General features: G+C 41.1%; 2 protein-coding genes across 2 annotated transcripts; one reads left to right on the forward strand and one right to left on the reverse strand.

The window, feature by feature from the left end:
• Positions 1-9,148: 9,148 nt before the first annotated feature.
• On the forward strand, positions 9,149-25,098 carry UPRT (uracil phosphoribosyltransferase homolog; the record flags this gene model as incomplete). Its single annotated transcript, XM_082488159.1, has 7 exons — positions 9,149-9,456; positions 14,743-14,785; positions 20,882-20,951; positions 22,014-22,076; positions 22,841-23,002; positions 23,757-23,855; positions 24,727-25,098. 7 exons carry the CDS (start codon positions 9,149-9,151, stop codon positions 24,831-24,833), a joined length of 852 nt encoding a protein of 283 aa, XP_082344285.1. The 3' UTR covers positions 24,834-25,098.
• Positions 25,099-34,125: 9,027 nt separating this feature from the next.
• ZDHHC15 (zDHHC palmitoyltransferase 15) lies at positions 34,126-56,347 on the reverse strand. The gene is made up of 12 exons (XM_082488014.1): positions 56,197-56,347; positions 53,023-53,049; positions 50,486-50,580; positions 48,819-48,939; positions 47,902-47,971; positions 47,257-47,289; positions 46,052-46,172; positions 44,633-44,765; positions 43,338-43,464; positions 41,780-41,889; positions 35,563-35,645; positions 34,126-34,319 (listed from the first exon to the last, which is right to left on the reverse strand). Exons 1-11 carry the CDS (start codon positions 56,312-56,314, stop codon positions 35,602-35,604), a joined length of 999 nt encoding a protein of 332 aa, XP_082344140.1. The 5' UTR covers positions 56,315-56,347; the 3' UTR covers positions 34,126-34,319; positions 35,563-35,601.
• Positions 56,348-144,179: the final 87,832 nt, after the last annotated feature.

The raw sequence follows: 144,179 nt of genomic DNA on the forward strand, positions 1-144,179 counted from the left end.
GGGTTAAGCGCTGAGCTGCCTGCCAGAAATCCTTCGGCTGGCGCGGCTCAGCCACAGTTCCTTTGAGCCCAGGATAACGCAGCAATAGCACGGGTCCTAATTAAACACCAATTTAGGAAGATAGCTATATGCCACGGATTACGTTTACAGTGGCCTACATACTCTCATCTGATTGGCATGCAGAGCCGTGAGGAAGCTGTAACCCTGTGTGGCACTTTTAATCACATAAAGATTTCTTCAAAGCTACCAGAGCTTGAGTGCTGATGCTCCTGCCTCGAGGGAGGGTTGTAAAGCTCATTTGCGGGGGAGAAAGACAGACAGGCAGACAGAAGGGAAGAGGACGGTTGGCGTACCGCTGATTTTTAATGAGGCAGGCTTTCTCCAGCCTGCGCTTTGATACGCAACTTTGCTTCTGACCAGGATTCGCTTTAAACGACAGCGGAGACATTTCTCTGTCACTAGCCTTAATTCGTCTTCATTATAATTGCATTTGGCAGCGTTTGGTCTGAATAGTGCCGCCCCGTGGCATCATTCCGAAAGAGACACAGAAATTCCAGGCTTATGGCTTCCATACGTGCGCCTCCTTCGGCATCTCCTTTTCGACATGGAAGTCTGACCAGGCAAAATGGGACAACTGTGACTCTCTGCCTAGGATAGCCTGGGCAGCCAGGCTGGCCAAAACTGCAGCATCTTTCGAGTGATTTAAAATGTTTCTGCAATGTTTCCGCGTGGATTGCCGAGATAGCCTGCATGCATGCAGCGTGTGTGTGCAGATACAGTGCGTTCTGGATCGATGCAACCTGCAGCACAGGCTCTCGGCTGCAGGACACATGTCCAGTGTTTCCACCATATCCAGCTCTTTGGACATGCACTACACGGAAGATCCTGTGTCTGGATAGAAGAGCCCTGAATTGTGGTACCGCACGATTTGACACAGCTGTAATGCCTCTCTAATGGAGATCTACAAAATCACTCGACAAACATGTACTGTTAAACCTCACAATACTATTCCAAGACAATGGTATTATTACAGTCTTGTCTTTGTTAAATAGGGAGAGAAGAGCAGGTTCCATATGCCTGTACCCTGCGTCACTGATAGAAGCTGTGACATACTTCCACAAAGACCTTAACATTGAACATAGAAAATGTGCGTTTGATGATTCAGTTCATACTCTCTTCAGTACAGACTGATTCAGACTGAATCAGCACTAATTTTTTGTTTAATATAGTTCTAAAGTTCTGAAGCAAGCACCAACTGCACAAGAAATAAATATATTCCTCTCATGAAATGCCAAAAGGAACGATCAGTGTTCTGATGGAATATTGAAAATGACGTTCTGTCATTCATCTAACACCAAAAAAACCCACACCAGCAGACTGGTAGAGAGGAGGCGATTAATTTTGAAAAAGGGATTAAAGGTGCTAAATGCTAGCAGCTTCCTTTACAGATAACTAAGGGGTGACTATACCCCATGCTGTAAACAGAAGGACGTGAAGTTATTAATGATGACAGAAAGAAGGAGTACTGGAAGTACTGGGATCAAATTAAATACAGGAAAGCTAAAGATAAATAACTGGCAAAAAAGTGTCATAATGGAAATGTGAGAGGATAGGTGGTATCCCCTCACTTAGGATATTTAGACTTAAATGGCTAAGACAACAGAGAATTACCTGCACTGAAAAATCTGGCATTACAGATTTATGTATCTACTGACAATATCAAATGGCTATGGTGGTATTCTATAGAAAACTTTATAATTTTAATATTCCATTATCGTGAACTGAGAAAAAAATCAGCTTTAGAATTTCCATTTTCTGTTCCAATGCCTATCATTTTATATTTTCTACCCTTTTAAGACTAATAAGGTACTTAATATATTTGATATTAATATTTTCCCTGCACATTTTGCCTTTACCTGCTGTTCCTTCTTTAATAACTCTCCAATGCTGCTGGTTTTATTTCCTCCCCCTACTACTTCAGTCTTTTTTCTGCTTCTGATCTTCTCTTTCTCCTTTTGATACCAGTTTATTTACATGATACCAGATTATTTATACCTGTACAAGGCACTGCACAAACCCTGAGTGACACAAAAAGTAGGCCATGTACCCCTAGTGGTCAGAAACATAACCACCCCTTCGCTCAGAGTGACCTAACCAGGAGAACAAAGCTCATGCTATAGACACAGAAAGCTAACAGACGACTTTTATAAACTTACACTGTTTAAAGTAGCTTGTTTAAAGTAGCTTGCCACCAAAAAAAAATTTAAAAATCTGTTCCTCTACAGATTTAGTGTAGAAGCAGAGGATCTCCTTGGAGACAGACAGAAATCAATGTGTGCTCCAGAGCTGTCAGCAAGAAAAGTTTACGGAAGCAGCTCAGCAAAAGAAGTATAAGCCCTCGCACATGGAGGCAAAATAATACCTTATTTAGAGTTTATTAAAGGTTTTAAGTTCTTTCTCATTAAAAGTGTTTAATATGATTATAACATTGTAATGAACTTCACTTAAAGTGACAAGTGCTTATTTCTTCCAGCTGTAAAAAGGTGGAGTACAATTTCATAAAGACTATTTATAGAACTAAGATATATAATTATTAAACATTCCTATAAAATGGCAAGAATCAACACTGAATGCCAGATAATCAGTATGCCAAGGGGAGACTGAAACTTATATTTCATATAGTAACGTTGACAATTCCAGTTCCGGCAGGCATCAGAATAAATGAAAGTGCACCCAGAGCTGTGGAAATCAAAATGAATTCAGGAGTCAGGCTAGAGAATAAAGAAAAGTGACAATACTCAATCATCATTTAGAATCGACAGCACTGCAAGGGTATGAACACAAGGAGGGGAATACTTCACCAAAGTATAAGAAGAAAGAGGGAAAATTAATGGGAATAAATTAATGTAAAGAAATTAAAAATGTGAAACCAGGACAAGGCTGGGGGGAGAATAGAACCTGTCACTCAGAGATATAAAATTAGGTTTGGCAAATAGAATATATGCCAAGAGGCACAGTACTGATTTTGAGGTAGGGACTGTTGTACTTATTTCTAGAAAAATATGAACTATTAATCCTCGGACCTTAAGAACAGGGCAGCTACATATACATTTGAAGTGCAGTGTGAATTATACTTTGTAGTCAAATAACTAGCATAAATAAGTTGCATTTTAAAATGCTTGCTTATGTTTCAAAAATGGCATTTTGATTTTCTTCTTAAAAAAAACATATTTTTATCCACCTTAACACTAAGCAAGATTTATCCTGTATGCAAACAGCTTACATGTCGGATGAATAACTGTTAGCTGTTTTACAAATTACTTAAAATGTACGTCAGTTAGTTCTATTAGGGATAACACACGGCTACAAAACTATCTAAAATCCTAACTAGAATGCCTCTAAAATCCTAATCAGAATGCAAGCCACCAAAAAAGGCTGTTTAACCTCTCACATTATAGCCACAAGCCACCCTAATTACCAGTGACTAATGTGCTGGAGTGTTTCCATTTTTATTGCTTCAGACACTTTAAAAGAGCTGATTTTTCACACTATGCCAAGCATCCATCTTTTCTAAAATTACACCTCTTACAAGGTCTAAAGACCACCAAGGACAAAGTCCCCTGTGTCCAAGCAAAGTCACCTGTTTTCCCACTGACCTTTGTTAGGCAGGGCTGGCACAGCATGGCCACCCAGGAGATGCTTCCTCAGATGGCAGTGGCAGAGACATATGGCATCAAAAGCTCAGATGAGAGTAGCCTTCATACTTCATGTTTGCGTGTTTTCCCCGGAGAACCATGAGCACCCTGTCAACTGCCAGACCCGTGCCACGAAAGTTCTACTTCAGGTGGGTTTTGTTTTTGTTTTTGTTTTGTTTTGTTTTGTTTTGTTTTAATTTGGGTTTGGTTTTCTTCCCCCATTTTTTTTTAAAGGGATTTTGGTGGTCTTTTCTGTTCTTTTTCCTTAAATGATCTGTCATGTATTTTGGTTATTTCATCTCGGTCCATTCTGGCATTTTGCATTTTTGTCCAGTGCTGTATTGGTTGTAGAATACATGCTGTTACATTTGCATTGAGTCTCTCTTAAGTTTGGCCTTGCATTATTTTTATTCTGAACATTAGCCATCTGGCACAGTGTGCTGCAGTATTCAGTGCCACAAATAATAATGAAAAATATGGTAATATCTCATGATACTTTAACGTAAAAATATAAGACAGGGGGTATAAAGCTTTGGGCGTATAATCTTAGAGCTGCCAAAGCATGTTGTTCCCTCTGCCCTTGCTTTCCATATGTGATTCTTTGATTGGAGACGGTAGTGGCAATAGGAAAGTCATTGGTTAATGCACATTAATGAAACTGCATTTCTTGTGGTTAATGAACTGGAGTCCTGAAGAACAATGGGTTGGAAAAACTCCAAGATTTACGCCTTTCTGTTCAGGTAGATGTGGGCACGTCCAAGACAGACGAGAAACATAGCAGAGAGGGCTCTGTCTTTCCCACATCAGTCAAGCCGCGTAGAAATGCTGGAACTTTAAACAAAATAGCCTTTTCCTTCTGCCTCCCCACATCAGAACAGGATGAGGAGGCTGTCGCCTATTCAGCAAAACTGTTGTTCTCACTGTAGTTAAGTTGCCTAATTAGGTGGGGCTTAAATGAGGTGAGAGCTAAACCGTAGTGATTCTGTAGGCTGATGCAGAGGTGAATCGCAAGCTAACGCGCAGAACTTCCCAAGCTTTCAGTGCTGCAGGAAAATAGTTTCAGGATGGTTTGGTTCAAAGGAAGCGAGCGTTGTCATGAACATTCATTTTAGAGAGCACTCTTGCCAGGAAGATGAATTTACCTTTCCATATTTCTCTAAGGTTGGATTCTTGAAGATTGGCCAAGCAGCAATTAGGATGGCGAGACCCATGTGGCCACGTTACGTTGCTGCCCTGTCTGCATGAAAAATGACCGTTTTCATCAGCTCTGTTCTCTGTAACCTCTGTTCACTCCTGGAGTATCCTCTAGACTTGAAGCAAGAGCGTAAAGCGTAAGGTGCCTCCAGGCACATGGAGCGTAGTGTTTCCTAAAGAAATGAAATAGTTTATGAGGACGCTACAAGTAACAGCTCCATCTGCAATGAACAGGACTACGCTTTCTTCTGGTTTCGTGCAGCCCGTCCCAAACAGAGACAGCAGCATAACATGAAAGATGGCAACGCTAAACAAAACGTTAACTCTGTTAACAAAGAGTCCTCGCCAGCTCTTTTGACTGTGCCGTCTTCACCCAGGAGTTTCAGCTGGCAGCCAGCTTGGCCAAAGCAGCAATGAGGTTTGGACTGTGGGATATCCAGAAACATCTACTGCATCTCTGCTGTTCATTAGCCTGGTGCACAGAGCAGAGGCGTCCAACCTCATCTGGGTGAGGAGATGTACTGCCCGTGAGTAGATCAAATCTATAATGAATCCAGAGCGGGTCTGACTTTTCCGGTCCTGTGCTGGACCAAGGACCAGTGCCTGAGCAGCGGCTGGGGGTGCACGGGCTGCGTGGGACTCACTGCACGCGTGCCAAAATTCTGTGCAGAAACGCAGGAGCCTTCAACCAAGGGTGTCACCACCATCTGTGGAACACCATCCATTCTATTTCATATTCGCTGTCCGACTGTGTCCCCTCAGTGGGCTAAAGGCGGTGGGAGTGCAGAAGGAGCTCTGGGACCCTGACGGTGACACGGCATTGGGAGTTTCAGACGGGGGACTGTCAAGAGCCAAACGGCTCAGCAGCTCTGCTGCTGCAGTTGGTTGCACTGTCTCAGAAGCTGTTCAGCATATTGGTCCCTCTTCCCTTCATGTCAGCTTTCTACTGGGACATATCCTGATCCTTTTGCCTTCTCCAGGTTTTGTTCTAACCTGTGCTCTGCCTCGCTGCAAATGCACCAGACCATTCTTGAGCATTCTTGAGCCTTTTCCGTTGTTGCTCATCGTTTTTCTTTTTTTTTTTTTTCCTTTTTTTCCCCCTCCCCCTGCTAATCCAGTAGCCTCCCCTGAAGTGGCCAAGGTTGTTAGTCTTGCCAAGGAAATGAGAGAACACAGAGCCTTCTGTCCGCAGAGCATTCGCCTTGGCCAAGGCACAAGTGTAAGCTTTTATTTCCTCCTGTTCAGAAGCCACCAATAATGAGGTGTTTGGCCGTGGAAACATGGTAAGACAAATGCACAATTTAAACAAGAATTTACAATCTGAAGTTGAAATGTTGGGAGGAAGGTGGGGGGAAATGGAGAAATAGATACGGACTGATGGGGGGGGGGGGTCAGAGCCCATTAGCAGCACAGTTTTACTGTTGTATTGGGCCATGGGAGCGTCAGAGGCTATTAACCTGCTGGAACTTTGACTTGAATGAGGAGGTTTTTTAGCCTTGTGCAGGAGTTGCAAGGGAGGGTTGTTTTTTTCTTTCTGGTAGTTGGAGGAAGTAGCATCTCAAGGAATGGAGAAGCCTGGAAAACTTATTTGGGACCCTCCTCACCTTCCTTCCTTCAGTACCTCTGTCCGGCACATGGGATGTTTGTCATGCCCGGGGCACTGACCAACAACCTACTATTTCTTCTCCATTCCCATGTTCCTTTTTAGAGTTGTTCTGTGCATGGAGAATCATAATCAAATTTGGGTGTATTGGTTTTGTATGTAACCAAACAAGCAGCGGTGAATCTGGCTCCTGAGTTTTGCAGATGAGTAAAGTGACACAGAAATCCCAGATCTGATTCCCTTTGCAGACGAGAAACAGGCAGGAGTAATTAGAGCCTGCCTCTGTGACGAACTTACCAGTGGTACCAACTTTAAAACAGATTCCAAAAATGTGAACTGACCTTTCACTTGGTGTAGCACAAAGTCGTCAAGCAAAAAGCAAAAAGACTTTAGTTATATTTCATCTTGACCACTAAGGGGAGCCATCTATTGATGCAATTGTGTTGTCTAATCAAGAGGCTTAATAAAACAAAAAAACTAGTAGTACTCATTGTGTTACCACTGTGTGCTGTACATATCCTGATTTCAACTTTGCTTTTGTTCTCTAGGGTGAATAACTGCATTGGATTTTCTAACTACAAATTCTTTCTACTGTTCTTAGCCTATTCTTTGTTGTATTGCTTGTATATTGCTGCAACAGTCTTCAAGTATTTCATTAAGTATTGGACAGTAAGTTGTGAAATCGGGTTACTTTTTCATATCCTGTGAGTCTGGTGGGGTTTAGTCACTCTTGTTACTTTTTTGCTTTCAGTCATCAGAGGGTCTGCATTTCTTCCCTAAGGTATTTTCCTGAACCCTTTTTTGAGTAGAACTCCCATTCTCTGTCTGAAATACACAAAGCGAGTGGCAAATACAGTTCAGGAATTTCAAACTGCAGAGTTAGCTTCTGGCAAAGAAGGTATATCCTTTTCCTGTTCTTGTGTTTGCGTGTAGGTGTCTCAGAATCTTTGGTATCAAAGTGCAACATCCTGCACTGATCTGAACATATTTACTGAACAAGATCAAAAAACCTTGTTCGTTTTCTAATCCCCGTATGACTCCACGCTCAATTTAAAAGTTGATTGAAATAAAGTATGCTGCTTCTTCAGTTATCAATTATCGTTCATATGCAAGCAATGCCAACTGACCGTTCCAGTAAGAGACTGGCCTTTTGTCTCTAGTTTTTTATGTCCCCTCTGCTGCTAACACTGTGTGACTGTGTTTAAGTAACTTAACTTTGCTGTGCCTTCATTTAATAAATTTCTGTTGTTTTAATGGCTAACCACTTACATAAAATGCCTCCCGAGAGGCTCACGGGACACTGGCAGGAATTGTTTCTCGTGCTAAGGAAGGCCCGGAGGGTTGAGCTCTGTGGCTGCGTATATGGGATGCGCAAAGGCTGAGAAGGAATTTGGTCACGTGGAGGTCCCACAGCCTGGCTGTAGCTCTGTGCCTATGAGGAGCTCTGGCAGTTGACTGTAGAAGGAAAGAAGTGTTTCTTGTGCTTGTAAGATCCCGCTTGGCTTTGAAACTCTTCCAAACCGTCTCTGCTCAGGTCTAACGCTTCCTGATGGCTGTAGCCGCGGAGGCCAGGTTTTCTTGGCATGCCTTACATTGCAGGAGGTGCAGAATTTTAATAGGTGCGCAGGAAACTCAGCAGAACGCAAACGGGGCTTTGAGAGCTTGTGCCTGCTTGTTTCCCTGTGGGCATGGGGCGTTTCTCGTGCCCAGGTGGGAAGCGGTCATTGTACTGGCTCTCTGACATAGGGAAAGGTGGTAGCAAAGCCCCCCTCCTTCTGCTGTGCTTACAGGAGGGGCAATGAACCAGACCATTCCTGTGTCTTCTTGCTTTTTATAGTAAGGTGTGAGAAGTCCACATAGGAGATTTAGAGGGTATCTTTCTTCTCTCTAGGAACAAAGAACTTCCAGCTGTTATTTGCATTTCTGCTGTTTGTGGCCCTGAAGTGCTTGCAGTTCCCACACCTAGACGCGTGTCAGCATTAAGTTGCCAGAAAGCATGTCAGTGAATAATTAACTGGTAAATGTGCAGAGAAAATATTAATATCATATATATTAAGTACCTTAAGACTTAAAAAGGGTAGAAAATGTAAAATGATAGGCATTAGCACAGAGAATTGAAATTCTAAAGCTGATTTTTTGCTCAGTTCATTATAATGGAATATTAAAATTATTACTTATAAAGTTTTCCATCAAATATCACCATAGCCATTTGATATTGTCAGTAGATACATAAATCTGTAATGCCAGATTTTTCAGTGCAGGTAATTCTCTGCTGTCTTAGCCATTGAAGTCTAAATATCTTAAGTGAGGGGATACCACCTATCCTCTCACATTTCCATTATGACATTTATTTGCCAGTTATTTACCTTTAGCTTTCCTGTATTTAATTTATTTTATTTTATATCGGATCCTGTGAGGCCATTGCCGCCCGCCGGCTCTGAGGCGCGAAGAGCGGGAAAGCGCCGCCGGGGAGACGTCACCGCGCCGGCAGCAACGCCCCGCCCCGCCCCGCCCGCCTCCCGTGCCTGCGCTCCCGCCGCGGCATTGAGTGGCGGCGCCGGCAGCCAATAGGAGGAGACCGGGCCGGCGCGCTCCCGCCGCTCCCCCCCCCAGGGTGGCAGAGCCGGTGCAGAGGAACGGGGCCGCGCCCCGGCGTATGGAGGCGATGCCCTGCCAGAACCAGCGGCTCGGCCCTCGGCCGCAGGACGAACAACCGGCGACGACGACGACAGCGACAGCGACAGCGACAGCGGGCGGCGGCTCCCGCCTGATCCGTTTCGCGGAGCCCGGCGAGGACAGCGGTTGCCCCAGCCCGGATAGCAGCAGCAGTAGCAGCAGCAACGGGGTCGTGGCGGCGGCAGCGGCGGCACCGGCACCGCCGATCCCGCCAGGGATCGGGCCTCAGCTAAAGCTGCTGCCCATGAACGACCAGCTCCGGGAGCTCCAGACGATCATCAGGGACAAGTGAGCGCGGGGAGCGGGGGGGGAGGCCGCGCGGCGGCGGGAAGCGTGGCCTGAGGAGGAGGCGGGGCGGGGCGGGAGGCTGAGGGGAGATCGCCGCCTCACGCCCCCCCCCTTCCCTCAGGGAGCCGCGATTCCCCCGAGCACCCGTTCTGGCTCGGCCTCCAGCGCCGAGCACGGGAGCCGGCGCTGGAGGCCGGGGATGCGACCGAGGACGCTGCCCTCTGGGTGCAGCCATGTCTGTGACGCCAGGCCGGCGGGAAGGGGAGGGGAGGGGAAGGTGGCCGCCGCCGCCGCTTCGCCTCAGCGACGGGGAGCGAGGAGAGGGCTTCGATATCCAGCTCCTCCTCAGGGGCCGTTTTTCAAACCCTTCGGAGGTTTGTGGAGGTGTTTCTTGCTTACCTCCACGGCGTGGATGGTTCAGCTTGATTGCCACATCATCACAGAGTCAGGGAATCGTCTAGGTTGGAAGGGACCTTTAAGATCATTGAGTCCAACCATTAACCCAACAGTGCCAAACCACCACTAAACCATGTCCCTCAGCATCACGTCTACCCTCCATCTTTTAAACACCTCCAGGGATGGCGACTCCACCACTTCCCTGGGCAGCCTGTTCCAATGCTTGACAGCCCTTTCTGTGAAGAAATTATTCCTAATGTAGAATCATAGAATGCTTTAGGTTGGAAGAGACCTTAAAGATCGTCGAGTTCCAACCCCCCTGCCCTGGGCAGGGACACCTCCCCCCAGCCCAGGTCGCTCCCAGCCCCGTCCAACCTGGCCTTGACCACCTCCAGGGATGGGGCAGCCGCAGCTTCTCTGGGCACCCTGCACCAGGGGCTCACCACCCTCAGAGTGAAAAATTTCCTAATATCTAATCTAAACCTACCCTCTTCCAGTTTGAAGCCATTCCCCTTCGTCCTATCACTATATGCCCTTGTGAAAAGTCCTTCCCCAGCTCTACTGTAGGCCCATTTAGGTACTGGAAGGCTGCAATAAGGGAGGAATGGGAGAGAGACAGTATTGAGGAGGGAGGCAGACAAGGAGAGAAGAGTTTATTTAGGGCACAGAACCTGAAAGGAGACTGCCTTTTTTGGAGGCATTATTTTCCATTGTTGTTACTTCATGTCACCAGAAGTCCTTGCTGCCACCATACTTTGTGAGACATGAAGGTGTCATTCCAGTTTTACAGATCTTAAGCTGAAGTGCAGAAATCCATGCAAAACTGTGCCCTACTGCTGCACATCCAGTGTGAGATACTTAAAACTGAATGAGGTGAGAATGAATGTGTGCCTGGCAGCTTCCCTGCAGAGCAGAAAGGGAAGTTGTAAGTGGGCTAAGCAGAGAGAGAGAGAGAGAAAATCCAAACTAGGCTTACTGATGGCCTATAAAAGGTTTTGAGGTTAGTGAAAAGGAAATAGCATATAGTTTTGATATCTAGGCAAATACAAGCAATGTGGTTACTGTACCCAGCTAGGTTTAATTATGATTACTTGAAAGTAGGTTTTGAACTCTTGCAAATACGTTTGATAAGTTTCTGGTTAGTGAGCTTATACAGAAACCAGCAGCTAATATTTTATTTTTGAAGAGATTTTTTTAGAGTTCAGATTCATTGCACGAGACTTTGGTAAGGGGAAGTATAGAATAAGACTTGTAAATAATGAATTACTCAGAACAGCTGCAGTGATAGCAAACTGTGCTTTACTCTGAGTGTGACACCGCTCTGGCAGTGGAGGTGTAACACCAAACTCCCTTCCCAACCAGTGAGGAAGGCTGGACAACAGCCTGCTCAGAAAGGCAGCTGTAGACTTTGTACATAAGGACAGTAGGGAAACATTTTTAGGTTCTGTCCCAGGAAGTCTGTAGCATTCAAACCAAATGCTAAAAGAAACTCCTTAGAAGAAGTACCATATTTGTGAATGAGGAGCTATACGGCTAAGAGGAGCTACTGGTCACAGATGCTGATATAAACTGACAAAAGGGTATGTTCACATACACTGCTTAGGGAAGAGGGAAAAGCTGTGTCATCTACAGGGCAATTAGATACCTATCACTTAATCTTTCTTTCTGGATTAAAAAAAACAAGAACAGGTAGCACCAGAGCTGCTTTAACTCAAGGAGGATATTTGGATTACTTAATGCTGCAGAAGATGGGTGTTCCAGGTACAGCAATCACTTGAAGAGGTCGTGAAAAGGGCAGAAATTAAAAGGCAAGCTACTGGGGGGAGAGAAACAGAACAAAAGTAGGGGAAACCCAGTCAATTTAGGACTATTACTGTGAAGTAAGGAAGGGATGGATACGCCCAGTGCAATGCAAGTTAGAATCAGGCATGCTCACCTGGAGCTAAGGATGATCAGACCAGATGCAGAAGACCTCAGGGACTCTATTTTGTCCATAGTGTGAGCTGCTCAGAAAAGTGGAAAGCTCTTTCCTTGTTCCTGAGAGGATTTAGAGAAAGAAATCATGGCCTTTCAATTGGAGTAACTGTCCAGTTTATAAAAGAAAAACCCACCTTCATGTCGCTGGTCATCGTGTCCGGTGATGGGTTCAGAGACAGCTGACTGAATCAGTAATGGCCATCTAATAGACCGAGACGAGCAGGTATTTCTTTTCCTTCATTAAAGTTAACAAGAGCTAGGTTTGTGTGGCAGAACAGGGGAGATGAATAGATCGCCTCAACTTGAGTGTGTGTGTGTTTGCTTGTTTTTCCTCAGGCTTGTTCACTTTTCCGTCTAGCGAATGCTTAATGGATGGGCCTTTTACACTGTGTTGGATATGCATTTTGAGTCCTCTAATGGGATGTGAACTCACACATTTTAAGTATTGAACGTTTGGGAACAGTTACAGCCTCCTTCTAAGGAGGGTCTGATCTCAAAGTAATTTCTGGCCTGCACAGATTAGAACCAGGGATCTGGAAGCTGAAATGAGTAGTGCCGCAATTTGTAACGTAGAGCTCTGGTTTCTGTAGAAGCAAATTCATTAGCTTGGATTCGTAGTGTCATTTTAACTCCTGATATAACAATAGACATGATTTAAATGTAGGTATTTAAAGGTTATTGTGCCTGCTACATGAGATCATTCTGTTGTGTTTGGCTACGGCCTCTTATTCCCTAGGGAACTGGGTGAACGATATAGACATGAAGACAGTAAAGCGGTCGGACATGCAGTCCTGACTGCTGTACAGAGTAGGATGATTCAGAGTGTGTAACTCGCCTGTGATGAGTAAAAGATGACTGCTGCAGGCGAAAGGGTGGGATCCCTTTCACATACCACCCCCCAGCCCAGGCACTGAAAAAAATTAAGTACTGGAGTGCTGCAGGTAGAACATGGTCATTTCCCAGCTACATCATCTCCCATGAATGGCAGCAGCTCGTCCAGTGCCTTAAATTTTCTTACAAAGGCCTTTTAGAAATTCTTTTTAGGGAAGTGGCCTTTTTTCAGTCTTGCCTTCACAGTACCCAGGCTGTCTCTCAAGAAGTTATTCTGTAAGGTAACTAGAGAAACAGGAATTACTAAAGGGTGTCAGACCATGATCCGCATAGCCTACAGCCGTATCGGTGGTTGTAACTAGTACTGAGTGCTAAAGCAGGAAGAAAACGTGCAGTTAGCTTGTATTACAGTAATCCCAAAAAACATTTATTCTCACCTCTTAAGACATGCACATGACTTTAATTGTACATCAGCCATGCTTCCATACCTTCAGAAACAAAATGAAACTGATTTATATTGTTTAACACAATGTTTGTGTTGTTAGTGGTGTGCTACAAGTCAGGTTGTAATGCCTCACTTTTTTAGACGTCTTGTAACTTGATTAAGAAGGTGAAAAACTTTCTAGTTTGTCATTGATCATTACTTTCTATACTTCTGTCTGGTATTTAAGGTGAACAGTTACAGTGTTTTCACAAAAGCCTTTTTTTCTGGCCCCTAGCAATTCTCATATGATGTGGGGCTTGAAATCTGGTCACAGCTTTCCAGCTGAGGGTGTGCAAGAGGTCTGTCATTTTCAGTAGTATTATTATTTGTCTCTCATTTTCATGCACCATTGTTTTCTGTTGTCCTCCCTCCCTCAAAAAACCAGACATAACTAAGGGTGCTCAGTGAACTGTGCATAAAAACATCTGTGTCTCTCTGCAAGGACAGAGTAGTTAATTTAAAGCCTAATAATCTGTATTCATAACTCGTAGTATTCACTCTAAGCATGTATCGCTTTGCAGTCAAAGCTACAGTCTTGACATTGTTGGGTTTGTCTTGCCACCCGTTCATGAAATACGGCTAAATTTTCTGAAATGCCAGTCTGGTGTGGAAGAATGTAGATGTGCCACTTATACACTTTTCTACTTCCCTTTTTAAAAAAAAAAATTATACACACCACAGATGGAAATATGAATTCCTTCAAAAAAAAAAAAAATCAGTTTGTATGATTGTAGGGGTTTGGGGGTTGGTTTTTGGGATTTTTTTTTTTTGAGCATTGCCTTTCTGGTTAATGTCAAACTAGCAGAAAGGTATGAATATCCTGTCATTACCAGAAAGCAGGAAAAAAACCCCAAAGAGTGTTTTTATTAATGTGTTATTAGCATAAGGAGAGAAATTAGGTTAGGCTGACACTCTTTTGAAATTCACTCTTTTAACATGGCATACTTATGAAGTATGTAGCAGGAGGAAGTGAGTTTGTTTTGCCTTCGGAATGGGCCAAAAGCCATGCAGTCACATGAGCAAAAAGTTGCACCCAAGCAGAGAGGTGTTTTCATGGGAGTAGTCGTTAATCCCTGCTCATTTCAGTTTCAAATTCACTAATCTATTCGCAGTATAAATGCATTCCAGATAAGATACACTATATATCCTGCTTATCGGGTCTGTTAACACTGGTCTTGGGATCTGTATTATCATGGTTTCTGATTGACTTAAGAATGGGCGGAGCAAAGCTCTCTTGCGTGGAGCTGTAGGGAATGTACCAGGTTGGTGCACATCTGAGCTTGTGAGGTGTTTTCGGAGCTGAGCCGGAACGGTAGTACAATGGAAAACCTACAGAATATCGTCCTTCTGTTTTCATGCTTTAATTGCTACTGGTACAGTGCAGCAACGTTGCCAACAGTGAGAGGCAAACCCCTGCGTTAGCTCACTGCATCTCAGTCTTTATGCCAAACAGGAAACCCATGAAGCAGAATCTCTGTGGGATAAATTTTGTATATGATAGGAGACTTTTCTCTGATTGTCCTTGAATTAATATTATATTTAAGCAATGTTCTTAAAATTATTCCCCAGTTTAAAATATAAATTATTACCTTTTTCAGGAAATCCAGTAGAGGAGACTTCGTATTTTCTGCTGATCGTCTGGTAGGTGAAGAATTTCTTCTTGGTATTGTACTTTGCAACTCTTCCATAAAATGGGTATTTCAGGCTAGAGTAATGGTGGCGAGAGCAACTTTTCTACACAAAAGAAATTGCCGTTTGACAGCAACTTTCTGTATAGGGACATCTGTGCTCTGCTTTCATCTCAGAGGGTTCCAGAAACCGTGTTATTATCAAACACAACTACTTCAGGACAGAAAGCAGTAGTAATAAGAGAATACTGTTCAAAACCAGATGCACAGAGGCTAGAGATAATTCAGTTTTACTTTGAAACAGTACTTTTGATCTTGTGAACAGAGCTGTACAATTTCTTACAGTCTAGATGTTAACAATTGCTTGCATGCAGAAGTGCCTCCTGGCACTTGTTGTGTATTAGATTAGTAGCTCTGGGTGCATCCACACTGGGAATTTGGTTTTAGCCATACCATAGTTACTAGCAGGGACAAAGCAATTTGAAGTTTTCACACATTTTACTAAGTCAGAACAAAGATTGTTTGGAACGCAACACTTGTCTCATTTAAATTACATGCTTAAAGGAAACCACAGCACTCACACCTACACATATACTTCCTTGTGTTCATGAGGGTGTTTGCTGTTTGCAAATCCACATTCATTAACAAGGAAAGTCTGTCTTTCCTCCGCTAGCAAAGATGAGTCCAGAGGCCATTCAATTACCAGCGTTTGCTACAGCAGGCGGGTTTCCTGTGATAAACCCAATCTTAATCCCTGCCTGGTCCAGGCTTGCTCAGGGCTTAGATATGACCACAGCCTAAGATTGTGACTGCAGTGCTTTTTATCTTTGCAGCTTTTTCACTTTCCCCTCTGCTTTTCCCTTCTTGAGGATGTTTCTTGCATTCCCATTCACCAAGAACTGTCAAGGTCCAAACCAAGAAATCCCATCGCTCATAACTCGTAGATCAATTGACTGACTGGAGTGCCCTCTTTGCCAACAGTACTTCATAATGGACAGACAGAAAGTTGCAGCCCCAACTTCGTTCTGTGCCAGCAGTTCTCAGCAGATACCATTTAAATAAACACATGTCCTTTACAGTTCATTGGACAAGTAGGCACAGCCCAGGAGACATCCACCACCTGTGAAAGGCTAGCTCAACTATATGTCGTTCTTCCTGGGTTTTGTGGTTTTACGTTCTTCACATGCTTAAATGTACAAATAAGATTCAGGAAGCCAACAAAGGTCAACACCAGCAATCCCACACGTTTACGGGGTATAGGTCTGCAGTCCAGGTGTCACGCCCCTTCCCACCAGTACTCCTTTCACAGGAGGGGTTTCTGGTTAACATTCTCATTTTACCTTGTATTAGGTTCCCATCATGATGTGCCCTTTAAGGAGCCTTCATTCCTGCCAACTTCTTTCAATTAAAGAGAAACACTATATTATTCCTAATTTGTATTTTTAAAAAGAGATAGGCAATGGCTATTCTGACAGGAAGCCCCTTAACAGTCTTGACTCTACCTTATTGTCATCAATTAGTGCGAAGGACATCTCCCACATACCTTCTCACTTTAGTTGGAGGTCCTGCACCATTCTGAGGGAAGCACTGTTTTTTTTCCCCCCTTCATTGCTCAAAACTGCAGCTTCCAGGCAGAGAGTTAAGCCCAGGCCCTTGTACCAGCATCGTCTATGGGCTGGCCAGCACTTGTACTTGTGCTCTTCACAGAAACCTCTGTTTGCTGGTCATGCAGATATTTGCTTCAGAACCTGCTAGTCTGTTTTCTGTTTTGGAGGAGGAATTGTATGCAAAACAATATGCAGGACTGTCTCATTTTCTATATGTTATTCCTGGGTGTGGTGAAGAACAGTTACAATTTGACATGGGACGTGGCCTCTACTAAACTTGGTGGAGGGCAAACATGGTTAAGACTTGCTATGTTTTCCCCACCCAGTTAGCAAACAGAGTTTAATGGCAAGATGCAATATATGATGAGAAGAAACATATGCATGGGATTGTAGGGTAACAAAATGGGTCTTGTTGCAGAGAGAAAATGAGAATGAAGTCAAGCTTGTTACTAGCTTGGCAGTTGTTAGTGGCAGTATCTCATAAGGTCACCATAGGAAGATGTCTTAAGGAGAGACTCTATAAAGTTGATGAATTTCTAGTGGTATAGTTTTTTCTTCTGGCAATTTGTTTCACGCATAAGAGGCTGACACAAAATAAATGTTCAAAAATACGTGTGAGAGAAAGGAGTTAACAGGCAGTAAAGGTTAGCAGGGAGTTTCTGAAAGCCAGTGCCAGTGCTGTGATCCTGAAGCTGAAAGATGTGGGGTTAAAGTCATGAGGCTGAAGACAGCCCATCTTGTGTTTGTGAAGGAGGAGAGGCAGCTGTGGGAGTAAGCCTCTAACACAGGAGACGATCAGTCATTATGACTTTTGCTAGTTGATACCTGGACAGGTGGGCCTCAAAGCAGTAGTGAGACCACTTTGAGAAACATCAGCAGACAACTCCCCGCGGTGCAAGAAGCGTGCACATTAAACCCTTGTATGTGTGCTGTCCAGCACCCACGCACTGAGGAGGCATTTAATTGGTGTCACTGCACGATTGCTGTAGAACTAGTGAGATGCTCACAAAGACCACAGCATTTTTACTGAGACCACCTAAAAACTCTCTTCCCAGGCCTGCTCCATAGGAGGTACACAATAAGGTGGGCCCAGTAAGGTGGGCCCAGCCCTGTGAAGTTAAGCTGGTGCCGCACACCAGCTGAGCAGTCTGTTGTGGGAAGAGAGACCGGGCGAGTAACAGGAAGAGGAGCCATCTCCCAGGGGCTTAAAGGACATTGCATGTCTAGTTTTGGCAAGGATGAAGCAAAATTGACTCGCAGCCTGGATTCGGGCAGGTGTTTGTCATTTACACAGCACTGACCTACAGCCTCAGTTCACAAGTACGGTGGTGCTTTTCAGCAGAAGGAAGATTTTGTGGTTTGACTGGAGGTCTGAGGTTGAGGAATTAGTTTCTCAGCCTTACCAGCAGCTACTCCCTGCGTAACACTTCACATTTCTGCCCACTTACCTCTCTTTCAGGGGGGTGATGATGCATACGTTAAAACTGGTTTGAAATCCTGAAGTGCAAAGAGCTGTACAGATACAAAGTACAGCTGACACCCCCACTCTTCTGCTTTCCGCTCAGCTTCCGAGAAAAGCTACAACATAATGGGTTAGAGGATCTCCCTAGGAATTACTGTGATCTTGGAAATGAGGTGATGCATGGCTATCACATAAAATACAGTTACCCTACTGTCGTCCCACAAATAGGGGAAGATAGTAATGGTCAATCCAGAATTTATTTAAATTCGTGTTTCTTGGCATTTAAATGCTTCACCTCTTTCCAAATTGCAGGCAAGCAGAAGAGTTGTAACATGCAACTGCTGAGGATCACAGATGCCTTTTGGGGTGGCTCTAGAAGAGCTCCCATTTTTCCAGTTTTGTCTGGTCAGAGCAACACCACCTCTGACTGCACCCTGGCCTGGTTCCTTATTTAGCGATCACACCTCTTCTAAACAAGAGTACTGTCAGCCTGCTTTCTGTAGTTGCCTATATCCAAATTTCGCTGTTCACCGATGCTGAGGAACTGGTCAAACTTGATTTCTTCAGTGGTATTTGAGCGTGGTAAGGAGACTATTCATGTGCTTAATTGGCTGAGGAAAAGGTAGATTTCACTAACATTTTCATATCCTTGAAATGTTTTTGTGGTAGTTAACTATAAAATACCTTGGACCTCTATTAACTGCTGTTTTTTGCTAACTTCTAACAGATCTTGTACTAATGAAGGTTTGAGGCAAACAGCATTTCCCTTTGCTTACAGCAAATCTTAAATGTAGCATAAATCTTAAATGTAGAACTGTATTAAATGAACATGTTAAAATATAATTTTGTATATCAGCATTAAATGCTTAATCTGTATCTGTAAGCCTTGACAGTTTAACTAGGCCTGCTAGAATTTAAAATCCATTTTAGCATTTTTTTTCCCCAATTAAAAATAGACTTTATTTTTGTTATTGATAGCTTTAATTCATGGTTTTAATTTCTGTTCAAACTCTTTTACCTTGGGACCAAAGCTTTACTTACCTGCTTCATGTGGGGCCATAATACCTCTTTTAGCTCCCAAGCAACGGCAACCACCTCTCTGGGAGAGGAGCAAGGCTGCTGGTTCTCAGGGACAGAGAGAAAAGAGGTGGAAATTATAATCCCCGAGTGTGAGGGTGGCAGAAAGCATAGTGCGAAAATAAATGTTTTATCAACACTGACAAGTTTACAAAAGAATCCTTCCCAGCCTCCGTATAAAACATTGATATGTGTAGTAAAACCAAGGAGATTATTTGACTACAGACCTTCACTGGTTTACTCTAAACTTTTGGCAGATAATATGGAGCGATACTAACCCTGTCAATGTGACAGCGGTATGAAATAAAGCCTTTCTTCCAAACCTGACTCATAGATTGGCGAGGTTTTTTTTGTGAAATAACTTAAAAACAATAAAACAAAATTGTGTACAAAAGTCCCAGAAACCTAAAATTAAATCAAGGCTTCTTGGCTTGTTTATGTGAGAAGATGCGTTTTTCAGAACACTGGTGCTTTCAGTCTCAGGATTAAAGTGACTGAGTCAAAAGACTGAGTCAAAAACCCAACTTGCAGAGAGACAGGAGGAAGAAGAAGAGGAGGAGGAGGAAGGTAGTAGAGTTGGCTTCTCTACGTGGGCTTCCTGGAGCCACCAAACATGCGACGAGTCAAGCATGAAGGGGACTGACAATTCAGAAGGACCCATACGCGTATGTTTCCCATACGCAGTTTTGCCACAGTGGAAATATTACCCCGTGAACTGCTTTTTCAGTCTTTTGCTCCCTTTTTATGTGGATTGCACCCTTTGACCCCTTCACTGATTTAGTCTGACTGCCACCTCTGAATATGGCTGCCACAAACCCAACTCTAGCAAAAAACTGTTGTACTAAAAGGACTAAAAATATCTTCAAAGAGGGACTGTAAATTTAAGGGACTGTTTCTAATTCCTAGCAGAGGCTGCCCGTGTGCTAGGAACTAGGGCAGAATGGAAAAACAGAAACAACCTTCCAGTCTGCTCTGCCCTGTTTCTGGAATAAAAAGTGTCTGAAGCGAGCACTATACTTGCTCAGTCCCAGGAGCAGTCACCTCATTTCTGCCATTGTACGGTGACTTTTGCTTAACAGGTTTCATCTTTGGTTTGGCAATAGCTTTCCTGGAGCAGTTCTGGCCTGTGAATCTTTGGCTCACTAGCAGAGAGAATTTTTACATCTTTAATACCCAGAGCATCTTTCATGGGCAATCATTCTGGGTTCATACGAATACATTTCAGTAACTTCACCCAGGGCACAGCTGCAGGGCCAGCACCGGGGCAGAGCTGGAAGGTTTCTGGCCACTGGAGGCTGGAAGGGTGTGTGGCTTGTAGCTGTACCTCCAGTAGTGATGTCCCTGCTGAACTGGGCCATCTGTACCGTGTGAAAGCGCAGGTGGTTTGGCAGAGCATCCTGTCGTCACCACAGCTGGCAGGTGCCAGAAGAAGAAGGTGATAAAAAGATTTCTAGGTCTGCTGACTTGTCTTTGGGCACTTGCTGGTGCATTTCCGTTGCTGCAGCTCCTGTGGCTCTTCTGGCAGCCCCACTGCAGTTTAGCCATAGAAATATGGATGTGAAAATAGACCTCAGAGCCCAGCTGATGGGGAACTGAGAGGGGGTGAATTTTTCCTTTTTCTCACTAGTATTTTCTGACAGCAAAATGAAGCTGCATTGGTGCTTCCCTCATTTGTTAAGAAAAATTTGTCTGTGACATCTATGCCTGCCAGGTATAAATAAAATCAGTCTTATGATTGCTGATGAACCCCTCTCCCTCTCCTAATTTTTTTTGGTAACGCCTTCATCTGATTTGTGGACAAAACGTAGGCATCATCCCCAAAAGGTCTCTAAAGTCAGTCCCTAAAGAGACCCTTTTAGACCTGTCAGGCTGTTAGGTGTTCGCCTAATACTACTAACATTTAGTGCCTTATCTCCATTGATAACAAATCCTGTTAAGCTGACTGATCTCTTTCGTTCTACAGATTAGACTCGTGGTTGAAGAGGGACTGAATCAACTGCCATACACAGAATGTACCGTGACCACTCCGACAGGTATGTGGGAAATCACTCCTCCCCTAGGTAGGACAGGAAGTGAAACTTAACTCATATAAAAAAAATATGGAACTGTTACAAGAATCATAGAATCCCTCAAGCTGGAAGAGACCCATAGGGATCATCGGGTCCAACTCCCTGCTCCTTGCAGGACTGCCTAAAATTGAACCACGTGACTAAGAGCAGCCTCCAGACGCTCCTTGAACTCTGACAGGCGTGGGGTCCTGACCGCTGCCCCGGGGAGCCTGAGGCTGAAACAGTTTAACATTCAGGGTAGTGTTCAGCATTAAGGGCCCTTCCGGTATTTAAAAACCTAGAGGGTGCGTAACAACACAACTGAGCAAAACACAGTCATACAGTTGTCATTTTACTAAGGTTTTAAATCGGTCTTGCAAAATTTACCAGTGTATGTTCTTCCCAGCAGCAGTGCAGGGCAAGCTGGTTACCAGCTTCTGGGGTTAGATCTGAAGAACCATGACTGGGACAATATTGCTTTGCTGTCTTTATCTTTGAATTAACAAGAGACCTGATCTCACAGTACTGATGATCATATCTCTCTCACACACATACCAGTGCCCACATTTTACTTTCAGTGACCAAGAACACAGTGACAGCAGCATTGTAGCATCGTATTTCTGTTCGAGCTCTTCCACTTGCAGCACTGGCCTGCATTTACCTGGCTCCTTCGGGCACATACAGTTTACCTTCATTTTGCATAGTGTCCTTCATTTAAAATAATCATAGTTATAAAACACATACTTGGAAAGGATCACTTCTGTGCCACATTTCTGACACGACTTGTAAAAAAAGCCCAAGTTCTTTACCAGTTACGGTTTTGGCCTTGTTCCCGTTGCTTGTTTGAGGGCTGCAGGATGTGGTGTGCAGATTAGTTCATGCCACCTGTTGAAAGACCTGGAGCTTGCTGGTGTCCCCTGGGTATTCGGGGGATCTCGGTTCCATTCACACCAAGGTCGCTTAAAACTGCGTCCCCCAAAGGGACCTGAAGATGGGGCAGAAGGGAGCAGTCACTGCCACTGACATCTGGTTTCTTTCCTCCCACAGGACACAAGTATGAAGGAGTCAGATTTGAAAAGGGAAACTGCGGAGTCAGCATAATGAGAAGTGGTAGGCAGCTTCTGGTTGTCGAATGAAAACTAATTAAATGGTTTGGAAACCCGTCACCAACTTCCTCTCAAAAATGTGCAACCACACCTTTCTACAGCAAAGTTCTACCCAAACCTGCCAGTTGTTGTTCTTTCTGAGGTAGCCTTCATCCCAGAATGTCAAGTTATTGGTTTCATTAACTTTTTTAGGAGACAAATAGCCGCAGCAGATTCCGCCTGGCCTCTTCTCTAGCGACGGTTACCTGTGTGTGGCCAGGCCAAACGGCACTGTTTGCCGCTGGGGACTTCTGCTCAGAGACGGGTCTCCAAACCAACCACACTCGGTGGTGGAAGAGGCTCCGTTATTTTCCCTGATGCTGCGGAAACCTTTGCAGCTGTGATGTAAAATCAGCGGCTCCACAGCCTCCTGCACCACATTCTGCACCGTGGAGTCTCTGGGCAGAGCTCAGAGATGGTCTCCAAACCCCACACGTTTGTTTTGACGTTTCCAGCTCTCGCCCTCGAGAGCTTCACACTGCTGTGTGGGAACGCTCATACCCGGGAGCTAAGTAACACCGAGCAGACTCGTTTTTCTGTCTAAACAGAGAAAAAAGGAAAATAGCTTCAAGTGTTTTTAACACTTAGAACTGAGAAACAAAACCTCCTTCTTAGAACTCTTCACCAATACGGGATTGGGACTGTCGATTTAATTGTAGCATCTTGCAATTGTGCTGTTTCTTAGCATGTAACCATTTGTTGTTGGTGTTTTTTGCTGTTCATTTTGAGGCGAGGCAATGGAACAAGGTTTACGGGACTGCTGTAGATCAATCCGCATAGGAAAAATCCTGATCCAGAGCGATGAGGAGACTCAAAGAGCAAAAGTGTACTATGCGAAGTTCCCACCAGACATTTACAGGAGAAAAGTTCTTCTTATGTACCCCATACTAAGTAAGTGTCTTTCACCACTATGTGCAGTTAGACTCATCTGAACTCATCTGAGTGTGGCATTTAAAGGAGAATTTCCAAATTTCAGGGGGTTGATGAGGTTTTTTGCTTGGTTTAGGTGACGCAGTAGGGAATTTATCGGGCTGTGCCAGAGTATGCGTTAGTCAGCCTGCACCAGCATGAACGCAGAGCACATCATTTGGGCATGCCTGCGTTCGTGAGAAAGGCTAAATAGAAATATAATTTTTTTTATTTTGCCATGAGAAAAGCCTCAAACAGTATTTTTCTCATGCTATTGAAAGTCATTTTTGGATTAATATAATAATCCTAGAAGTAAATGATTTTAAAATTAAATACAGTTACATACTACCAAAAGAAAATAACTTGGTAAGCATGGTAAGGGGTTTGTCAGGATGAAGTAACTTTTCCAGTCTAAGATTTAATTCTGGTTCTAAACATGGAGCTCTTAATTGCCATTTTATGATTTTCGATGAGCTGTTTTGCCTCAAGGCTTTAATAAAATCCACCGACTTCAGTGCTTAAAACCTGGCAGGTTGGCTGTTTCAGAGCAGAGAGGAGGTTCCTTCATCAGGAGACCAAAGTTTTCTACAATTAATTCGTACAGAAGTGAGAGTTTTCCAGGGGGAAAGGACAGTCTCAGCATTCAGTCCCACACCAACATCAACATGGATATTCCGGCATGGTCTAGGACAAGTTCTTCTACCGGGGAAAAAAAATAATCTTTCTTCCCTTTTAGGTACTGGTAACACTGTCATTGAGGCTGTGAAAGTTCTCGTGGAACACGGTGTACAGCCGAGCGTCATTATCCTGCTAAGCCTCTTCTCCACACCTCATGGTAAGTTGAGGGGGTGCGAGGGGGACAGAAAAGTGACCCCAGGTACGTTCAGGGGGGCAGTTACATTAGTCACACGCTTTGGACAGCAAATAACAGCAGCAGCAGCAGCATTGCTTTGCTCACAAGAGAGGATTTTTCTTTTTTTTTTTTTTTTTCTGAATTGTAGAAGTGAGAGTGAGCAGCAATATGGTTGGTGTGGGCAGTGGAGTGGGCTAGCAGAAGGGACAAGGCCTGTTACACCTAATGGCAAAATTGCGAATGGTTAAGTGTTCCTAAAAGCAGGATTTGCAGCGCTGGCAGGTACGCGGCATGCTCCGGTGGCTGACAAGGCAGGGCCAGTCAGCTGCTGCTGTGGATGGCAGGGGATGGTGTTGAGTTGGTCCACCACCAAAAGAATGCCAGTTCTGTGCGGAGCATGAGGTAATTGAAGCTACAGCACTGTCCTGTCTGCGTGTTAAAGATCTTGATTTGTAAAAGGGGAGCCAGAAAAGGACCAGCTCTTTGTGCGAAGTAGAAAAATGGATCTTGTGCATTGTTTGAAAAATTGGCCGTGGCAGAAATCACTGTCAAAAAAGACAGCTGGACTGCAGAGACTCAGTCCTGGCTGTCTGTAACCACTTGCTGATTGGAGTGGGGGTATACATGTATGGTACAAGAAAGGAAAAATCCAAATAAGAAAACCCAAAAAAGCAATCCACTAGGTTCAGGAAGTTTTTCCTCGTAAATAGTCAGCTAAGCCAGAAACATGAAGCAGAGATAGAAGAACAGAGCCTGAGTTACCTGCAGAGTTCTGCCAATTATGATTTAACATGTGGTGCTGAAATACAGCTGCAGTGCTGTAGTCATGATTGCCTTTGCCCTCTCTCAAAAGGTGCCAAATCCATCATCCAGGAATTCCCAGAGATCACAATTTTAACTACAGAAGTTCATCCTGTTGCACCAACACACTTTGGACAGAAGTATTTTGGAACAGACTGACACACTTGGAACAAACAGAAATGACTATATGATGTTACAAGAGATTTTTTTTCTACGTTTTATTATTGTTGAGTTGATTGAGGGCACGTTTAAAAATCTTTTTGGCCGAAAGGGGAAATACTGGACTGAGGTGAGTTCTGGGCAGTTGCTGCCTGAGCACTGGATCGGGTACAGCAGCAGCACTCTATCACTGCAGAGTCCACCGTCTCCATGTTGGGGTTGTATAGATTGCTGCACTCGCTGCTTTAACTTATTTATTCTTCGATGGGCTGTCTCGTGGCTGCTTGCCAGAGCAAAATAAAACAACTAAGTGACAGAGGTGTGTCCTTCCTTTCTAGCAGTAATGTCCACACCAGCTCAGCTCAGCTGGTACAGCCACTCCCAACACTTCCAAAACGATGGGCACACACGTAACTCGATGTAATTCTTAGCAGCCACACTGAATTTTTGGCAGAATTTTCAGTCTTTGGCTGGTAGCCAAGAACTAAAGACATAACTCTCTGAATTTTGCTCTGTATTGATTATTTGCAAATGGTAAAATGTCCACAGGTGTCCTGCTCAATGGTACAGAGGAAAGAAGCTTCCTATGGCCGTGGCTGTGCCCTGGCAAACAGGATGAGCAGCACAGGCTGCAGGAGTTCTGCACGTCCAGTACTTGTATTTTGTCTCTTAAAACTTTTGTGGTTGAATCGGATGCACTAACCCTTTTAAAGAAAGAAAAGTTCTGGATAAAAGTTGAACTTAGTTTGTATCTCTGTTTGCAGAGCAACAGGGCTTAAAGTCAAAAGACAAATACGGCCCTCAAAGCTCAGCACCCTTTTGGAATGCTCCCGCAGTAATTGTACTGGTCAGATTAAACTTAAATCTGCAGCCAGATTCTTTCTTGGGCTGTAAATCCCCTGGCACCAAGTACACAATATCCAATGCTTAAACTAGCTGCTATCTTACCTTACTGTAACTTTGGGAAAATTTATATATAAAGACAATATAGTCCACTATGGTTTTTTTTACATATATCCATATTGAAAGAAGAGCAGGATTACAGAATGCCATGACAAGCGGAGCACTTTGTACCTCTCCTCGGATGAGCAGGATGCACAGGCCTGGGCTGCCCCACACAATACCGCGTAAAGACATGGAGCAGCATTTCCTGAATCCTTTTTTTGACACAGATAAAGAACCTTCCCCATTCCAAGCAGTAATTTCGATTAAAATTGTGTGAGGCGTCCAAGAGAGAGAATGTTTAGCCTGAGCATAGGCTAAGTCACAGGAAATAACCGTTCACGAGTATAATAAATTAGCCAAACCTGGTTTTAATGGGAACCTCGCCTGCAGTACAGTATAAACCCCACGGGCTCTCTAGTATAAACCAGAATAGAAAATGACAAAGCAGAAGGTACAGGATATTCAGCTGTAGAAACGATACAAACACTTGGGAAATGTTAGTGAAACAAAGCATTCATAATAAAGACAGAACGTTTGTCAAGACAGTAAAAAACGAGTATCCAAAGCTTTTGTAAAAACCCATTTGATATCAAAAGTCTCAGTGCCGGCAGCAGCATTGAACTGAACCAACGTAACACCCCCGATGCCGTCAGCCGACGGTTTGTGACACTCATGGGAAAGCACTCACTTCCTATTCAGTCTGGGGGTAAGAATTCGGTATGAAACAACAGAGCTCTGAGTGGCACATCCTTTGCTGAACAGGACAGTGTTGACTGCACGCAAGTTACTTACAAATACCAATTACCTAAAAAGCAGCTGAATGCAGTAACAAATCACTACAATGAAGTTGATGTCAGTGTTTCAGATGATGGAGCAGTTACCAGCGCAGAGCCCATTGAGCGGCCGTCCTTGAGAGGGAAAGGGTGTTTCACTGCGGGGGTTTGTAGCGCAGGGAGTTCGGACCCAGCAGAAGAGGTAGTGTGTTGGTTCCCAAATGGAGTTGTCCCACCCCAGAACAGCTCTTGCAGTTAGCGTTGTACTCGGAGCGAGTTTTGGTCAAAACACCAGGGAGTAAAACACACCCGCTTTACTTCAAAGCAAGGTAAAAAAACCAACCTTCCAATGCTGAATTCGAACATACAGCTAGGTCTGTGACTATCTGGTCCTGAGATTTAATTACGTTTTGAGGGACCCATTTTCACAACAAACATAAATGGGTCACTTTCAGGTGAAAACTAGCTGGACAGATAGAATAATCTATAAAATAACACAATCTCTTCTATTTGATATGTTAGTAGCAAAAGGGAAGCTGTTAGAAATTCCCTGCTCCACCAGTGCAATTGGGAATTGCTCTGGAATAGCTCAGCCTGCGGTGAGTGCAGCAGGAGGCCACACCTTCACCTCGTTGCTGCAGCAGAGGGACACCCGCGCACACAGCTGATCCGGAACAGCACAAGGGGTTCCACCAACCTCCTCGTGCAGTCACAGAGACCCTGCCTCTGCCACAGGGGAGGCCACCTCTGCACAGCCCTGGCAGCAGGATACCAGGCGCTGATATGAGGGACTCCTCTCTCCTCCACATCCTGGTTCCTCCAGAAAAAGGCAGGGGAAAAAAAAATAATACACCAACACTTTCAAGAATCCACTGGGTTTTTGTTTCTCTTGCAAAGGGAAGCGCTGATGTGCGAGGGTGCAGCACACGCCTTTCCCAGCTCCGCACAGGGACGGGGAGGACAGGTTGGGTGGTTGGTTTTCAGGCTTCCCGTGGGATTTAGCCCAAGGTTCAGTTCAAAAAAAGTTCAAGTCTAGAAAGTACTGAAACAGCAGGAATCCCTTCAGGTAAAGTACCCGTGTGTTGTATGAGCTGTTTGATACCAGCGTTGCAGGCAAGCACATGTTTCTTTTTAAGCACAACTGCAGTAAGAAGCAATGCCCTTTTTGTTGTTTTCCTTCCTCCTCCTTAACACAACTCTTCTACCTTTTTTTTTTTATTTGAACAGTGGCTGTTATCCACTAAAGTTTTACAAATGCTACTGTAAATCTTAAAACCTCATACACAAAAAAATATTTTAAGCAGCAGGAAAGCGTTACCAACTTCCAGGCTCATGTCTGAAATGTGAACTTATGTTTTATTTCACAAGTTCACATTCCAAACTGAAGCCAGAAAATGAAGAAATAAGATTTTTAGGAAAGGGAGAAAAGCACTGCAGGAAGTTGGATCCCACTGCTGTGAGCAAAGCAAGCTGAGCCCCAGCGATGAGAATCACAAACCCACACCTGACAGACACTCAGATTAGTTACAAATGAAACGCGTGGCACAACTGCTTAAAATGACACCCACTCACCTTCAGAGTATCCAGAAAAGGGGCACAAAGAGCTGAAAGCTGGTCATACTTTATATATTCAGGAAGAAGAAGAAAGCCTTTCTCAAAGGGAGACAGGAAAAGGACAAGAATAAAACTGTGTAACAGTGGGTCTGATCTCAATGTTAATTACCAGAATCAGAAATAAAGCCCTAAGCAGGAAGAGCCGGGGCGACGCACAGCCTTGCAGCGCTTGCGGCTGCCGGGCTGGCTGACGGACCAGGGCTGCTGGTGGAAAAGCTCCTCAACCCAGCAAACGCTTCAGCTGATGGTTCCAGAACGAGTTTATTTTTGCAAGTGTTCTGTACAAAACAGAAGCTGGTAGAATTGGAAAAATATCAGTAAAATGAAGGTATTTTCAAGTATTATGGATCAATTTCAAAAATCTGTACCACAGGAGTCACTGAAATGAAAATGTGACCCTCTGAGTTAATTAATTCTGGCTTAATAAACACGGTCAACAGTACCTCCTTAGCCTGCTAATTCAATGCTTCCATGAAGGATCCAGCTATGCAAGCGGCAAATCTGTTCTGTGGGCGTAAGGACTGCGCGGGCGGCAGCCAGTCCCTGAATACCTCTTACCACAGCATTCTTTAGATCTGCCGTTGGGGAAAAAAAAGTAAATTCTCTTTTTTTCCCCCTGACACTTTACATTCATGTTATGTTACAGACTTTATGCATCAGGTTTGGTAACTAAGTTGTGCTTTGAGTCCACACCAGCATACAGAACTAAAAAACTACAGCTAGCATAGACTTCGCTGAGTCACATTTCTGGTTTGTTCCAGGAAGTAAATATTCAGGGCTCCGGTGCTCCCAGGAAGCTTCCTGGTTCCTGTCAGTGACAGTACACCACGTGCACCAGGTACAGCCTACCGAAAACATACACTACTGCTTCCTCTTTAAAGGAATACAATCTTAGTCTACCCCAAAAACATACTGTACTGACTCAGCAAGAGACAACACAAATTGCAGTGCAGTGATGCTTACACAAGTCCTGATTCCTTGGACAGGACTCACTGGCCAAGGAGAGGACTTAGCACAATACTCTCCATAGAAACATCAATATGATGTTTTTTTTTTTTTTTTTTTTTTTTTTTTTTTTTTTTTAAGAGTACAGTGTACCTGAATGTAAATGGGAGAGAAGAGGGAGAAATGTGGAGGTGGTTGTTAGTGGTCAGTTTACTGTGGAGCGTTACCCTGGGAGTACCAGGATGAGACAGAGTGGCGGGTAGCACAGTAAAATCCAGCAAGAGCGTTCCCCTTTCACACGATGACATCCACTTGGAAGAGTTGCTTATAGCAGAGAAAGTCCTCGCTCACATGAAGGACGTGAAACACATTTGTAAAATGCTGAAATACAAACCACAAACGGGCCAAAGGCAAGGTGGAACATGCTGCACCTGGGTGGAACTCTCACACTTCTGTGCCATGATTTAAGCTAACACCACCGCGGTTGTGTTCAACAGAGACACTCCTGGTGAGTCTCCGACACCTACAATGCTGGCTGTCACTTAACCTGCATACATTACTACCTGATGGCCATTGGTAGAATGACAGACAGCATCTGGTGGTCCTACTCCAGCTTCCAGGCTCCCATCGAAATAACCCTGGCAGTAGCTGGCACTATGGCTGGCACCCAGCGGCCGGGTCTCGCCGCAGGGCAGCCTCTGGCCATGTGAGGAGCGCTCTCCCACCGGCAGTCAGATCCACCTCCCTTGGTTACTTCAAGCTAAGCCAACCAAGTCATTCTACTCTAAATACAGGTGCTTCTACACCTCAAACTCTGCTGGCAGTACGAGATCCACTACAGACCAGAGCTGGTTCTGACCCTGAGCTGAAAACCACTTTTCTGCTTTATTCTGTAGCGTAGATCTGATGCTAAGTCAGAGAAAACAGCCCCCTGCACGGGTGGAGTGTCCCCTTGCTGCTTCCACACTGCACCAGGCTGCGGTTCAACAGCACTGCAGTCACACAACTTACATCAGCATCAGAACCGAGATTCAAACCTTAGGAGTTCACCGAATTTGGATTTACAGCACCTAACTAGGTAGAGATGGACAGCAAACGCCATGAGGTGGAAATCCTAGTGGGAACACCAACACTGCTCCCGGGCACACGGAGGGCTCAGCAATGTGTCTGAAACACTTATACACCAACATGGGCAGTATGAGAAACAAATGGGATGAACTGGAAGCACAGGGCAGCTCCCAGAGCTATAATACCACTGGTATTAGTGAGACTTGCTGGAATGAATCCTATGACTGGAGTGCTGGGATGGAGGGCTATGGGCTGCTCTGAGAGATCGGCCGGGCAGGCGAGGAGGTGTCGCACCACACGTAAGGGAGGGGTTTGACTGCACTGCCTTTTAGTTAGTGATGACATGGAGAGCCTCTGGGTGAGGATCAGAGGGATGGAAAACACTGGAGATGTAGTAGGTGCACCCCTTAAAGAGACATTTGCGTGTTAAAAACTCTACCGTGCACTCGGCTGAATACTTTATCTCTTTTGTTACCTGTGGCAGTGACTACAGACAGCCTGAGGAATTTCTGTTTTCCAGTGCATTTGCCTAGCATGTTCGACAGAACTTTACGCATCCTGCATTTATCACATTATTTGCACGCAACTTTCTTTCAGAAGCTAAGGAAAAAATAAAGTCAATTTAAAGAGTAAATAGCAGCCCAGCTTTGAAACCACAGGTAGCAGGGGGTGCACTCAAAATTACTGCTTTGACACTGCCCCGTTCTCTAGTCAACAGCATTTTTAAAGGCCAAAAATACTAACTGGACAAACTGTATTCTCCTGAGTTGGCCACCTGCAATTATGTTTGCAGCATCAGCTGCAATAATGCACCGAGCAAAAAGACCTCGGCATCAGTATTTTGAGAGACACTAAGGTTCCCCACGGGGATCTGACTACACATTTATGTGCTGCCTTGAAAAGCACAGACACACAATGTCACCAGCAAACGCCAGGCTGGCGCTGTACCCCCGACACCCGCCTGTCGGTGCAGCTTCTGCACCCAGCTGGAACCACGGCACGCCGGGGAACCTGCCCAACCGTCCCCTGGCACTGGAATGCAGCACAAACAGAAGCAGCGCCAGGCGCAGCGTGAGGATATCACCTTTGGGTAAGCAGAAGAGAAGAAAATGGAGCTTGTTCGGTCACTCGGGCACGTGGTTCTTCCACATGTTGTTCTGCCTCATTTTTACACAACTTTTCTATTTGTTCCATGTTTCATTCTGAAGCTTTCAAAAATCTGACGCGTCAATATTGATCTGAAGCAGTCCCAAAGCTATCAAATTATGGTTTCTACCTGGACAAGAGCTTGGTATAACCAAGTGAGGCTGAGCTGCTCTGAAGGAACGGGAAAAACTGGCCATAACAAGCTACAACAAAAGTTCCTGAATAAGAGTCAGTTACTTGGAAGCCTTGAAAGCTGATTCTAAATCTGAGCTGGATGGCTGCATTATCATAAGGACATCTGTTTTAATAATAAGTAGAAAATAAAAAATGCTTTTATGTACTACCGAACGCACAGTGCTGCAGCTGGACAGCAGGTAGGGACACAGCCCTCAGATCCTGTCGGTCCCTCGGCTGTGGCTGCGGCTGGGCAGAGAAGTGACACTGAAAGAACGACACGGCTGTCAACAGAACCAGATCCAGAAAGGATATGAAAACCTGCTCTGAAAACTCCTGTAAATCCACCCGGCTTCAGACATAGCTCTGATACTCCCATCTTAAGAATACACTTCAGTTGACAGAATGGAACAGAAAGTCACCAACTCATCTTCCTGCTTGTCTATATAAGGAATTTAGAGTTTTAAAAGGCACAAAGAGCACCTCTGCTGGTGCTAAATTCCCACACTTTTCCTATTGTGTTTAGCTGCCATCTTCCTCTCAAGATCCCCCTCCAGAACGCATTTTGCTAGAAATGAGGTGATTAATTCTACTGCAGTCTTTCACCAAACACAGCTTAAGGTTCACCACGAGACTGACACGAGAAACGCAGGTTTAGATTGACAGGAAAAATAATTTTCAGCACTCAACAGCCGCTGGATGACAGAACCACCCAACAGATGTGGTTAGGGCAGCGGAAGCAGGAACATGCAGAGTGGTCAGTACCGCTGTGAGGAGGAGAGCGGGTGACCCACACTAACCCTGGGAGAGCCCACCCTGACTCCTGACAACCAAACTTCAGCAGTAAGACATTTTCCAGCAGTCACTGCCTGCTCCACAATGAACTACAGAGGCTGATGTATAAAATACCTGCCCGCAGGGCACCATTTATACCAGGTAGTTAAAATATCTACTCTTATGGAGAGAAGACCTCTGCAAGACTCTCTTCTGTCTCATTAACATATTTCTACTGGTCGCAGCGGCAGAGTAAACAGAGGAAAAAAGGATTTAGTAAGTAGGCAAGGCCTTTGCCACCGAACAGGTACCGCCCAGGTGATTTCTCATGACATGCACAACTGCTTGTGTAGTCACTGTCACCACAAACAGGCTGATAAACACAAAACCGGGATAGAAAATGGTAACAAATGACCTTAAAGACAGTATACGAGTGCTTTAAGCGTGCGCCTATTCAAACGGGAGCGATGGAGTTGCTGGATCTGAACCATGCAGATGAAAAAAGACTCAAGTCTAGAAAAATGCATATAATCCTGCCAGCAAATTCCCAGTTCCAAACAGCGATACATTCCTTTGACTGCAAACGGAGCAAAACAAAGAAAAAAAATCTCATCACCTCTTAGTGCTGAAAAACCTTTAAACCACCAGTCAATACATTTACTTAGGAAGAAGTTTGAGAAAATTCAGTACATCAATTGTTTCTTCAGCATTATGGGACTAAAACCACCTTTGTGGAGCGTAAACTCCAGACACTATTGTTGGAGCTAAACTTTCAGTGCACATTTCCAACTCGTGTTTTGAATTTACATCTTCCTTTCTGACTCCATAAACACACAAATTTCCATCAAACACTGATCCAGGAACGAGTTGATATTGTAGCCCCAGGAATTAACGCTGTCTAAAGATCCCTTCTGGATTTTAGGTGCCTGCAAGAAGGACAGGGCCTTAAAGGGCACTACAACTCAAACTCTAAGACAATTACACCCTCCTAAAAAATCTAAAAAAAAAAAATCTGTGGCCACAATATTCTTGAATATTGATATTGGCGATGTGAATTTTTTATTTTCACATACAGCTGTGCATGTATATATGCATGTTCAGCACTTTTTCTTTCAACACACATCCAACTATCAATTTAGTGCCAAATTAAAGAGGGTCTGTCATTGAGTTAAACTGACTCAGACAGAACTTTAAACATGTTAAAAAATGCTACTTATCAAAGAAGGTTGGAGAATCAGTCTCAAAATAAATACCGTTCCCCAAGAATATTATGGCTTGGAAGAATTTCAAGAACTTGAGTCCCTGATATTTGCAAAACGAAAAGGCCTTTGGAAATGCCCTCGTGTGCCGGTTCTGGCGGGGGCAGGGTTCATTTTCACCAGGAGCTGGGACAGGGCACAGCCCAGGGCTGACCCACACCAGTGAAAGGGGCACCGGCTACCCCGTGAGTCAGGCCCAGCACACAGCCGGGCAGCTGGCAGGGGTGGCGGGGCAGGTGGGAATCTGGGCTGGGCTCCTGTTCTGGTGGGTGAGCGGTGCTACACTAACTGCGTTTTGTATATTCCTCTATCGGTATTATTGTTGTTGTTTCCTCTTTCCTTTGCTGTTCTGTTAAACTGCCTTTATCTCAACCCACGAGAGTTTTGCCTTTTTTTTCCGATTCTCCTCCCACCCTGCCATTGCCAGGGGGAGTGAGTGAAAGACCACACGGTTCTTTGTTGCCAGCTGGGGCTAAACCATGACACCGCGCAGCAATACTTTTTACCTATTTTGAATAAAAAATATATATTATTTATAAAATAAACAGAGCGGGCCAAAGAAGATTGGCCAGAATCACTCCATAGAACTGTTCTTTTCATTCCGTAACTTAAACTTAGAAAGCCCTGAAACACCTGGATAGCATGATTTCTGGGGAAGCACTCGAAAATGCAGATTCCAATCGGACGATACTTCATGATGTTTTCTCATTTTGAAGATCCGCTCGTTTTCTGCCCCTCAAAACTGAAGTCCATGCCAAGAGAAGGGATGTTGACTCCTGAGAGGAAAGCTGAAATTTAAATAAAGAAAAATGTGCAGCTATAAACACTGATCTGATGAGCAACAGATGGCTGTCCAAACTTGACTTTGAGCATCGTTTTAAAGCCACGGAGAACAACGGGGGAAATGCTGTTTTTCCACTCTCTAGTAGAATGGCAGCATGTAGTCCTCACTGACTGTTGACAGAGAAAATACCTTGGGGTTTTTCTTCTCAGTGGAAGAAGACGGAATCGCAATTACAATATACAGGAAGCCCATTTATAAAAAAACTCGAGTTGCCCTGTTCATGTGCAGAACCAGGTAGTGTCTTACAGTGCTTTGCTATACAATGCAGTTATTCAACACCCACAGAAAACAGAGGGGCAAATTCGACTTGACTATTCCACCCCCAGTAAGTGGGCAGCGGAGGATACTCCTTGAACCTCGGTCAATTACACTCCACTCTGAAAACATTTCATGGAAACTGCAGAGGACACAGCCTGCAGCTTACTGCAACGGTACGTGTGCGGGTTATCTCCCTGCTGTTATGAAAGTCAGAACGGATTATAGACCAGTGAATATTCTGGCAGCAGCATCTTCCCCAAACTGTATCATCTGTTGTTGTACCCAATTTCTCCAGGGTGAAAAAATAAAATAGATAAGGGAGTAGCAGCTGATGTGGGCATTACAAGTTACTTCCATTTATTCCCAACTGCAACGTGGCTGTTCTCAACTTCAATTTCTTTTAAGACTGTATCTGCACCTTCCCACACCTTTCATGAGTCACTGAACAGACTTCCAATCTTGTAATTGTACAAGTTAGTGGCAAGAGTCGTTCCTGCTACATTTACCAGAGGGTTTGTATCCTCCCCTACAAACAGTGCTTTCGGCTCTTGTGTTAACTGTGTCAACATCCAGCCCCGGGCTGCTGGACAGCCACTGTTTTATTTCAGGTTCTCTTAAACAATATATTTCTGGACAAGATGGAGAAATATTGGTGAAACAGTACCGTGCACAGATGCATCAGCACCATACTCTGGTGAGAGGGTCTCTGCCCTTGGGTGGGCTCAGCGGTGTGCCATCTAGGCCTCTATCACAGCTGCACCACCCCAAAGCCAGCGCGAAGGTCTGCACTCCACAGCCTTCAGCATGTTTGATGACGCTGCCTGAGCGCTGGGGGGCACGCCGCTGTTAGAGTCAAACCTGTCCAACACGACCTACCTACTTCCCTGCAGAGCACCTGTTTTGAAGGTAATGAAGAAAGAAATACTGACCTTTCTGAACAAGCTTTATACTGCTGCATTCTTAAACTGCTATGTCTCCCTTTCTATGGCAAGGGATGAAGCTTCACCAGAATCTACAGAACGAAAAACAAAGTAGTTAGAGGTAAGTAAATCTGTTTTTCCTTGCTGAGAATATATTTTTCACTAAGTGTGGGAGTGTGTTTTTAAGAATCATTCAAATAAAAATAGACAACCGCTTGTCAGAGCTAACTGAACAGCAGTTTTTAAACTGAGATTACTCTGTTATTGGCTTTATCTATTTTATAACTGTGTCACAAGATTTAAAGCCAAAAAGACAAACAAAGATCTTTCAGTTTTATTGGAACATCTCAGGCCTTTCTGGTTAGAAAATTATACTGGTTTACTTCTATTGTGTAAGATGGAATCTGAAAACTCTTAAGCTTAGAGCACTTGCTGATGCCTTACAAAAAGAAAAGCAGTGGTGAGAAAACAAGAAGAGTAAAAACATCATTTGTGCCTACAACACAGTCTCCTAAAACCCATCTGTCAGATGGGAGTGTAGGTACCAAAGCTTAATGAAGCAGGAAATCATGTTCTCTGAATAGTGTTGGGTTAATACAACCGTGGTAGAAATACATGGTAATACATCTTATGCATTCATGGTAAGTTTATTCCTAAACATTTTCCCCTGCAAAATAACAACATCATTTTTCTATGAAGATAGACAGTTTCAGCCCAAGTCTTGGAAAATTGAAAGCTGTGGAGGTTAGACTCAAGCCATGTATAAGCAGCACAGAAATGTCTACTTTAAACCTACGTAGAGAGGCGGAGGGGCTCGTTTCATCTGATGAAGAGGAAGCTCGGAGTCAATCTGACAGCAGTCTACAACTACATGGAGACTGTTTAAAATAGCCTGAAAGCAGCTCACACCTCACATTCAATGGAAACAGTATCCTGCTGACTGTAGACAACAACATTTTACTTTACTGTAGAACTGTATTATTACAGTAACTAATACCAAAGAAACTCAAAACAATTTATATGCATAAATCTATCTTCACAGCCTGCCCGAGACAGGAAGGTTATCATGCTGTGTTTCACCCCACCTGCAAAACCTGGTTAAGTGAAACACAGCACGCTACTAAAAAATAAAAAAATCTGCAGCAGCTATAGGAATAAGATCCAGTTCCCAAATTCATCCTTCTACAGTTGTTCCCATGCCTGCCAAAACCAGGATTTCAATACTGTGCTGCTCTGTAGATACCTTATACTGATCTTGTGCTGTTCACTTTTAAAATCCAGAGCTCACTGTAATACATGATGGTCAAAACGCAAGAATGGCATCAAGCAGTGTCAAATACTAATTCGTCACAGAACTTTCTTTAATTTTCTCCAAATGAGTTTTCTCTGTGAAAGTGAAGAAAAAAAAAAAAAAAACAAAACCAAAAAGCAAACAGTTCCCCCTTACCACTCAGTGATGCAAACATGATAAATTTGCCTAGGCCTCTTGTTTCCTTATTATGCATAAAAAGAATCAGTGCTATTTCCATTATCAGGTTATTTTCATATTTATTAGCACAGACATCTGTTTTACCATGCAAAATCTAATACATTCATTCAGATGGGAAGTTCCAGAGAACAGCCCTTTACTCCGCATACCTTTATGAGAGCATACGATCTGAATGGCAAAGGGAACTCATAAAAGGATATACAAGACCTGCTGGCTCTGGGACATTAGTCACTGAAATTTCACTACCAACTTTTAATGGAATATCTTTTTTCATCTAATTGATTTAGATCAGCTGCAGGTCTGATCCACATACAAAACTGTATTGGTTTTACTAAATATATTCACTAATTAACTTCATCAAACTGATGCAGATTCCTGCACAGGTACCCCTCCACTGTTTCAAAACTGATTATAAGGCCATCATTGATGTTGGGTTTAGCACTGCTTTAACTCAGTCTTTTTCTGTCAGACACAATTTAACCATTTATATCATGCCTAGAATCCAGAGAGGCAAAGCTAGTCTTTTGTCTCAGTTTACTGAATTGGCCAATACACCATCCTACTGTCTGAGCAATCTCTGCTCACTTCTGACATCTAAGAAACTTTTAAAATTTCTCGATTGATAAAAATTCAATCCCTACAGCCACAACAGATGACTCCTCTACTCAAAGGACTGCTATGCCAAATTAGCCAGTATCTCAAGATATGAAGCTCCTTTAATTAGACTCCTACCGATTTGAATTTAAATTCAAATCATGTGCCTTCAGACAGCTGAAGATATCAACCAGAGATATCAACTTCTACCTGTTACTCAGGATACGCTGGTTTCTGCCAGAAAGACATGACTTAGTACAGATCACAAATTTTTGAAGATGAGATTTGGGAAAGATTTGATTCATACTGAAGCCTTTTGTAGAAGTTTAATTTAAACACATGATTAACTTAATAAATCAATCTAAGAGATGAGATATTGCTATCACTGTACAGAAATGGCTGTCCTGTCCTCAGCTCCACAAGACAGAAGTGCAGGCATTCACAGTACTGACACATCCACGAGCAACACGTCAAATACAGTCCAGATGAGTCCTTTGAAAAAACCGATAACCTTATGAGCTGCCAGCATGTGATTCGCGGTAACTCTCTGGCTAGACAGATTAAACAGATGCCCGTGAGGGATGAGCATTAATAAATCTGAAAAAAATTCAAACTACTATGAATTTGGAAGCAAGTGTTTTCAGTCTCTGGCTAAGAAATGAAACAAAAGGTTCCCCACAATATTTCTCTCCCTACATGAAACAATAAAAGCCTTAGCAAGGCCAGAATTAAAGGAAAAAAAAAAAAAACAACACCAACCAGGAAGGGCACATTTAAACATCCATATCAGAGAAAGAAGGACAACCCTGTGGATAAGATGATTGAGAAGATGGCCTGTACGCTCCTGGGACCTAGGCTGAAGCTACCTCACCTCTTGCTTTCAGTTGGGCTTGTCCTCTCCTCATCAGCCTCCCAGTCCCCTTATTGCTCATCTCCCCCAATATCCACATGTGAGCTGAGTTTGCAATTGTGGGGGCTTAAAAATGCGCTGCTTTATGCAGACACAGAATAATCAGACTGCAATACTGCAGTTAGGCACAATAACATCAGACAAAGAAACATTTTATCAAGCTCCTCCTTTTCTTATTATTTCTGTGGTGTTTCTCTCTCTTCTTCATGAGCCTTGAGTGAGGGACTCAGCTGATAAGGAGACTGCTCGTTAGTCCTGCTACATAACACAAGTGCACAAGCAATTACAGGTGAAACTCCAGGAGGCGAGAAATCCCACTTAAATCCAAGAGGGCAGTTGTTATTCTGATCTTGGTCCTGCTGCAGTGCCATCGCCTAAGACTGCAGGACTGAAAAATCTCAACTTTAACGCTTCCAAAACTCCCGCTTTGCCGAATATCCAGGTAGTAGGAAAAAGAACAAACCCGGTACCTTTTCTCCCTCTCCCCCAACATCTTTTATAGTAATCTAAATGATACACAGACATTTTTTATCTGTGCTAGCAGAATGGTATAGCCAAGACCTTGAAGAAAAATGCTCCACGAGATGGATTTATGCTGTATCACAAAACTACTTACTCAAAAATAATTTACATGCGTTATTCAGTTGGACTTGATCTTAAACGTCTTTTCCAATCTAAATGATTCTATGATTACTGAATCAATTGTGACCCTACACCTGGTGCTTATGGAGAGCCACAGAACTTGCAGAGTGCAAGGTTCAGGCAACCCTGCCTGTTGTGTTTTTGGCTCACTGCTCATGGAACTGGATCAGCGGCGGCAGAGCTGAACACTGCATTGCAAGTGCTCAGTCCTGCAGAACCAGCCATAGAGGCATCCAGGGAAGGGTGGCAGCTTCTTCCCCTCCCAACCACAACGCTCCCCCTGGTCTCCATGTGGGATTTCACCTTGCAAAATTCAGATGTTCAGACTGAGAGCTGAGAGGAGGTGCTGTTTGTAAGAAAAATAAAGGGAACTGGATTTCCCACAACGTTTGCTCTAGCAGCTGAGTTCCAGTTCCACATCACCGATTTGTAGACATACAAAGGACACAATCTCCTTCCCTCGAGCACTCTTTCATTGTAGTTCCCACCTTTACCTCACAGCCACTGCAAAAACATTAAAACTTCTCCAGTCCTGGTCCAAGATCCACACACTAACAGCGAGCCATCTACTCACAGCGTGTGGTCAGCCTGTTTTTCCACTTTTGTCTGTAACTTTGTATAGACTCAGTTTGGCTTTTACATTACAGTAAGAGGTTCCAGTTTTACCAATATTACAGTTCTACAGCTTGGAATAAGATTACAAACTATTTTTTCACTGAGAAAGATGAGTAGAATAGAATAGAATATTTCAGTTGGAAGGTACCTACAACGATCATCTAGTCCAACTGTCTGTAAATGTCATTTATTTTATAAGCACTATAAATTGAGGGACCTCATATAAACTCCAGATGCAGATTCTGGACTCTCATCTGGCCAAAAATCATCTTACTGTCAAACACTTCCATAATTAAGAATTTTTGATATAAAGAATTTATACTTTGTAAAAGTTGGAGGAAGTTCTGACTCATTCCTAAAGGAGTTATTTTAAGCATCATAAGCAATACAGAGATGCCATATTTTGTTATTTTTAAAGCTAATTTGTGTTACCTTGTAACTGCCAAAATGAATAAAACAAAACAGGGAGAACAGGTAGTTTTCTAACACACAAACATGAACTAATTAAAGCAGATAATCTGAAGAAAAGCCAAAATGAGCCTCTTCAGTCCTATTGACAAAATCCTGGAGAGTCTATTTTCCCAGCAGTGTGTGAAGTGCGCCTTGGAAAAAACACAGACTGTTTATTTTGCAGTGGAGTAACTTGAACAAACAGCTGCAGGTAAGACCTAACCAGAGACTGAACAGAAAATACTGTGCTGTGCGGATTAAAGAGGTCATTGCACAGTACGTTGCACATGTATAAAAATGTTCACTTGAAAAGTTTCTGTTACCCACTTTAACCAAGACTACAGTCTTCCTCACGGGTTCCCACAAATCCATTGTGCACATATGACTAAAATGTAAACCCTGAGAGGGAACAGTATCAGCAAAGCTTCTGAAATCTATTCTGAGGCAATAAAGAGCGCAACTGTGGAAATCACGTCTCTGAACAGCAAGGCAGTGATATTTGGTTCTCCAAGTATAATTGCTTGATCCACTAATTATAGTAACCTGAGAATGAATTAACACTTTCACCATTCATTAAAGGGAAAAGAAGAGTGAGATTATCGTATTTCTTTTAAAGGGAACCTGTAAACAAAATCCTCGCTCCACAGGAAAAAATATGAGCCCTTGCTTAACTTACTGACAGGATTTCTGAACCTTCAAACATGGTAACTGGGGTCTCTGACATGAACCCTGATACTCTGATACATACTGTATGCTCCACAGACCAAAGCTGGGAGGTAACTATGCAAGGAAAAAAGATTAAAAAAAAAAAAAAAAAAAGTTCAAACAGAGAAATGTAACACTAAAGAACCACTAAACTAATTTTGATTGCATCGAACAAAAACCATCAAAGAATGGATATGCATATAAAGTCTTTTTTCTAATAGGACATCCATAGCATAAAAGGTACGATTACCTTTCAGAAACTGATCAAATCTATTGTACAAACACACCACTTCATCTAGAATTGCTTTCAGCGCATAGATGTCTTCTGCGGAGATTAGCACATAGCTAAGTAAGCATCAAAACCAATGAACTTCTTTACTCTTGTAATAAAGCTGAACAGTGGCTTTCTAAATGTGTCACTGCATTCAGGTGTTCGCATGTGTTTTCACAAACTCTTAGAGGATAAATGCACTTTAAAATAATCTTAGTCTTTTCATTTTTACAGACACAACTTTATGTCCCCAATAACTGTGCTGCATGCAGCAACATTAACATATAAACATTCAGTTTGTGGAAATTTCAATTTGTATCAACATCTCAGTTCATTTACTTGCAAGTAGAAAGCTACTTTAAAAAAAAAAAAAAAAAAAAAAAAGAGCTGACTCCAAAGTAGGGCTTATTTTTAGTCTGTGTTCATTAGTCAAGTCAGAGCTGCTCAGTGACTTAGCCAACACATTTTTTTTAATTTGATTAGCTCTTATAATTCATCCATTAGTCACTGTAGGTCAAGACACACCTCATTTCCTTTATCGTTACCTTACCATGAGGCTCTTCATCTATTCCATCATCTTCCCACTGCTCTTCATTTGCCAGAAGAGGATTCCGAGCTTCACACAGAGCTCTCATTGGGAAAAAATGTCCATCACCCTGGCTGCATGTGGAAAAAGGCACAGAAAGACACTGTAAAAAGCAGCAAGTGGCTTTGAAGGATGCCAATTTCTACACATTTTATCTGCAAGCAAGTCTTCTGTTGCCTGTATTCCCAATGTTTACTTAAAGTTATTTTTAAGTTTTCAAAAATACTGTGTTTCTTTTTTGTGGCAGCTCAGATCCCTAGTTTTACTAGTGAGTAGTTTCGGTCCTCAATTCCTTCAAGCTCTCTGGAGAATAAAAGTTCAAACCTATAACCTGGTATTAAGTAATTTTTAGCAGAACTAAAACGTGCCTAACTTGATCAAGTCATTTGGATACAGAAGTGAGGGGGGAACTAAGGAAAACATTTATGTAGAAGGAGCAATTTATACCATTGGTATAAATTTTATCAATTTATACCATAGATTCTTCAACGCAGAAATTACACTTGTGTTTGAATGACATCCAATAGAAAATGGCCCCAATCTTAGTTAGATGTTACTGAAAGACAAATAAAAGACCCACTTTCCTGTGACCTGTACACAAAATGGAAAACATAAATAAAATAAATACACTCTGTAAAGATCTAAAATTGCAAAAGCTTTTTTTGCTTTATTACTGCCCAAACAGAAATGCGTATCTGGATATCAAACAGGAGTTTGAGAGTACGTTCAAATTCACGTAATGTAAACTAAGTTAAACACTAGATGTTCTAGCTTGGTCTGCACCATGCTGCGTTCCCTAACATCCAGCAGCATGGGCAGAGGAACTGTAAACTAGCTGAAGTGCCTTTTTCCTCTGATGATTTATCTTCATGCAAGGAAAATAACCTGAGTGTTCTCCCTGCGATGACTATATGCACTGGTAACGCACCTCTGCCTAGCACGTCAATGCTGCCTTTCATTAACGGAAAGGCTCTCTGCGCTAATCCTTTTTCCTTTAACTATACACAGGAGTGGAAAACAGATGGCAGTGGGGATGCAACTAGGACTTACACGTGGCTACTTAAAAAACTTGTGAATTGCTGTGCCGCAAAGTTATTTTAAATTGTGCCCAGTTACTAAAGGAATTAAAATTCCTGTGTACTTTACTACTGGTGTAAGTGCCAAAACAACATTTTCCCCTACATTAAGAAACATAAACTCTGTTTCAGGCAGAGGAGTCTGACAGATGAAGAAAACAACATCTTTGAAGTGAACACCCATCCACACATGTGCCACAGGAGTCCAGGAAGAGTTCAACCACCCTGTGCCATGCATTTAGCCCTCAAAAACCTTTCCCTTCCAGACTTCTGGTGAAGAGGACTGACACAGATGATGTCTGTTGCTGCATTTATAATGATGCACAATAGCACTCAGCCAAGCCACACAAGAACAGGAGTAACACCTGAGGCTGCAGCAGACATTTAGAAGTCAGTCCCTTCAGTTATTTGTATCAGCTTTTGGCACTGACTTGACTCTTACTTACCTAGAGGCAATAGGGAGTAACCAGAGCTTTTTTTCTTCTCCAAACACTTGCTGAAGATTCTTTACAAAGCCAAGATTGAATCCATTTTTATCTGGGCCATTTTGAAAGACTGGAGCTGAGAAAGCCTCTACATACAGATGCAATTTCAGTGAAAAAAATGAAAATCAATGCCAAACACTCTGAAACAGGATTGTGCATGTTGCAGCCATCTAAAGACATGATTTAACAGATTATGAACTAGCATGACGTAGTGTTTTTATTTTGCAAGCCTGTAAAGACTTTCAAACTGAAGGTAGAAATTTGGTCTCGCAACCGAACTATATGGAACAGTCAAACTGAGCTACAAACTGTTTAATCTAGAGAATAGAGTTAAAAAATCTTTGCGTGAGACTTGTTGAAATTCAGCAGGTAGGAATTTCTAAGTAAAAAGTCTGCAGAATTAAGTAGGTTGGTCTTCAATGCATATTTCAGAAGTGGCACTGGAGATTTAAATTGCCTCATTCATTAATGATATAATGAACAAGCATTAAGAACAAAACACACGCAAATAGACCCTCTGTTACAGAGAGCCATAAAATTAAGAAAAGAAAAGAAAAAGAGAGGAGGAGAACCTAGAATGCACTACAAATAATTTTATCTACCTTCTAAGCTGCTGCAAAAGTCTGATGTTTTGGGACAGATGAGCTTCAGTGCCCCTTGAAACAAGTTAATAACTATACAAAATCTGAATATTTGCTCAAACTCTTGATAGTGTGTTTTTTGTTATCAAACTTTATCCAAAAAGCTTTAAAAATTGAACATTTATCTGAAGAAACACAAAAAAAATCACTCAACAAAATCATACTGTTTCAGATTTTCATTTGATTGTTTTTTACAGTTGTAACTTCTCTGCCTTTGTCAATGAAGACGGACACTGTTTTTCCCAACCTTACTAAGCTGTTTTAGGATGCACTCCAGCATATGAGCATAAAGAACCATTATTCCTGAAAAGCTGCACTCATTTCACAGCAAATGTAGTTATACATATGCATAACATTTTTATAATTGGACTTTTACACTTTAAGGCTCTCATTTCCCTAACAAAGCTTTTGTTACACCAGCTAATAAATGCAGCTCATCTGAAGTGACAAATTTCTGCAGCACTGTGCCAAGATCTTAAATCTTCCTTCCCTCATAAGCCTGGGGGAATGTATAGATGTAGAACACAAATGCCTTCCCCCCCCCCCCCCCCCGTTTTTCTTCTTATAGCACTTTTGTTGTGTATAACTTAAAGAAGTAAGACGTGAGAGCCTTACCTAAAGTAGATCTGTTTCTACTAACGAGCCAACAATGGTACCCGAACAAAAACATAAGGCTTACGAAGAACATGATCGCCACAAAGAGAAGGAAAAGGACGTGAAACTTGGAACGTCCATTGGTCAGTTCTCCCTGGAAAGAAAAGCAATACAGAACAAGTTATAAGAACAAATAACAGCTGGAAGTTCTTTGTTCCTAGAGAGAAGAAAGATACCCTCTAAATCTCCTATGTGGAGTTCTCACACCTTACTATAAAAAGCAAGAAGAGACACAGGAATGGTCTGGTTCATTGCCCCTCCTGTAAGCACAGCAGAAGGAGGGGGGCTTTGCTACCACCTTTCCCTATGTCAGAGAGCCAGTACAATGACCGCTTCCCACCTGGGCACGAGAAACGCCCCATGCCCACAGGGAAACAAGCAGGCACAAGCTCTCAAAGCCCCGTTTGCGTTCTGCTGAGTTTCCTGCGCACCTATTAAAATTCTGCACCTCCTGCAATGTAAGGCATGCCAAGAAAACCTGGCCTCCGCGGCTACAGCCATCAGGAAGCGTTAGACCTGAGCAGAGACGGTTTGGAAGAGTTTCAAAGCCAAGCGGGATCTTACAAGCACAAGAAACACTTCTTTCCTTCTACAGTCAACTGCCAGAGCTCCTCATAGGCACAGAGCTACAGCCAGGCTGTGGGACCTCCACGTGACCAAATTCCTTCTCAGCCTTTGCGCATCCCATATACGCAGCCACAGAGCTCAACCCTCCGGGCCTTCCTTAGCACAAGAAACAATTCCTGCCAGTGTCCCGTGAGCCTCTCGGGAGGCATTTTATGTAAGTGGTTAGCCATTAAAACAACAGAAATTTATTAAATGAAGGCACAGCAAAGTTAAGTTACTTAAACACAGTCACACAGCGTTAGCAGCAGAGGGGACATAAAAAACTAGAGACAAAAGGCCAGTCATTACTGGAACGGTCAGTTGGCATTGCTTGCATATGAACGATAATTGATAACTGAAGAAGCAGCATACTTTATTTCAATCAACTTTTAAATTGAGAGTGGAGTCATACGGGGATTAGAAAACGAACAAGGTTTTTTGATCTTGTTCAGTAAATATGTTCAGATCAGTGCAGGATGTTGCACTTTGATACCAAAGATTCTGAGACACCTACACGCAAACACAAGAACAGGAAAAGGATATACCTTCTTTGCCAGAAGCTAACTCTGCAGTTTGAAATTCCTGAACTGTATTTGCCACTCGCCTTGTGTATTTCAGACAGAGAATGGGAGTTCTACTCAAAAAAGGGTTCAGGAAAATACCTTAGGGAAGAAATGCAGACCCTCTGATGACTGAAAGCAAAAAAGTAACAAGAGTGACTAAACCCCACCAGACTCACAGGATATGAAAAAGTAACCCGATTTCACAACTTACTGTCCAATACTTAATGAAATACTTGAAGACTGTTGCAGCAATATACAAGCAATACAACAAAGAATAGGCTAAGAACAGTAGAAAGAATTTGTAGTTAGAAAATCCAATGCAGTTATTCACCCTAGAGAACAAAAGCAAAGTTGAAATCAGGATATGTACAGCACACAGTGGTAACACAATGAGTACTACTAGTTTTTTTGTTTTATTAAGCCTCTTGATTAGACAACACAATTGCATCAATAGATGGCTCCCCTTAGTGGTCAAGATGAAATATAACTAAAGTCTTTTTGCTTTTCACTTGACGACTTTGTGCTACACCAAGTGAAAGGTCAGTTCACATTTTTGGAATCTGTTTTAAAGTTGGTACCACTGGTAAGTTCGTCACAGAGGCAGGCTCTAATTACTCCTGCCTGTTTCTCGTCTGCAAAGGGAATCAGATCTGGGATTTCTGTGTCACTTTACTCATCTGCAAAACTCAGGAGCCAGATTCACCGCTGCTTGTTTGGTTACATAGAAAACCAATACACCCAATTTGATTATAATTCTCCATGCACACAACAACTCTAAAAAGGAACATGGGAATGGAGAAGAAATAGTAGGTGTTTGTCTCAAAACTCCAGCTTCAAAAATCCTCTACAATTTAGGATTACCAGAGAGGTTCAGGTGGGGAAATGTTTGTGTTGCTTCTGACTTCTGAAATCTTCCTTTTTTTTTTAAAAAAAAAAAAGGAGGAGCTTAAGAAATTTAGTGGCAGCAATTCTCAAAAAGTATAAAGCTTAATTCATCCATGCACCACCTACACAAACTGTCTCTGACCATGCACAGGTTGCAGGCATCCTTTCAGAAACAATCCGTGTGCAAGTCTTACTATTGAAAGCAACCACCAACTGCATGCAGAAACACTTATATATTCCAAAATAAAGGCTAAGGTTCAGTCCCTTTAAAATTTGAATAATAGTCAAAGAATCAATTAGCTAGGTTTTAAATTATGTTGATAAAACAGCTTTTTTACACATGGTTTCTGGAACAAACATGGACGATCTGTCTTTCAAAATATCAAACTTGGATAATTATTTTATAAATTTCCCAACATAGAGAGATGTATGGTCTAAAATGAAAGAGGCAAACAGACACTATTCAGCAGAAGAAATATATTTAAACAGCCTCTCCTTTCAGAAAACTACAAACCAGTATTTAGAACGTACCACGGACAGTGATGATCCATTTTTAGCACACATCTGCAAAAGGACAAAAAAGGAAAATTAAAAGATTTTTATTTGGTGTGTAATTGCCAACTGCAGATCAACAGTAAAAGCCTCTTTTTTGTTAGATTTCTATGCGAGACAAACTAAAGATGATATCGTCTATTTGAATTAAGTTTGGTATAATTTTAACATGAAACATTTATTACTTTTTCAAGATGAACCAGTGTCCTTTATACTCTGCCAGATAAAAAGAAATTAAAATAATTTCTGCTCTAGCAGTCTTAATACTTTTGCAAAACAACACAGGTAAAGGCCTGGAATATTTTAAAAAAAAGTTAAAAGAAGTCAAAATCAGACTGTATTTTAACCTGCTTAGGTTAATCAGTTAATTTTCACTAGATGGCACGTTTCCTATCAATTTAACGCTGATACACTTGGAGGTGTGGGAACTGCAAACACTCCAGGGCCGCAAATAGCAGCAATGCAAATGCTGACGCCATCCCACAGGAACACACACTGGCGGCTGCAGCTGGCACAGGGGCACTTGGGGACGTTTCTGCGTACAAAGGCATGTGAAGGACCAGCCCATCCCATAACTTAGTGGTGACTGTATTCACCTCAGTGAAAAACAATCCAGTAACTTACACAGCACAAACAGAACAGTGGTGACAACGGTCAGGTTTTATTAGCTGGCATCTATCACAGAATCGAATACCTGAAATTAAAGGCATATTAATACCAAAGAATAGAAAAGTGTTCTTTTTTTCACATGAGTTAATATTCTGCTCATTTCCTAACTATTCATATTCTTTCCTGTATCACCTCAAAAGATGAGAGCATTTGCAGCTCATTTGTGCTGCCGGGTAATAATCAGATGAGCAAGGCTCATCATTCCTCTGGAGACTTGCGGAAGCGGGTAACAATCCTCACTGCAAAGCACACAACCAGCTTAAAAGCCATAAAACAAAATTGTACGCTTCCCTCTGGCTCCCACATTTACTCAGACTGTACATACATTCTGTTTTGTTCATTGCCTGTAGAGCAGTTCTTGACTTCAGAATTCTTTGCCTCCTCTGACAGAAATGAACAGGTCCGAGCCTCCAATATATATGCACACAAATTTCTTTTAAGCTTTGAAAGGAGTGCAGTAAGCACGTAATCACAGAACAAGGTCCAGCAAGCTGTTCACAGAATTATGTCCTGCCTCTCTAAGCTAGGCTCTGTTTTACATAACAATGACTACAGATTTTGTCATTCTATTACTAAAAGCAGACAACACAAGTAGGCTGTTGAATTGAAAATACAAAGGGTAACATGTTGTTTCTCAAAGGCAGCACCTAGTACTCCGCCGAAGAGCAACAGAAGCGTTCAAGGCTTTTTTGTTTTCCCAAACATAAAACCTGAGAGAGAAGGCATTAACATTATTGGCACAGGAGTTACTCGGTGCATGCAGTGGCATTAGAAACACTCCATCAGTCGGCAGTATCATCTGGATTGCCAGCACATGCTACTTTAGCGTGCTTAATTAGAGTTAGAGAAACAAAGCTCTCTGCTCAGCTGACCTCCATTCCCCGTTCGTGTGTACACCGGCAACTTCCTTGCCATTTCGGAGAGAATTTGCCTCTGCACCTCTGGCCTTTCTTCATTTTCGTAGCGCTCTTTGTCAGCATAGGACATATGGTACTGGAAGCAGAATTCATGAGAGGAGCAGTTACCCATGGGGAGCAGAGATGATATTTCAAATACAGGCAGGTTTGGAAACATTTTTACCTCCCACTCCTTCTAATGAGATTAATCGAATGTGAAAATGTGTTTGTTAAACAGACACAGAGAGATAGTAAGTGCTGGCCAGCCAGAATACCATGCGATGCATCAATAAGAAACGCAGAAGTGAAATCAAGATCACAGAACAACATACTAGGATTGTTACTACTACTAACCATGATACGGACACTTTAAGCGCTTCCCTTGTGAGCAAGAACCTGTCCCCAGCTACAGTTTTGTATTTCTAAAACCGGGATTAGTTCTTATTTATAAATTCACATTCTTGTAATTGGGATCAGAATACTGCCATGTATATTTGAAGGGCCACACAAACGTCATCCGCGTTCTATGGCTCCAAACATAGTGTTTTATTAGTATTTCATAATGAGGTAAAACAATATGCAAAAAAAAAAATAAAATCCACCAATCCCAGCAACATGAAAAAGTAAATATTTGGTAGAAAAAGAATTGAAACACGTCTGCCTCTGACTGTCCTGTGCTCCAACTACTAAATCATACTCTTGTCCTAAAATACACCACCTGCATTAAAAAAACAATACCAAACCCTTCACTAAAGTATTATGCGTGAAACAATCTAGTCACAGTCAGCCCCAGTTTCTCTTTACCATAGTATATAGTCACATTTACCCTTCATGGTGCTGCTGACCAGGGAAGTAGGACTGGAGCTACTGGAGCTACATGTATACCCAGCACCAAATTAAAAGCCATATGCTACGCACATAGCCACGGTCCCCACTGCCACAGACACACGACATCAGAATCTCAGCGTGTTGCAAATGAAAAGGATTCTCCTGTCTCTCACTATCACAAGAAAGAGTCTGACAAATGAAGCAAACTTATGCACTACAAAGAGGCCTGCTCCAGCCAGCAAAGGGCTCCCGGCAGAGCAGGCAGTGCTGGACTGTGGTGGGACACTGAATGCTCACACATGCACCACGACAATCTGGCTCAAGAGATCAAGGAACCCCACTGCCATTCCAAACGTACCCGTTTCCACCTGCACAGTAACATCATCCATGAAGACTGAAAACCAAACCCGAAGGTCCTTACTCAGGAGCCTCCAGCAAGGCCAGGTTAAGGAAGGTCCTCAGGATTTGGCTTGCAACTTGTTAAATGCTTGGAGATCACCCACATTATAAATATGGAAGTTAATAATCCAGCATCCTATTATTCTCAGCATGAAAATTCCTATCAGCTCCTGGAACACCTGAAAAGGGAGCTTGAAAAGTTAACACAGTTAAATGATTTAAATCATGCTTTCGGGGGAGTTAAAGGATTCTCTGAATGGTAAATGACTCGGTTTTTATGGACAACTCTAGGTCCCTTTCCATCTCTTTAGGCAATCTAATCAGTTGTCCAGATCAACTAGATTGAAGGATTTTTGAGTTCTCTTTAGCATCCCTGCTTCCATTCTGCAATGAATGAGAAGTACTTGGACTCTTACCTTTTTGCCTGGCTGCACCGGGGGTGTAAAAATAGACTTCCAGTATGTCCACACAAAGAGTACAAAGAGAATATGGAATATTGTAAGATAGGCCACTAAAAAAGAAAACCAAAAACAAAAAAACAGAAGCAGAACAATGACTTCTTAAGCAAAAATGTCACTCATGACGGGCATAATTCCAATCTTTCACAACAATGACAAAAAATAAAGGAAAAAAAGGAAGATTTATAGTACCAACCAGTATTACAATACAGCTAAACCTTATGGCCAAAGGGTCAGTAGAATTTCAGAGATCTGTGGCTGCAGTTAGGGGTTACCTATCTTACAAGCCTCCCCTTCTCCACCCGATGCGATTCCGTGAGTGAGGAAGAATACGGGCATGAGAGACTTTAGCCACAGGGCTGGTGACAACCCTGTATCACTGGGAATGACAGAATTCCTGTCTCTTCCCCATATCTTAGGCACAGGCAAAGCAGAACTGGCCAGTGCTGAGCAGCAAAATGTTAATACAGTGATACTCCCACATCTCTAAATTTTGGGTTCAGTTACTACTAAATGCACTTACAATCACCGCACCATGTTATCAGTGTACTGTCCACCCGTGCAATGCATTCTTTATCACTCATGAGAGTTGAAGAGAAATAACATGCTCTAGCAGAGCTTTACATTGCCTGAAAAAATCTAATCTCTTCCTAAACATCTTTTAGATTTGCCACAGTTGATATAATAAAACAAATCAGGAAACCATCCCTCAAATTGAGCAAAACGGGTCTTGTGATTGCTCAGAAAGAACTGTATTCCACTAGACAAAACATTATCACATGAAATCCAGCACGCATCAGAGTAATCTTATTTCAATATGCAAACTTTATTTCACAGCCTGTGGGCATAAGCAGGCTTACCGTGGTTCAGAAAGCCATAGGACAGCTACCCTTCAGCTGCACAAACTATTTGATTGTTATTTCTTTAATATTTGATTCACTAAGACGCTATTAGTTACAAGACAGTTTTATTTAAACACACCATTTAATTATAATAATAACCTAATTTTCTCCATTCCATTCAAGTTTCAAATTCTAGCAAACTAAGATTAAAGTAACTACTAAGAGTGGAAAGAGAAGTCTAAAATCCAAACGCTTCCTAACTTCTTAGGCAAGACTGACTGTATGAAAATGTAATTGGCAAAAAGGTCAAACACAGCTGTGAGACTTTCTAATGAGACAGCAAATGACCTGATACGCCTCGCAAGAATGTGATGGATTGTGTGACTATCTATAAATCAATGATAATTCATTATTATGCTCTTAACTTTGAGATGTTATCCTTATACTATATGCAGGTGGAGTTCAATCATTTTTTAATTAATATGTAAGGAGATAAATCTTACAACAGGTTTAATTTTGTTGATAAAGCAATACAGCAGCATGTTAGAGGAAGCTGACCTGGAGATGCACTAATAGATTAGGCAACTAATAACTTTCTTCTGCTGAATAATCATTAACATCACGCTTTCTTTAGTTTCTCTGTAACAGTTTCAAATATTAAGACAGCTCTCTAGTGCAAAGAGAATTTACTTGATGCAGCAATGTGGACCACCTTTAAAGTATCAGCTGGCATTGCTCTTCATGGAACAATTTGCGAGCTGAAAACCGCTACACCTACTTCTACCCTTCTTAACCCTGGAAGAAGAAATGAAAGTTAGAGGCCATCTGTATTAGCCAAATGCCACCAAAGCACCTCCGGGAAAGAGGAGGAGGAATACTAAAATGGCCACCAACCCCTTATTCTTAGAACAGAACTGTGGCCTCCAACAGCGCACCAGTGGAAACAGTCTCATCAACTGATCCTGCTGCTCTGCCCAACTTGTTCAGCAACCTCACGATACTGTGTCTGGGACCTCAGAACCATGTCTGTCAGCCTGGACTACGAAGTGAATCTGAGAAGTGTTCAAGCCAAATAACAGTGAGACAGAAACCTTTGCTCTAACCCATCCGTATTAGTAACTGAGAATTACTGTGTTACCACTTAATATATAGTTAGTGGTCAACAGAACCAAGAAAAAAAATCGTCTGCAAAAGCCTCCCTACAAAAAAAATTAAAAAAAGCTTTCAGTGAAAGATCAAATAAAACAGTGAAAAAAAATTGGCAGGCCACAGAACAGAACTAGTCTTTTCTGTTTTAGCTCTTAAAATCAACTCTGAAAAAGTAAAACACAAAGGAAGAAAAGGTGTGTGGGTGTATACAGACAGACATACAGTAATTTTCTGAAAGAAAGAGTAAAATGGATCAAAGCCTTTTCATGTTCTTCTGCTTATACTGCGACTAAACAGGGGCATTTCCCAATATATCCAAAAGTTATAGCATGTCAACAATGCATGCTGTATACTTCATGAACGTGTAATTACAGGAAGGAAACACTGAAAGAGTATGTGATTTTTAAAAAAATGACAGAAAGTATTTTTGATATTATGAATAGAACATTTGTAAATCTTTTTACACAAGGACTAAATGTCAAATAGTAAACTGAATGCACATACCTTTTTCCACAGGGTTGCTCAGAGTCACTGAAAAAGAAAAAAAATGTATGTGTACAGAGCAAATAGGATTCCCAGAAAAGTTTGTGACAAATAACATTTCTATTTGAAATAGAGCTATTTTAGGAAAAAAGTCCAAATTCAACAGCCACACGGTTTACTCACGCAAACGACACCCACAACAAGATGTTCAATAACTGCTACTTATGCGGTATTTTCCCTTGTTATTAAATATATTTTGTTTATTTGTACATTAGAAAAACACACAAAAATAATCCACTGGTGACAGTGATGTGACAAGATTACCAGGGCTCCTCTAGCAACTGCCCAAGCAGCATCTCTATACAGATACTTATAAGCATGTACTCGTAGCCTGATTTGTACTAGTCTCTAGCTGGTCTCGATCCTCCATTTGTAAGCCATGGCCCAATGCATTTCTGCATCAGCATAAATAAAAAAATTACAAACTGTCTTGGCTTTGGTCTAGTCAGCAACAATGGACACACTGTAATGACTCTATTTTTACACTTCCTCCTAGCAGAGTTTTTGCAACTCTTCCTTACTTTACCACAATCATAGAAACAGTCCCTACTAACAGAACCACTCAGCAAAGGGTACATTGCTCAATGTCTACTTTTACTGATTATTTTTCAATCCACCCATTATTTTAAAAGCTATCATCCAAGTTTAACAGAAAAGATAAAGACATCTTTCTTAACTGAAAACAGAGCAAATCTGTGATATCTTGACAGAATACTGTGTGGAAGACAAAGATTGTTCGTGGGATAGGAGCCCCTTATATCAAGCCCATAGCCTTGAATCTAATGATTGCAACTGAACGGTGTTGCTCCTTGGAGGAACAGAGGAATGAAAGGAAAGTAGCGGCCATAGATCATCTCCCACAGGCACAGTGGTCTTACAAAAATAAGATCATACTGTTGGAAGACTCAAAGATTTGACACATAGCACATACCAGTGCTGATCCCTTCAGTAACTCTGTTACACTGTACAGAAAAAGCAGCGATTGAAGGATTGGAGCCTTTTACTTCTAGGCTACAGCCAGCACCTGGAAAGACACTCTACTCTCCAAGACTCAGTGTATCATCTTACTTGAAAAACAAACTTGGAAAATGTAAATCAGAGTAGGAACCAAGAGGTCCTGCTTTTACTAATGAAAGCAGCTTTTCTTAAAACGACACTAACAAACAATTTTGATCTGCGAGGTCTAAGATACACAAGAGTGTAGACGAAAAAAGAAACCAAATATTTGCTGTGTCTCTGCGCACTCAATTTCAGATGAACAAGACAGTTAGTAAACCTTTAGTTTTTCCTTTTGTTTGCTGCAAATTAAACTATGAAGAGTACATCAGCTTTTCAGAAATACTGCCTGGTTCCCTCCTGAAGCACACGTCACATTTGCAGCATGGCCCTTCTAAGGATTTTACTTGAGAAAAGAGCAAACTCCTAAATCAAGATTATATAAAAGGTTTTATCGCAGGACACTGGGTCATTGTTCTCACTGTGGCAGCAACCACTGACCAGACATGAAACCAACGCCTCCTCTGGAGTATGACTTGTGGCCATACCAGTCATTGAAAGTTTAAAACCCAGTATCATGAGATACCTCTTGGACATCGCCGTCGCACTACTTTCAATCCTCAGCAGTTGGCACAACTAAAGACGAAAATCAAGAATCCAAACAGAGCGTCTACTATTTGCATGCTTGCAACAGCTGAAATGGCAATACACAGTGGCAATACACAATGGAAAAAAAAAGAAGCCAACACATAAAGCCTTGTTACTTTAGAAATCTGGAAGAGATAAAATGTCCTGCGAGCTGGTTTTCAAGTAACTGCGTATACCAACAGTTGATGTTCAAATCCTAAAATAACTAATTTAGTCATTTCAACTTCTGTATAGATAACCTCCTCCACAGACAAATAAAATGCATGAGAGAGAAAGATGGGAAAAAAAAAAAATAGACGGGTGTGGGCAAAGGAGTGATTTTAAGCTGTGATTCTTGGCAACGAGATGAGCTCCTGCCAGCTTAACCAGCATTTGCAGAATATCGCAGGCCCAATCCAAACCCCACTTAAATCAGCAGAGTCTTTCCCAATAGCTGCACTGAGACTTGGAAATAACCACTGTTAAATATTACTGCATTTGCACAGCACTGCAAACAAAGAATATTTCAAAAGATTGACAGCATTTCAGGAAAATACTCTGCATTTTTTTGTCACTTGGTCTGATCGACAGTTACATGCACCTTGGAGATATCGTTCCATGTGAAGTCTTGAAAGAAACAGCCCACGATCTCAGAAATGGAATAAAATGTCATTAAGTATTTGGGGTTCTTGCCTAGCTGCCAATTAAAACCGATCAAAGAAACTGCATTTAACCTTAGTCCCCATCGAGAAACAACAACAGGTCTGACTGCATTGGCAACCCTAACAAAAACCTGATTTAAGTCTGCTGTGCAGTACCAGAAGGCGTCTCTTTTCACAGAAACATCTCACCATCGTTCCGAGAACTCTGGCTTCCTTCATCCGGCTTACCCTGTCCTGAAGAGAAAGAGCCACATGCTCCTCCTCCTAATGTCAGGACTCCAAGCTACCACCTTTCCCCTCTACCGGACCTACTTATCCTTTCTTCTAGCAATGGGGCTTTGTACGTGCACTAAACCAGAACATAATAAACACAAGAAAGTTTGCAACTCATATAGTTAAGATTGCTACATTGAACTATACAATTGCTAGCCAGCGCCAAACATTTTCTTCCTGAAATTTACTGTTTTCCATGCTGCTGTAACAAGTTGACTCGTGAGTGTGATTTAACGTAACCTATGTTTTTTTCCCCTTCAGAATGGAAAAAAAAAATTACTGCAACGCAGGGCACGTACTGATTTTTGTAACCGCTTAAACCAGAAATCACACCTGAAGTTTATCATACGGCGACAATATGGACTTCCACCGTGGGTATACATCTCCCTGTGCTCACAAACGTCACTTCCCCTGGCTGACGCGAGGACACACAACCCACGGGACTCACAGCTACGGACGAGGCCAAGAGCCCACCGCCCGCCAGCCGCCCCCACAGCGGCCCACCGCCGCCTCAGCGCCCCCCCCGGCCCGCCGCCGCCGCCCCCGCCCCGCCGCCGCCGCCGCCCGGGCCGCTCACCCAGGCACAGCTCGCAGACGTAGGCGTAGTAGGACCAGAGGACGACGAGGGCGATGATGAGGACGGGCAGCCAGGCGAACGCCCGCTGGCAGCACCGCAGCCCCCGCGACAGAGCCATCTTTCACCTCAGCCCCGGCCCGCATCGGGCATCGGCTGCGCGGGGCTGAGGGGCGGGGCGGGGCCGAGGGGCGGGGCGGGGCCGGGCGCGGCGCTCGGCGCTCGGCTGAGCGGCCTGGCGGGCAGCGGCGGGGTTGGGCGCGGCGCGGTGCTGCGGCGCCCCCTGGCGGGCGGCGAGAGGCGCAATCAGCGGCGCCGCGTTAATTGCGCTAATTTCAGTTCATCTGCGATGCCCAGGCCGCGGTACCCATCCCCGGCACCGCGTACTCAGCTGTGCCTGCTACAGGTGCCCCACGGAGAGCCTTTTCTCCCGCGGTAGCGGCCCTGCGGCGGTTTAATGCGCTCTCTCCGACTGACGAGTCTTTGTACTAAAAGCTCTTTTTATCGTCCATCATACAACTTTGTACTTTGTTCTGTTAAGCTTATCTTGGGGTTGTCGTGTAGGACCATCCTGCCCTCTGCACCGACATTACCAGCTTTGTATTGCTCCCAAATTTCCTACGTGCAAACCGAGCGAATCCACGTGGGAACAGAGGAGGGAATGTTCAGGGGAAGATGAGGGTCAAGGCAACCGGCGGAACAACGCGAGTATCCCCTCCAACAACCTGATAACACCGAGTTTACTGTAAAAAAGAAAGAAAAAAAAGAGCACCCCGCCCCCCAGCCTGCTCCACAACCCCCTTTGAATTCCCACAGGAATCCCCCTCCTTTCCACGTTCAGAAATGTGTTTTGAGTTAAGGCTTCAGTTAATTAAATCAGCTATATTGCCCCTGTTAAGGAAATTAGTTTTCCCATCAAGAGAGCTATTTATCTAACACAATATACTTCTGAGAAAACCCTGGTGTCATTTACGACACTTTCCACTCACCTCTTTGTTCTTCACTTTTTCCCCTCAGAATTTGTTCTAAAGCTTTCCCCGTGGTTGGCAGCAGACCTGCAGGGCTGCGCTGCCTCTATCAGCCTTTCTCTCTTTTTGAGTAAAGGCACCACATCTGCCATTCTCCCGCCCAAATCTCTGAAAATTTAGACATCAGCTACAAATCCTTAGACCAGACGTGTAATTCCATATTTAGTTCTTTCAGTATTTTAAGACTGAGATGATGACCTACAACCTCTGATTTTCCCAAAGAATTTGTTCAGCAACGAGGTGGCAGCTCTCGTAACCTCTCCTCTACCCACTCACAGTCTATACGGCCGCTGTTCTCTTCTTCTTCAGGCTACTAAACTCTTTTAGAACAAAACCTGAACTTTTTGGCACTTGTTTTGATTTTCTGCGTGTGGTCCAGCATAACCAAGCCTTTGGATAGTCCCTGATGCAGCAAAAGTGCTTTGCAGATACCATAACACATGTTGGCCTGAGCTGCACGTAACCCTAAACACGAAATCTCAGACATCTGACTTAGAGTGTGAAATCCACAGGCTACGTTTTACATGTATAGTAAAACATACAGTCGATGGAAAGAGAAATGCCTCTTCCGCAGCATCCCAGGAGGGGATTCAAGACACGTGCACTCGATGTTTTGAGGATTTGGAAGAGGGAGATGTGAATGCCCACTTGCTTTCTCCTCCTTCCCCACACTGTGTAGAGCTGAGAAGCCAACTTTTTTGCCAGCAACACATTTTTCTTGTGAGCTAAATCACTACCCGATTCAACTCACAGAATCTCCTCTCCTAAAATCTCAAAACTGCTCACGATATAGATGGGCGGCCCAGCACATCCATGATACGTTTTTCCTGCGCGTGGGTATCTAAAGCAGGAAGGCACTCTCTCCGACAGACAGCAACGGAACACCATAAAAGTGAGCAGACGTTTTCAGATAAAGCCTCTGTAAATAAAGACTATTCTTTTTGTTCAACAGCCAGTTTTTCTGTGTTCTAAGATCCACATGGATTATCTTCAAAATTCTTTTGTTTCATGGGCTTCCAGGGGAGACTTAGTCATATAAACATGAGCTCATCTGAGGTAAGAGATTCCCAAATACAGCTCTTTAAAACAAAAATAATCATGCGACCTCTTGTGATTCTTACAATGTATTTTTTGCACTTGCGGTTGGAATGGTAGCTCCCCATTTGAAAGTGCCAGCTGGAGTTAGATAGAACTGGTATAAGGTACCTTGTGCTCTTTTCGGAAATCGACACTACAGATGTTATTCAAAATAAACGTTGAATCTAAAGTTAAGCTTCAGCCAATTTTACAAAGTAAAGAAAGGCCTCTCTGGATGTGCAGCCCACTGGGCTCCACAGCAACTACAACAGCGGCAAGTAGCCCGATTTAAGACAGCGGTTTAGGAAGATGTGGGATTATCCTAGGTGATATCTGTATCTTTACGTTTCATTCTGACCACAAGCAGTTTCCTGCTAATACACATCACACACAATGCTCTAAAAAAAAAAGCAAGCTTCTGCGGAGTTCCGAAAGCTGTGATTTCATCCGCGTGTGTAACTAGACATTTGAAACCACTGTCAAAGACTGCAGCGCTAAGGAAGGCAGATAAGAAAATCAAGTGCTAGCAGCTGTAAGGTAATTTAAATAAGGCTCATCATCATTGGCTTTTTCTCAAAAAATGTAACTTTTTGGGTGCTCAAAGAAAGGAAGGTGGTGGTGACTCACCAGTGCCATGGAGACTCCGGGCATTGGGAAACACACCATTACAAAGAGCTGTAGTCTGAAGACCGGAGTAAGACCGACACCAGCTAAGATGGCACTGGCTTTGTCCTTCATCCAAAAAAATAGCTAAAAAACATCAGCAAACAATATGAACTCAGGAAAAAAATGCCAGTTTTTACAACAATTTACTTATTGCAGAAAACCCCTGAGGACCACATGTCCCAATTTCACCGAAATGCTGTCTTCCCTATGAGAAAAACCTCTTAAAAATTACACATGGTAGAAAACACTTAATCGTACTGTCCTGTTAACAAAACACGACTGGAAAATACAGTTTATGTTTCCAGTGTTGAACGTGCAACTGCGCACAGACTACAGTGTGCATTTCAAAATGATATTCTAATCCAGAAAATCAAAGTTGCGCAAGTTAGCTTCCCCACTGTTCATTTCAAAATCTTGCTTAAGCTTATAATATATGCAAGCCCTGAAGGTATGTGGAAAGACAGCTACAAAGCAGTCGTAAACAGTAATGAGCCAAACCTCGTGAAGATCTAACTTTTCAAACTACTGTTAAACTAGTGTGTATAAAATAAAGGTGTAACTTGTTTTTATTATTGTCAGACTTATTTATATCTGGGCAGGTTAGACGTGGTTTTGCTTATCAGTGACAGAGACATCCAAGAAGATGCGATAATCCACGACCCAAAAAGGGAACCAAAACCCATCCCCGACTGGCAGCTGAGCGCCCTGGCTTCTGACCTCCCCGCCGATCTGAAAAAGGCTTGTGGGCCTAAAGGTTGCCCCGTTTTGTCATTTATTGTAGGAAAACACAGCAATCCTCCCTACCTTGATGGTATCTTGGACTGTCACATACCGTACTTGTAGGTAAGTAGATAAATCTTACAACACATGCTAAATCTAATCATATCAGATTTGGGCTTTGTATCAAAAATGCTGCACCCCAGCGCGCGCAGAGGAGTTAGACCAAGCTTTTTCAGAAAAATGGAAATTAAACGGCTGATAACAGAGGGGAAAAAAAAGAGAGCTGCTCCAGAGATTGGCCATGCGGAGCTCCGTAACTCCTGATTAATATCCTGGCTGTCATCCAGACTGCTGGGTGTAGTTATTGCAGCACGAACTGCAGCTTACACAGTTTTCAGCGGCAGGTTTTGCTGTAGCTGGAGGTTTTCGGTAGCCTTCATGGTGAGTTTCAAACAGGCCAGAATGCAACAACTTTCTTTGATTGCTGTCCTATCAGAAAGCTCAAAGGACTAATGGGCCAAAGAATCAGGATTAGGGAATACTTTTAAAAAGAAAAAGTAGATGCAACTGATCATCCTCAGACTTCACAAGAGATCCTATTATTTTTATTGGGGACTTCTCAGAGAGAGTCGCATTTTATAAAAGTTTTCCCTTCTCTTCGCCATTTTTCCAGCTAAGTACTGGGAGATGGTGAAAGTGTAATGAGGACTGGTACGGTCCAACGAGCAAGCTGTATTTTTGTTATATTCAGTAAGAACTCTCTACTACGTGTGATAAGCTGCCACATTCACACATTAACGCCTTCCCAGAAACCCCAGGAAAACCTATTTTTGTTACTTTTCGGCAGCTCTGTACTGGGGCTCTTGCATTTTACATGAGTTTTTGCACACATACAATGGTCCTTTCGTACATTTATCCACATAATCTGTATACAACATCATGGTACTCTCTTGCAGTGGATACAGTAAATTAAGGAAACCGCTAGAACATACTCACTTGATGTAAATCAGCAGAGCCCCAACAAAGTGAGTAGAGCTGTGTTTGTACATACCACTTCTAAGTTCTCTCTCTACAGCTCTGGAACAAAAGTTAGGTTTAGACAATTATCCTACCACTAACATTGAAACCAAATTGGATTGACTTTTCCCCCCAGGGGGTTCCCAGCTCTCTTTGTCCTGTACCGTAGTGCCTGCCTTGCCTTTGACTGAGCTGCATGCATGGTGTCCTCGCTCTGAGTCATCACCTGCTTCCTGCTCGCTCAGATTTCTCAGTCGTCCCCTCCCCCGCTTTAAAATTTTATCATAACTTAATGTGGAAATATGGGGAGGGTGTATGGAGTATGTAGTGAGGTCTGTCTGCACAGATTGCAAGTAAAGCTGTTTCAAGTATGACAAAACTTTTAATTGCCACCAAGTGAAAAAGGGGCCGTTTGCAGCAGAATTTGTCTCGTTATTACAAATGCAGTTATTTAATTATAAGTGTATAAGAACATATGGTGAGCAAGCGGTTGCACCATTAGAGGGTGCTGGAGTCCACACAATAGTAACCTGCAGTCCCGTCCCTCCAGCTCAGGAGCTGCTCGTTCTCCATGGGGCAGGAGAGTGACCCAGGCGAGTGTCGGTGCTGGTGACTACAGAAAGGTGAATCACTGGGGATGAAAAATCACCATCTTGGTTTGTCCCATTTCTAGCCTTGCCCAAATATTGTTTGAAATACTTCCCCACAACTATTTTCTTCATATACTCCAGAGAGGCTGGAACTCAATTGAATGCACTTACAGTACTGATTTAGGTAAAAAGTCACATCAAATACCATAAATGCAACATTTTCTATTTTCTGAGTTCTTCATTTTTCACCCCAAACCCCATCGTTTTAATTAGACAGTTGATATATATCTTTCCATATCTTTTAAAGGCAAAACTTTAAAACAAATTTCATTTTATATAGCGACAGCAAACCTGTCTTCCCCACCCCTCTTCCTCTCCTGCAATTATCAAGTGAATCCTGAACTTCTTTGTCCCAGACATTTGCTATTTGACACTGGACTAACTACATTAGTTGGCAATAACTAAGTCTACTGACCTAACGGACGGGCCTTTTTCTCTCTCAAAGCAGAGGGGCCCTCCTCCTATAGCACCCTTAAGGGAAGAACAGATAGGGAGAGAAACATGCTACATCCAGCGAGATGCTTCTGTGATGTCTTAAATCTCTGTAGCAAATGAAGTCCTTTCCCACGTGGCAGCCTCAAAAGAAGGGATGGGATGCTGGGGACAACCCCTGGGTCAGAACCTGTTGCCACAGTGGTTAAAGCAACCCCAGGTGCAGCGTGTGCTGCTGCTTCTTTGGTGCTACACAAACCTCTGTCTTCAAAATCACAGAATCATAGGCGCACGCACACAATAGTTGCAGCGCAGAAAATGTCACCAGGGGAACACAAATAAGAGAAAACGCTACTTTCCAGTCGTTTAAATCAGCTAAGTGTCAGTGCAGTTCTCTAAAACAAAACAGAAGCACTTCCCAAGCCAAAAAGCTTCACCAACCCAGAGCTCTGCTGCAAACTGAACATGCTCGGAGGGATTCAAAAGAGCATCCCATGGCCTCTTCTAACAGACTGGCCCCCGTGGTCCTGGCCAGCAGCCCTGCGCGTCCGAGCCCAGTTCTGTCCTCTGACATCCAGAGAGAAGTGGGAACAATGTCTGACAGAACAGATCTCTGATGGAAGTGTGGTCTTTTTGACCCCCAGTTCTTCTGTGGATCCAGTTCTTACGCTTATGTGAGTACTGTAGCAGGATACAGTTTCTGGTTTCTAAAATAGCTGTACTCTGTGATTACTTTTTAAAAAAATCTGTGTCTTTTTAAATCAGTCTCCAGTATCTTTTTTTCCCCTCACACTACTGAACTTTGAAACCAGATAACCACGCTTCTAGCCAATTCATTATTTCCTTATCTTTTAAAACAACATGTTGTGGAGCTTTGAGTCCTCTGACCGTGGTGCAGCTTTGGCAAATCTTAGTTTTTTTAATTTAAGTCTATGCCATCTTTCTAGAATGAGATGTACACAATTATGTGATTCTTTAGAGTTTTGTTTTAAACCATAAAAATAAGTATGTAGTCTCAGAGATGCACAGAAGAGAATGAAATTTTTGTAATCTCACCAGATTTTGCAAATTGATTTTCTGCAAATCAATTTACTTGATTATCTTTGTACCTGGTGGACATGATTTCAGAGCTGAACAGCAGTGCTGAGTGTAGGCAGGCAGCATATGCCATGTGTAATTTTTTAATTTCCTGGTTGCAGCAATTCTTGCACGCACAATAGAAGGTTTGTTTGTTTTTTGTTCTTCATCAGACCTTTTATTAACATTCTAGTACATCTCTTGACTGCACCTGGTTTGTTAGTGACTGAGCATAATGGCATCTTTGCCCTGGGCTCTTGGAGATGGTGCATATGGATGGGGAAAGCAACAGATAATATGGATGCAAATTTCAAATCACCGATTTCATCCCTGAGGCACTCAAAGAGGAAAAATCTCAAGGAAACAGGGAGAATAGCATGACAGTGCTTTTAGTTCCTACTGAAGGTATAGACTTGAAAATGCTGTTCATGGTTCTTGCAGTATTTTCCTTTGCAAAATAACAGAATGTAAACTTATTTCAGTCAGAAGTACCTGTAGTCTTTTGACAAAAGCTTAGTCCAGTGGCAGATCATCAAGAGCACTCTATTTACCAACCAGTGCTTGAAGAAGATCCCTTGCACAGGATCAAGATACCAGAAATCTAACATGATGGTCTTTCTGACGAGCACCCACTAATGATCACTGGCACAGCATACACACTGATTTGGACTAATCACTGCAAGGATCCATCTTTAATGCACTGAGAGGGAGGCATTTTCAACATTTGCGTCGATGTTCTCTTGCCTACAGAACCACTCATATGGAAAAAGCAACTGTCTTTTTCTATTTATGTAATTTTTTTTTATCTTACTGGAGTTTTTTTTTTTTTCTTTGTTTCTTTTAAATGGCTTCATACTGATAAAACCCCTACATATTCCACAGAACAGACCTGGTGTGACCCCCGGAGTGCACTGGTATTCAGCCTTTGAAAGTAAAATACAAACTGAACCTTCTGAGCTGGAAAGATTTATCAGGTTTTGCACTTCCTAAGACAGGGAGTCCTCCTGAGCGGTAGTGTACACACTTCTTTAGCTAACTGCCTCAAATCTTCCATTGCATTCAAATAGATGATAAGTACCAGTGCTGTAGAAATCTCTCAAACATACTGCTACCTCCTCCACAAACTGCCAAGAGAGGCTCTGTAAGAAAAATGAGCTTCATTTTTAGGTATTTTTTAAAATCAGTGCCATAATTACTGACTTGACGTATTTTCTTACTCTTTCCTTCACTGATGCATACCCATCTCCTGGAGGATGCCCCAGTCTCAGTTACGTCTGATGTTTCTTCCAAACTTCAGAACCTGTGTCAGTCTGGTAATTAGTTTGAAGACAGGATTAGTTAAATTGGATTGCTAGAGTGGATTCCATAATACCCTGGGAAGTCTGATATTTGTAATCAGCTATGTAACTGTTGCTAGGATACTGGAATTATTTATTTTTTGGAAAAAAAGATCTATTAAAATATTTGCCTTTCTAAAGCTACAAATCCAAGATATACAAAAGTTTAGTTGATCCTATGAACAATTTTTTGGTGCATTCATATATAAGTAATATATCAACTCTTCACTCAGAAAACATGTGGAAAAACTCACAAGAATCTACTAATATATCTATGTTACATTCCTGAAAAGAAGCACGTTACAGCTGATGAATGTTTACTTCAATGATTTTTCCTCTGTTAGCCTATTTAGCTGCATATACACAGAAAGCATTGCACACACAGAAGAAACATCTATTAAGTATCTTAAATTTAGTTTGTACGTCTGACAGTAACAGAGCATCCTCTACAGCATAAAAAATATATAACATTGAAATATAAAGGACTCAGTGATGAAGCTTGTACCACCTTAACTAGAATGACTGGACTACGTTTCAGTTTTCACCCTCAGGTTCTTTTTCTCAGTTTCCTACCTGTGGCCCCATAAAAAATACTGAATAGTTCTACTCCCTCTCCAGAGCTCAGCTTCAATTACTTTTAGAAGGTTCTCTCATCCTTAATCGTCATTTATCCAAGTTATAATTATTTAATCCTTTAATCTCTTTTCAAAAGTCAATTGTGAGCTCTTCCCTACTGTTTTTCTTTTCACAATGTTGAACCACCTCAGCAGTGACAGACAGACTCCAGCACAGTTGTGATACATGTCGGGAATAATTTTCTAGTGGTAATCGTCTAGAGATGTGTCTTCTCAGCTGTCCTTAACAGACTCCCTCAGTTCACTGCATTGCTCTCTACATGGTATTCTAATGGATAAAATTGTTACTTTTACTATGTTTTAGAGACGACGTCCATTTTCTTCATTATTATTTTGCTTCCAATTCCAGTGTGCATTTCCTTTGCTTTCATTATCTGATAGAGACTTTGGGGTAGAGAAGCTGGGGGCATGGAGAAGTCTATAACTGATAAAATGTTACTAAAGGAATCAGAAGAAAAGACCATGTCATCCCAATGGCTTTATTCCTAAACTTATTTTCAACTGCCAAAATGTTGGTGAAAGTCTGGTTGCACTGAAATTGATTTCCAAAATCATGATTTAATTCTTTACCTCTGTTTCTCCATATTTTTTTTTCTGTTGATACTCGATTAACCAGGTAGTAAAGAATATTTGGTGGGTATTGTGTAATTCAAATTGCTCTCTATTCCTAGTGGGGAGTCTTCCCTCTCTTCTAATCTGGCATTTAATGTATCTCAGCTTCAGCCCTGAGTAACAGCAAATTCTGTTCACTGGGATGCAACTGAGTCCATCAGTGATGAATGTTCTGTTCACATTGTTATGAATCTCCAATAAATCCATTTCATATAAAACTAGGACACTTTAAAATACTGGCAATTGTTGCTTTTAGTCTTCAATGTACAAAAAAAATAAAATAGTGTAGCGAATGCTGCTGGTTAAACCTGCTTTTGGCAGTCCATATCCATTTTCTCTTGCCTTATACAAGTCTCAACTAGTCTAGATTCCGACTGCTAAGGATGTAATGGGTGTTGTGAATTATAGCTGATGACCCTGAGAAAAATGCAATTTATTGTCAATTGTCCATTATAATCTGTGGGAAAAACAAAATACTTTTCTTGAAATGCTGTGTGAAAAACAAGTTTTGGCCCCAAATTTTCGGAACATAATATAACCACTAGATTCACTCTTCTCTTGTAATGCCGATGAGCCCCAAGAGTACTCATAAATGTTGGCAGACTGAAGTAGGTAGTGTTTTGCCAGTTTTTTTCCTGCTAAATTGTAGTTAGTGTTTTTAACATGGTGATACATAACAACGCCCTTAATGCTATTCCTTGGAACTTCGTCCTGAAATTCTGCTTCAACTCACTTAGGTCCTAGGACATGCAGATCAGCTAGTGGTATTGTCGCCAAAAAATAGTTAATTAATTTGCTGGTAGACCCCAAGAAGGGGGAAGTCTGCATTTCAAACAGCTGCATTTCAAGTGTCGCAGGAGGAAGAAAACAGTTTTTTGTACTTCCAAGTTTTATTCACTCTTGTTCCACATACATCAGTGAGACTTTCATTTAAATGTAGCGTTCAAGGTATCCTGTTTGTAAAATTCTTATAAAACCAACTTTTGTGTCTGTACCAAGCTCTATTCATACTGAGATGTATGTGGAAGAAGACAGCTGAAACACTGTAGACATCCCCTCCTAAGATGTCACATGAGGCTAGGAGCCTGTTGCTTTTCTTTCACTAATTAGTTCACAGCCAGTTCATTATTATGTTGAGATCTAAAACGTCATTTCAACTCCATTGGTATTTGCCTCTCTGTCTGGACACGCTCTAGATTAACACTGTCACGTTATTTCAACAGAAGTCTCGTGAATGAAGAAACGAAATGAAAGTGGGGATGTAGAACTCCTTTATCACCACGGCTGTCTTAGTTACAACTTCTGGTCTGCTGTTTTCCCAGCAATGCAGTTTTAGTTGTCGAGTCTGTTCCTGACGTTTGTATCAGCGGACAGTTTGCTTCTTGACAGTTTCTGCTAGGATACCAACATATTTTGGACTACTTGTAGAGAACTGTATACTGAGTCAGTGGCTGGGCTGACAGATACATTATTAGCGCTCCGAGCGTAATTAAACTTGTGCGATGCTAGCTACTGTGGAAATGGCACAACATCACAGCTGAGACCTGGGCACCAAACACAGACCTGCCCGGATCCTTAGCACATTGAATCACAAGTTGAATGTTGAAAGTCTCGGACTTCTCATGGTTGCTGTTTTGTTCGGGACAACAGCCCACACATGGAACATTATCCTGTTTTTCAACCTTCCAGTTTGGTTGAAGTTCTCGCTTCTAACAAACCCTTTTCACCCCAAATTGAAAGCATGGCTAGCGCAGCCTTCTGAACTGCTAATGAGATGAGGCTGTGGGAATCCTCAAGACCAGTAAGTTTGAATCTTAAAAGATATTTGTGTTTATGTAGTGGAAATATGAGAAAGCATATTTTGACTAATGGTATCACCCTAGAGAGAAACATACTTGTTATAAATATGTTCCATTGCAATTGCTGGAAATCTAACAAAATTGCCATAAACAGGACTTACATCAATGTTTCTGCTTGACCTTTCTGGGAGAATAAAAGTACCTTCTGGGAATGCAAAACAAATGAATTTTTTGGAAACAAAATGAGTAACACAGCCCTTCCTCTCTATAAAATGGAGCCCCGATATAGCTGCTGCTGCTTAGTAACAGTTCCTCACAACGATTCATAAAAGCACCAGATGTAAAGGTGCACACGTGTGTTTCTTAACTCCAGGCTCTGATGCAAAACTCAGAAACACTCATGCTGTGGGTATAAGAATTTGAAATTTTAGATGAATAGCATTTTCAAAATGAAAACCATATCCTTCTAGACATGGATAAGCCATGCAATCAGCTCCCCTGACATTCTTGTTGCTGCCAGTTGATGTGCTGTTGGAACCACAATAGCCGTTGCATACCATTGCCTGGTGCTTCCCGACAACAGCTAGCTCTCTTCTACATTTTCCCCTTAGGAGAAAGATACCCTGTAGAGCACAGAAAACCTGCGAGAAATAGTGGGATAAAAACCTCACAATTTTTGAGAGCTTGGTTAACCTACAAAAATACTACCAGCACCACTAAAGTTGAGTATATCTAATAGGACCAGGAGGGTACCAAGACACTGAATGCAAATAATAATTAAATATTCTAGATAAATGTAAACGCAGAACTGAAGTAGGATTAAGAAAATTGCATTTTTTCCCTTCAGACAATATTCCAAAAGTGTTATTAATTTGGATTAGTTATCACAATCCAAATTAGAGTATTTTATAATATCTTACACAAATATCTAAAAAGACTAGTACTGTTACTAACCCCCCTTTTTCATACATTCTTGGTAGCAGATGCAGTATATTCACACAAGAAATACTGTTAGCCTAAAAGTAAAGTGTAACAAAGCTCCTAGAAATATCTTCATCTCTTGCAGCCAGTGACTGCTGAAGCAGTTTGATCCCTTACCCAGCTCCTCAAGTTGGTGAAGTAAGAAACATGAATCCCTCATTGCAACAAACAGTTCCCTCATACAGTTTCTTTTAAAGAGAGGAAACAAATTAAAGCCAATTAGAATTTCTGATGCATTTATTACCCAAAAATCACAAAAAAAAAAAAATAAATCACCATGTTTGTATTGCAGAGCCTGATAAAGCAAAGTGAGCGACTCTCCACCCCACTCCCAAACCATCCGGAGCAGAACTCTGCTTTGGCAAGGCAGATTTAAAACCAGCCAGGAGCCTTGCCAGCAAAAGTACAGAACCAGTGCATTTCTAGATTGGCTCTTCTTCTGTGGCCTCTGCCAACTGGCTCCCATCAGCGCGGCAGAGCGGAGACTGAGCTCCTTTGCTTAACCCTCTGCTACAACCAGGCAGAGTCGAAAGGCTGACTGTCACCATCCTGATAAGAAAATCTCATCTTTCATAAAAAGCCATGGGCTGGAGAGTGTGGGTTGCACAGCAGCATTCGCCCAATCGTTAGCAAATACACGCTGTTGAGACTTTTGAAAGACATCAGTAGATAGAGTTATTCCTGCTCACCCCGTCCTACAACTCTCCTCTCCTTCCTCTCCCTCCACACACCCACATGTTAAAATTAAGCGGGTCTTAACAGATCCATAAGTGGGATATACCCAAGTGTTTCCAATTTACCCTCAGTGAACTTGAATGAAAAACATTTGAAAATGAAATTCTGGGTGAAATCTTACAGCATTGCTACAGCATATGGAGCTAATTTCAAATAGCACTTTGATAATGTCATGATCTGTTAGAAAGTGTTCACCTTATACCGATGATATTATAAACTCTGTTGCCTCACTCAGTATATGTTCATCTTACGATCCATAAGAAAGCTATTTAGTGGATTGTGAAATACGAACTTTGGCCAGAGCTAATTTAGAAAGATCGTTATACTATGGATGGTGCAGCTTGTTTCTTCTGCGAGTTTCATATTATTCAACTGTTCACAGCTAGTAAATTCACATCTAATAAGCTGCAAAAGTTATCAGATGAAACACAGCCCATTGTAATCCCCACGTGAAGTAAATAGCTGATGAAAAATTAGTTCCAGCATGTGTAACAAATATTTTTGCAAACAGCATCTGATAAAGGAATTGGCTTTATTAACAACTAACTTATTCACACAATGGAGAAAATGCAAAAATCTGTTCTATCTCTACAGGCCACAGCATTTCTCACATGCTTACCAGGAAAGAGAAAGACTTAACTGGAAACAAAAGCACATATAGACCACATCTCCTGGCAGGCACGGAACTTGGCACTGGGAATGCAGCGGTAGAAATATGTTGAAGTAGAAGGGATTTGCAGGATGTGAAGCACAGGCGAAAAGGCACTTGTGCTAATGAAAGCCTTGTCGAAGGGCTGCTTGAGAGGCACTGACGCACAGAGGGGCCATGTTCACACGTTCAGACAAACTCTTCATTGCTCTGCATTGAAGGTGGAAGAAAGCAGTAAATCTACACCCCACTTCTTGAGACACAACGGGGGCCAGCGACTCCGACCGTGAGCCCAACTAACTTCTGGTTCTTCTAAACCCAAACAGTACCATGCAAAGGGCTGGTCCAGTGACCAGGGCAAATGGATTTGTGCTGGTGTTGGGCCTCCACCTCCGTCACTGGCAGAAGGGCGGGTGGTGTGAAGCTGGCTATGACAGATTCACGCTCCTCATAAGATCCCCGATTTGTAGGCAGCTCTTAAGAGCCTCTTGACCCCACATGCAATATGGGGTGAAAGAGTCTAAAAATCCTCGGGTTCTCCCTAGAATGGTAAGTTTTCAGGCATTATAAATTGTGTTTTCAGAAGCACCACTTCAAATCTGGAGCACTCTTAGAAATCTACTTCTTTGCAATGCACCAAAACAAAGTCCGTTGCTGAATCTGTTTTAGAAGTCTGTTTGCTGTGTAATACCTGAGACATCGCCCAAGGTCCCCTATGTAACAGCGAGCCCACTGCCGTTTCCCTTCAGCAAGTTTCCAATAAACAATACATGAGCAAAGAGGAACAACCAGGAGCTTACACAATGGTTCTCGTATGATGCACCAGAAAGGATGCTCAAGAGCAGACCTGATAAAAATCAAATTATTCAGAAGACCAGGAGCTCACTCAAGCAGTTGTTTGGGGCTAAAGTTGCTATAGAAACGTCCACTATACATAGTGATTGCTCCATGCACTGAGGGGTCCACCGAGTGATTTAAGTGAAAGGCACCAGGCACGTGTAGAACCAGGTAAATGTGCTGACATGAGCATGAGCACTGAACTAAATAGAAATCTCATTTCACTAAGCGCTGAGTCCTGGGAACTTCACTCCATTTTTCTCTTGCTTTCACAAACTTCCACTATTGTTAGAGACAGCTGGAATAAGAATTAAAAAAGGTCTTTCAAGATTCAACCTTTAGAAAATCAGTGTTAAGCCTTGTACTAGGGACAACCTCAGACACCAGAGAGGGTAGAAGTTTTGTTGAGTTGTGACAGATTTTCTTCTTTCCCCTTCTTTAAGTCAGTCCCTTAGCCTGCAGCAATACTTCTCCCCAACAGGGCAGAGGTTTCTCGGGTACTAGCAGGAACAGTCCCTTTTCTCTGCCTCATTTCTCCTTTAATCCAGCAGCAATTCCTCTGCCTCTGAAGTCTGTCATCTTTTCTTGCCAAAGAGAAAGGAATGACAAAAGCATTCAAAGAAAAAGAAAAACAGAGAAATCCCAAGCCTCATGTGTGACATAAAGAAAACAATTCACATGATCTTTATTTTTGTAACCCTCGTCCTCCTCTCACCCCCTTGCCTGTTGTTATCACTCAGCATGTTATTGTTATTACTTGAAATTTGTTTTTAAAAGTGCCTATCCAGCGCTGGAGGTGCTTGAATACACATTGAAAATATACAAAACATATGTCTAACTTAGACCCTATGTTCCCTGAGGAAGGGCTGGTATCCTCTGTAGTGCACTCAGCACACTTATGGCATGAACAAATTATAAACAATAATAATAAAGAATAACTTGTGCCTATTTATCTGTTTGGTCTATGAAACTGATCTGTCAATGACCCTGAAAACTCTCGGTGACACACACTGCGGTTGAGTTAAAACCAAGCTGCTCCTTCCATTATTTTTTTTTCCGAATAGCTTGAGTCAAAATCCCAGGGTAGGTGACACAGAGCGACCCTCCCGCTTTTGATGTGAATGGGAAAGGATTTGTCTTTTTATATCAAAGCTAGCTGGGAAGAGGAGGTGGGTGGCCATGAAAGGGAAAAGCCATGAAATTATCTCCATTGGTTTATAAGAAACAGCCATTCGATGGGATTTTGGGAGGGGGAAACCTTCTGAAAAATGTGCTCGTGTGATTCCTCTAGAGGCCAGCACATCTGAGCCAAGCGCTCGTATCAAGCGAGGGGGGGGCAGGAGAAGTTCTTCACTTAATTGAGAACACACTTGTTTGCAGAGTTCAATGTCGGGAACTCCAACATTGTTTTTAAAAGACAGAGTATTGTGTAGGTGTCGGAATTCAGAAGAGGCAAAGCAAAAACGGATGGAAAAAAGGCAGCTGTGATGATTTAACTCTCGGAACACCTTTAGCCGCTTCCCTTCCTGTGCCCCACCAACTGGATCTCGCTCTTCGCTCTTGGCTGCTGCTAAGAGGAGCAAGCCTGTCTCCTCTGACCCTCTCCCTGCCCACCTCTCTGGCACGTTCTTCCTCCAGCAGCCTGCTCCTGCCTACACCCAGCTTACTGCATCGAGTCCTTCTTCCTCCTGCCCTCCCACAGCCGCTTCCCCGGCTGCTGCTGCCTCTCCGAAGCAGAGCTGCCTGCGTGACATAGCCATGCCTCCTCGTGCTGATCCTGGCTTCAGGGAGGAGGCAGGGATCGGTGGCACCGAAGGGGCTTGTGCAGAACTGCCAGTCGGAAAAGGAGACGAGTTTCTGGCGGTTGACGTTCAGGTCAACAGTGGCATGCTACCTGAGCAGGCAGGAGCCAGCCTTCCCGAGACAGCAATCTTTGGCACCTCAAGATACTTAAAATTTATATAGCTCTCATGAATTAACTTAAGAATTAGCTAGGCTTCACGCAGTCAAACGCAAATGTTATCTTCTTGCAGCACAGAGCCTATAGCCTACATCTCTGATGTTCTGCCTTAGGGCTCTTCTGAACACAGAAGAAAAAGGACACACTCCCATTGACTATCTCATCTGCCGGTACTAATAGAATACAAACCCAAAAGACACATCACTAAAAACCAAAAAATACTTTACAAATCCTGATCCTTTTTCATTACTAGGGCAAACTTTCTGTATATTAGTGGGAGTCCTGTCAAAATACACACAACCTGTAGAAAGAAGCTGAAGGTAATTAGCATCCTCACGTGTTTCAGAATTCGATTGCTTCTGGTCTGATGCAATGACAGTTTTGTATTCCTTCTTTTGAGATTTACAGATGAAGACTAGGTAGTTCTGCATAACTCAAGTCAGGTTAAATTTACCTAACTGTCACCCTGATCTGGTAGATGATGACTTGGTCCTTTTAAATGCATTGCAAAACTGGAACAGAGTAAAAAGATTGTAAGGGATGAGTCTTTTCCTCAAAGGTTATACTATTCCTAGTCCTAATCAATAAACTAATGGACCTATGTCAAAGTGATGAAGTATGGTTCATTTTGTTTGGAAAGAAGCATTTGTTACTGAAAGCCACTTATAATGCCTGGGTATGGCCAGTTATAACGCCTAGGTATGGTTGAAGCAACTGAACTAGCGTAGCATCACCATATAATTCTGATCAAAATATTCTATGTACTATTTCTTTTTCTAAAATATGTAATTTTGCCTGTTCAACAGTTACTGTCTCTTTACACAAAGAAAGGTCTCATTCATCACAGCTGACCTGGCAGCAGAACAAGAATACTGTACTTCTGACTTAAAAACGATAAGGAGAGACAAGCAGGTACCAATGTGGTAAAGGAGTGAGAATAAAAGATGCGAGGCAGAAAGCCAGATTCAGGTTGATGTGATGTATTCTTCTGCGTGAGTCTTTTATCTCACCCTTTATATCTTGGCTGCCTTTACGGTAACAAATGGGGCTCCTCCTTCCCATCATCATATAGCTTAAATTGATGTACTATTTCTATTTTATCAGAGGAATTTTGCCAGAAGAGAGAAAACAGGAAGGAGGACATCCTGAATTTGAAGATAATTAGCACAGTTTTACATGATAAATTAAATGACTAAAGCTTTTGAAAATCCCAGTTAAAAGGTGACCCAGCAGAATACTAAGTGCTCGGTGGCAGACAATTTTGCTTGTAATACTACTGAAGGACAAGAACGTGTAAATCTCTCTGTGTGTTAGTCACACTGCTTAAATCACAACAGGTAGCTGGAGTTGTATCATGAACGAATACCTCTGGCATAAACACATTTTCTTATACAGTGCGTATACTTCTTGCCAACTCAAGACAGGCAGGATATATTGCCACCAAAACCTGCTTTCATTTAAGTATTATAATAATATGAATGTGAATCTTACAATTCATGGGAAGAATTTTTTTGCTTTATCTTAAATGTTGGTAGGCGGGAAGAGGAAATAGTGTGGCATCCCAAAGCAATATGTTAAATGTTGCTCTCAACTAATGTTATTCTGATCTTTAGAAATAAAAAGCAACATCACAAGTTTCTGACATAAATATTAATTGCTATGGAAATCCAAATAGGGGGGGGATAAAGGGCTGGATTATTTAGTTAAATGCAGCTTCTGGTATTATCTTGTGGTTGGCTTGGTTTGGAATCAAATTAGTTTTTCAAACTGTAAAACCTCTAAGTTCCCATCCCTGGAGGTGTTCAAGGCCAGGTTGGACGGGGCTTGGAGCAACCTGGGCTGGGGGGAGGTGTCCCTGCCCAGGGCAGGGGGTGGAACTAGCCGGTCTTTAAGGTCTCTCCCAACTCTAACCATTCTATGATTCAGTGATTCAGTCCAAAAGCTGACATGTTTGCCCATCTCTTGCAACCAGTAATTTATTTTTTATCATTTAAGGGCCAGAGTTGGAAGCAAGTGCTATGATTTCTCAGATTCATTTAAAAGCAGGAAAAATCTGGCAATGTTTTTGTAGGCAGCTCAGTAATACTTACCACAACTGCCGGTTTCAAACAATGCACTAAAATCATGGAAAAAAATAGGAAGAAATTGTATTTATGCGTAGTCTGATTGCAAATGTTATTGTTATGCTCAGGTATAAAAATCAGATATAGGCATTGCTCATATTAACATTTATTAAGATATTATCAGTATCACCAGACTATGGGTTGAAATAAAAAACTTTATCCAAACTTGTGATATTTCAGTTCTGAATTTTTCATCCCCTTAGGGGTGAGGCTGAAGGATATGGAATCTGGATCTAGTTCTTAATTTTGTGGCTTGGTCTCTTTTCCAGTTCCCGCAGAAACATATTCATCGAGATCTCCTGACATTTCTCTGCATTTTTTAATTTCTTTTTGCTTTTTACAGGATTGCAGCATGTAAACACTAAAAAATGCAAGCATAGCAACTCTGTGAAATACACAGAAACAAATGTTAACAGAACAGCCTTTCCCACATTATTATAGGAGTTTCACAGACCTGGGATTGCCCCCGCAAACCGAAGCAGAGTTACGTATAAACCTGAGCGTTCGCGTCCTGGGTGAACAAACAGACTGTGACTCCATGGACTAAGGTTAAGGTATATGAGATTTCAGTCCTGGCTCGCCAAAGAATCATTTTGCAACAGTGGGTCTGTGTGTAATATTAAGTATTATGATTATAGAAGCCAGTGCCTTGGGAATGTAGGTAAAAGCTTCATAGAAATGGGTAGTTTGACTCTCTTAAAAGATTACCAGCGCTTTAAGAATTGTTCAAATAAATGGAAAATATGGACTAAAAAATAGGCTCACTTCCAAAAGATGAAATCAAAGCCCTGATACCTTTTATCATGGTTTCATCATAGCTATTAAAATTTCCGTAATTATCTGAGGACACTGAAGCCTTTTATCTGTGATGAGTGACAGAGCATTGTGTGTCTTGAGCTAGAAAGGTAAATACAATACATGCCTGTGACAGCATCTCAAGAAACAAAAATAAACAGAGATCCAATTACAGATGAATACTAGCATAATCCTGAAATCGCCGTTTCCCCTTCCATGCAATGCATCTTCCCAGTCGCCAAAATAACTATTGGCCTGCTGGCTTTCTCACGTGGGCTTTAATAGCTGTCTACATTAGCCCAAGCTTCTGCTGAAAGTGGCCCCCAAACTACCTTTTTGTGTTTAATCACTGAAAGTAGCCTCATCATTTAATCAAAAGCCTCTGCTTTAATCAGTGATCTCCTTCCACTCCAGGCTTACAAGGAACAGAGAGCATTCTTCTGTAACAAGCCTCTTTGCTCCTGAAAAATGAGGGATTGTGTAGACATTGAAGGCTGAAACTCTCCCAATTTGCCCCAAGGGATGCCAAGTGTAGCTCGGAGAAGTACAAAGGGAACCTGTTCTTGCTGCTTTTCAACTGTGGCCCTACTTAAATTGCCACGGGGGTTTCACATTTCATTCTCCTAAGGTTACTGTCTCAGGCTTTTCTGTAGAAAACATTAAGGACGTAGGTCCTGCCTTAAACCGACTTCCCTGGGAATAAGACTGGGCTCATAATCTTGTAGTGCCTAACGACTCACATGTTTGGTATTGTCTGTTTTTCATGCGTGAATCAACCAGCCAGATATTTAGAAAGAGCTCCTAATTTAATCTGTTGCTATATATACACACATAAACACACATGCACACATACACATGGAATGGAAAGAAGGTAACATGAAATAAACCCAGCACTTTATACTTCACAAAGCCTTATAATCTGAAAATTTCACGTTCTTTTTAGACATTGGATTAAAATTCTCACTACAATCTTGGAAGGCACAAGCCAGTAACAGATACTATGCAGGAGGATCACTTGCTGTACCGTTGAAATGCTGCCACTTCAGAGTGGAACAGAGCATCTGTTTTACAGATTAGAATAGTTTGGGACATGAAATGAAGGTTCTTATAACCACCTGAAGCTGTAAAGGAAAATGTAGGCAAAAGGAATTTTAATTAGCTGAATCACTACAGCAAGAGCCCTGGGAATGCCGATGAATAAAGCAGGTAAGATTCTATCGCTAATGTTTTGACTCTTCTGACAACCCCAAAATCATTTCATATTGCCTCTAAAAGATGTTCTCACTTACCTCAGCTTAAATTAAGACCAAGTGTACTGAAGTTGTAGAATCGTGCCAGATTTAAACAGGGGCAAATGGCAGCAGTACTGTATTGGGCAACGGCGGCATTTACCATGGCTGTTAGTTGCATCCCAACCGCAGCTGGGGACGCCACGGCTGCACCGCGCTCTCTGGCAGCCGGCACGGTACAGAGCCAAACCAGAAAGATGACTCCTGCCCAGGGGAGCAGCAGTAATTTTAGAGTATGTCTACACAGGCAGGTGCAGACAGGGGAGACCTCCTCTGTCTGCTGTCCGGGCTGGCGGCAGGCGACCCCGCTCCAGCCTCAAAACCCCGGCAGCCGTGCTGGCACATTGCCCCGTTATCGGGCTCGTCTCTCGCCAGGTCAAAGCATGGGGAGAAGAGCTCGTGTCTGCACCTACCAACCCAGACTTGTCTTCAGCGCTGGTGCCCTGGTTGTTGACAGCGGTCAAGAACTGAAAAGGAAGGGTATTATTTACTGAATTACGTTAATTTCCATTAATTGTGGCACTGAAGGAAGAGTGACTGAATGAAGTAGGAGGCCTTTAGGCCTTTTCTATTCTGCCTCTTTTTTTTTTTTTTAATTATTTTTTTAAAAAAGCAGCATTTGTGAGAGAGAAAAAAAAGAGAAAGCTGATTTTCAAGGGTGGGTAAAGTGCAGATACGTGTCTTCCCTTTCCTCCTTCCTCCGCTTTTGACAGACCTCATCCTTCTCCCCCTGAACATAATGATCCCATAACGGATCCCGTAACTCCAATTGGAAAAGGCTGTTGTTTCCAGCATATGAGAAGATGAAGAAAAAATTACACCACAGCCTGCTCTGTCACAGCGCAAAGACAATAAATCGTGGATGGGGTCATCTGAGACATTTAATATGGTTTCCAACAAATTCAACTAGATCCCTGGGTTCTCATTGGCACCAGCAACGTGCAATAGCCAAATAAACAGAATATTGCCAACGCGTCCTCTCACCCAACAGATGTGGGGTTCTTGTTCTTACTGCTAGTGAAGATACAATATAATACATGTGCAGAAGATGACTACAATTTAATTTACACCAGTTGCAGTATAGAAATATAAGCCACCACACAGAGCTGAAATCACGGGGATGGTGCCATCTGTATGTAATTGTCAGGGTTACGTTTTCCATTACATTTTCTTCTGGAGGAAGGGGAGGATATACAACTGGGTAGCAATCATAACAATCAGGCCTTACAAAATATCGGTCAGGAATCACACTTTCGTTTGCTAAAGGGGCGATTTGCATTTCATTCTGACACATAAGAATGGTCTATTTCTAAACAATGTCACAGAAAATTATATGAAATTAAATTTTTATTCCAAATATTGTAAAGCAATAGGCCAAACAGATGGACAGGTATGGCATTACTTCATCTGTGGCATGCTAGGCTTGGCTAAGGGCCTACGGAGTACAAATGTTTCAGCAGTCCTTAGGGGTTAACAGGCATTACATTCAGTGAGGCCCAGAAATTAAAAGATCTGGCAATTGTTGCTTTTTGGTTTAACCCTGGAAGAGGCTGCTAGACTGGGAAAACAGCTAGCTAGACTCATCAGCTCGTCATTTTTAAAGGAAAGCCTAAGAAAATGTAATTGCAGCAACTGAAAAACAGCCCAATATATGTTAAGCTTGACTTTATTTGTTCTGTTGCATATATTTTCTTGGAAAACAAATACTTAAAAAGACCTTGGATACTCCTTATAGGTCTATGAATATTATATAAAGAATCTGCCAAGTCTTTAATCTGTTTGCATCTTCCTACAGAATTCCCTAGTAGCTTACAGCTAGAAACCGACTGTGCAGTTCCATGAATACTTTCTGTAGCAGCAAAGCCATTTAAAAAAGCTCCGGGTGCCCTCCACACCATCCTCCCCTTCACGGCCCGCATGTGCCCTTGTTCGGCGGCTCTCCTCCCTCTCAGCAGCGCTCACAGAGCGGTCTGCAGGGCTGAGCCGTAAGCTCAAGCAGTGATCGGAGGGCATGGAGAAGCCTGGCACTACATAGGCGGTTTGAGTGGAGATTACGTTTGCGGAATGATGCCCTGATGCACTAAGTTCCCCCGGTCTCTGCTGAAGACGAACCTGGACCAGACCATTTTCCTTCCAGAATCCCTGACAGCATCAGCTGCTGTGAGGGAGTCCTACACAGCACTCTGTAGCAGGAAAGAGAAATAATTTTTATTTTAAACATACTTTTGCTGTGTATATTTCTCTAACAGTTCTGAGTTATGCCAATGGAGCCAAAAATTTCCCAGTCCCCTCTAAAGTGTGCCCAGGTTTTGTGAGGACAATTTTTTTCCTGTGAGCACTTTTCTGAAAAACCTCAGATTTGCATATGCTCTTTGGACTCGTAGCCAGAAAAGGGCTAACTACCCAACTGCACAAACCGTGCGCTACAAAATGTCTGTGCCATTTCACATAAAGACTCTTGGATAGACCAAAACAGGGATTAATCTCTTTGAAACTCTGACCCCTGGCAATCCCCTATGGGTCTGGAAATACAAACACTCGAGGAGAGAAAAGTTCTGCAAAGCATTCACACCTCCAAATCGACAATATACCTGTCGGCATATGGCCATTCTCCAACATCTTTCAAGATGAGCGCTGCAGCCAACATGCTATTTTACCAAGAAATAGTTAGAAAAATCTACATTGAACAGTTTTACCAACGTTTGCCCATCCATCATTCTTCAGAACAAAATCTCTGGCAAACCCGCTGCAGACCAAGACTTTGATGGATAGGGACTGGATGCCCTTCCAGTGAAATCCAAGAACTTCAGCTTAATTGTTTTAACTGTTAAAAGCGGCTTTTTTAGCAAGTTATGCTTGTGAGATAGCACAGTAAAATAATTTGTTATGTTTAGATTAACAATTTCTTAAAAACCCTTCTAGACCTGTACATACATGTTAAAAAAAAAATCAGGCCTGCAGAATGCAAGGGTTAAGTTTCTGTCCCCTTATGTTAAAGTGTTAAACGTTTCCAGAGAGCCTGGAACTACAACTGGGCAGTGCACACTTTAAGCTAACTGGCAAAGAAGTGTTGCTTTAGGCTTAGAAACAGTGTCTTTTCACTTCTGGGGCCTGGATTTATTCCAGCTTAATCCAACTACAAATTGTTGTCTTGAAAAGCCTGCAGCTTCTTTTAAATGCCTCCCCCCTCCTTATTGCGTATAATTACCCAGCAATTAACATTCTTGTTTACCAGTGGTGATTTCTGAGTTGTGTCAGTACGTGTGTGTTTATGTAAGAGATGGAGCCTTTAATAAAAGCTACATGAACTGACCCAATGCTCTTGGGAAGGATAAGACAAATTGGTGTGGAAAACTGAAAGATCGTAATGATCCAAAGGGGAGTTGAGAATTAAGACAAAGCACAAAAATAAAATATCTAATTTGGTTTTGCTTCATTTCTTTGAAAGACCTACCACAGAGTTCTTTCCCCTACCTGATGTAAATAATTGCTTCTGCAACGTTCAGTCATTCAGAGGCTGTTGGGTTAGAATAGTTGCAGGATGATAAAGTACTTTGGAGATAAGTTTACATAAAGAGAAATTAGACCTATCCTGCCAGAATAGTGACTCAGCCTAATGCTCTAGTTTACAGGCTGCCCTGGTCTTGAAAATCATGGTTCAAGTCTTGGCAACAAGGACCAGGTGAACATTGTGTTCTTCACATGGAGCATCAAGTTTCTGGGGCTTTGGCTGTCTGGCACACGCGCTCAGAGAGAGGTGCTACTGCACGGTCAATTAAACGGTCTCACTGCCTTAAGCAGTAAACCCCATCTGCTGGGTTGCTGTGCAATTAGGTGCATTCGGCAGCAGAAAAGATCCTTCAGAAATAACCACAGACTTTAGCGAGATGCAGGATTTTCTAGGAGTATTATGCTCTAGTCTGTAAGACGACCTGTGAGTGTATCGGACCATTGGCGGATGGGATGCAGTACAGGATGAGGCTGTCTCTAGCACACACCAAGGAAGATTAAAAGAAGTGGGCCGGCTGGATGAGTCACAGCTCCAGAGAGCGTGAAGGAGAACCTGACGAGGGCACTGGTGTGAATCTGAGAGGAACTGACTGGCAGCTGATTCGCACCATGAGCACGCTGGGGAAGCCTGGTCATAACCTCTTGCTGTGAACCAGTGAAACGTTAGCACAGGATGGTGCAAGGCCAGGTGCTGCAGTGTGCAAAGCAGCTCTGTTGATGCTTGTGACACACTCACAAACCTGTTTTCTTAGTGTGACTGCTGGTTCATAATTTTCTGTTGTCTAAGATTTTAAAATATGCCCCTCTGCTCATACCTCAGCATCTACCGCACTCCGATAGGGTGACTTTCGTGTCAAGAAGGAAAACTTCATGTGAAGTGACAGAAGGGAATTCTTAAGCAAATGAGTAGAAGAAGGTGAAGACGGAACATACATTCTTTTCTGCTTTGTGACCTTATATCTGCCACGTATTTAAACTCCTGATAATACAATGTATGTCTTTCAAAGAACAAACCAGAGGTCGATGAAACCATTGTAGGAGCATGGCAATACATTGCTTTGTATAACAGTTTCTACGCTGAGTTTTTTCCTTTCTGTAGAATCTCAGTACTTGAGACCCCAGAACTCTGTGGTGACTGAGAAAAGAGGGAATAAATCTAGTAACATGTAACTGAAGACGGTATACATAGTACATGAAATTAGTGCCCAAACAACTCCCTACTGTCCACTGACGGTCCAGGTACTGGGGAAAGCATTCTGCAGCTCTCCCATGGAGGGGTATGACCCTTGTTGCATTTTCAATACGTAGTGTAACAGTGAGCGTGTGCGGCAGTCTAAGAGAAATGTTGAGGTTTGACAACAGCCCAGTCTTGCAACAAAAAGCTATCCCTGATAAGCATAAAGTAGAAGGAGCAATGATAGAAGAACTATTGCAGCTTGTTAGCCAGTTCAAAGGATTTGTTTAGCTCTGATGACTGCTAGCTGGCTTCAGCCAAGTAAAAGCAACCCGATATCGACCTGCGTTCTTCCCATTCATAGTTCCTCCCTTCTGTGCAGTTGACTTCACAAGTGTTGTTGCAAATCAAATGTATGAGAGTATTTATCAGAAGAATATTTTCTTTGCTTAACTCCTGCTAGATGCATTGGCTCACTGACACACTTCATTCGTCCTATGCCTGGCACCTCGTAGTTATTCTGACTCTTTCTTCTAAAAACATGTGCAGTGGGCCTATCAAATGCAGCCAGTGGAATCTCACTTGTGCGTCACCACCAACTACCGACAACTGCAGAATACCACAATGACGTTGCAATGCTAGAAGGACATGAAAGTTGTTTTAGCTGTTTTATTTAAAAATAAATACAGGTGGCAAACTATGGGAAGCCACATTTAACAACTGTCTGTTCCTGCGGGCGTTTGGAGACTGCCCCAGACAGAGGTAATGTGAGAACTCTGTTTCATCCATCTAACCGTCCTCCCCCAGCCACTGCCACTCCCTGCCTTGTGTTGTGCCCCCAGCTGCACTCTTCCCCACCTGCCAAATTGTTGGTGGCAGCACCGTGATGCTCAGACCCATCTGCAGCCATTGGCACCACTCTGGCCTCAATCTATTCCTTTTTTTTTTTTTTGTCTCCTCACTTTAACTCCCTCGGAAGCCCTCTCCAGTGCTGCTCTGCCCCTACTTCTGGAACAGAAAATAATAAATTGGACTTCAGTGAATTGAAGAAATACTTTCCTTAGAAACTCAATGAGAAACTTGCAATTTCTCTAATATATTCATTCATGCTGTTTTTCCTATTTTCGTTCCCTTTCTCCTTGCCTACTAGCTACGCATAGGCATGCCAGTACCGGTTATTTAAATTCATCTGAGCAAACCTCCATAAGCTGTAGAAAGGCAGCAGAAGTACAGCGACTGCTCCAGCTAGTCTCCTTCAGCTGGGAGATCACAGGGCGAATCAGCAGGTGCTAAACATCCACTCTGGTGATCATTAATGTCCACATTGAGAACCAGTGAGCTCTTTTACAATCTTACTGCATATTATCAATAATAACATTTATTTTAAATTTGCAGTATTCCAGAAAAAAACCAAACTCTCACATCACTTTAATGTGCGTGACAAACTAAAACCACACAAAATGAGAGAGAAAAGTAGTATTTTAGAGCCTGCCTCAACACACTTTGCTCACATTAGATAAGGCTCATTTGCAAGAATACATGTTTAAGCAGTCAGGTTGTAAAGCCTTCTGAAAAGTTTGAATCTTTGCAAAATTTTTTTTTTGGTTTGCTATGAATTTTGAATTAAGCTGTGCATTATGCACACAACAAAGACTTAATATGGATTTACAAGTCCATGAGAATTCCTTTGCCCCTTATTACTTTTACTTGTCTTAAAGCACTATAAAAGCTGAGTTCTAGATGATGATAAAATGTTTATCTAAAGCTTGTTTGGGATTTCAGCCATAAGAGTATTTGTTTTCAGGTGTGGAGGTATAAAGAAGGCTCTGAAGAAAGCCCTTTACTCAAGTCATAAGCTGCAATAATGTAATGGGCCTACAAATTTTGTGCTGCAATTTAAAGCTTAGAAGAATTTAGCCGTGAGGCATTCACTGAAATAATAACAAAAATAACAATAATATTAAAGTATAATAATAACAACAGCAAAGACCTGCATTTCTACAAATTTGAATGCAAGTTTGCATGTAGGAAAACATTACCAAGCCAGGGAGTAGCAAACAAAAAATTTGAAACAGAAGAAGAAAAAAGCTCTAGATCTGTAGCGATATTTGGCAAGTAGAATTTGGCACTTTAGAATCAACATGCTTTTCTAGTTAAGAGTGCAAACTACACTATTTGTACCAGAGAAGGATGAATTTTCTGGATGCAGCTGGAGGGAGTAAGAATCTCTTGAACAGCCATATGGGTTTTCAAGTCTGCCTTGAAAAAACCCTTTTTCCTGTAGCTTAAATCATCTCATTGCCCCTCTTTCCCGCCCCTGCCCCTAGTTAATGAATCTTCCCTACTCTTATTTTTCCCTTGACTAAAGGAAAAACATTGGTGTACATGAGAGAGAACAGCTTCTGCCAGTTGTCACTAAGGACCCTTAGCCATTCATAGAGCGGCAGTGCCTTTCAGACGCTCCTGTTTCAAAAGCACAGGCTGCTGTTACCCCGGCTCACGGAGAAACGTTATCGGTACATAGCACCTTTCCCACCCAGACCATCGGCTCCTGTCCATCTTCCAGAGGGCAGCATCAGATACATCCATGAAAACATCCCACATTCCAATTCTTAAGTACCCCAGAACTGTGGGTTTGTTTTTTGAGCTTAATTACGTTAAAGGTTGTAAAAAGCTTTTTCAGCTGTGGGTGGAAGATGCAACAGAAGGTGAAATTATTATATTTTTCAAGTGTGGGGTGCAAGTGAATCCAATTACAAAGCAGAAAACTCAGCTGTGACTTAGTTCTTATGAAACTCTATTGCAAATGCAGATGAGGGTACTCATCAGCATTGCGGTGAAAGCATGAAACACCCCAAGAAACAAAATGGGGAACCGCTCCAATCCTACAAAGGAAAAACCTAACAAGAATTTAATAAAATAACATAATCTCAGCAGCAAAATGACTGAGGTGTTTCATAGGCGAATGTAATGCTAAAACCACCCTTCCACAGCCTCAAGAAAAACTGTGCACTACAGCAATGATGAGAACTTGATGCAGTGTATTTTCCAAAGCGCAAAGAGCCAAGAATAATATAACATCACCAAGCAGACTTCAAAGCCCAGTTCCTCCACTCACTCTTTGCTCCTGTGCATCCCTCCAATGCCAAAGCACACACGGATCGCAGGGCTCTGCTCAGCAGCTGCTCAGGATGTTTGACAGATTTCCCAAACTCTTACAGCACTTGTAAAAGAAGTTTCCAATAGAGGCAGCGCTTTGACCGTAGCATTTGCAAGAACCAGAGATAAAAACAAAAAAGAGGCTTGTTTATTGATTGACTGACGGAATTTGCATTTATTTCCTGGAAAGATGCATCACTGTAACTGTGCTGAATATTTTCCTATGGGACCACAGATGCTTACAGAAGTACATGGAAAGACTTACTGCTCTAGAAGGGAGTAAAATCATTTTGGGAACCATCTACACAATGACAACAAGGACTTGTTCATTCAATGCACTAGTTACCTTACTCTATGAACTATCATAAGTTGACAAAACTGAAAGCATCCAATTTTAAGAGCTACCGTATTTTGAATGCCAATAAATTCATACTCTATCTACAAAGACTTTTTAAGAAGCGAGAACACTTGATATCAGACTGTGTAAGAAGCATATTGGCAGAATAAAGATTTACAAACAAATCTGAAAAGCCAAACATTCAGGAGTGTTTGCTGAAATCCTCACAACTACTGTGCTAGTCACGTAAGTAACAAATTTTCCTGAGGTTTAATGGTGCACTTCTGCTTTCGCACAGTGTGGGATACGCAGCGCTGGAGAAAGGGTGGGTGGAAGCGACCCTGCAGAACACGCTGCAGAGCTCCGGGCTGCTGCCCTGCCAGCGGCAGCCAGGATTTCAGAGTGAGATCACCAGCGGGAGCTCTGCAGACACACAAGTACACAGGTTTTAATTTGCAGAGTTTTAACGAAGCCTGAAACCTAAAGCAGATATGAGTCGAGATCATAAATTTCCATCTGGGTTGTTATTATTATTATTTATAATTTATTGAGTTTTAGAAGTGTGCCTGAAACTGTATGGAAAATAAAAGTGATAGGACGCCTGACCTAAAAAACATACTGTGGGCGCTACTAGAGCCAACGGGTTGTTTTGCTCACTCCTGGGGCTGCCGAGTGAATTAGGGCCGAATGCACAATTGGTAGCAAATCTCAAACCAGGTGACAGCCATACAGTTTGGATGAACAAAACATTCACCCTCATCGCCCCCAACACCCACCCCAAATATCCCTTTTCACTGCCCACTCAGATAACTGAATGGGAAGTGCTGTCCATTAGTTGCAAGCTATTTTTTTTTTTTCCAGTTTAATAAAAGGTAGCATCAAAAACTTGTCCTCACCCGCAAATGCTACACATAGCCAGCAGCATGATCTGGCAAGGACACTGGAGATTAGTTGTGCTCCCTACAAGGCAGTATTTCCAAATATTCCAGTAAGGCCGTTAAGGTCAGATCAGTCCCTACGTTCCCTGACAACAAAACTGGGCAAGGAAGACTGAATTTGGCTATCATTTTGCTTGTTGTTGGTTGCCTTGCCCGTTTTCATAGGGTTTTATAATCTTGTGAGCTCTGGGTTGCATGTAAAAGATTGAAGGCAGAAAGCACATTTGCTAAACAGAAGTTCACCCCCCCCCCCCAAATTTCTTTTAATATTAAAGCCAGTGATAAAAAAGTGAAATGCTCAAAATAATAGAAGCCATATGAGCTGCGGGAAAGAACAGGGTACTTGAAGGTACCCTGATATTCTACGCTCCAGAGTTTTCCTATCAGCTCTGCCACTGGCGTACTTTATTTATTGGTTTCCCTCAGCTGTAAAAGAGAGAAAGTGGCACTCATGCTATGAAACTGTACTGTATTTAATAGGTTATTGTTTTTAAAATGCTTTAAACATGTAAGCCTTGTACGTACACCACTGAGGCAGTTTCAGTTTTAAATAGACAGTAAGGGACAGTTTAATGTGTGACAATTTACACTGGCATTTTAGAAAAACCAAACCACTGAAGGCACCGGCATCAAGCCTTGGAAAATAACTAAAAGCTTATAGCACGAACCAGTGCTATTAGGAATAAGCATTTGGCCTCTGCTACATTGTTAAAATACATTTTCTTTGAGACAAATAGTTTTATCAAGGGCAAGACAATATAGTTGTGTGGCTAAAATGCATATAGATTGTTCGGCTTGCTCAGATAAAAGACCACCCGTGTCCTCCTGTTTACAACTACAGCTTCTGAAAGACCTTCGAAGGACCTGCTCAAGTGCTAAAATATTTTCCATTCTCATCAAGAGGGCAATAGAAGAGGATTGTCTCCAGACAAGATGTTTTTGAACTTTAGAACATGCCTTCAAAAAACACTGTACCCATGATCATCCTTTCCTATGACTGGGACCGCAAGACCGCAACACTGGGATGTCTTCACACAGTGACCCTGTTCTTTCCATGCTGTCTGTAATCTCCTCCTCTTAACTCTCAAATCTCACAACGGTTGTAACCTTGCTCTCAGTCTAGCAAATAACTCCGAGTGATCCCAGGGCTCTTCTGACACTTGTCCTTTTTGATCTTTCATTTTCTTTAGGCACTTTGGAGTTGATAACTTGTAGCTTTCTGTTACTTAAACAACCTGTGGGTGTTCAACTTCTCTATTTTTTAAAACTAACCTCTTCTGCAGTGTGTTTTTGATCAGATTCCTTCAGCAAGTACACATTAGTGCTTTGCATTTAGATAAATAATGATTTTACCTCAAATAGAAAATTAAATCAAATTCAAACCCTGGTATACTTGAGCTACAACTTGCCCTAAAATTAATTATCTACACATGTCCAGCTGGAATTTTACTTTCTTTCACACAGTATGTTTAAGCATAATAGACACTATAACAATTATTTATACCACAGACTGGAATGGCTTGGGTAGAACAATGAGAATCTTTTAAAAAACATGTTTTGAAAGATAAAGCCAACTAACTTTTCAGCTTCAAATTTAGGTTTTGCAATAAAAGACATTCTACAAAACATTATACCATTGGAAATGCTTTAAAGAAATAAATTGAATTTAGAAAGTTCATAGTTATTTTTGTGAAGGGAAATGTGGTGGGGAGTTTGGATTTGAGATCGCACGACATCATAAGTCTTGGAATACTTGGAATTCTTGAAAGACAGTGGAATTTCCAGAGGACTGAAAGAAAGCGGATGGTGTGCCAGTTTTCTAAAAAGGAGAAGTTAGACAGCCTGGCCAAATACAGCCTGGTCAGCCTCACTTCCTAGACAAGAAAGTATAGTGATAATAGCAAGCACAGTGATTCAACCCGTGCAACTCAATTAAAGAGCGTCTATACTTAATCCACATCTATAGATGTTTACAGAAAACTATTCTGGCTGCACCTCAGCAAGAGCTGTTCACTGAGAAGCCAGAAAGACAAAAAATCAACATCATAGATATTAAGAGCATTTAAAATTAACTAAATCACGGTTCTCTGCATTTAAATGTGGAGTCAGAAATATACTTGGCTAATGATAACCACAAACTGATTTTGAGACTACATTGAAATATTTTATTGGTCACTGGGAAGAAATATATAATCAATATTGACCAAGGATGACTAAAAAACAGTGTGGGAGCAGAGCTTGGTCACTGATAAAGAGTAATCTGCATCACGTGGTAAGTTGGCCAGCAGTATCAACTTCAGTATAGCCAAATATAATACCATATGTTTAGCCTACAGCCTTACTGCAGGGGCTTTCATCTGCTCAACAGCGACTCCAGACCCTTTTCAGGGATCACAGTGGATAAGCAGTTAAACAAGAACTCCCAAATGCAACTGCAGGACCAAACATGGAATATCCAATATGGAAAGTGTGGTTACATCATCTCTGGGCATGGTACCGGTGCAGCTACTACCCCAACACTGTTAGAGATTTGGTATCAACACATTCTAGCTTGATCTTATTCAGTTTGGTTCAGGATTAATAACTAAATATATTCTGCATAAAGGTGTCTAGGAGCTACATTGGTTTAACTTAAAAAGCAGAGGATTCCATGCTAAGTTTGTAAGTACCTAAAAGAAGATGAGAAATCTAAAAAGAAAAACATTTCAGTCTAGAGCAAGAATGCTTTCAAGTGCAGCGGGTAAAAGGTACACAAACACAGACTAGGAGTTAAGGAGCAAATTTAAACACTCTGGTTACCAACTGTTGGAATAAGTGAAGACAGACTGTGATGAATCAGTGGAAATTGTAAGATCAGGATTCTTCTAGTTCAACAGGGATTAATCCCTGTGATCCATAACAGTTCTAAGTGACCACAGTAGCCCACTTTTGGCTAGAAACTTTATGATCTATAAATCACCGGAACATATCACCTTCCCAAAATTAACAAATGGGAGAAATGCACGATCTAGCCACATCAGAGAAGCAGAGTAAACAGAGCACAGGCATCGAGGCTGGCATGGTTATATTGTATTTACTAATATGTAGTCTGGTTTGTGCCTCACTGTCTCTAGATGGGACTGTTCTGTGCCATTCAGGCATCTTCTATAGGAGGATGAAAGCAAACACAGATCAGGTTTTTTTGTTAATGTTAGAGCAAAATATAATTTGGTATTACCTTCAAGAGAAAATACCACTACATGATTTAAATATTCAGATTGTAATAATACAGAATGTTTTTATTACTAACACATGCAAAGAAAATATTGCAAAGTGAAATTTATGTAAATGTCACATGCTTTTATAAACAGTGATAGAAGTTCATATTCGTATTCATTCTTGTCTGTAGAACAAACCTTCTATGACCTTTCCGGGATGCAGATTATTTTAGATTAATTTTTAAAAAATTCATAGTTACCTAACAGCTTTGAGCTGGGACGAAGGCACGTGACGCAGAACATGGACTTTATAAATTTTAATGAAAGATCAAAAGAAAAGAGGAAAGCAGCCAGCATCAAACAGGCACACACGTAATAACAAATAACAAGGATAAAACTTTTGTGACCAATACTAACCCAAGGGCTTGGATGTTGAACTCTTAGTCTGAGCGCCCAGAAAAGATGGAGTGAGGACCCTAACTTGGAATTTCCTGGCTGTCGTCAATTCTGTCACAACCATAATGTGTTTCAACATGTTTTCAGCTTTTAAATTTTTTCCCTCCTCTTTAATATAGTCTAAACTAGACATAAAATGGAAAAAATGTACTATTTCCACTGAGCACTGATGCCTTTGACATCTGCTTCCAAGTGTTATTCATCACCACACAGTGTAACAATCTGAGAGCAAGCACAATGTACCTTTTGGAAAAAGTGACTCTCTGTGATTGCTTCTCCTAACAAAGCCTGCCCTTTCTCCGAGTAATTAAAGCTCTATGTATGTTCATAGAAGAAAAGTACAACAGCCCACCTGCATGTCCAGCAAGCAGTAGCATTTGCATGGTTTCTTTTTAGGGTCAAACACCTCACCTTACAGATGGCAAAAGGGATGTCCCGTGCTCCCTTTTTTCATGCATAGTTTCCAATCCTTTTTATTTTTTTTTTTTAAATCTACTCCCATCCCACAGTGGCATAATTTTATGCTTACAACAAATTTTAAATACAGAGCAAGGAAAGCACCAAACAGAATTTCTCAAAGGACAACAGTCTTGATGAGCTTCTATGTCATGAAGTGGGCTAAACCAGATGGCCTTGGGAAACCCACTTTGTGTCTCTGCAACAGGCAGCACCAGGGTTGCAAATACCACAGAAGACAGAATGCAAACTCAACATCAACCTGTTGGAAAAACGATCCAAAATCAATGCATGAGATCCAGCAATAGTAAGTTCACAGTGATGCCGGCAGGAGGGAATAAATTCATGTGTATACCTGCAAAGTGTGCTGGGATGCTAGTGATCATAAAATTATCATTATTCAAAGAGATGATTGCAAACGATGCACCCTAGAGTGGGACTGGCTTTGGCACTGTCATATGTATGACATGGAAGGTCATTATTCTGCTCTATCTTGCACTGGTGAATCTTCAGCTGGGAGACAGAGTTCAGTTTTAGTCACTGTACTCAAAGACAGATAAATCTCAAAGAAAAGAGAACTCAGAGGAAAGCCAAAAAATTATCCAAGAAAAAAGAAACTTGGTGGATCTTTAAAGAAAAAAAGAAGAGAGGGCATAAATGAAAATAGTTTTGTAGCATGCAAAGGACTGTCCACTATCTGTACCAGTTTAACTTGCATTGAAAACAATTCAGATTGAGTGTCAGAAAAAACTTTCTGTGATATGACAGTGAAACACCAAAACCAAATACATAACCTAAAATTTCCTTTACTAGAGGTTTTTATGACCTGGTTAGATGGGCCTGTCAGGCTTCAGAAATCTCCCTTTTGGTTCTAGACTTCTATCGTCATGACTTTGGTTTCCATATTTGTGGAACGGGGTTACCAATACAACCTCCTACAGCATCAAAATTTACATGGAAAGTACTAATGAAAGTGCAAAAAAGAAAAAAAAAAATTGTGGGCCAAATCTCATCAGCACATTCCCATCCAAATCAATGCCCTAACTCTCATCTCTCTTCTCTTTTGTTGTGTGTCCCTCCTTTCTTCCTTACTCTCCAGCTTTTGTCATCTTACTGATTTCATATTTGCTTTTCTTTTTGCCTTATCTTTCTGGTTTTGCTTCTTTTTCCTCCAGCAGTGCAAATCATAAGAAGAATGGCTGTGTCACTGAGCAGAAAGAGGAGCACATGAGACATGGATATTATGTGTTCCAGTCCACAAGAACTGGGAAATGATGATGAAGACATTTAATGGAAATTGTCAATAACAAAGAGATACCACGGGTTATGACTCCTTGTACATTATGAAATGTTATTCTAAATGAAATAAAGTCATATACCTGTAACTGGAATTCTTTAAGATGTGTGATCTTGGTGGACCTGCATGCTTTTGCTGTAAATACACCCAATTACTCAAGGCTGGATGAGTTCTCACCCTTGTGTTACTTGTAGGATGTGCTTTTATCAGCTCAATCACGTTCAACATGCAACGCCATCTCTCAGTGCCATTTCAGCACCCTACTTTGTGGGACCCTAAGCTACAAGTTCTCAAGAGGATACCGAAGAAGGGTAGAGAAGCAAATATAAATATGGAAACATCTTAAAGCTCCTCTTTGCTTTCTGTCTTGTAGCAACTTTCCCTCTGTATATTTCTGTAGGTAGCTTCAAATTATATTATCCTAACGATAACAGTTATTTGGAGACAGAGCTCAGAGCCCTTGAAGCTTCAAATTACTCAAGGGGAGTAGCTGACCACAACAGGATTTCAGTGTCAATTCATCGAAGTCCCTTCTGTCAGTTTTCTTATCTATAAAATATAGCTAACAGTAGATAACATCCTTTCAGGACTTTTGGGCAATAGAGATCCTATACAAATTTTAAAGAATATTCATCAAATGACGTAACCATGCACGTGTTCTTAACAGTGCTATTAGTACTACTGGTTACCAGCACTGATCAAGAAACTTGGTGATGTTGTTTATTAGAGATTTAACTATCACAAATGACCTCTGGGGAAACACCTCGACTGTTCTGTGACATCTTCTCAGGGGTTAAAAAAAAAGAAAAGAAAAAACACCACAACAACAAAAAAAACCAAACCAACCAGTGAACCAAACAAAAAAACCTCAACACAGCAAAAAATCATGCATGATGAAACAGATTTAAAATGCTAGAAAAATTTAAAGTTTTTTAACTAATTGCTATCACGTTTAGTTGGGCAATGTTCAGCTGTGCCTTTACTATACAGCCTATATAAAAAGTGATGACAGTACTGACTGCAGTAACTGATTCTCCACCTTATTTTCATGTATCACAAACAGCATTTTGCGATAGAAATATACATAACAGCTAAGACAGTATCATTCCTCATTCTAAACAGAGTTATGCATAACACCCTCTGAAGTGTGCTCTGTTCACATAGAACACTGTTCACATTGCCTGTCAAGTCTAATCCCTTAATTGTAATTTGAAGTCTACTTGACTTAACAATGGGACACTGTTCCACACAGTGACATCTGCGTTCAGCTCTTTTCAGGGTACCGCCACAATTCCAAGCTCCAGTCTAGTCTAATTGTCCATCTATCATTTAATACATTAAAATTTAAAATGACCGTGTCCCCTACATATTAGGGAGTTTTCTTGACTGGCTAACGTTAAAATGATTTTAGATTTCTCTTCTCCATATGTTTGCTAAACATGTGGCTGGAAACTAAATCTTCATTAAAAGTCCACCCTCAGCACTAAGAGTCCTGAAGTCACATACTGGCATGCACAACAGGGGAAGAACAAACATCAAGTGCATGCCTTGGACCTTTGATATTTAACCCTATCTTTTTACCCAAAGAAAGCCAGGTTGCACTTGGTCACAAAAGAAATAAGCCGGTGAATGGAAGCCAGACTAGTGTCCAGAATCTGAAACTTTAACGAATGAACGAAACATTGAGAAGGCCACTAATGCACCTGCCTTATACAATGCAATTGAGCAGAACAGAAACTCATCCAAAACCATGCTATAAATCTAGTAGATAATACCCTTTTTCTTCCAACTATTTTTAGTTATAAGCATCTTTTATCCTGAAGGTAGACTTGAAAAGAAAAGCACTCGATTTGACTTTTTTCTCCATCTGTTCAGTTTTAGATAAGGTCACGTGAGATGCACGAGTGGATCCGTTCTTAGCAACTCAGGCTTCTGTCTGTGGTGTGTAATAATAATAATTGAGAGTTTTTATGTTTTGCCTAGATAAATTTGAAACAACCTGCAGCTGGATTTGGCTAGTGCAGATATTGGTCCATCGTGGCTCCATCAAGAACTGCTTCAGTGAGAAGAAGGCGTGTATAGCTAGCACTAGTCTCCCTTCGAAATCTCCTCAGGGTTTCCAGACAAACAGATTGTCCTCTGTTGAATGCAGGCAATTAAGGATGATTCATATAAAAAAGCAAGATCTGACTCTGCACAATTATATTCTCCCTTCAAGATAATACATACTTGCATATTAGTTCTAAAGGGGTAAATGACAGGAAAATTAAGGTTACAGCAGTGATGTTTGTCATTAATTTTTACTCTCTGCACAGAACTGTCATTCAACTCATTACACGAATTCTCTGGCTTCACATGTTTGGCAGCAAAACCAGAGAAGCGTGGGAATAAACGTGGATCTCCTTTGTCATATATAGCACACTGAAAAGAATGAAGTTCCAGGTAAAGATTTTTTTTTTTTTTTTTTAAATACCAAGTATTGTGAACAAGTGATGGCAGTTACCACTGGTAATTTAGTAGATCTTAACTTGCTAATGTGTACAGCACTAAAATGAATTTGGACAATTTCTGTGACAAGTCAGAAGTCAAAACCCAAAGTCCGTGAACAGCTAGCTGCTATGACTTCTCATTGGTCTTCCATAGGACACTCACATGCATTATACTGCCAAGATCTTAATACAGAACCTAGCCAAGGTCTCCAGAAATCCAAAAAGTTATGCTCAATGTCACCCTTTTGAAAGAATCTGGGCTCGGACCTGGGGTCCAAATTAGCTTCAGCATACTCTTTACAAAGTGTTGACATGGAGACATTACTTAATTCTTGTACAGCCACGGTGACTTGCATGGATCTTTTAGGACTGTCAAAACAGACTCCACTCATTACACACCTCAAATCACTCGTGAGAGAAGGTCACTGTTCCTGTTGGAGTAACTTATCTCCCAGACTAATGACAAAGTTGGGAACAGGACTAAAACTTCCTGCCTCTTAATCCAGCAGTCTAACATACAGACAGTCTGCCTTGGATATCATCTATTCTATCATAGACAGAGGGGAACAGCGATAATTAAATGCCACAAAGCAAAAGAAAGATAAAAGTCTAGGGAAAAGGAGTCAGGGCATAACATAGCAGCAGTGGTTTGGTCCTTCTTCTGAACAGATGGTAGAGAACTCAAAAGCTTGCATCTCAGAAGATAAGCAAAAAAAAACCCCAACCCCCCCAAAAGGCTCTCTATTTCAGCCCAGATATTATGATGCAGGTTGGGAGAGAGAGGAACTTGGCATCATTCTGTGGAAGAAATATCAATCACTGTCACCTCTCCCTGATGAAAAATTAGTTGCACTAATGTTTACACTGGCATTTTTAATTCTAGCATAGTTATTCTTCAAGAAATATTCCTTTATTTCAGAGTTTATAACTGTAAACTACAAATGTAACTATGAATGAAGAATCACATACTATCTCATAATAAAATTAGTTTAATTTATTTTTGCAATTTTTCCATGTGGCTTTTTTTTTTTCCTTTGGTGCTCTCCTTCTGCCCACCTTTTCTTTTAGACTATTTATGTTTCCTAAAGAAAGACTACTGAAGCATTTGTGATCCACTTTTACCCCCATAAAATTGACTGAGAACCACATCAAACCCAACAATAGTTTCCTTCAGAAAAGAACAGCAACCCACTTAAGCTGCATGTTCTACTTGCTACTGAAAATATTCTATGCATTATAGAAAAAAGGCAAATTATAAAAACATTAATTCTAACTTCCATGTACTCATAGTAACCTCTCCTCCTGCAACAGAGGTACATGGTGAAAAGAGGAAAAAAGCATTTTCAGCCCTGCTTCAAGTAAACACCTCACTTTAGATATAGCTTAAAAACCAGATCATAATGTTAGCCAGCTCCATCGTCTTTGTGATGTTAACAGTAGCTATGATCATTAATACTTTTTTCCCATCAAATGCAAGATAACAGAGCTCAATTATAACTCAAGATTTTAACAAAAAAGGGGGGCAGGGGATGGGATATAGATTTAGGCCATATTCATCCACTCTTCGTTCTAGTGGTTAACGCCTCAGTGCGCTGCCTCCCTGCTGTCCCCCTTCCTCCCCTTTTATCGTCTTCAGCTACTGTACCTGCCTCTGGTCCAGATGTCAGAGCGAGTTAGCTCTATATCTCTTGATACACCAACATTGATTTCAACACCTGCCAGATTCAGAAGTAGCTTAAGCCAGGCAGCTGCCTGGAAGTCATTCTCTACCTCCAGCAGCCCAAAAGAGCTGCCCAGCTAGTCACCTGTTCTCCAAACCGCATCTTCTTTTCGCTCTAGAGTGTGGTATCAAAATGAGCACTAGGACCAAACCTGACCATTACACCTCATCCTCAGAGTCCCAATCACACATAGCAGGTCTCCAGAGACCAAAACCAAAAGAGGTGTCTATTTTTCATGCAGCTAATGGTACTTCTGCTAGTCTCTTAATTGTGGCTCCAAAATTGTGCTCCATAAACCACAAGTGCACCAAAAAAGACTTTAGGGTGTTTGTGAACTATGATGCCAAGGACTGAGTTTCTTTGCTTTTGAAAAGACCTGTGAAATAAGGAACAGGAGAACTACTGTTTAGTTTAGCCATTTAAACCATTTCCAAAGTTTTTCAAACAGTGTTGTTCTGTCTTTGAAAGGGGGGCAGCGGGGAGAAAGAAAAAAGAAAAAGGAAGAATTTCACTGTTCCTTTGCCCAGCTACATAGCGTGAGCGTTACTGTATTTCTGTCCCCTTCCCCTGCAGTGGACACAGAAACATCCTGAGATGCTAAAAGGGAAAACCAAGCATGTCATTTCAGCTGTACCTATCCACTGCTGCTAGATACCAAAAAATCCTCTGCTGAGACTGAGAAGTAGAGGTTCTGTTTGGCATGGCGTTAGAGGGATAAACAAAAGTGCAGCTGAACAGCTCTTCTAACCTCATGGTGTAGCCATTTAATCAGAAAACAGCTGGGATGGAAAATCTGATATTTCTTGGCAGTCTGTGTAACATTTTCTTCTCACTGGTGAAAAGTATGATCCCGAGGGTTTATAATTAGGCAATAATTAATCAGGCATACAAGCACCTCAACAAATGTCACAAAGCTTCAACATCTTGAACATTCCTTCGCTTCTTTCTGCTTTTTCCAAAGTACACTGTGAAAATCAAAGTCCAAAGTTAAAAACTGAGAGGCTGCCAGGTGGGACGAGGAAGTTCATAGCACCGGTCAACAATAACATCGAAACACACGAGCATTTCTGCTCTACAGCTAATCCTGAAGGGGAAGATCCGCACACATACCATGGCTTAGTAAGATTTTGCAGTTTGAAGGGGATATGACAAGAACGCATACAAAGAGAGATGCTCCAGTGACTAAGTCCAAGTCATAAATTCAAATCAAATTCAAGTCAAGTTCATAAATTCTAACGGGACATCTTATTTCAAGATTCCATTTAGTCTACCATGAAGGGAGAGCTACCTGCACAGTCTGGACCCGAACCTTTCCAGAGATCAAAAGGGCCCAGAAGTCGATTTTTAGTTACAGCTCTCGCAATGAGCTACTGTACATCGTATTGTCCTTGTGTCAAGAGATAAAGTGCAAAAGCTAAATGGCAGTAATGACTTTTCTGTAGTTGCCTCTTCCATCCAATTTCAGTACCTTCTCAGCACTCAAAAGACCACCACAAAGGTAATTGTTCACACTGCCCATACTCCATCAGCCTGCATAAAAGAAATATTTTCTTTTAAGCTTGCACCAGTAAAAAATATGTCTGCCAAATCTGCTCCACGTGCAAAAGAGGATGAAGGGATAGACCACAAGTGTCATCGAAGATAATGACAAAAGATCAAAGAATGAAACGTCATCTTTTGACTTAAAGGGTAACCGTTGCTTGGGATGACAAATATTTCGACTATTCAAAAACCCTTGTCCCTTCGCTGGCATAGTATCTCCATTCCACTTAGACCTGTGGCAGATGGAACTTTTTTGTAACATTGTCTTTTCTCCCTTTTTTTAATAACATTTTCATGTTACCTTTTACAAGAGAGGGGACCACAGACAGAGGAGGAGAGTGCTGATGGGATTAAAACTTCCACGGCTGTGCTGTACATTACCCATTACCTCTAACTTCCATTGATCTGCAGTAAAAATGACCCGGCACCACGGGAATGGGCAGGCTGACAGCCAGATAGGTGGCCTAGGGTTAGGCTGCTTTCTAGTATAAAGTCAAGAAGGAGGCTTTGAAGATCTTTCTTAGCAACTGCTGTTTCTAACCACTAAATGGGTTTTGCCACCTCTCCAAAGTTTTGGTGATCTCTTCTTGTGACAGGCAGGTGCCCTTTGATTTGCTTATAATTTTGGCGCTTTATTTTAGGGCATGAAGATATGTAGCCTGAAAAAAAAATGAATTTCATTCTTGAGTCCTTAGGAGATTTGAAATCACAGAAAGACGGATAATGATTTGGATTTCAGCCTTTGCAAGGAAATTCAGTATTGCCATTTGTATCCCAAGAGAAGCAGCTGGGTAACAGAACTGACAGAGATTGTGCATGCTCTGGTAACTATTTTCTGGCTCCAACACAGCCTGAAAGCAGCCTCTAAAATCAGTTGGCATCCAGTGAAAATGGTTTAAGGTTTCTCTACCTTGCTGGCAGTTTATCAGTGAAATGTTGATGATTACAGAGCTTCATCTACAAACTTTATGTCTGTAACTACTCATTCTTAATAATCAACTCTAATGCTGGTATGCTCTCACTCCTTCATTCGCAGTAATAAGAAGAGAACACGGTCAGCGCAGCTGTCCCTGGTACACGCCAGAGGCCAGTGCAAAGGCAGTAGCAGAGACATCCAGTGAAAGCTGTGACTACAAAAACCATGTAATAAAAAATCGGTTGGCTCATGTTCATGTGATAAGTACCGTCCAGCAAAGTGCACTGGAAAAGGTCTCTGGAGGCAGAAATACCTACTGTAAAATACTGTACCGAACAGGTACAGCATAGGGCACTGATAACCAGCTTCCCTTTTCGGCCTCTTGGACTATCAGGTTCAAACCAGACACAGAAATATCAGCTGTTGGGATTGTCAGCTAAAACGAAGATGTTCAAGAATGAAACTTCCTTCATCTACAGGTGTCACATAGCAATTCAGTCAAAACAAAGGCGATTAGGCAAGATTTCTTGTAATGCCTTGATAAAGCCCCTCCCAACTCAAATAAACACTTACACCACACTATTTCTTTGCTAGTACTGCCTTTAGCAAGAAAACTTGTGTAACACACAAAGTCGTCTACAGACAGCATTGGAAACAATTGCTATAGAATATTTAAAGAAAATGCCTTCATCTTTACCTAAGTTTGGTGGCATAAGAATAGCTTTGCTAAAACCCAGATTGTTTTTGTCAAAAACAGATACAAAAATTCGAGTTCCACACAGTCAAAACCCAGCACACTAGTTGCTTCATGTTGCTGAAACATTACGAACTACAGAGGCATAGAAAATGCCACTGCATTTACCATGAGTGAGTGTGAACCTGCAATAACCATACTCCCAAACAAGGAGATGACTAATCTGACTGGTGTCAAAATCTTGTTTTTATACCAAGCATTTCATTCCAACACTCACAAATGACTATGGTGCCACTTAAACCAAACCACTTTTGTGGCAGACAGTGGCAACTAAAAACACATCATACAACGTCAGAGAGATGTTGGCAAAGATAATGTTGTCACAACTCCACTTCTGTGAAAATTGCTCTGGGAACTTTCAAGTGCATTTTAAGTACATGCAAGTATTTTCAATTTATGTAGTTTCAACTACATAAAGCAGAGACAAGACCTCAAGATTATATTTTCAATTTTCTTTTTCACTCCTCATCCTAACAAACCACTCTTTCCTTAGAATAAACTGAATAATACTCAATTTGTACTTCATCTTCTCCAATTCACTGTTAGGACCAGCTGCTATACAGAAAGCTGAAGAGGAACTACAAGTATTTTCTAAACATTTGCCTAACTGCAGGCAGGATTGGACCCAGAGAGAGGTGGAAATAACAAAGTTGTTCCTCATTCACTAATGTGAATATATATGGCAGGAGTGCTGAAACAGTTGTGCGCAGTCACCATTTTGGACCAAGTTCTCACATAAGTCAATAGAAATTGCACACTCGAGTGCATACAGAAATGAAAATATAATCTTGCCATTTGAAAATTAGTCAAAGTACACAGTACATTCTATAACCTGAATCTGATTTAGATTTAGAAGCAAGTAGTAAATTGGTTGAAAGACGCATCCTTAAAGGATAGGAGCAGGGAGTGTCAGGGTAACAAAATAAAGTATTTTGACTTTTTATTGTCAAACATACTTTTACTTTGAGTTTGACATAAAAAGGATTAGGTCACTTAAGAATATAGCAAAATTTATTGCAAGTTTATTGCAAAACAACTGGAGGTGCCCAAGAATTCTTCAACGCTTCTATTCGTTCATTCCACCCACTTCACTCAGTGGAGTCAAATCTGATTATCAAGGAGCACATCTGTGGCTAATATTTAGTGAATAATTCTCTTTAACTAGAAAAAAACCTGCCGACAAAGTCTTTGGGACAATATGGAAAAAAGGAATGAATACTCACCAAGTAAAAATCTGAAGACCTTCTAATGCACATTCTGTTGGAACGAGTAATGTTGAATAATTATCTCTACTTGGTCACAAAAAAGCATAAACAAAAACCAAACAGACTCCAGGAAACAAGATCACTAGTTTTCCATATGCTCTATGTGTCGGTATTGTGCTCAGGCTGCTGCTTTTTACAGCTGCAAACACTTTGCAGAAGGGCTGTGACTTCTCACTCTGAGCTATTGTCTTCCCGCTCTGAACACAGGGGCTCTATGGTGATTAGGCCTGAACAGGACAGCAGACAATGTGCAAAAATGTTTCTTTGGGGAAACTGGTATCTGCTGAAGATATCAAATACAAACACCACTTAAAGCCATTACAATGTCCCTCTTGGAACTTCAGTGTTATCCAGTTTCACCAAGTTGCCAAGAAATGCTATTAAAATTTGGCAGAAGTGTGAAGAAGCACTGTAGTGCCATGTCTTGTGTTCATGACAGTTTTAGAGCTCAATGGGCCTCCTTCTGATCTCGCTTACGATGACAGATATCCAGTAACATCAGTGGAATTCTTCCTGCTTTGCACCCATCTAAACAAGTCAAAACAGACTTAACTTTACACCAAAAGATATGCTTAAAGCTATTTTGCCACTTTCTAGGGTGGGATCATCCCTTCTGAAGTTTTGTTGATTACCTCGACGAACTGTTAGAACTGGGAAACTCAAGTGCCCTACTGCAAAACGGCGTGCTTCCAGCAGTCTTATATGTCTGGTAGTTTTCATAAAATCAAACCTATTTAAAAATTTTGGATGGCACATGTGCAGGTTACAGCGGACACTCAGAGACCTGACAATCATAAGAAGCGTGTTTTTTGCAGGCTTTCTAATGCCCAAGCTGTGGTCAGGGATTTTGACCAGAGCCCAGATGTAAGCTAACAGCAACAATAAAGGTGATAGCTATGGAGTAAACAGAAATCTGTGTCTGAAAACCCAAAAAGAGAAAATTCTATCTAAATACATTTTCTAATCAGTTCAAGACTTGATTACAGATACACTAGATTAGGAATTAAACACTGCTGTCTAAAAGGTGTGTTTCCTTTAGCTAAGATCAAGAAGTTTTCAATATAAATCAAGGTATAGCTACTTATTTACAGGAAACAACTCCTATAAAGCAAAGCGTAAGAATTACAATGTCGCAAGCTGATACAATAGAACCACAAAACTACAGGAACACTGATGGTAGCAACAGATAGATTCAGCTCAAAATAGTGAAAAAGTAACCATAAACCACGCAGTATGTAGTAAGAGATGCAATCAGAAGTGGTTTAAAAAAAAGGGAGAGATGAGATGATGAATTTGTAAGAGTTAAAAATCTTGGTATTAGAAATAAAAGAACTTCAAAAAACACACTTGAAAGTTGGTAATTTAGAAGGGAAAAAATATTCCTCATGATATAATATCTACCTGGTGGTTTGCTTGTATGATGGGAGCTTAGTTAAAAGATAACTAAATTTCCAGCAACAATACATGTGCTTTTTGGATTTATACAATGTTATTATTAAACTAGATAGACCATTAAAATGTAAAAGTTAAAATTCTGCAAATAATAGAAACTATTTCTCCTGCTGAATTTCTCTGCTGTCCCTCCCAGGAGTTAATTATTTCTTGTGACTAGCCAAACGGGAAGTAACATGTCCTATAAATATAAACATTTACATGTAAATGTTAGCCAATTGCTGAGTCTTATATAAATGAACTTGCAGTATCTTGAAAATTGTTTGATTCCTCAATAAGGAATAAGTTGATGTGAGAACATATGCAGACAAAAGGCTCAGAAAAGGTGAAACAGCTGTTTTCAAGGCTGAATAACAGTATGACCTCAGAAATAAATCTGTGATATATGCATCAGAAATTTCTCTAGAAGCAATGATTTAAAACCTGGTAAATAAAACAGTTATTTCCTTTCTCCCTACTTTTGCTGGTGGGATTATCAGTCCTCTAATACTGCCCACCACCAGTTTCTTTCTTTATGCTTCTATTTACTTCAGTAACTTAAGCAGAGAAACACTGAGGATTCCTGCACAATTTTATAAGCCAGCTGGGCACACGATCATATGCATCAGCAGAATTAACAGCAACACCTCTGTTGGACAGAATAATTTGTAAAAGGTGCGTGAAGACTATGGTGCTCATGCTTAGACCTGCATACAGGGATCTACAACATAAGAATATGAAGCTTACTGTAATTCTAAACTTTGTCTAAGTTGGTCATACCTATGAGAGATCTACAACAATAACTGAGAAGCAGTATAATCCATGAGCTGAAACATCAGTTCCAAGGCCTTTCGGTAAGCATGTTTTTCTGGAATATCCCCTTAGAAATGTTTTCTTTAAGTTTGTTAAAACAAGTGAGGCCTGCCCACCCTCTTATGTCTTGTTTGATTGGTTTCTTTCCAAGTATGACATGATCCCAGTCCATATGGTTTAAATTAGGGTGAGGCGCTTTGCAATGCTGTGACAAAAAAGAGTAAGTCATAACAAAGCCAACCAACTGCATTAACATGTTTAGCAAGACCACAGTTATGATTGCTTAATTCTACAGACCGGAGCCATGTGAAACACAGCCACGGATCAGACGCAGCAATGGCTAATGCAAGTTTTTCCTCCCCTATCTCAGCATCACTCAGGATATTCCTTTGCCACCGTTGGTGGTATCATTTGCCTCCCCAGTCATTTAAATGCCAGTCTACGCTCAGACTTGGTAAACTTCTTTGATGGTGCCTCTCAGTCAATGAAACACCAAACGGTCTGGCAAGACCCAAAGATGTTGAGGCACTTCTGCACTGTAATTACCCTCCACGCTACTTCAGCTTTCATGTCTCAAGGTCTGAAATCATTAAGTAAGTTACTGATACCTTTTACAGATGACTCCGAGTTCACATAAACTGAAATTAAGAAGTGTTACAACTTTGGCAACCAGACCCTGTAAAGCAGCACAGAAATTAGTACATCCAATGAATTGAATATTATCTCAGGACATGTGCGATAGCAATTACAGAATAATTTGAGAACTTGGTTATAACAGAAGAAAAGAAACACTCCCCGCCTCAAGTATCCAAAGTCTCCAGCTCCCCACACTCAACAGCCATGGGCTGAATTCTCATGTCAGGCTCTGGCAAACTTGAATTGTGAGGCAATGGGAATGTTCTCCAAAGGCATAACTTCTCCAAGCATGGCTTCACAGAAAAGCAGAAATTTCTCAGCAATATCTACAGTGTCATCCGATCAATAAAGTATCTGAGATGGACAGTAAATGGTCCTCAGATTGATCTGGGAGTCTTTATCATAACTGAACATAGGCCACCAGCATTTGTGCTGCGAGGGGAGCTCTCAGGAATTTAGCTGGTGTCAGGTTCTGCCTGTGTACAACCTGCCGACTACCAACTTCCCAGGCAGCAAGGTACCTAATAAAACGAGGCCAGACTAAATAGGAGCTCTAGGCTGATCAGTGGACTTGAGTTCTTGTTTACTCCATTATAATACAAAGCTAGCAATTCTTATTTACTATTCAGCCTACCACATTAAGGTAGTTGGTCTCTGCTGGCTGTTCTTCCAAACCTGGGTCCTGTCCTGCTTGCTTTCTGCTTTAAGTGCTGGATCAAGCCTATACCAGTTTCCCTCCATGTGTTGTTCTGTCTGCTGTAGGGATTTCCTGGTTTCCTAACCTCTGGGCAACCACTCACCATGTTCCCGGGAAATCGCAGTTTGGTGCAAACATCAGTATCTTTGGTTCCTAGTGGTTGCTCTCCTTCCTTTGGGTATGTGCCTCCCAGTCTTTCACCAGATGTCCTATCTTTCATTGTTTGCCCGTACAGAACATCATCAAGCATTTCCATGAAACTGTACTGCAACAGCAATGGCATTTACAGTGGTTTGAAAGAGCACAACAGAGTAACTGAAAACACCATCACTAGACAGCTCAGCAACTTGTCAATAGGTTTAACCACATCACAGACCCAGAGTCTGTTTTTACACTGCCAGCAAAACTACGTGTGACTTTTCTAAGAGGCCAGATACAAGCACTGGAATGGATCTTTACAGCTTGGCATTGCTGCTGCCCTCTGAGGAAGAACAGTATGATGAGGTGGGAGAACAGCACCGCAGCCTCTTTTGGTCTAATGGATAAAAAATGTAGGCAAACTATTTTTAGATGAAAGCATGAAAGCATTCTGCTTGAATTAAACTCAGAACCAACTTGAAAAAGCAAGAATAGATGAACAAATACTTTTCACAGAAAAATATGTTTAAAATTCTCTAAAAAGAGTTTGGAAGATGCACTTCCTTGCAGACTCACACAAAGTTTAAAAATCAACCAACAGACACCACTCCTTAACCTCCAAACACTCTTTGAGGCTGTCTGCACTCCCACAGGAGTTTTGAGAATGCTTTGAATGAGCACAGTGATGTCATGAAGCAGCATCCACATAAATGAAGATAGCAACCACCCATTGGCAAACTGGAGTAAATCAGCGCAAAGAAGGGATAGTCACAGCAAGACGCTTTTCAAGAATGGGAGTTTAAAAAAGCCCATCCTCCTTTTATATCCTTTTAATTATCCTTTGTCAGCCACAATCCTTTCTTTCTATACATATTCCTAGGCTTTATTCAGAATAAAGGTCTTAAAACCTGAAGCTGGGCAGCAGAGCAGAGAGGGGAGAGCTGGGAGGAAGCCAGCCCATGATTTCTACCAAAGATTCTAGTCCAAACCAATTGCCTGTGCCAGAGATCACCCCTCCTGCCATGTTAGCTCTGTCCCAATGCCTCAAACTGAGTTTCAGATTGACTTAACTTAGAGATAAAACTTTTATTTAAAGAAAAAAAGAGAGATGCCTATATTATACTCTGCAGAGACAAAGGCTGATGAACAGCACAATCTGAACTTAAAGAAATTAATAATTGTTAGGGCTATATTACTTATTCATAGATACTTTGTTTAAATGATGCTGGGTTTTTTAGCTCAGAAATGTAACAGGGCTACTATTTCATCCTATGCAAGATTATTCTCATGAAAAATACACTTGCAGATGTGTTTCCAGAAGAAAAACCACTAGCATTCTGAACATACCAGGTTCATCTCCAGGTTATTCAAAGTTACACTTACACCAGGTCATGCACGACCAGATCACCCAATAGCACTGTTTGATCCGGATCAGGTGTGGGCACGTGATTACAATTTTCTAAAATAGTGGAGTTTATGCCAGCTGTACATGGCTTCCTGCCAGCAGCAGGGCAACAGGCAGTATCGGACGTAGCGTAAAACCACACCAGTATCGCAGAGAAAACCTGAACCAGAATAAAGTCAATCAGTCATCTACTTAGATGTTCTGAATACATCTCAGTGCATTTATACTAGAACACTGCTTCTTATCAGGTACTAGGAATCTTAAAAATAGACTTACTGTATTTTTAAGCTATGGCGCAAGTGCAAAGTAGAAGGGCCAAACTGATAAACATCTATTTTGGTGTTTGGCACTAGCTAGAAACAAAATATGCAACAGGCATCAAAATGCAGCTTAGCAGAGAAAGCAATTAACAGAAAGCTATAATAAAGGAGAGCTTCCCACCACAAAGCACTGCTCCTCATATCCACACGATTCCTGGAAAGAGGACAATCTATTAAGCCAGAGGGAATTACAGTCTATAGAATGAGGCCAGTTGTGCTTATTTTACACACTACTGAATGTGTGAAATTTAGGCTGAGTTAAGAAGTGTTAGCAGCAACATAGGTCGTCTGACAAATAAAGCGGATGCAGAAAACTCCCACTTAGGATAGGCTGCTGCAGTTCAGTCAGGGGCTGTTTCCCTTCCCTCACCCTGAACCTTTCACGCACACCCTCATTTGCAATGGATCCGGAGCTTCTTACACTGAGGCACCGAACATTCATCGGGAAAGCGAGAAAAATGATCCTTATTTTTGAAACAAAAATAATTTTTTTGACAGCTGGAATTTAATCACGAAAGTATTGGGAGAGTATAATAAGTACCATTTTTTTTCTTATGTTCTTCCCTAGGCACTGCCTTTTGGCCTCTGGACATAGCGTCTGACATACTGAGGTCACTCTTGCGTTCTAATGAAATATATATATATACACACACACTATATATTTAGCCCCAGGATAAAAGTGACAGCATCTCTACAGGCAAGAACTTGGTCCATCTGTCATGCAGAAAGGAATCCTTTTCAATCGCTCAGTGTCACTTAGCCCCATTTTGGAGTGCTGGCTTCTTACATGCTGGTGCTTTCATTTAAACGGAAGGTTGGTGCGTCACGATCAGGATTTAAGTTTACAGAAAGCAGCCCCATGCAGCGAGATGGACAGAAGTAGGTTATAGGCAGGAATAACATAAAGCTCTCAACTCTGGCTGGAGAGCTCATGAAAATAGCCTGCATTTTCTTCTAGTGAGTTTTGAATTAAAGTTTTGTGTTCTTTTTTCTTTCCTTAAATCTGTTTTCAATAACTATGGAGCTAAAAAATATGAAGATAATTATAGCTGTCTGTGCAAAACAGAAATGTCAGACCTCACATTTCCCAACTGACCTTTCATCAGATGAAAATTCCCACAGCAACCTTCTCCAATCACAGAGTTGGGAATTATGAAAATTTGCAAAACAGCATTCTGTCCAATAACCTTGTTTGCGTTGCAGATGCACAGGTGGGTGTTAGTATGATCTACATAGGAGGAACAGCATTAAGGCAGTAAAAAAGTAATCAAACTTTCAAAGTTGTTCTATAAGAAAGCCTACTCTGAACGACCAGAGAATAGCCTTGCTGGAGTACTGGCTGTGAAATCTGGTATGCTGGTCTTCCGGCTGCAGGAAAATGATTGACAGAAGCTGCCAAGAAAGTCTGAGATAAAAATGAAAACGGTATATTTTTACAGCCTGGCTTGCCTGGCTCCTCCCAGTCATTCTGAAGTGTTGCACTGAAAGTCAGCTGCAAGGAGAGCATCCTTAAGAAGGAACAAGGGAAAAAGTTCTCAGTAACTAATATCGTGATAGGAGAGTTGGCTTGAGTCAACAAAAAATGAGAGAAAGCCACACAACTTCTCAGCGTAGCTGGAAGCAGCCTAGTACTGGATATCATAAAAAGCATCTAAAGAATAAATTATTTTTTTCCCCAAAGTACTCTGTTGGCTAGATGTGCAAATATCACATAGTTCATGTACAGAGGGAACAGAGCACAGAGGAATGTATGGATATATTTTCAGTTGGCTCAGGAAGAGGTTTGGTGACTCCCAAGTTCTTATTTCATACCTGTCTACAACTCACATTGCAGCCACGGGTCTATCATCCCGTTGAGTTTTCCCAGGTGTAGATAGGTTTCTCCCCATAAACCGCTCCAGGCAGGAATCAGACACAGCTACAGTCCCCTCTTCCTAGAGCACATTCAACCACCCAAACCAGTTTAGATAACTGTCAAGTGGGGCAAGCTGTCCTTCAACACTCCCACGCTCACTCACACATCGGGCAGCAAACCCAACTGGCTGAGTGCAGAGCCGACCGCTCACTCCAGGCTCCTAAATAGCTGCTCATCACTCACATGGGCAAGCCTCGAGGGAGCTGAGCACTCTGCACCATCCTCAGCTTCCATATTGCTCCTATCACGCCACAGCCTGACCAGGAAGATGGGAGCCATTTACAAGAAACTCAGAACTAGTTTCAGTCCTATAGTCATTACAATACCTGTTATTAATTGATTCTTTATGAGAGGACTGTGGCAATTACTAAGCCTTTTTCTTGTTGTAACAGATTCTCGGCTGTTATGAATTGACATAACTTCACTGATTTCAAGGCAGCTATAATGATTTACAGCTGAGCGTTGGGCCAACTTTACAAGGACAATACTTCCTGACTTCCCGAGAATTAGTCTTCAGATATAGAACTCTTTTTTCTTATTTATTGTAAAAGAAATGAAAGATCTGTTAGGTACTGTGTAACTACAGCAGTCCAGTCTGAAGGTCTACAGACTTCTCCCACACGTCCTACTTCATACTGAAATTGGATTTGTCCTGTGGTCGCGGTTCAGCTGTAATACAGCCGGGCACTCACAGGCTCCATCACAGACAGACCTCCTTAAAATTCCAGTAACAAACATAGGTGGGTTTGATCTTTTCATACATGGTTATGTGATTTTGATGCTCCTAAATTTTTAATTAAAAATAGTATATGTAAACTGCGTACCTATTGTTCCGCCTGTAAAATGCAGATGCTGCTCTCGAGAATTACTATTTCTTTTATGGAAGTGTTTGGCTGTCACTTCATCATTGGTTATGACAGAAAGGCTGTTCGTGAATTTGCCTTAGGTAGTGAAAAGACAAGATTTATTTCAACAAAATGAGCCAGATCTAAAGAGAAGTGGAGCAGGTTAGATAAAATGAGAACAAATAAAATAAGGAAGTTACTTCCTCTGACTCTCTCTAAAGGCAAGAATACAGTTGAAGACAAGTGACTTTCTTCTTCATTTTAGATTTTGCACAAGCTTATCCAATCATTATATTTCTAAGGGTAGCAAATCACATTTTAATTATTATTTCTTACTCTTTATTTGTAATTTCATAGCGTCTAAAAAGTGTTTTCATACCGTCTACAATGTATTTTCATACAACACAGAAGGACAATAAAGTGAGGTGCATAATGGGTTTGAAAGAGGAAATATTGAAATACTAATTTACCTGCCACGCCCACAGACATCCCAGCAACTCTTTGTAACACTTCCCAGCCCATTTTCAGATAAATCACAAAGTAGGAAGATTCTGAAACCCGAATGTAAAATCCAGACTTCGAGTGAAGTAACTACAGCTGCCCAAGACTGCACTTTATAGCCATGTCTTTCTAATTGATTTTGATTAATTGCATTCCTAAAAGTAATCCACTGAAATCAAATGGAGCATTCGCCCAGATCTGTTGCCTGAAAATAACAAAACCAAAATGGAGCATTTACTTCTCCATTTAGTAATCAAACTTTCCCCTCACAATTTCTTACAGAGCAACGTAATTTCCAACGAAGAAAAAAATTCATTTTTCAAACATGGCTTTCAACAAAGTGTTGAGTTCTGGAAAGACCTTGCTGTTAAAGAAAAAGTTCTGCCAAAATGTTTTGGCTGACAGCTGAGGTTAATGAAAAAACGGGCTGGTTAATTTTTTGCAAGACTGACAAAATTTTTACATTCCTACCACTTTCTGACAATTGTGGAGCAAACTTCTACCATTTTTCAGCGAACACATTTCGATAAAAGTTTCGTATAGCTCACGTGAGTATTCCCTGGGGAAAGTAACCACCGCGGGAATCAGCTGATGCCCTCCTTGACGTTTAGTATTACGCATCTTCGTGCGTACAAATGTGCGATGGTTGGTTCTAAACCAAGAACACCACTTTTTCCTGTGTTATATTTTTTATCCAGAAGTCTCAAAGCATTTACAAACTGCCTCACCCACACGGTGCTTCTCCTTCTGCATCACTGGAATGCCGGGCATGACCGGGGCTTGATTTACCCTGATAAACCCTGGATAGCAGCGTACTGGTGCAAAGGAACCCAGTTCTTCTGAGGTCCTCCACCACAGGTCTTTCAGCATAAAATGGATAAAACAGACGACTAAGGCCTTTGATTGATGTTCTTTGGTACAGGAAAACTGTAAATTCTATCTGCTCCTCAGTGCAATATTGTGATAGATGTCATTCCAGTAAGTTTTCTTAAGTCCATAAACCAGTTATGTAACACTAAACATGGGCTACATTAGAAACAATCATAGCAGCAGAATAATAATTTTAAAAAAGAATGCACTTGCCACTTGTATACTGCTGTTTACATTAAACAAGGTACAAATCTGTTTGGAATTATCCAAAATAAAAGGTGATAGAGGACGGAGATTAAAAAAAAAGGGCCTTAACCTCTGAATAGGGTTCCTAATGCCCCGTCATTCTTGCCAACAGTGCAAGTCTTAATAATCACATGGCTGTGATTTATTATCAGTGTATGGCCACATTCTGAAAAAATCCCAAGGGGTCTGTAAATTGCAGATGTAACCACAGATTAATGCTCATAATCCCTGGTAAAAACTCTGCAATAACACTTCTATAGCCTACAGAAATTCTCCCACTAATGTTCTTAATCCTTTCTCATTGGACTTTATGATACTTCTGTGATTTTCAGGCAGTTCAGCAGTGACTAAACAATATTTATGATTTAACTCTGCTGGTTTTCATTTCCAGACTAGACTTTTTTTTTTTTTTTAATTTTTATTTTAAGTTACACCCACACACATAAATACTACCTCCTATATATCCAGGAAATGACAAAAAAAAAAAAAAGATAAGAAAAAAAGAAGATGCTGGTGTGTCCTTTATTGCCTCCCCTATCATTGCATACTCATTTGGAAACTTGTATTTCTTGTCAGACACTTGAAAACAGACCTGGGAGCATTAGTGACCTTCCACTGCCACTACTGTAGCATCACACCTTCAACTCCATACTTGCAAAGAGCATACGGGGGGCAGGACAAAGGGAAGGAAAGGCCTTCTATTTTTTTCCCTTTTCATTACATCATACTTGGTCTTATTCTTTCTTCTTAGATTGAAAAGCTGCCAGTTTTCAAGTGTCCCTCATTAACTTTTAAAACTTGAGCTCTGCTAAAGAGGAGTTATTAGTTTTTTCCTGGCACTGCCTGGAATTGCAATACCCATATAAGAGCACTAAATCCTAATGGCTACTCAAGGCAACCCAGGAAATACTGCTTAATGTGAGATGTGGAATTAAATATTTGTACACAATAGGTTCTAATCTGCAGGAATTTTAACTGTAGGTGATTATGGATGCTTTTGGAAAATCAAATGACTGCGCTGTTTTTTAAAAAAATAAATAAATCACATTTTAAAAGTCAAAGCATTGGAAAACATATAGTAAATAGATAACATTTCCATACTGCTTAAAGGAGAGGATTTGCTTACACAGATATGAAGACATGAGCTTCTGGTTGTCCTAAGTCGACTGAACTATGATAGCCCCATGAGCAGCCCACACCATACATTACAATCTGCATCAAAATCATTCAAATCCCACTTTATACTCTGAGGAACGGTTCTAAAACTTATATCAGAGAAGTGTGTGTCTTCCCTTCTGTCCCTATCTCTATGTGCTTTAAAAAGGGGAAGAAGCAGAAAAGGTTCAGAATTCAAAAGCTGCCTTGTAGGATTGTTGTAGGTAGAGTCCCTGTGCTCAAGAGCTTTATGAAAAGATAAAGCCCCAACACCCTGCAGAAAAATACTGGCTGCAAGGCAACCAGGGGACGTTTCACACTACGGACTGCCTGAACTATGGGGTTTACAGTATCGACGGCTGGCAAGCACTGGGTTGAAAATATCTGTAATGTGAACCTTAAATAGCACTATAAACATAAACAGAATGTCACAGCTAGATTCTGTTCCTCCACAAATCACTCAAGAGCTCTGCACTTCATCAGTTCAACATCTGTACTCTCATACTCTATCAGGACTCTGGGATTTAATTAACAATTGTTTGGGGGGTGAAAGTGAAAGATGCCAAGTCAAATATATTTAAATCTCATTTTGACAAAATGTAAGATCAAAAGATTCTAAAAATTTCCACCAGAAAAACCTACTTATTTGCTCTTCCTTTCAGAGTGGAATTAAAGCCACATAAGCTCAGACTTTTTGATATATACATATTTGTAGTTTCAGTGAAGCAAGAACATAAAATTCCAATGTGAAGTTTTGCAACCAGCTGGTTTTGAAGGTGTCTAAGTGCAACAATTTATTTAAAGTTTCCAGGAATCATGTGGATTTCAGAATTTTCATTTCAATTTTCTGTTTTCTCACAGCTCTGCTGAGCTAGAGACCAAATAAAAACAAATTTCTATTGTATAGACATTCCATCACTAGCACAATAATGCTTTTCCTACATTTGGAGGGGAAAAAAATGAAAAAAAAAAAAAAAAGACTGCCTTCAGGGAAACTACAACTACAGTCTGCACTTCATTACATCATGGTAACTCAGCTGATTTAGAGGGGATTACTCAGGATTTACACCATTGTAATGGAGCAAGGTATCAAAATTTGAACTTCCACTTTAGCCTCGATGAAACAGGATGGAGGGGAGAGATAGAGCTAGGGTAAGCTGTTAGCTCAGTCTAACGAAACTTTCACTGGAGCTCTGTACCATATACTCAGTGTATTGTTCATCGCTTGAATTTAAAAAATCTCACCACCATTAGCAGACTGGGAATGTTGTGTTCAGTTGATGGAGGTAGGATCCTCAAGCAAAGAGAAAGTGATCTTGCTCTGACTCACCAGCATGACATATACTAACTTAGTGAACAACCCTGATTTAATAATGAAACTATGTTTAAAGAAGAACCTGTCAGTGTGGTTAGATTCTGTGACTGTGATTTTTTGTTTCAGAAGCTGAAAAATAAACAGGATGTACTGTTTCTTTTTATTAAATTTCATGTTATGATAAGTATTTCTTAGTATTATTTACAGGAAAAACAGTAAGAATAACATAGCCAAATAATGTTTGCATAGGTTTATCTTTAGGCATCTGAACTCAGCTCTGGTACAAAGCACTGTGGATCACTGTCCAAGCCTCAGATTTTGTCCTAGACCAGTCCAGACAGCAGATGATAGTCAAGTTTTACAAACACACTTCCTTCATTCTTTTATCTCTGCACTAAATTGATTGTTTTTTAAAAGCAGAGGAAGAAAATATTAAGTAACATATACAAAGGGTTTTGAAATTGAGAAAAAAACCCGCTTTTTTTTTTTTTCAGACATGTATTCGGCAGATTGGAAAGCTGCTTATGAGCTAAACTTCAGATGGATGCATTTACCTCTTGCTTACACTCAAATTGTTTAACTTGCACTTTGTGAGAAATGGCATGGCAGTACTTATTTACTGGACTCATTTTCACATGACCAAAAGCATGGTCACCACCACCACTCTCAACCCCTCATGTTCAGGGCTTGAGTTACACTTAAATTTTGTAACTAGAATGTAACTGAGTACAAAGATGCTGGTCTTGAGCACCAGCCAAACATTCCTGAACTCAGGTTCTGTGATTTGGACCATGTGAGCTCATTTCATGAAGACTAAAGATTTCTCTGCATCATCAGCTTATACAGGCTGGTACAAGGTATTTATAAGGTATTAGGCTAGTCTCGCTTTCCTACCTAATAGAACACAGAAAGCAAGCAGCGTAAACATCAGCAGAAAAAGTAATGTTTTCAAATTAAAGGTCTGGCCATCAATTTTTTAAGAAACTGTACCTCATTAGAGTCAACCACCTCTACTCCTTATGCTTGTAAATGTCAGCATGTGTACGTGCATCTCCTGAATTACTACCATGCTGGTGATGAAAATAACTTCTGCGGCTATCGTGCTTTTCTTCAGCTAGAGGAAGGCTGTTAAAATGTGCAGCCAAAGAATGATCATGCTGAAAGGTAGTTACCCACCTTCCACCCGGTCATGTGGAATAACATCAAGACTTGCAAAAGACCTATTGAAAAACAAACTATTAGAAGTCCAACTTCTAAAAATCCAGGAATTTATGATGCTGTTGAATGAAGCCACAGAAATAATTCGGTATTAATAGGACTTCAAAGCTTCCCAGATGTACTGAACCTGATAGAAAATGAACTCTAGCACCCGATTCTCACTTTCAAAAAAAGTGACATATCTTTTTTCCTTCGTTTCCTCCTTAAATTGATTCTCTTTCCTTACTTTTACTAAAGTGGTGAACTGCCAAAATTCCTGGAGTGAAGTCCTAGATCAATGTTCTACAACCACTTCCCTGGGAGTGATGTCCTTAAGCAGGAGAAGGAAGGACATCTCCTCGATGCTCACAGATGCTTTCACAATGCTTTAATTTCAAAGATAGGCTCCTGAAGCCTGTAGCACAGAAGCCTTCTAACAGCCAGATCCAAACACACTCTTCTGAGCACTTGCCAATATGAAGATGTGTACTTAAGTTCAGGAGAACACTGGGGATATTAAAGAAAATAAGAGGTAAGCTGAATGTCTCAAAATACCTCCTACACCACTTGTATTTCACACTTTGTGATGCCTGCTATGTAAGGGAGGTAAGAAGATTCATGAGCACACAGACAGAAACCTGGAATTGCAAGAAAATACAGGATGTTCTTGGAGAATTACCTTGGTTTTAGTTCTGTGGCACAGTCAGTAGCAGCACAAATGAAACGGCAGAGTTCTGCACGGCGCCGGCCAGGGAGCTGCCCTTCCAAACACTGTTTGCAATGTACAACTAGATCCCAAGCAGTTAGGTAACTTGCTGCCCTGTGCTTGGAGTTGCGCATACACACACACACACACACTTTATATTCACCGATTTTATTTCTGGAAAGTTGCTCGAGAAGCTGAGTGCCTAACCGGGTGTGCTGGCAGACTGTGAAGCACGGGATCGTTAGGCTTGGAAGGAATCTCAGCTAGGTCAACCCAATCCATCATTCTGCTCCATAGCAGAAGTGATCTCACTATCCCTAAGCTATCCCCAAAAGATGGGTGTCAAGCTTAGCTTTGAATATCTCAACTGATGGGACTGGTCACCTCCCTTGGAACCTTACCGCATTGACTAACTCTTCTTAGACAGTTTTTCCTAAGTCTTCTCTGTTCTGGCCTCATTGCCTAATCAAAATAATTGGTCCCTGTCCTCTTCATAACAGTACTTAAATATGTTTGCAGATGCTTATGTTTCCCAACAGTTTTCTTTTGGTCTAGACTGAACGTGACCCTTGAATTTTCCACAGAGATCTGAACGGTTGATGATCTCCCTGGGGCTGCGACTGGGGCCTGGCCACGGCAGGTATCACAGCTGTTAGGAGGACTCTAACACGAGTTTGAATAAACTATCAACATAATTCTGTCACTCACAGAAACAGGTTCAAACATTCTGCTCTTTCCCCACACTATGGTGAAATTTCAGTTTCTCCAGACCCACAATCATAGCTTACTTATTGTTGTTTTGCCTTTTAAGCAGTCTGTTCTTAAAGAAAAGTAAATTTGGTTTTGCTGTAATATGTGGGCTAGAATGCTGCCTACTGCAGCAAAGTGCAAGAAGCTGGTCCGGCATCCATGTTTAAAGAGAAGTTTTAACAGCTAAAGAGAAAAACTTCAGGGAAATATACCAAATAAAAGACCTGAAAGTATCTGATCTGTTCAGTTTATCACAGAAAAAAATGTAAGAAACAGTTTGAACACAGTCTTTCAGAATTACCTCTATAAAGAAAAGATAAGATGTCTTGAACTTAGCAGAGGTACAACAAGATCAGATGATGGAAGTCAGCTATATTCAAACTAGAAACAAGATGAAGACAGGTTACCAAGGATTGTCTCAAAGTCACACAGGGTTCTCCAGTTGACACCAAGGTCATTCTAAAAGAGGACAGTTCAACCACATGTGGAATTTTAAGGACTGTATTATGCACAAGAGACCATGCTATTCCTTTCTGGGAATCAAGTCCCTATTATACAATTTGCAGGTTTCCTCATGGGAAATCAGCTACAGAATATTTGAAGAAAGCCTAGACTGCTAAGCAGTGAATTAGCTTAGAACAAAACAGCAAACGGCAATTCCATAAACTTCTATTAAAGCTACTGCAATCTTTCCTTCTCTCGTTGGTAACTGAGCATACTGCAGTTCTGGGAGGCAGACAGAAAAGGGAGGAGATGAAAAGTCAAAGGCTTGTCTGACTAAACGGCCTGAAAGAAAAAAACCCCATGGCATATTCAGAAACTCCCCAAATCTTTTTGTTTCCTTTTTCTCCCCTAGGTTTGCTTTACTCCTTGAGGAGGGCCTGCTGGAACCTCTCTTATTCCCATTTCCTTATCAGCACAGAAATTAACGCACTAATTATAACCCTCCTCTGATTAAGCACAAGAGCTCCCGCTTCCCTTCTGTTGTTTTGTTTCACTTTGTCTCTTCTCCCTCCCCAGCTCTTCCATCCCATCCAGCCTGATCTTTTCTTCTCTAAACATCTACCCTTTGGTTTTACGGGCCGCTGGTTGGCAATCACACATTTCTGTTATTAGAAAGGTTTTCCCAGTTCTTGAATGAACACTTCAGGCAATGGAATTCCTTCCTTAACCTTATTAATGTCAAGTCCTACAGTTGCTGTGGCAACCATAAGGTAAATGAAACCTTTTTTTTGTGGGATCTAAAATTGGATTACAGACTAAGTACCTGTTAGCAATGGGAGCAATAAATAAATAAATAAATAAGGCCCCGTGGCTGTAGTAATTTACAAAACATAATAGGGAAAAATTGACCTTTGCTGTTTGAAATCGAAGTATTAAAAGAGTGTCACACTGCAAAAGGTTAAGGCCTATTAAAACATTTTGCAGCCTTTAATGTTATTAGTATTTTCCACTTGACGCTGCCAGATAATAACTAACAGCGGAGAGCAGACATCCTGCCTTTACTGTCATAGTATGTGTAGAAAACATCCCCCAGCTTTAAAAAAAGAAATTCCCTAGATGTAAAGCCGGGGTCCCAGGCGGGAGCGGGTGGCAGTGCTGCATTTTGTAGCTGCAGTCATAAAGCCAGCGTTGCCACGCTCAGACAGGTGCTGCTCAGAAATGCCTCTGCCCCTACACAGCCAGACAGGCGGGCAGACACTATAAACTACGCCTCATTTTGTCTTGTCGAGCCTAATTCTGGTGGTCTTGTCAGTCAAAGAACAGTGGGATGGATTTCAGAGTTAAACAATAATCAATAGTTTGACGTCTGGCAGTTGGGATTGGATTTTTTCCTTGAAAAGATCTCACATTTGCCCTTGCCTTTAATTGAAAGCTGGCTTCAGGCTCCCATTTAGCTCACACATTGCTCCACTGGTTAGGAAATAGTTTTGATGAATGTTCTTCCCAGAGTTCAACCAGAGAGCAGAGGTACAACAGATATCCCACCAGCCAGGACATCTGAGCAACATACACTGCAGTAGTCCTTGGGCAAGTCTGCTAACCAGAAAAACTGACAGCTTCACATTTTAAGAGGCTATTCCTAAGTGCTGTGGAAAGTAACTTCATCAGGCCTTGTGCTCCAAGCTGTAGGACAGGCAAGGCACAACGCACAGAGTCACCGTCATGGCAAAGGCCTTGATAGAGTCTACACTCAACACCATCTAAGGAGGACCCACCCAGTGTGCCTACACTGCCTCCAACCACACGTGTGGTCACCGGTACTTGGCTTTCTTCAAGAGAGCCCCACTCTCAAGGCTCCCCTGTACCTCTGACCTCCACACATCAGGTGAAGGTCCTGCAGGAGCTAAGCATTTTATACTCCATCAAAGCACCCTTCTCCTGGATCGTGGGACTACATTGCAGTTTAGGTAAAGAATCGGTGAAGCTATTCCTGTTACTGACATCTAGTTGTGGTTTAGGCCTCAAACCCCCAGGACACTAGTAAATGAGAACAGAGCAGGAGTTCCCAAAGAAAGAGGGATATGTAAAGAAATCTATGAAAAATCTTTCTACATTTACTAAGATTTTGCATTTATCTTCTTTCTTCACAGTTTTGTGTATCTCTTCACAGATACTTAAACTCTATAACATCCCCAGAAGATGGAAATATTTATCATGGGAAAACTGAGATAGTTGTTTAAACAATATCAAGGTCTAACAAGGAAAAAATAAATAAATTGGTGAGCCTGTGCTGTGCTCTAACCACTAGGCAATGTCGCATCCATATTAGACGGATCAAGCTGCTGCAGCACTTGACAGGGAGGGGCTGTTCCTTGGCAGGAAAAGGCAGCAGAGGGTGTAATGCTCAGGAACTCCACTGTCCCTTGCCCAGCACAACACTATAGTTGAGAAAAAAAAAAAAAAAAAAAAAAAACCCAAGGCAAGAAAAGATGATCTTGGCTGAGCAAGTAATGGGTATCTTGAACAACTGATATTTAAGTCATGTTCTTGTTTATTCTTTTAAACATACTTGTGGTGAGCAATCATTCACCTGCTATAAATTACAAACTGATAAGTCTCCATTTATGAGTCTCCAGTCAATAGCACTTGTACTACAAACAAGTGCAAAACAAAAGCCATCCATAACCAACGGCATTTTTCCAGAGCTGGAGCACATAGAAAAGTTTCCAAAGCAGATATGTAGCAGGTTTCTTGAAAATTCTGCCCCTCAAAAAAGAGCCTCAAAGGGGAGGCAGTTCAAGATAATGAATTTCACTCTCCATCCACTAGGTTGTAGTTCTTTGCTAGATGTAACTTTAATATTAAAAAAGATTAATCTGTATGCTTGAAGCCTGTTCTTTTTAATCTTAATGAGTTTTGATTTTACACAGTGTAGAACCTTATCCAGAATAGCTTTAAAAATTGAAAGGAATAAGATCAGAGAGTTGAGAATATGAAGTGGGGTTTTATCCAACATGACTAGATGTTTCCAACTAGTATACCGTGTTAAGGAGAGGAAAACGAGCCATTAAAAAAAGAAGTATTTTCATAGGAGATCTTCACAAACATTTTACCTCTGCTGACCTTTACATAAAGGTAAAGAGGTTAATGCAATAATTTGGAAATTATTAGCCTTACAAAGGACCAGTGACCCTCTCAGGGTTGTTCCCAAATTTCTCCAGCATAGCTTGTAATTCCTGGGAGGTCATTTGAGCTGTGCAGAGACCTTACTTAGTCAGAGTCAAAATATTTTTCTGCCTTTGTAGTGGCTCTCTGAATATATAAAATGTGGAGTTTCCTTTTGTTCCACCTCCACCCCTAGCTGGGGAGGGTGCCAGAATAGGCTTTCATTCATGGGACTACAGATTTTCCGACCATATACTGTACCGGAAAGAATAACAATTGGGATTGACTTCTCCCTAACATATCCTCTCCAATTTTAAGGGTTTGACATTGAACCATCAGTTCCCTAGGTGCATCAAACTATGCAAATTCATTTTACCCATTTACATCATAGCTCAATTTGGCTGATGGTTTCCTCTTCCCTGGCTTAAATCATGTCAGTATTGATAATGCAGACCTAAATGAAGAATGCAGAAGAAATCCAGAGTTCTGGGTCCTTTCCCAGCTCCTTCATCAGCTTGCAATCCAGCTTGGGCAAACAATTGGATTTCTTTATGCCACAGTTTACTTTTAAGTTGGTGTAGAGCAGTAAAGTATACATAGGATAGATGTGAGTCTCAGACACGTTTACAAAAAAACCTTTAGAAGTTGGATAGGTAGTGCTAACCATAAAGAAACATGGAATAACACCTGAATGAGGTAAATTTCAAAGCAGGACCTTCAGTAAGGGCCAGAATACTAATTTTAATCAGAAATTCTTCACAATTTCAGCCCCTTAGTTTTTCAGATGTAGATTCTCCTAAGTCCAATTTCTGTCAATCTTTCTGCAAAACACACAAATGTGAACTCCAAGAGAGAAGACCACGAGAAAGTTGCTGTACTACTAGAACAGACAGTCTACTCATGACTTAGCAGGAGTTCTATTGCTGAGGATTAAGCTATTTTGTACTCCCCTCTGAAGTACATGCCACATTTAATTCAAGGTTACGTACTCTGGACACAGGAAATTAAAAGAATTAAAAGTTTATGTGATATCAAAAAATGCACATTTGTAGCAGTTAACACACCCATAAGAAATTAGAGGTCTGGGTTAAGAACACATTACTAATAATACTTTCACAGGTAGTTCATGATCAATATCTCTTATATAAATTTTTATAAGGGATAAGACGACCATTTTCAGTTTTCTGATGTTGCTTTGCTTACTATTTTGTGTTTCTGAGATAAGACTAGTTTCTGAGAATTGTACTTTTTAATCGTATACCATTATTAAGCTTTTTTTTTTTTCCACGAGCAAACAGTATAGCTGTAGGAAGTCTAAGATTTATTCGTATTTCTACAGTAAAATGCAATGGAATAATTTCTTACTGGGTCTGTAATTCATTAAAATGAGTTACCGTAATGCTTCTCTTGCTGATGAGCTTTTCCATCATTAAAAAAAGGCACTTGTTTCTAACATTTTGAAAGGAGATAATGTAGTTGGATGAGAGAGCAAGCAAGAGAGGGTGTGCAAGCGTGATTGATTTTATTCACTGGTTGACCTCACTCCTAGGTAAGGGCTACAACTGCAGGAGTGAGAAGTCATGCACTGTTTGCTCTTTCTGACTCAATGAATCTTGCGTTCTCCATGACCCACTGGCTCATGGCCCACCTTTCCCATATACAAGGGAGAAAGGAAACTTCACAGGCAGCTTTTGGTAGCTCACCTCAAATCCCCAGTCACCACTGCTCCGTTTGCGGGCACTGCGGCTGCTTAACACACAATCCAATTCCCCTCTTCTTCTCCTGCCTCCCCACTTTCCAGAAAGAAACTGGACTTCAGCTCTCAATCCATGGCTTTACACAATCTGTTTCTGTGACAGAGCCTGTAAATACTCACGATGTAATTGTTAAGAAGGGATAGGCAGAGTGCACCAGAGCAGAGAGAGGGAAGCAGGGCAGGACAGTCACCCATTGAAGGCAGCAGCCTCTTGACAGACATTCACATCTTCGAAAAAAATGCCAGAATTGGGCTTCGGACTGACACTAATCAGCCATTGCGCACACTGGCCAGCTATCACTCCAGGCTCCTTGAGGGCTCAGTCAGCACTTGCATTTGTTCATATTTAGTCCATGTGTCCTGCCCTAGAAATGTAAATTTCCTTTAAAATAAAAACTAACATATAGCAGTATAGCTACAGGTATCATACAGAGTATATATGCAGTGTGCATTTTGCAAAAAGAAAAATTGACAGAATCTGGATGTAGCACAACATACTTCTGAAAGAATAGGGGGCTGCCAACGATGTATTTATCACACAGTCTTGTTACAGCAGGAGAACTGTTTCTCGGTTTCTAACATGCAATAGCGGTGCCAGTAACCCAGCAAAGTCACAGGCTCCTGTCAGCCTTTTAAAAAGTTTTCCTGCTGATGCTGTTCTTTTCCCCAGTAGCTAGATGAAAGCTGAGACCAGGATTCAGACCCCGTCCTCTGCCAGCCATACTAAGTGAAAGCCCAGGAGTCCTGACTAAAGAAGCAAGCAGTACTGTCTAGAAATTAGACACACCAGTAGGACTACGTGTTGACACACACACACCAACTTCAAGGAGCTCAGATGATTTCTTTGTTCTCCCCCTCCCCTATACATATATAACTACCAGTAGTAACCACAGTTCACTAGACTACGTGTTTGGTGTAACCCTATGAACTATTTTCAATCTGAGCTTAGTTAAAAAGGCAAATGGTATCTCAAGGAGCAAGCTGACCCCATTATCAGACCCTTAGGGAGTTAAGACAGCAGCCAGCAGTGGAGCCAGCCAAAATGCCTGAGCTGAGGCCAGCGAAGAAGCCAGCCAGGCAAATCCAAAGCTGCTGGAAAAATACATTCTGGAGCACGGTGTCTGGGACCCCGAGCTGCTACTCACACCCTGCTTTAGTGGATATGGGTGTTGGCTCTGATATAGCAGCACAGAAGAGAGGGCGAACAGGGAAAGCAAGTTAGACCGGAGTTACATAAGAGGCCTATTGACTTTTTAATGACTTTGTTATTTGGAAGTAGCAGGTATGTTTACCAGAACATAATCCCCTATTTTACAGTAAAAGGTTTTCACAAGGAAAGGATGTGTAAAAAGGGATCTTACAATATACCCTTACAGAAGTATAGGGGGCTAGAATAGGCAGCACAGGAAAAGTGTGATGTACCTGTCTACTTAAAGTCTTTACAAGCTCTGGAAAGTGTGTTTTTTCAGTCACTGTTGAGCATAATTGCTCTTTAAAGCCAACAGACAGGAGGACTTAGGAAAAACATGGTCTTCAACACGAAAAGCAGTAAAAAGCAAGAAGATTGAATAGGATCACCAACTGTTATTCAGTCATTTCCAAATCTTTATTGTAATAATAAAGCAAGTTACTTATGAATTTCAAAACACAATGTAGATGACAGGACACGAGATAATCCAGAGACACAGGGTCTGTTCTCCCACTAATTATGGGACTGAACTGTGTTTTGTGTGACTTCTGTTAGTGGGATCACTGCTTTAAGCTTAGCCAAATAAGCGGACAGCATCATGCCACATCTTCACACCTGTGACCAGCATGGAAGAGCATGTCAGTCTTAAATGTCAGTAGTCAACATCTAACCACATTCAGTATCAGTGGATTAATCACTTGTTATTATACCGAAGGGCTGACCTGTTCTCAAGAAGATAAGACTACCTAATGCATAAAGCCTGGCAATGCCTAAGCAATTATTGATGGGATTAAAAAGTCTCAATCCTAGATTACAGTAAAGCTATTTATAAAAATCCTGTTCTGATTTTACCTCTCCCATCAGGCCTCAGCTCATCGCTGGAAAGCAGTATTTCCATGGGATGCTGAAGGTCTTGATAAACCTTTGTTCCGAGGATCTCTGCTCCTTTTGCTGGGGAAGCATTTTACTGGAACCCTAAGCGAGAGAAAAATACTATGCCCACAATAGCTAAAAAATGAGAACACAATAAGAATCTTGGGAAACTGAAAAGTAGATGGAAATATCTGATGCAGCTTGGGATCAAAACATGGTCTTAAGTCCATGGCAACTTTTAAGAGTATTAGCTTTTCACTCTTGTGCCATCTGAAGCTCCGGGCATAATGCCTGTCCAAGAACTCAGACTGAGTTTTGGACCCAGATCCCCTTCTAAGGGAACAGAAGACCATTAAGACACAAGACAGCAGGCCTGCAAGCAGGAAGAAAATAGGCTGAGTCAGAAGCCTACAGCAGAAGAGAAGAAACGGCACTTAGAATTTTTTTCAAAGGATTCCCAGCACTTGCCATGCTTCAGGTTGGAGTGAATTAGTATAGATGAGGTGAAGCACACTGTCACCCCCTTGTAAAAGTTTGCCAGAACCACCACAAACTTATGTAAGATTATTAATATCTTAATTACAAATGAAGATTAACAATAATTAACGTAACAGCAGCACAGAGAGCAATCTGGTATTGCTAAGCCTAAGAACGGCCACGACCCTATCAAATATGGGAAACGGGGCTCAGGGGACATTACAGATTTCAGTTTCCCTTGAGAACATAGGCAAAAAAATTTTACTCAGTTACACAGACGTAGAAGGCCATCACCCCTGTTTGTGACCCAGTGATAAAAGACCCACAGTTTTTGGCCCTTATGGCATTTTAGTTTCCTCAGTAGAAGGTGGGAAATCTCACCGAGCCAGGGTCTCCTAGTGCTTCTCTGTACAAATAGAAGTACATTTTCAAGAGTCTTGCCACTGAAATTTGTTTCTGTTAGGAGTCCCAGGTAACTGTAAATCACATACATAAGATACAGTATATTTTTGTGTAAAGGGAGAAACGGAACAGAAAACTTTCCTGCTGTCAGAAACGCTCTTTTTAATCATTAGTACTTTGGCAAGAAAACATATGTGCATATACACACAAATTTAACGTTTCTCTGGAAGGCTGATCTCCTGTTCTTTAGACCAAATGAAAAACAAAGAGCAGGCCAAATTCTGACCAGAATCTGCAGCAAAGTTAAGTTGATCTGTAGTGTTGAAAGACTATAGCTGTTTAAAACAAGTACTTTACAAGGCAATGAAATGAACTTTGGGTAAACATAGGCAACTGTTGCTTTGGCATAGGAGAGACTAACATGCTTTAGAAACATTACTGCTGTTTTCTGCTCACAAGACCAAGGAGAGAACACCACCATCCGGAAGACACTACGAGTTCTGAAAGGAGAATGATAGATCTGTCAGAACAGAGTAACAGCAGCCTTAAATGAGCAGGAAGATAAAAGGCAACTGGAGAGATTGTCTTCTGTTAGCAAAAGTCATTGAGACCCTCTGTCACTGGAGACTGAATATCGCTGCTTTACCTGGGGGATAAAGCATTTACAACAGGAAGGAAACATGGGCGTGTTTCCTCATCTGGCACCTGGTGAAGTACCACAGAGGGTTGTTGCCTTACAACCCTGGAAGAGTACCTGGGAATGCAGCAATCCTGTCAGGGAGTACATCACTGGTTTGTGCACATTAACGTTATTTAGCACATGGAACGCACCAGAGTTGTTTGCTGATTTTCATTACTAAAAAGTCAGGGTATCACACCTGTCTGCAATTTCTAAGTTCCTCATTTATGGTAACGCTCAAAAGTGGAGGAATCTCCATAAAGATGCAGAATGAACTGGAGCAATGGAGGTGTAATCACAAATTTTCTTCTGCTGAAGCGATAACCTTTGGCCAAAAGACAGCACAGAGACCCAGGTGCAATGACTTCTAATCCTCTGCCAAAAGATTTCCCATTGTTTCATTCAATAAAGCCTTGAAAGTGACTTTGCAATGGCCCTCCAGGAATACATGGGAGGTTTCAGTGCTCAAGAGCACCCACTCTCAGCTGAACTCTCGAGAGCAACACTCAAGAGCACTCGCTCTCAGCTCAACTCTCACCCACTCTCACTCTCTTCCATTAAGAGAACATATTTGTTTGGCATTTAATATGTATGCTTCCCATAGCATCTGCGCTACGCTGTCCATTTCAACGTGTCTGAGAAGCAAGGCAGAGTGCCGTTTTCTCACCTAAACATTACTCATGATGAAAAATCAAAACAGAAAATGTTACAAAATATAGGGCACATCCATTCACATGGAAAAATGTGGTTAATCTTTGCAATTGTTACTTTGATAAAGTTATACATTTAAACTAAGAAGACAGCAAAGAGGAAAGTAAAGCCATTTTTTTAAGTTTAAATCTTCCTCATGGAATGCCAAAATTCACAGATGATTATGACTTGTCTCTTATCTTTTTTTATTTGGAGGTTACTATTAACAACAGACAGTTAAATCAAGACCTGGATAAGTGTTTCTCTAACTTTAAAACCAAACAAAAATATCACAGAATCACAGAATTATCAGAATTGGAAGGGCCCTCTAGAGATCATCTAGTCCAACTCCCCTGCTAAAGCAGGATTGCCCGGAGCACATTACTCAGGACTGCATCCAGGCGGGTCTTGAAAATCTCCAGAGAAGGGGACTCCCCCCCCCTCCCTGGGCAGCCTCTGCCGGTGCTCTGTCACCCTCACCGTAAAGAAGTGTTTCCGTGTATTTGAACGGAACTTCCTGTGTTCTAACTTGTGCCCATTGCCCCTCGTCCTGTCACTTGGAACCATTGAAAAGAGCCTGGCTCCATCCTCCTTCAGCCCACCCTTTAGATACTTGTACACCATAATAAGGTCTCCCCTCAGCCTTCTCTTCTCCAGGCTAAAGAGTCCCAGCGCTCTCAGCCTTTCCTCATAAGGCAGGTGCTCCAAGCCCTTAATCATCTTAGTTGCCCTATACTCAAAAATATACTCAAAAAAAAGTAGTTTCACGTATGTATTACTGCAAGGAATAAAACACAAGAGGTTTCCAAGTGGCGTGTGGAGTCAGTCAGACGACAAAAAAGGCATTTATCAGCATAACTTTACAGGCTGATAATAACTTCAGAGCCGCCATGTAACCAATTTTAGGTCACAGATAATCAGCTTGTATTTGTTGATACTATTTGCAATGGAGAAGAAATGTAAGGTATTTACTTTTATGAAAGCTCAATCCATGTATGTAACCATAAACCCACCTTTTTACTTGTTTCATTTTTTTCTCGCTATGGCTGTCCAAAAATTTAACAGCAACATTCTCATACATCAAGATCTTCCATTTCGGCCAAAGGAAATGGACACATTTCTGCCTTCCACATAAATTTTCAAATTTGTATCTAAACCAAAACATACACAGGCAGGTCTGGAACAAACAAAAAGAAAAACTCCACACTTTTCATGGAAGAGGTAAGTAGTGCATTTTCAAATGAGCTGTATATTTTAAAGTTGGAACTCCAAGACTAGAACTAGAATAGGCAGACACAGATCTTTTTAAAGGGACTACAGCAGACACATGAAGTTAAGCTAAAACCACATTTAAGTAAAAAGGTATCAGTTACTGAATCAGGACCACAGAAAAGTGGCCATAAACTTCTCAGGTAATCACATTCTAAAAAGAACTCCAAAGCCTCTCTGGATACACTGCATTTTATTATCAAATCGCTTACAGTTGTGTAAGACATGAGTCAATATGAAAAAGCTGGTGTAAAAGCAGACAAAATGAGCTATTCATTATAGATTATAGCGTTTCAGCTTGCTTTTCATTGATTCTAGCAATTGTGATGCTTGTCAGAAAAGGAAACAGATTCTCTTACATTTTTCCCAGGTAATCAAATGCCACCTATAAGCTGTCCTATGAGCAGTAGCAGAATACCACCAGTTCTACCTTCCTTTAAAGGTTTTTGTCCACATATCCATGTACACCTAATTACTCCGCTTCAATAATAACAAAAAAATTGGAAGACTCCACTGTCTTGCAAGGAAACTGCAATTGTACATTGAACCATCGGGATAGCCTTGGATGTCCATCTGGCTCAACTGCACGTAGCCTGCACATCCGTCCGGCTGTCCAAAACAATCATGGAAAACTAAAGATACGCCCGAACACGTACACTAGCAATGAATGGGCCCTGAAGGATTTAATGAATGAAAAATACTCAGTATTGTGAACTTACGTTTGATTTCCACTGTTTAGGGAATAAGGCTGACCTTTTGGTTACCATGCAACCTAGGAAAATGGGAACTGAGAAAGCGTGTGTCACCCTAACGAAGGGTTTGAGTCAGCTATTGCTCAGCATCTTATGGACCGTCTGCTGTCTGGATACATATCCTGATTTAAAACTGGTCCCCTGCCAAGGAAATTAAATGAAGTCTGAATTATTTCTTCCTGAAAATAGGATTAAGGAACTTTAAAAGAAATGAAACACGGTATCATCTTGATACACCACTACAAAAATCAGATAAAACCCAGGAAATAATACTTAGACTAAGAGAGACAAATGAACTGTAAGTACAAAGGGCTACAGAGGTTCAGATTCTCCCATCAGTTTCTCCGAGAGATAAATTACCATCAAAATTCAAGAATCGGAGCCTGATATAAAATGAGAAATGTCGACTGAGCTTTATAACCTCACCAAGATGAAAGACTGAGGCATTTAATCATTCACAGAAGCTTGTTTTTTTATACGCAACAAAACAACCTAGACAAAATGCTGCAAATTCTTACATGTTGGGCTGTCTCTCTTTTTCCTTATGAAGGCAAAAAGACAACTGAACCTGTTTTATGGTTGCAATAAGAACTTGTAAGTAAAGAATCAATCCATGCAGTGAACTAGTGTAGGAGGAAATCAGAGAAGATAGATGCAGATCTGCATTTCCAACCAACCTCTATTCTGTTTGTTAAGTATATGAGTAAATTAATAAGATTCTTTGTATGTGCACTTTCACAAAGGTGGTTTTATCAAGCTTCACTAAATTTTTTTATCTGTATACACACACATTGCACTTGCAAATGGAGCTGCTAGGACCAGTACTAGATACTGCTCCATGCTACACACTCAGCCCAGAAAGGTGTTAATAAAGTTATCGCTTTAGCTGAGGTGTCCTGTTGCCAAGACTTCATTTTTTAAAAGTGGCTGAACAGCTGTGGGAGTTCTCACAAAGACACAGAAGTTCCAGAGAGAACACAAAGCAATCAACAATGTCTGAGAGGCACACAGGACACAGAGTGATTAGTGCTGAAGGAATTAACTGTCCTCTTTATAACCAAAGAAAATCCCGATAAGCGTAATTTGACAGAACCTAGAATTTGCATCAACATTTATGATTTGAAACTTAATGCTCAGGTTAAACACTGTGTTCCAGCAAGAAGTGGTTACCCATCTTGCGCTTTGACAGCAAGACACTGGTCACTTTCCCTACATAATACTTCAGAGTTTGAAATTGATTTGCACTGCCTTGAAGCCGCTTCTGCTAAATTTCTCTTTCTTCTCCTTTTGCAGGCCTCTGAGACTTTATCACAAAATAGGGGGGTTGCTGAAACTAGATGGCAAGCGTGTAAGGTCGAACTTCTACAACTTTTAAAAATACCTGCACATTTAAGTTCAAACATTGCTCTTTAATATAATGACAGTTACAATGGGTGAAACACCACAGTTCAGTTCAGTAGGGATACGTTGGCCTAATCCAAATTTGACAAAACAGTGTTCTGTCCTTCAAAACTAATTAACATTAATTACACTGATATGAGACATATGACAACTCAACAGTGCTAACAGAAGCTGTAAAGCCTACGAGGGATGACAGCTGCTGTGCTGTACCTAACTGCCAAAGCTAAGAGACATGTCACAAAAGTGGCAAAAACTGGGGAATTGCTCAGAAAGTGAGCCTTAGTATTACAAGAAAGATGTTCAGGTTTTTTCTTCTTTAATGAGCAAATCAAATTTAAACTTTGGCTGTGAAGGCTCTTAAGATTTTTTCCTGAACCAGTTTCTACAGTCCCAGTAGCAGGTGTGTATTTATAAAGGTAAAATATAAAGGTAAATAGGCTGAAAAGAAGGCATCTGTGGGGAAGGGAGAGAAAAGGAGAAAAAGAAAGTTCGACTGAAATAAATACTTAAACAGAACAGAAAGTAGTCACTGACAAGTGATGCATAACACAAGCTTCACCTACAAAGCTCTACATGCCCTTTGTACCATGGAAAACCTGAACTCTGTTTGAGGCTGGAGGCTGAATTTGTGCTGCATTTACACAAAGAAACCAACAGAACAACTGTGTGTGTTATCTGGCCTCACAGACCTGAGCTTATAACACAATTGTTATTTCTCTAACACTCAGCGTGACAGACATTCCAGAACAAAGTAAGAAAGAATAAAGATTGCAAGAATTTCCAGTAGATCTCTAATATGAAGGGTGATTTGTCAGAATCATAAAAGGACTGTTGCCTTCCAGTCTGTTTTCCTTCAGATAATCCATGAAAGATCTGAGAAAGGATATTGTGCCAAAAGATAAATCTCACAGGTGTTTTTCTTCCCCAACATGTACTAGTAGTCCTACTTCCCTCCCTCTCATTTTCCTGAAGAAATCCCTATGCTTTTGTTCTTCCCTCCTGGAAGAAGAAAAGGCATATTTTCCCTGTTAAAAATCTGTAAAGGAAAAAAAGGAGGGGTGAGGAAGGAAGGGAAACCTGAATTCAGTGTAATTAACAATACTCATTCTGCTGTTCTCCAAGAGAGAAGTTGGCTTGACAGATGAACTAGGTTGTTTTTCAGGCATCGTCATAAAGATGGGACCATCGAGTTTTGTTCTCAGTTGTACCTTAGTTTTCCGTTTCAGTCTGGCTCAGTATTCCTGACTTGTTGCTACTTTGGGTTATCGCTATAGTATCAAAACACCTCAAAAACATTAATGAATTAATCTTCCTTGTAGCTGATAGACAACAAAGACACAGAGACTTCAGGACCCTTACCCAAAACAATTATATGCTATTATATGTATATGTGTTATTATATCACTTCATTTTTCCAACTGTTCCATCCATGATTTAGTTGTACCACATAGATCTGTATTGCCTTTTCAAAGACACTTCTGATTAACGGCTTAGATTTTAGAGTTTCTTTTCAGACAATGGTATATTTAAGAATTACTTTTGCACTAGCATATATATATTATATGGGAAATAATTAGATTTAGATTAATGGCTAATAGTTTCAAGTTAATAAAAATGGATTTTAAGGTGTTTTCAACATATTGCAACTCCACTGGAATTCTCTTCCCCTTTTTTTGTGCTATGAAAACGACCAGTGCCAAAAAGTAACCCTGTACAAAAAAATCAGATGCAATTCCAAGGTAGCCCATTGTCCTCAGCTAGGAAAACATCACTCAAGGTATTAAAACGCATTTTTTAATAAAAAAAAACAACTTTCCTTTGTAGCAGCTACTTCACTTCAAAAGCAATTTGACTTGCAAACAAATACGTAAAACATTGAAAGACTTTAGGAGAATCTCCAATACTAATTGTCAACTTTTCAGCAATTCATCTGAATTTCAGCATTTGAGCATTTGATATCCTCAAACAGGAGAACAGGATCTTAGCCAGAAGCCTCTAAATAGTACAAACATTTCTGGACTTTTACAAGGCAGGTAAAGACCTAAATTATGTTGCTAATTAATTTTATATTTCCTTTGGCTACCCAAAGAAACCTGGAGCTGTTCAGCATTCATTGAATGATGGGATTTTGCCAAGTATTCAGGTATGCCATTAACAGAACAAGCCAAAAGAACTGAAGTCATGCTTTCTATAATACCTACAGGAAAAAAAGTCAAATTCAAAGCAAGTACATGCAAAGGAAATAAATATATACATGAGGCAAAAAGGGAGAAAGGAGTACCAAAGCACCTGCGACACTTAAAAACATGTAAAAAAACCCTTAAAACTACCATTAGTACGGAACTAAGACAACAAAAACAAGACTAACAAGACCATAGTTCAATGACAGAAAGTACCAACCTACTCCAAAGAAAAGTATTTAAAAGAAACGGAGGACAAAATGCTAATCTGATCAACTTGCAAAAGATACAAGATGTGGTTTGTGCAATTCACACACTGTCCAAATAGGTTAAGTAAGACTTAATTGATTTTTGTAATTGAGCATGGCACTATAAGCCAAACTTTTCTACATAGCTACACTGTGTAGGTGTGATTCCCTGGAGAGAGAGACAGACGCAGTGAGTACAGGCAGGACATTAAATAGAATATTTTTACCTTGAAAGCTGCTTCCCTGTCTCCTTTTAACTTGCACAGTTAAACCAAAACCTCAAAAACCAAACATAACACATTTTAATGCTGTTTCTTTTAGTTTTACTATAACAGGTTCCTGTTCATGTCGCTTCATTTTACTCTATACTTTCCACCCAAACTGAATTTAAACTTACAGAATGTCATTCAAGTTTGTCATCAGGATGGCCCAAATCTATTTGCCTCTCACTTTAGATAAAGAATATTTATGATCCAAATCCATCACAAATGCACCGCCAACTGTAAAGTTTTATCTGTTAACTTCTGACGACACACCTGCTGGAGTAAGGATTTGCTTGGCTGCTCTTTTTAAAGTTACTTAAATGAAGCAAACACTGTTTAGAAGAAGTGGAATCAGATGTTGTTATTTAGCCAAGAACCATTAAGTCTGAGAATATTCAAAATAACAGATCTTTACTTACAGCTTCAGCTTTTCTGTCAGAAATCTGATCAAGAATTGCCATCAAGTTTTCCTCTAGTCACAGGAGATGTACTCTTTCTTTTCACCTCTGTTTCATATGATCCCATGTTAAGTGAAAAAGCCATGCCTTATTAGACACATAACAGTTATCTAAGAATCTACTATGTGGATCTGTTGCTTGTAAAGGCATATTCTTACTAAAGAGATTTCCAATTTTTCCATCCTAAATCACTCCCCAAACGATTCTCAGAATCAATGCTCTCATCTCATCACTGATCACGATAATTTTGACATCAGTTCATTACCACACTATATAGAACACCCCTATTAGGACTGCAGCAGAACTCCTGCAGGGATCTGCTGTCAGGGATCCAGGCAAGTCAGGGATCTGCACAGAGAAGTGCTAAAATGGAGCTTTTGCTTTGTTCAGCAACCAAGAAAATCCGTACAGATGCAGATATACAGGTAGCGATTTTGTTCATAGGTCAGCAATCAGTTCTCCTCACTGTGTGGGGAAGTAGATTAAGATATAGCAAATCCACATCACCACTTAATTATTTTTTTAAAAGGTCAAAGTTTTAAGTTGCATCCTTTAAGGCAAAATTTAATAATTTATCCCAATCATTGTTGAAGCACATTTTCAAAGATACCTCTGCTATTTCCTTCAATGAAAAGAAAAAAAAGACCCCAAACACCTGGCTCCGACCTACTCTTCAATATTTGAATTTCAAAGGTTTTGGCCTCCTTAATGTAAGAAATTCAAGAATTAGCATCTTATCCAGCCAAACATTTTGAGTCACCATTTTAAAATTGGATTGATCATATATTGTTGAAATTGTCTTTAACTGGTATAGTTCCACTCAGCTGAAAGAATTTAATTCCTATTTAGAGAACGTGCAGGTTCAACTATCTTAATCTCCAAGTTTTATGAACTGAAAAATCTCTCTTAATTGCTGAAAAACTGGATGCAGGAATAAGGTTCCATATGTCTCTGTTATATCCTGCATACTCTGCCTCCGTTCAAGCCTTACGTGTAGCAGTTCCAGACTTTAAATGAGAGGGCCAATGTTAACAAGATGCAATCCAACTACACATGTTCAGAGACGAATAACCACCTGAGACAAATGGCCTTGAAATTGCACGCTTACGGGAAAAGTTAAGTTGTATATTAAAACATACAAAATCCTGCTTTATGGTCCCTGAAGAAATGGATATAAACGTGCAAGCGCACAGAACATTTGCATCGTTCTCCTGCCCATGATCTGTTACACTGCAACACAAGTCTGGGCTTGAGGCAAATGTGTTCCTGTGCCAAAATTGTATGGAATGCACAAAAAGGTCAAGGCTAGGAATTTATGTGTTTCGCAGTTATATCGAAATTACGGGAAAGAGAACTTGGCTACTCCTGGCATTGCACAGGTGTAGTTAACTCAGAGCGTTCTGTGGGTCAGACTTTTTCAATCAAAATTCCACTTTATCAGAAGCAATGGCCCTGCGCATGTGATTATTAGAACTGAAAAGACAGCTCACTCTAGGGAGAGAAACTAAGGGATCACCTTCAAAACTCTTGCTTTGAATCATCTTTCCATCAGCTGAGTCTAGGCTTTATATTAGAGGATCACTATCTGAAAGAAAGGGAATTAATGCTAAAATATTTAGTCTATGTATGTGGAAAAAACCTAAGAGTATTACTCTAAGTTTTCATTTGGTTCTTCAACAAAACAAAAACACTCAAAAATCATCCCAGGAAGTGTCATTTGAACTCTTAACTGTATAATGAGTAAAATGTTTCAAAAGCTAAATGGAAGAGTTCACTGGACGTTCTACCCATAAGCAAACCTCAACTCCCAAACTTTTGAAGTGTTTTGAATGTTGTTATTGTTGTTATTATTGTAGACAGATAGTGTCCTCTAACTGTAGCCGTGTATCTGGAAACAAACAATTAAAAAAGCTGTGTGTCTGAGTAAAAATTCATAGACCTAATGGTGCATGAACTATCAAGTGAATGCTGAGACTGTACTAAGTGTAAGAGAAGGCTCAGCACAGCTGCTTAAATTTATTTAAATTAACAGATGAGACACAGCAGTGGTTTTAAAGTGCTGAGGCCGCCAGACCAATAGAAGTCAGTTGAAAACAGTGTTGCTCTAGAGAAAGGGGCTTCATCTTACCTGAGATTTAAATGAACATGAAGAGCTATGGCCTCTATTACTAATGAGGTGTTATGAGCAGACAACAACGTAACACCTGGCCAAAGCATGTCTGCACAAACATGTATGCTAATGTACCACATAGGGACTACATAGCAAAGATTTAATTGTCATAACAGAAGCTATCCTATAAACACAAGATTTCAGGGAAGCGGTTGAGTCACCATCCCTGGAGGTATTTAAGAGACGTGTAGATATGGTGCTTAGAGACATGGTTTTGTGGAGGACTTTGCAGCGCTAGGTTAAAGGTTGGACTCGATGATCTTAAAGATCTTTTCCAACCTAAACGATTCTATGATTCTAATGGGAGACAGCACAACAAGAAGCAAAATGGATGATAGATGGAATGAAGGAAATGTGAGAACACGCAGTAGGAATAAGAAAAGGAATAATGAGAAGAAACAATCTAGGCAATTCTCAAAAATACGCGTTAGACTGACTCTGAACAGCTGTCAACTACATGGGACTCTTATTTTGTGCTCTCAATATTGTATCTGTGAAAAATGCTATTCCACATTCTTACTGTTTCTTGGGAATTAAACACAGTAACAAGTGCTATAGCATTCAAATTAAGGAACAAATTTTTCCTTTTGAACAAAATAAATGCCTAAGAAACCCTTCAGGATTAGTGGCAGCTCATGAAAGAGTATCTCAACAACAGCCTTCCAAAGCAACACGTTCAACTTTGTTTGCGGGCAAAGAAGCAGTCTTTCCACAATACCGAGTGTGCTACTCAAGTAGTAATCTGTCAATGCATGGAAAGTTAAGAGTGTCTGGACAGCACAGTGGTGGGTAATGCAATACAGATGATTTCACCTTCAGGTCTCCAGTTCAAAAAAATTCAGCCCAAAAAGTGTCATCACCTGATAGTTTTTACTACTTCTATTTACAGTACAAAATTTCCCAGAGGACCAAACGGAGATCAAGACTTTCTCTCTACTCCCACCCTCCTTGTGCTAAGCATTGTGTCCATACTAAGGAACAGACCTTCTCTACAGATACCATATTGTAAACAGACTACAGCTATGAAGGAAAAAAGCACAGGAGACTGAAATGCATTATCAAAATTCAGTGAGTCAGACATAAAAGTGATTCCGACTCCCAAGCTGAAGACATTCTTACTTGTGCTTCTTGTGTGTCAGGGTAGCTTCTCCCCCCCACCCCCCGAAGGCAAAATGCGCACATGTGCAGCAGGATCTGAGCTCCAGGATGCATCAGCGTTACTAGATGAGGCATGTTTTCCTTTTAGCCCCTGTGGAATAGGGCTGATACCTCCCAGGAGTGCTGGGCTCACCGTACATAGGCTGCAGAGATGATCTGTGCACACAGGGAGCACATCCAGGATTCCCAGACATCCAGCAACCTGGACTGAGCTACCACTCTGAGTGTCTGCAAATCTTCAGCAAAGGTTTAGAAAAACCCCGAAGATCATTTTTACCTAGTCAAAGCACCCATATCCAAGACACACCAATCTGAGAAAGGAGTCTTTCTTAACAATTCGATCAAAAGGAGCAGGAATCCGTGCTCCCACTCTGCTCTCCTAATAACAGAACCACCTATTATTATAATTATCTATAACATTAGTAAAGAAGCCTTTGCATGAATTCTCTTCTAACTCTGAAGATGGCCTTTCCAGATCAAGCTAGCAGGGTGGGCAGGAATCCTGGTGAAGTTTAGATCATAGTATTCACCAAACACTTCTCATGGACACCAAACTCATTCGTTCTAGAAACTTACACCCTTTTCTCAGTAAAATAATAATTTTTAAAGTATTAGAAAAAAATGAAAGCCTCAAAAATGAGGGACCCTATCCAGAATAAAGCTTCAACATCATCAAAGAGCTCTGGGTTATCTCTCCATATATATATATCACCATATTATATCTCCATGTAATCAACTGCTTCATCTCACCATTCTGCAATAACAAGCAGTAATTCTCTCACTACAATTCTATTTCCACTGTAAATCATTTCAGTTCTGACATCTTCACTGGGGACTCAATAACATGTGACCTTATCTAACTTAAATGTGGTATTAATTTTAACAAGAAAAAAAAGTGGTTTATGAAATTCAGGAGCTTAGGGTATCTGGGGGGATATAGGTCTGCCTCGGGGGTAGCATATGGATTTAATTTTCCCTACATTTTTCACCAAATTCTAAGAACGACAGTAATGTTTTGCTATAGGTGGCACAAAATCGTAACTCCAAATCCTGCCTAGAAGAATCAGGGGTCTGAATGCTGCACTGGGCAAGAGAAATTCAGAACAGTTGAACAACAATTGCAAAACCTTAAATAGACCGGATATCTTTCCAAGATTTTTCATGTAACTTGGAGAACCGTTAAAAAAATAATTGTCATCTTGTTTGAAAAATAAGAATATTCTCCTATTATGAAATACAGATAAAGACCGATTCTGCTTTCCAGTTAAGCTGTTGAAGTGTGGAACGAAGTTCAAGAAGTTACGCTGCTATGACCATAAGTCTATAAATGGATCCTTTATGAGACCTTTGAGATAATTTGTCAAAAAACTTTCCGATTCTTCAACAGGAACTTTCTGAACTTCAACAGGAAAGAACCCCCGCATCCTAAAGATCTTCCTGTCTTTCTATACACATGGGTTTCCCTCTTCTATTGTTTGTTTTCTCCTGGACATTTTCATGGATCTAGCAGAGACGGTTGCATACCCACATTTTAAAAAAAGGGAAATCTTTACTTGAATTAGCACTAACACATATGGTAAGGACAACCTGGACACACACACGCACTCTGCTACATATTTTATAGGTACGGTAATCAGAAATACCTCATTTATTCCATTGCTTTTACTTATGCTATTGAAAAAAACATCTTCACTGTCTCATTTTAGGAAGTTTTCAAATAAGTTGTCTAAAAAGCACTTATTTTTGTCTGTCTTATGATCTTACCTATTAATTTTATTGCATGTCCCCTAATTCTGGCATTGTGAAAAAAACCCAGGGAATAATCATTTCCTGCTTGCCTGTAACACACTCCTCCCAGCATTCCCTCCAACCATCCTTCCCAGCCTGGAGAGTCTGAGGCTACTCCAGCTCTTCTCCATTCTGCACCTCTCATTATCCCTGGCCTTTTTAAAGTTTTTCTAGTTCTGCTACGGCACGGCTCAGGGGAAACTAGAATCTAGTAGAGATAACAGTGTACCCAGGATTTATGTAATAGACCGTGTTGCTTTCATGCTTTGTTCTGATTTCTTTCACCACAATTCTTAACATGCCATTTGTGGTTTTGATGACTGTGCTGCTAAGCATTAAACTAAAATTTTCATAGACTTTACTAAATCATGCCTATTCGATAGAAAGGAATTAAGAATATATCCCTCTGTATATACATACTAGCCTTTTTTTTTTTTCATTTGCACCAAATTTATCAACACTGATGAAAACAAATTGTGAATTTCACTTAGCGAGCACTACAAATTAGATGTGACTATTTCTCCTGTTTGACTGAAGTGCTTTATGATACGCTGCATGCTGGGATTTAATAGAATGACCCTAACTTGTATCCTTAGTGCAACATTCACAAAAAGCTTGCAACGAAGTCAGTCTACCCGCAGTGGGCAGGATACAGCCAAAGAGCCCAAATTCACACTACTGATACTTCACTGATGGCAATGAGGTATATCAGACAGATTTGGCTTAGAGCATGCATCAAGCAAGACAATAAATTCTAGAGTAAGTTGTGGCACCAGGTATACAAACCAAAAGTAGGTTCTCCCTTTGTACTTATAACGTAAGATAAAATACCACACCAATATATGACAGGTGACGAGAAGCAAATAGACTGAGATCATCTGATTAGCAGGACAGGGAGCCATTTGAGCCGCTGTCAAGTTTGTGGGCATGAGAGAAAGAACTTTAAAAAGCCTTTCAAAAGAATAACAAGGTTTGGTTTGCAGGTCTTTTCATACACTTCCTCCTGTGCATCAGGAGCCTGACTATAAGATTTCAAAAGTGTAGTGAGTGTGCAAAATAAAAGTAATAATAATTAAAAAAAAAAATCACTAGACAAATTCCTCAACAAGTGTAAGATGAGATCTCTCAGTAAAAAGGTGTTTTAAAAATAAGTCGTTATTACCATATTTACTAAAGCTGGATAGAAAGAGGTAGAATGTTTACATTCTTCCTTCCCACTAAGAAGGCTGCATGTCATTTTGCAGCCAGTTTCATCCGCTGCCACAGAAGCAGCTGTGACCACTTCCGTCACAGACCCGCACTGTCTCCAAGACCATGGTTTTCTATTGGTACGAAAAATGATGAGACCTGGAGCACCTCACCTCCCACAAAAAATCCCGTGCCACGTCAAAGACAAGCACTTTTTCCCACTGAAAGCAGACACGTCTCTCCTTCATTATCATGAATTATCAAAAACTCAGCTCAAAACAATACCAAACACTGTAACGCAAAGGCTTATAGAGGGAAAGACTCCTTACACATCATCTCTCCCCTGTGCTCACCAAAAAAAACCCCAAACAAGTGCAGGAAAGGCATCCTGCTGGACTATTAAAGAGGTTGGAGCCAACAGTCAACACATTAGGTAACCTCATTATCCACTGCCCAGTGCCAAAGGCAAAACAGGTGCAAGGATACCAAAGCAAGAGGAAAGCACAGCCTGTTAATAGAAATCTGCAATTTTAAGGGCATTAAAATATTTCCAAATGTTCAGAGAAAAGACTCACAGTGGAGGAGACATTTATTAATGGAAAAGAAGAAGAAAAATGTGAATTGTTGGAAAGATGCATCATCCTTAAGACACAGCTTGGTTTCCCCCCTTTCTTGGTTTAGACTATTAATGCCAAGTCTTAAGGGCTTGAGTTTCATTTGTTCCCCACAGTGAGAAACAGGAAAGAACAGTTGCTATCTTTTTTGTGTCACATTACTAAGTTTATCATTTCAGGGGAATGGAACACTATTGCCTTTTTCAGACCCAATAAATAAGATTGTTCAACAGGAGAGGTGATATCATAACTGCCACCTCGCCCCTTCAACTTCCACTAGTGCACCATTTCCAGTTCAGATATGGAAATAACTGCTGTCAGAAATAACGACTGGCCAGTAGCAAATTCTGCTGAAATTAGTGAAATCACACAGCTGCAGAGTCAAAGTGAGAATCAAACCTTTTCCTTGAGCAACCACTACAATCAGATCCTGGAATCGGTGCCTGCTGTATTGAAATATCTGGGCAAGAAAATAAAGACCAGTAAAGTTCCAAAAGTCATGGTTTTACAGCATCACTTTGATTCTCTGATACATTTTCTCAGACATTTACTGTCAGAATTTAGCTGGATTTAGTTTTGTGCATTCCCTCAGTCCCCACACTTGAATTACACAATGCCCTTCCATTTACTACAAGGTACATAAACGCCTTAACATTGCTCTTAATGAGCAACATTCTTATGAGACTAAGCCTCAGATTTTTATTATTATTAACCACTTTCAAGAAAAAGACATCAAGTTCCAGAATTCCCATGTAAAAATAGTCTTGTCTTTCAGGTTTTTATTCAAAATATGACTTATTTTCAACAAAATTTACTTCTACAGGCCACCTGCAGATGCTGCAGGACACACTGATGGAATTTCGATTTCAAAGGATACCTGATATTCAGAGCTTGTAGTATGAAGACCACATATGGGTTTTATGTATAAATGTTATTTATTTATTTCAGTGAAGCCTTCGGATTTGCAGACTGAACTTCTACTGGAGGGAACACATGTATGTGAAGGGAGCATTGTACCATCTGAGAGTCAAAATCTCATAAGAATTATTTACTAGCGCTTTAGGTACTTTTTCACATTCAAAACACAATAATGCTTAGTCTTTAACAGCCATGATTAACTGGTTGGCACGTATATACACACAGAAAGGGAAGGACAGACTGGAAAAAAAAAAGGATAGCTTTAACAGTTCAGACCTAAAGCCTATCTACCCTCCAGCATCCGGTCTGTACTAACTGATGAACAAGGGAAAAGAAATAGGAATGGGACAAGAGAGCAAGTGTGTGAATGATTAGCAGTGAACCGCAGAAGTTCATACCCAGGACTCTCAGTCTTTCCAGTGCTCGCTTTCCAACAGATCACAAGCTCCTGAATCACTTCATGAGCACACCGTGGGTTGTGCAGCCCATGTCATCTCTGTGCTCTGACCAACCACCTCGCCCTCAGTGAGCACAAAGCAGGACGGACATTTCAATACCCCTTTCAGTTAAAATAATGTGAAAGATATCTAATCATGCAGACTCCCAGATTAAACCGGGAAGCTCTAGGGTGAGAAACTACTAACCACACACTTCTCTTACATGTGCACATATGCCCTTTTAGAATAGGGCCAGAGCTCTCCAAAAATTCACAGAAAATTGTTTCCCTCTTCTGGCAAAATTCCAGGTAATTTAATTTCCTTGGTTCATCTGTTACTCTCCACTGTATCATAACTGGACTCACCCTGTGCTTCCTCTAATCCAGAAGTCTACCATACCACTTGTTAGCTTTCTTCAGGAGTGTGGTTTAGTGGTTTAAATGGAAAACTCAGAACAATGGAGCCTGGTTCCTCAGCTGCATAACTATTCACCATGGTTATGCTTCTTGGGATTGTTTGCTGAAATAATTTAGAAACACATTTTGCACATTCTTTCCTTGCCTGTGAAAAATGTGAAAAAAATTTTGGAAGTTTCATTACCTACTTATAAATACTTAAATTCACTGGTGGAAAAGGCTGCGCTAGCACTTAGTGAGTACCTCTTGGTTACATACTATTCCACTGGGCTGGGGGTTCTTACACAACTGTTTGTGAAAAACTTTTACCTTGGAAGGAAATACTCTTTGAGCTTCTGATTCGTGACTGCAGATCTCCTCATGGAACTATTTCCAGCAAGTCTATCTCTGCTATTTAACAAGCAAGCAAGCAACACAATTTAATTTACTATTTAACTAGAACAAAGTTTCCTACACTTTTTCCACCCTTCCGCTATCAATCTGCTCTGGCACAAACCTGTGGGTCATTATTTCCACAGAGTCATGTAGACTGTTTTATTGAAAAAAATCTTTCCAGAAGTTTTTGTTGAAACATCACTTTGAAGACTACATACAACTCAGAAATGCGACATTTGCTTTTTCTGTATTTCTCCCAGCCTTTAAGAGTTACCACCTGCCCATTCTAGAATATTCTTCCAATTAAAAATCTTTGCATCTGACCTCATCAATCCAGAAAACTGCCAACTATATATTCTCAAGAAGCACCTCAAGCAAACTCTGCTTCCAATGACGGCCTTTATTTCAGTGTTTCAGAACAGCTCCTTCAGAAGCCACAAAATAATGAAATAAAATAATGAAATTAAAAAAAAAAAACAAACAGCACTGCTTTTGACTGAGGAAAGAACAATCTCTGTGTATCAAGCTTTCTCATGTGGTTTTAGTGTAATAAATCAACAACTCCTGTTATCCCTGATGCACAAAGGGTGGAGAGATTGGAATGGATTAAATGAGAACTTTGAAAGGACTGTCACAGACAGTACAGGCAGCAATGTCATAACACCATGACAATACTCATGGCTCTTGACATCCTGGCAACCTGCATGCTAAATAATGCTACCTAAACCCAAATTGGAGCTTAGAGTCATTTACGAGGAAATTCTATCAAAACAAAAAGTGCAATGGAAATCACAGATGAACGAAGTCACTGCAAGTAAATCCTGGCAGTGAGTCTCTCCTTCATACACACACTTCTCTAATGTTTCTCTTGACTGACTGTTGTGCTGAAATAAGTTCGTATGACAAGTCTGATTTTTTCCTCTACAGATCACCATACTTTTCCAGCACAAAAAACCCCAAGTGTAAATCACATACTTGCTGAAATGCTTAGATTGGCATGTTATCTCATGTAAGAGGAAGGTACCAAGATCTCAGTTGCAGAGACGTGGTATTTTTTCTTAGGCAAATTGCACTGATTTTTCTTTTATATAATACTTCTGTAGGATATTCAACATTTTTCCCTCCTCTGATAAAAGATATCGACTGATAACGCAGTACGTATATAGTGTTCTTCACTCATGTATTTCAAAATACAGATAATTACCACCAATTTAATTATTAAAATCCTGATAGAAAGATCTCTTTCTTCTCATTCCAGCAGTAGAACATAGAACAAAACTTGTGAGTCTGAATGCTCAGTTCAATAGGTTCTCCAAATAATTTACATCCCATTATAAAATAATTAGACTGGCTCAGACTACAAAATGACCTTAAGGAAAGTTCAGAAATTTTGGGTCCTAGGATGTGTACTAGACTTCCACGCCTGCTCAAAACAAGTCTTAACATCAACAGTTCAGTGAACTTTGAAACTAAAAAATTCTGTTCTCCTTTAGTCCCATTCCCTCCTGCACAATAATCTTTGCATTTATTTTGTCTAAGATACCCCTTTCCTTCCTTTCCCCACTTGCATCTCCCAAGTTCTTCAGCTCCCACCCACGCTGTTTTCCTATCTGTCTGGATAACAAGCAGCATGTGCAAAATTTATACTGGCTGACCAGCTAGTAATTGTGAGCCAGCTAGTTGGCAAGATGATGCCTCAGAATGGGTAACATTTGAATTCTGCATACATGTCTTTTTGTAAGAGCATCAATTCACACATCTTTCCTTTATTCCACTCCTCTTTTCCACAAAACTTAGAGAAACTTAATTCCCTTGACTACCAAGCTGAAAAAGAATATATGATATCATACTGTCTAGAGACAGGGGTGGAGGTAGATAGGATAACAGTCTTCAGATACATCACTGGGCTGCTGCAAAGAGGATGAGTACTCGATGAGTAGGATGAGAAGAAAGAGGGCTGAATTTCATCGCAAAATACTCAGATTAGACATGTAAGAAATTATCTAACAGTTCTAGCTTAATTAACTAAATTGCTGATAGAAGGTTGGAATGGCATCACTGGGGCTTTCAAGAACAGGTGAGTTGAAAGTGCTGGAAGGAAACCAGATGTAGTTTGTTGTACTTACTTGTTGGGCAAAATGCCTTAAGAACCCATCCAATCCTTATTTGCTGAGATTCCGTTCACATTAAGAGAACAGGATACCCAGAAACCACCATCAGGCACAGCATGAATTCATCTGTTTGGTTCACTAAAGATTGTTGCAAAATGAACTAAACCCTGTAATCATCTCTGGTGGTTTATGAGTTAAAGCATAAAGAAACAAACAGTTATAAGAACACAGAGCTCACCCCAGTGATTCTCTGGGGTTCAACATGTTTAGCTCTGACCCCAAATTGTAAGGTTAAAACCCCAAATCTGCAGGAAAGAAAACAACCAATTATGAATAGGTTCTGAAAAATCAGCTCAGTGCATGTCTTGTATTCTTTATTCAGAACTGTCCACACTATCCATCATTGTCCTATCTTACCCCAAGTCATTAAATATTCAGGTAGGGGTTTCTTTTGTTACTTTACTAGTACTGTGGTTTTTCTTCCCGCTTGGCTAAAGTTATTAAATGAATCAGTTTCCCTTTAAGACCTGGATGGCCCTGCCAGCTTAGCCAACGTGAAGCATTTCCAAAGAAGATTCTTGCTCATCGCAGTAAGGAACAAAATATTTTAAAACCCCAAACTTCAAAATCCCAGATGGTCTTGAAGTCCTTTTTAAATAAACTGTGTGAGTTTACAGTCAAATCTGCCCAAGAAAACCTTCTAATGGAGACTGAAAACTAAAAATGTTCTTAGTTTATTAAAAAATGATTTGACACCAGCACAGACTATTTCAATTTTTTTTCCTCACACTGCAGAGCTAGACACACTTCTCAAAATATTTGCTTTCAATAAAGTGACAGCAGCCCCTCAAGTAGTGTTATGTAAAAGCCAGTATTTGATTTTTTTCTGTTATATTTCATATTATATTGTCTGTTGAATAAAATGCTTTAAAAACATTAATGTAATATAGAATTTCAGACTCTTAATCATTTTGACAGGTTTTCTGAAACTCTTCAGAGCAGCATTTGAGTAAAAACCCCATACGATACACAGCACTGAAATAGGTGCAGAACTCGAGGGGAAGGGGAGAGAAGGGCTAGAAAGGTCTCGGCTCTAAAACACATGCATTCATTAGGAGAGAAAAATGCCTGGAAATTTGGCACAAAGAAGAGTGTTTAAATGAAGGCTGCCTGAGGGGATAGCCCTGACTTGCACTCTTACCAACTGGATGGATATCATGTGACTGTTAACAAGTATTACGTACCAGGTAAAAAATCTCTCCGTAGGAAACCACAACACCGCGCAACACTATGAACAACTTCAGAGACAGTCTTTTCTAAAGGGGAAACGTTTCTAGATTGATGCACAGTCTATACACAAACACATCCAGACAAAACCGGCTGTAAGCCAAAACCAAAATACACTATATGCTATGCTTTCAGGATGTTCATTAAAGGTGAATTTGGGTCCAAATTTAATTAACAAATAGTCAGGGTTTCAGGTCAGTTTGTTTTGAATTATGATTATTTTATGCCTTAACTCCAGTTTTTCAGCGCATGTTGTCATCCCAATGTATACTTTTAGACCTACATTCAAGTTGTCTTCATCTTAGCTCTCCGAGAGGACTATTTAATCATTTAAATGCCAGAGTCCACATGCCAATTTATGTGCTCTCATCTGAAAATCAAATCCACAGTTGAAACACAGCAATGGACTCAATGTGTACTTGGTTTTCCAAACCACAATTATTCAAAAAAATACTTCAGAACCAAAACAAAGCAGCCTTCGTTCACACTACAGAAAATTCTTATATTGGCCTGAAGCCTTCGGTATTCATTCTCCCCCATAATACATGAGTAACCAATTCCAAATATCTATAAATAAACCACAATCTTTCATACAAGGAACTATTCTAATTCAAACACTATAGTAGGGGACAAACATGTAGCTGTCAAATGGAAGTGCTTTATAACTTTTTGTTCTATACATTTCCCCTTTTGGAGAAAGTTTGAATG

The sequence above is a fragment of the Vanellus vanellus genome, assembly GCF_965231255.1.
Source record: "Vanellus vanellus genome assembly, chromosome: 10".
Taxonomy (NCBI): domain Eukaryota; kingdom Metazoa; phylum Chordata; class Aves; order Charadriiformes; family Charadriidae; genus Vanellus; species Vanellus vanellus.

Bases quoted from the DNA above. Each gene is read 5' to 3' on its own strand.
- ZDHHC15 (XM_082488014.1), bottom strand. From the start codon at position 56,314: ATGGCTCTGTCGCGGGGGCTGCGGTGCTGCCAGCGGGCGTTCGCCTGG. The intron at 43,465-44,632 runs GTAAGGCTCTCA...ATCTGTATGTAG, and splicing joins TAGAAACAGATCTACTTTAG to AGGCTTTCTCAGCTCCAGTC. The intron at 35,646-41,779 runs GTAAGGTAACGA...TTCGTTCTGTAG, and splicing joins AATAGATGAAGAGCCTCATG to ATTCTGGTGAAGCTTCATCC.